Here is a 144,179-nt window from a genome sequence, read left to right on the forward strand (position 1 = left end):
GTATGTAATATATACCCCTAAATATGCTATTAAAACATTATGACATATCATACAGTAGTTTCCTTAATGAAACATCCCAAATATCACCCCTTTTTAGGCGGTTACACTAGTTGTATCCTTTAAAACGATTTTTTTATAACTGCAAAAATAAAGAAGATATGAATATATTTTTATCAGATGTTTATATGTTGTATAACAAAGTATAAAAAATACGGCGTAGGTTAAAGGTTTTTATTTTATAGAAAATGTATGAAAAATAATTATTTAATTAAATTGAATTATAATTAATAAAGCATTTTATTAATACTAATATATCAGTAAAAAATGCATTATGAAGGCGTAATTACAGGCCTCAAGGATAAAATTAATTATACCCGAGTTGATAGCGTGACGTTATGAGAGTCAAAAGTGGCTGTTTCCCATATTATATTCGTTAATTCACAATTTCTATTTAAGTGAATTCGGTTTTAATAATAACACAATAGAAGGGGACTCAAAACTCTGCCAGTGACACTTTTCGATGTGTAACATCTCTTGTAGCGTCTTAGACTTTGTAAACTCGGCTATGCTCCCTCTGTGATATTTCTACTCGATAAATATTTTATTATTTTAACAGTGAAGCACAGGATTAACACAGGTTGGATGAAAAAACTGCAGCTTACGGGAACAATTTGTAACCCCTGTATTTCCCTTAAACTTAAGGGTAGATCTATGCCATGGTCAGACCTGCTGTCCTATATGGATCAGAGTGTTGGGCGACAAAAGGGATGAATGAAAGATAACTGCATGTAGCGGAGATGAGAACATTGAGAGAAATGTGTGGTATTGCGCGAATGGATAGAATGAGTACATAAGAGGAAGTTTGAAAGTGGCACCGATAACTTAGAAGTTAGTTGGAAACTGGCTGACATGATATGGGCATGTTATGCGGAGGAATGAGGACTATGTTGTGCGGAAGGTCTTGAGCGTGGACGTGGATGGATATAGAAGACGACCAAAACAAGGATGACCTGATGGTAAGTACATTTCTTGCTATTTGAGTTTGCTGGGTGAAATCTCATTAATACCTAAGTGTGTCTTTTACACTTAATTTTCTTTGAACATGTTTTTTTTTTATATCCGTTTCCTATAATAAAGCGCTAAATAAATAGGGAATGTCCATAGGAAGGTCGTCGAAAGGATTTCGTCGAGGTACTTTTCTTTTGCCAAAGTCAAAGGTGCAAATATTCGTGTGTTGATGAGATTTGTTTCTGCCGTTAGCAGTTAAATATTGGAGCTACAAGCACATATAGCATTAAAATCTAATATACTCTAATCCCGCCTTATTGCAAGTGGAAGAACTCAGGAGAATAATATTGCGATTCAACTAAGAAAATTGGCTGGCATTCTTACCACCGGTAAGATATATCAAAGAAATTCTAGATATATTAAGATTTTAATATTACTAAATGATATTTAATTAATATTATTAGAACACTATTACTTAAATCATGTACCATCTACATGTAATCATTTTACATGACGAGTCAGAATAGCTTATAAGGGTTTATTGGAAAAACAGTGTGACTTTGATTTCGACTGAAAACTGTGCATTTTGTATGTGTGTTTTAAAGTAATCTAAACAAAAAAATTATGACAAAAGATTTTTATAAAGAGGGACCTAAATACCATACCCGAACCAAATTAAACGACCTAAATCGATCGATCTTCGATTTATTTAGGTAACATTTATACGATATCTGATTCTGATTTATGATGATTTATTCCGATCCTGGTCTGATTTTAATGTTATTACAATTGTTCGACCGAAATCGTGACGTCAGTAGTCTATTAAAAATAAATAACTAGTTGTCGCTCGCGGTTTTTCTAATGTTCTAATGGTTGGTCTTCACGTGTTAAGCAAAAAAGTAGCCCATGTCCTTCCTTGGAGTTCAATCTTGCTACATATAAAATTTCATCAAATTTAATTCAGTAATTTGATCGTGAAAGAGCAACAGACAGACAGAATGTTAAAACTGAATGAATCGATTTAAAAAGTGTCCCTTTTGGTTAACCAAAAGTTAAGTTCTTAAGTTCTACTCTTCGTTCCGCCTCAATAAATGTCATCGAGACCCCCCTAGGTTAGGAGGAGGCCCACGTATGAAGGCCGACCGACAGGGCGTCATGGTAGCATACGAAAACGATCCCGTGACTGCCCCCGAAGAGACGGAAAGAGTACCGCTGGTGGGCAGTGGCCTTACCCATTGCGAGGCTCCGGGCGGTAGGTCTTTGCGAGGCCCCCTGTCCTCGGTGAAAAGTATGTATGTGATTCGAAAGTAGGTCTTGTTGTTTGGTTTAGGTATTTGTTATGTTTGACGAGTGATGGTAAAGTTATACAAATAAATAAAATTTGTGTACTTTTAAAATATTTTACATTTAAATAATTACAAAGTTAACAAATAAAGAAATTATAATTTCTTAAATGGATGTAGTTGGCGTATTCCTTAGACTAAAATGTTTTATTAAAGCATGGGCCGAGAACTATGCGATTAAAAAACCTATCTTCAAGTGTTTCGAGGCGCGATATTATCAATTATGTTCTGAATTAATGAATTAGTTAACTAACTTAATTTTAATTTACAATTTAAATGTAATTTTATAACCTTAATAAATAATTAGGGATCAAAAAAAAAGTTTAAAATAAAAAATCTATTTCAATTTTGCTTGGATTTTTGCGCGAGGCCCCTGCAAGAGCGAAGCCCCGGGCGATTGCCCTGTTCGCCACCCCCTGAGGCCGCCGCTGCCGCTGGTTTGTGGGTATTCCGATGTACGAGGGATTACTAGGCGTCCTGGGCCCTGGCGAGTCCCAAATACACCGACAGTCCCTACACTTCATGTGAGTGAAACACGTAACGCGAACGAAACAAAAAAAGAAAGATTACTCTATGTCCTTATCTGAACCAAGATTACATGTGTATATCGGAGCGTGGTTACTTTAGTTGTTGATTTGGATAATTAATGAATCGAATAGTTGGCAATAATGTTTGATGGCTGATTTACTTTTAAGAGCGGGTCACCCCGAATGGAGTTGTAAGTGCCATGGCAACGCGAGTCGTTATGTTTTGACAAGCTGCTCGAATGCGATGGTTGCTTCCAAACCCATTTGCTCTTAATCGAGATGAATTATTGTAATCCTTTGATATTATTGTGGTGTACGATTATTGAATCAATGAATACAGTGATTAGACGATATTAAATATCTTTTATTTTATGAATATCTCCATTGCACGCCCACATAGTCTTACAAATGTCGGATCAATCCCCGAACCCAACTGTTCGGCATCCTGCTTCTCCGACATGTACATGATTATCATTTTATTAAAGATGTTAAAACCGAGCAAAGAAAAAGTAAGGAATTTTCTATTTTATATTTCGGTTTCTGTAATTATTAGGCATAGTTGAGTATAAATTAGTAGTTATGTATCCGTTACAGAACAGTGATTCGGCACAAGTATCGTAATTAAGACTACGGGCCTTAATGATTGATCTCTAACCACAGATTGCAGTTGAACCTAATTGCAAATGATTTAATTAAAAAAAAAAAAAACTTTGTAAAATTATTTTAAACACAAAACTTTGAGTCTATGCTGTTGTCCGTTAAGGAGTTCAAGTTAGATCAATCTTTTACAAGGACTTTTGAATCGTCATTTAACAAACTATATTAAGTAAAGCTACCAGGGGTAACCGCTGGTCGAATGTCGAATCGACAAGAAACTCAGTTGTAACTCTTTTTCAAGATATAAAAATACATGTATGTCTCCAGCCTGATAAGTCAGTCAACAAGCATTAACTCCACGCTTTTATCATCTATATAATCTTGTATCGAATAATATGCCTTCTTTACCAATGTATTTTTTGCAAATGATTTGATTTTGAAAATTGTCTTGTGTGTTATTTCACTTGAAGCCAATTTGAGTATCGAATCAGATCATTCTTAGCATAAAAATGTATGGTCTTTTTGTGCCTTTATTTTCTGCTTTAAGATTCCCTGGAAGAGATCACTGTGTAAGCAATAAGGCTGCTTCTTGTGCATTTTTCTTGAATGTGATTAATGTGTGTGTTTATGGATGTACAATAAAGAGTTTTCTGATATTGATTTGGTTTGATGATCATCAGAACTGAACCGATAAATATGTAGTTACAATTCCGGTGTATAAGGTACATTATTCTACTTAAACATATAAACTACCAAAATGTTATTAGGTTTTAGTTATAAATTCCTGTAGATTTTCTGTCGTATCTTGCGTGGTTTATTTTTCGTATGACTGATCTAATTGTTTTTGCTACTAGAACTATAAGGAATTGCGAATAAAGAAATGCTAACGCCTTACTTATGTGTATTGTATCTAGATGTGTATTGTGAACCCAAGTTTGCAACCAAACTAAGTAGCCTAGTACTTGAGATTGAGCTTAACTTAGACTTAGTTCAAGCCAAAGTTCAAACTTTGGACTTCGAATTTTATTAGGTTTACTTGCTTGCCTTTGTTTACTCAATATTATAGAAAACTTGTTTCCGTCGGCGGCTTTAACCGCATGTGACAGTGGGGAAGGGGTTCAAAGGATTGTAACTTAGGCAATTGTGATTAAACTTATGATATAACTATTAACTTACTTAACTCCGTTTGCATCGTACGTTATTGGCCCAAGAATTTTGTATATTTTTCCTTCAATATAAGCCCTTATTCTTCCATGCGGAGTCGGGACAGGTAACTAGTATATTAATATAATTTATCCAACATTAAATTCGAGATATAAGCATCCACCACGCTGGAATAACTTCAAGAACTAGTATAATACGAACACGCAGGTCACAGCTTTAGTTTTCAAGATTGATGGTGCATTGGTGATCTGAGGAATGATTATTATTACACCATCAATCTGTGGTGGTGACCAGTTTCCATCAGATGGCCCATTTACTAGACTCTCTCTAATATAAATAAATTTTGAAAAATATATTTATACATATATATGGTTATTACGTAACATTTCTCAGAACGATACACAAATATACAACAGAACAGTAACATCAAAGGAAAGTCACATGACAACTTCAATAGTTCTATTCTAGAAGTGAGTATGCTAGAGTGCTGTATAATTTGAATATTTTATATGGAATCCTTTGAAAATTGTTTATATTTAAGTTTTGAACAAATGGTTAACTAGATATTATTGTATATATCAAGTGTATATCATAGCTGATCTTTTCGTCATCATCATTCCTGCCCTTATCCCAATTTTACTTGGGGTCGGCGCAGCATGTCTTCTTCTTCCATACTTCTCTCTCAGACGTCATCTCACAAGTAACATTCTTTCTAACCATATCGTCTTTCACACAATCCATCCAACGTTTCTTGGGTCGTCCCCTACCTCTATATCCATCCACATCCATGCTCAAAACCTTTCTCACAACATGGTCCTCATTCTTCCTAGCTGATCTTTTCGTCTGATTCAAAAAATATTCGCCCCCGTACCTTTGGGTTTGATCTATCAGTACTTTGACCATTCATCGTGGAAATTAGCTCATATATATCTATTTTAATCTACAAATGGTTTATGTAAAAAATTAGGTCCATATTTTTCATATCCATCGTCATATTGAAAAGTTCAAGGCTAATTGATTAAGTCTGTGCACAGAGCAGGCTATTTAAATACTATAAATCCAATAAACACTAAAGTAATAATTAAATTATTTACATTCATGGGATTACATAAATATCAATCCTGTGCTAAGACATTGGAACTGCAAAAATTTTAACAACTCTACCAATTTTCTCCCAAACTTCTAAAAATCTTTTTTAAGCTTGTACATTACAGAGATACAAATAATTGATGTTTAACTTTAGGCTTTATTGGCTGGATAATGATAATCATAATTTCAATTGCAGTCTTGCGCTGAATGGCTCAGACCACACTACTTTTGCATAAATCGTAGATATGTATGTACACGGGTGCTTGCAAAACCCTTTTCACAAGTGAAATTCTGTTGTTTCGTACAACAAACGCTTTCGATCTTGACGTTCCTGACCGATTTCACAAACAGCAGACAAATGCGTGGACCATATTTCTGTGAATCCCACACTCTCGTTTCAATGAAACGACAAGTCCTAAGCCCTAACTCAACAAACTCAATAACTTTGTATTTCGGTATTGTATGACATAAAGTCAGTTAGTGGCAAACGAGACAACCATTGCAGATTGAAATTTCTTTATTAAATAACCGATACTTACAGGGCCGGACCGTACGTTTAGGGGGCCCAGGGCTAACACTACTTAGGGGCCCATCTAAGACATATCTGAACATAGACTTGAATTAAATTAATTGAATGGGTTTGATTAATTGCAGGGCTGCAAACCATACGATCTGTTTAACTTAATAAAGTTATAGATTATTTCGCATAATCGTCTATTTTTGCCTTTGACTTGACTTAGCTGGGGCCCCCTTGAATCCACGGAGCCCTGGGATGAAGCCCAAAAAGTCATATGGTAGATCCGCCACTGGATACTTAGCTCAAGTTAGCTTAAGTAGGAATGTAACCTCTATATAAATTTTGTCCCCGCATGTGTTCAACGATGATTAATTGCCTTTTTGTAACTGGCGTCGAATTATATAATGTTATTTGTATTGTTAGCTCTCCACGTTTTTGAGGTCAATTTCTCTGAAGCCTTCGGTACATCATTAGTGGAAAACAAAACAGCAATAACCCAATAAAAATATAGCACACATACACATACGTATGTTACATAGCGTACCATTTCTCGTCTCATAACGTCATATCTTACCTCCAATATGGGCTAAGAAAGAAAAAAAAATTATATCATCATTTTCGCTATGATTTAATTTCATTGGATTATATATATTGTTGCGAGCTTGTAGGTAAACAGGAATGACCTTCCACGAGTTCAAAGTATGTAACGCACATTTAGTAAACAACCAAACTGAATAAACAAAAAATGAATTTACGTTATACGAATGTTGTATTTATAATAAAGCGTGATCGCAGCAATATTTTATTTTTCGCATTTGCTCCTTTTGATTTTTGTACAATGTTTTTCAGTTTTGTTGTAATTGCTATTATTTTCAAACAGGCTTCTACCTTGTGAAATGGATTTGTACAAGCCCGTCTGGGTAGGTACCACCCACTCATCAGATATTGTACCCAAAAACAACAGTACTCAGTATTTTTGTGTTCCGGTTTGAAAGGTGAGTGAACCAGTATAACTACAGGCACAAGGGACGTAACATCTAAGTTCAGAAGGTTGGTGGTGCATTTGTGATGTAAGAAATGATTAATAATACTTACAGCGCCATTGTTTGTGGGCGGTTAACCACTTACCATTAGGTGGGCTATTTGCCGGTCCGCCTACCTTTATCATAAAAAAATAGCCTTAAGTTGACGTCTTAAAATTCTACTTGACAGTAGTCGTTTGCGAAAATCATTGAAAATACGAGCTATTTTTACCGAAAGACGTTTAAACTTGCTTAGTAATAAATAAATCCCTTACTTCAATCATAAATAAGAAAATAGCGTTGAGTTCAAATTCGTCAATTTTCATACATAATATAACATGATCAGTGGGTAAAAAGTTGTGACAACAAACACAACTATAGTATAAAAATCGGATTCAAAGTATGTATTTAATCTAAACCTCATAATTTTAATTAATAATACTGATGAAGTAAATAATTAATAAACATTTACATCTAAGCGTCAATCATAATTATAATACAGATAAATTTTGGAGTTCTCGTGAAACTTCGTAATTCGAATTATGATTAAGTACATTGTGACAGTACTTGTACATAAAACTAAAATCAAAATAATTTCATGGAGAGTTTAGTTTGGTTTGTCTGTTCCGAATTAACGTAAAAATAATCTTTGCCATCACCAAAATTACATCAAAATGCAGTGGTACTTGCGCAGGTTGAACTTTTAAATTCAGAAGAGTCCCGGGGAAGGACACGGGCTACTTATTTTTATTCATCCCTCCAGGGTGTAAAATGAGGGTGACGATTCAGATTCAAAAGTGCTTGTAAAAGCCTACTTGAATCAAGTATATTTTGATTTGACGGATTGTGTGCTATAAGTAAAGCCGCACGTTCAGCTAGTATTTAATATTTAACATCCATGCGAAATTAACACATACATATATAAGGCCTGTCTGTTTTATGAATAAGGACGTGATAAAATACTTCAAAGTACCTAATATTGTAAGATTAAAAATTGTGATGTTACAAAAACTCGAAGAAAGCTTTTCAAGTCGAATTACCATTCGCGTTATACGAATTTTACTCAATAAATCAAAATCGGGTAACATTATATCAAAAACTTGTAAGAGAAAAATAAAATAAACATAAAGGCCTATATCTTATGAAACCTAATGAATAATGTTTTGTTACTAGTTCCGAAAATCACAGGCTCAAATCTGGACGATCATAACTTTTTATACGTGCTTAATTTGTGTTTGTAAATCATCTTTAATTCGACACTATGATAAAGCATCGTTAGAACATGAGAACATATTGATCTTCGTCTGAATCAGTGAATAGCATAGATAATGGGCCAGCTCAGCTCAGTTGCAATAGTGAAAAAGGTGCATATGGTCAAGTATGCACACGTCTTCCAGTTCGCTGAGAAGATAGGAACAGGAAAAGATAGAAAGGATTTCGTGTAATATTTTTTTGACGACCTCCGTGGTTAAGTAGTGTGTACATGGGTACGCTACTCTAAGGTCCCGGGTTCGATTCCCGGCCGAGTCGATGTAGAAAATGTTCATTAGTTTTCTATGTTGTCTTGGGTATGGGTATTTGTGATACCGTCGTTACTTCTGAGTTCCCATAACACAAGTGCTTTAGCTACCTACTTTCTCTACTATTTTGTGCATGTTTTATACATATCAACCTTCCTCCTAAATCAATCTATCTATTCAAAAAAAAACCGCATCAAACTCCCTTGTGTAATTTCAACGATCAAAACATACACAGGAACAAAGAGACTTTGTTTTATAATGTAATAAAAAAATCCTGATGAAGACGTATTAAGAATGTTAGTAGTGCCAAATATAGCTGAGCTATTAGCAAATTATATGGAGTTCGTAAATCTAAGGTCTGTTTATCTTAATTCTTTTTTCGATTTTAAAAAAGCTACACACAAGGAAGTAGAAAACATAAAAGAAAGAGGTGCCATTAGAGAGCCTCTTGCCGTTTTTCGTTACGTCATTTGAATCAGGCTTAACACCAAGACGCAAAGATGTTTTACGTTAAAATTGAAAATAATAAAAAAATACTAAGAAAATATAAATGTTAATATTAGTAGTGTAGTGTAATATTCGTGTGGCGCGTCTTTATTAGCTACGAGGTGAATAACTTGTGATGAGCCAGCAAAGCGAGATTTGGGTATGATCCACTTTCCTTTCATATTTTATTAATGGTTTTGAAGAAGCGAATATAAGGTACTCCTAAAATCAGACAAATTAATGGTAAGCCGTTCTTATATAAATTTCTGTATTCGAATTTCTGGCGTATATAAAATCAAAGTAGGAGCAAATATAAAAATCAAATCTTGTTACTGTAAAAAAAACTTTAATATATTCAATGTTGCCAGATTTGCTATTATTAAATAAATAAGATAATAATATCCAAGCAAAAATTTCCATAAACTAAATTGTTGTATTATAAATAGGTAAAATCTGTTTATTTGTATGTAGGGGGTAATATTCCAATGATCCAATTGTAAATTATCACTGGTAGAAAGCCACACTATTCCTGATCATCATCCTCCTGCCCTTATCCCAATTTTATTTGGGGTTGGCGCAGCATGCCTTCTTCATCTCTACTTCTCCATCTGACGTCATCTCACAAGTAACATTCTTTCTAGACATATCGTCTTTCATTTCTTTTCTTTCTTTTCGTTTCTTTTGTCTTCCCCTACCTCTATCATTCATCATCTGTATTCATCCACATCCATGCTCAAGACCTTCCTCACAAGATGGTACTCATTCCTCTGCATAATAATCCCATACCAAGACAGCCGGTTTCCACATAGCCCTTATTTTTATAGCGTATAAATTATATTTATATAATATCAATTACTTTATATATAAATTGCACATATACCAATGTATGATGATGGAAGTTTGGCGTATGGAGTCCAGCTTACTCCCAAACAGCTGTCACATGATGTATGTACATAATTTTAAATACGGATCTCTCTTATGTAAATTTAAGGTAACTTATGGAAACCAAAATATTAGCAACATTGTATCGTTGTCATCTAACTCACATAAGACTATTGTAATATATCTCCACATAGTATTAAATAAATCCGCTTCCCGCCGTCTGTACGGATTTTAATGAGATTTTTATCCATTAACGGAGTGACGTTTACATTACAAGAGGAATGTTTATAATACGTACATGTTATACTAAAGAAAAGCTGAGAATTTTGACCTTCCTAGCCAGACTAAAAAATATATATATTTTATGTTTTTTCTTCAATCTAAAAGTTGATAAAAAAAAAAACAAATAAAGTACGAACTGATCCATTCGCTGCTATGCAACACCCAAGTTTAATTGATTTCTTCTATACGATTATTAAAAGTGTACGTTGTATTATATAATATAACGAATACAATTAATTATAATATACAAATATATTAGTTTGTGTATTGTGTTTGTATTATTTCATTTCATATATATGTTACATACTTTATCTTTTGTATGTATTCCAAACAAAGCAGCATTTCAAATAAACATTATATATTCTCTGTTCGACTTATACTTGTAAAGAAAAATATATTGGTTGGTAAAGTGGTTATAGACGAACAGATCGCTCGACAAGAATGAATACTGTTCTTGTTGATCCCACTGGCTTTTATAGCAACATCTCCAGTTTTCGACATCGCCTTAAGTTTTCTGCAAACTCCAATTCCGATTAACATTAATTCTGAGATGTCCTCTGTAATATATATATGTGGGTGGTAGATTTTTGAATATCAATAAGAAAGTTTAACGTTTCTATATTGTATAAAGTTTTTTGACTTTTTCAGTACGCCACTCGAGTCAGAAAGTGCTCAGCGAATTTATTCTAATGAAATATTAATAATAGGTATTTCTAAAATTATTCAAATCACAACCGATTAATATTAGATTATGGTAAAGTCCCCATCGTTTTCCAAGAGGAAAACAGACTTTAGACAGAAACTTAATTAGCATACTTAGAACTTAAATATTCACTAGAACTGCAATTATATTCTTTAACGTTTTTTTTTTTTCTTAACCGCTGACGTATAAAAGTGCGTAACTATGAATAATTTATCTAGTGATGAACTCTGTTCAGATAACTTCTTCAAACATCTAATGTATACGATGCTTGGGATTTTTCACTCAAATAGGTCTGATGTTTATGTAATAAAGGCCTTGTTAAAAAAATTATTATCTTTAAATAATTTAATGCGTAAATAACCATTAATGGAACCGTGCGAACAGATGATTTTAATCGATTCAAACGATTCGCTCGGAAGCGATTTAAGCGATGTGAAGAAATTTTCATGAAATCGTAACTAAATTGATTCCATGAAACTGCTTTTTCTTAACTTTATTTTATGTTATTTAATTCAAAGTTGAATTATGGTTCAATTTTTATTCGTTTTAATTTTTTTTTTTTTTTATCGAAAAATGTTGTTTAAATAAAAAAGAACCGTGTGACTTAATGAAACTAATGTTACAGATCTAAAAAAATATGTCGAAAATAAAATCACCTGATATAAAAAAACTTAAATGACTGACTCATATCAGGAACATCTCGATGTTTTGTGTTTATTAAAGCTAAATTATAAAAAAAAAAAAAAATATTTTTTTATTTTTAACGTAAACATGAAAACGTGTGTTCCAAAATCAAATTTATATTTGATAATTAAATTTGGAAAATTATTTTGAAGTTGTTTTGTTTACGTCGCATCCAAATTCGATTGACAGTTGTGTCAGTCATCAGGAAACAATAAAACATAATAAAACGATGGTCAAGGGTATGTTTGAGGGTTCAGTATAAATTGATCTCAATTAGTTACATAATGCAAAACACTGTTTATATAATATATTGGAATACATTGTAAGACTTCTTATATTATTTAAACGGGAAGAAGAAAAAAAATATTCTTTTGTTATTTTTAAATGTTTACACGTTTTAGAGTACTACGTGCCTATACTGGAAATAGGATACATGCATGTGTGTATACCTTCATATATGTGTGTGTATTAAAAGAATCTCTTCCGATCGTACTCAATAGATCAATTGGAACTATGTATATACTAGAATAGGTAAACAGCGTAACGACTACGAATACGTTTCGATTCGATTGCGATAAATTGACAAATTGTTAACAATACAATATAGTACACGAAGTATTTTATTTTAAATCATCGATGTAAAATAATAAAGAGCCGAGATGGTCCAGTGGCTACCGCGTGCATCTTAACCGATAAGTTCGGGTTCTAATCCAACCAAGCACCAATTAATTTTCATGTGCTTAATTTGTGTTTATAATACATGTCTTGCTCGGCGGCGAAGAAAAACATCGTGAGTAAACTTGCATGTGTCTAATTTCGATGAAATTCTGCCACATGTATATTCCACGAAGCCGCATTGGAGCAGAATGGTGGAATATGCTCCAAACTGGGAAATTTTCAGGCTGTTTATGTATGTAATGTAAAAATAATAAAAAATATCTCTATAACATATTTGAAGAAGTTAATAAAATGTACCTTTTTTAATTGTATTATTCTTGTTGCTTATTCCCTTGACTTATACGTATGTACGCTTAGTCATATCCAATAACGATGAAACAGTATCGATGTTAAATTGAGTTCGTCTAACCGGCTAGGTGATTCCCAATTTCGTCTTATGTTTTCCTCTCACGTCTAACGACTGATAACCTTCTGTCATGGACGAATCGTTTATAATCACTAATGAAATAAACATTGCTCTACAGAAAGAAGGTTTGTTGCTGTTTTTTTATTTTGTCCATTACCTATGTTTAATATTACGCAAAGGACCTTTGAATTCAGCCTAAGAAATACATATAAACAAAAGCGTAATTGTTACAATAATGTAATCCCCTCCTTTTATCAGTAGAGAAAAAATAAACTGGAATTTTAAATAGGTTTATTTATTCCGGATCTATGTACCTAAGCGAATCCGAGGACCGAAACTAGTAAAGTAAATATTGATTTGATTTGTTAGTGTTGCGTTGTTTGTTATGCATTATTATATATTATTTTTTAAATAATAATAATCATAAAATAAAAATAATATAATATAATTATAAACAATTAATCATTGTATATTACTTTCTGAAAGATAATTTGTAGTTCAGACTCTCCTTGGTTCTTACCCACCCCGATAACATTAACACAATGTTTTTTAATGAAGACATTTTATCTTACATAGGATGCTGTCTGTGTGCGATAAGAATGTTTACATGTGGATAAGGGGATTCCTCGAAGGGGCAGTCTTTTCTTCATCTTAACCCGCTGTCAGACATACTGACAATAAAAAAAATAATGGGCATGAACGAATGCATTCAGCATACAGGCAAAAATAAATTATATTGTATAAGATGTCAAATCGCTTTGTTGGCAATGTGTCATGACGGAAAACAGAATGACGTTTTATGACGTCATGCCCGATCTCCGCCACCGTCAATTTTTTATGTTCGTCGTGTACTTCGTTACTAAATATTATGAATGTAATATATATATTTATATATTTAATATATTTATTTCAAAAATTACAAAAATAAATCATTAACATATGAATCGTCTCGTGGCCGCTACAACTTTTTAAATTTACATTACATTAGAAGCCTGTAAATTTCCCACAGCTGGGCTAAGGCCTCCTTTCCCTTTGGAGAAGGCTTGGAGCATATTCTATAACGCTGCTCCAATGCGGGTTGGTAGAATACACATGTGTCAGAATTTCTTTGAAATTAGACACATGCAGGTTTCCTCACGATGTTTTTCTTCACCGCCAAGCACGAGGTGAATTATAAACACAAATTAAGCACATGAAAATTCAGAGGTGCTTGCGGGTTTTGAACCCGAAATCATCGGTTAAGATGCACGCGTTCTAACCACTGTGCCATATCAGCATTTTTTTAATGATCGGATCGAATTATCGATCAGAAAACAGTCAATAAAAAGCTATTTCTTTGAAACCCTAATGTTTAATAAAGAAATCGTAAAGAAATAAGAATTATATAATTCTACAAATTAATTAAATTTTACAAATAATTCTTCGGATGTCTACTACTGGCCTAATGATTATATCGTAATAATGGCGTTTAGTGGCCAGAATGTTAACGCAAAACAATTATTGTGCAAAAAGGCAACGTTAAAGAGAAAAGAAAAAAAGTTTGTACGCAAATGCATTGTGCATTCAGCCTAAATATTATATTGTAATTATTTTAAGAAAAAACAAATAATATATTCCGAATTGTTTCCTTAATCTCTTCATATCTCTAAAACACGATATTAATATATATATTTATTTTACACGTATGTCTTGATTTTAATATAAATTAATAAATCCAACCCAATACTCAAAGGTTGAGAAATTTAAATCTTTTTTCACTATGTTTAGTTCTTGTTAACGTTCTGACAGCTGCAGCCAGTGCTAAATTGATATCCAAAAAAGAGCATAGTTTTATATTACACATACATAATCATGTATGTGTGTGTGTTTTAAAGCCGCAAATCATTAATAATATGTTATATAACAGCATAGAAACATGAAAACGAGTTAATTATGAATTATAATTAGGAGAACACGAATAAAATATTGTTGAATTTTTCTAAGAAATATTATTGTAATCGTGCGAGATAGCAAAGGAAAATGTCCAACTGATTCTCTTGGGATTAACTGATCAAATGACCATACACGAGTATACGTGAGGCTTGGAATTATTTTGATTAAGTTATATAAGCTTTTTTTTTCAATATAATCTCTATACTAACATTAAAAAATCCTCGGAAATATTAAAAAATAATTAAGAATCTAAATATATTCTATTATTTATATATTTAACTGATAATTTTATAATGTGAATCCAATTGCGTCGTATGAGATTTGCGTAATTTACTTTTAATTTACTTTTAATATGGAGAAGAATATTTTAAATAAAACAACTTTTTTTTTTATAATTTCCAAATTTATGACACTAACTTATATAATAATATAAAAGAAAAATTCAACATACATTCAATAATTTGTAAGTTTGTTTTTTTAATTTTCAACTATTAATAGAATGCACAGATAATAAATAATATCAAATAATGTAAGCGAAAACCTGCCTTTATATAAACCGCGGGAACACTTCCCTGTCAGTCAATACGTATCGCCGTGGTGCTGATCACGAACGCGCGAAAAACGGGAATTACCGTTCGAAATTCAAAAATAATATATCCATAAGGATCTGATAAATATTAATTAATTTTCAAACTTATTTTGTGATAGAATAATTTTTATTCTAAAATTTGACTGTGAATATTTTAAAATATGGTGAATAAAATGTATAAGGTGACACACGAGAAATCAGAGAATCATGGAAGCAAACATAACCAGGTGCTCATGTCCATAGTCGGTAAGTGTAACCCATACATAACCTGCCTTTTAACGTGTCTATTAAATTTGTAGTTGTTTTTACATTAAAATAATATCAATCATATTTAAATAAAAAAATTTACAAATTCTCAATTCTTAAATTGAAATTCGTTCGAAAATAGATTTTTTTTTTAAATTCAAATTAATTAATTATGACTTTTAGTTTAAGCACGCAATTTTTGCCGCGCTTTTCGGTTTTTACTTTTACAAACAGCAACATAGACGATAACCAAATCTAATAGTCGTATTTTTTTATCTACAAATAAGAATATTATTTACAATATATATAAAAATTAAAAAATATCTTACTTTATTTAAATAATTTACGTGCTTGTAACACTTAAAACAGCGAATTGTGTATCGTCTTTTGATGTAAAAATGCTACTTAAATTATTTATTTTATTTTCAGTAGGACAACCAACGGTAGTTACAATATCACATAAAAAAATTACATTTCAAAATTATCTTGGTATGTATTTACAGGTAGTCTCACCATGCACATTACACAACATTTATTAAAAATATAAATTAAACATAATGAATGATTACAGCTGAGAATTATAATATTTTTTTTAACTATTACATAATAAATAATAATTAATAAAACCAATAAGATATACCATAAAATTAGAAATGGAATCAATTTTTTTTTTTTTATTTTTCATAAAAAAAAAATATTTGAATTGAACTGAGGGTTGTTATCGTGACATGTGTCTAAAATCTTTTACTTGATTAGTAAAGGTTATGCACAAATAAATGACAGAATAAAAAAAATTAAAAATTAAAGGTAACAATGATAATCTCAATATGATGGACTTTTTTCCTAATAAGTCACGAATCCTATCAGCCACCTTAAATTCTATATTTTTATATAATATTTGGATGGTATAATTTTCTTTTTACGAGTAAATTTGATGTGAAAACATTTGTCAATATTCAGGACCATTTTATTCTTATCACACTATTCAAATAATTTGTATATATCCTGTAATAAATAACATTAGAAAATTGTTTAATTACTCCAGTTAATTTTAGATCATCAGCGTATAAACTCATGTCAAAATCTTTAAATATTGGTACAACTTCATTAATAAATACATTAAAAAACTTATATAATCTATGGTCAAGAAAACGCTGTTAATTAAAAAAATAAAACGAAAACATATTTTTTAATTTAATTTTAAATCTTTGAAACGTTTTTCTAAAGGGAATGTGTCTGTATTTTAGTTAGATATTTAGCCATATTAATATTCTTCCTATAAACACAGACGATTATTTTCAGAATTCACTGAAAACAAAAACAGTTTAATAAAAAATGGTGTCAGCATTAATTACAATATTGTGTTTGATCTTTTAAAACTGATAGGCTTTTTGTGCTCATTTCCAACTCTCTGGACAATTAAACTAATATCACTTAAATTATTTGCCCAGCTTACTTGGTATATATTCAAATTTTATTGAATGTTGAAATTTTTTTGGATCTTAACCGATCTAATTTAGACCAATCAATCCATCAAGATCTATTGAAATTATTTAATAAAAAAACTTAAAGATACTCAAATAAACCTGTACTTCATATCTTGTGTTTAACTTATCGTGTATGAGTGTTTGCTTAGCAAATACGGATACACTTCTAAGCAAAATTGTTTTGATACGATCTGTAATTGGAGTTAAACTATAATTGCAATCTGTATTTATTATGTCAGAAAAGCTTTTTTTAATAACAGTGACATTAGAGTGTATATTATAATTAAGACACATTAATTAAGATTTTTTTTTTTAATTTTAATACATAATATATCAAATCTATTATCGAATAAATAATACTGTCATTTATCGTTAGTTAAGGTGTTAGCGATAGTATTGATAGTCAATACTATCGATAGTATCGATAGTATCGCTGCTACCAAGCGTATCCCTTACAGAGAGCTAGCGATACTACCGATAGTATCGATAGTACTATCGATATCCTGAATAGTTTTCGAGGTCAACTATCGATAGTCAAACTATCGATAGTTCTGCAGCGCTGCTTAGGACCTGGTTAAGGCTAAAAAAGTAATAGCTCTGTGAAGTCTGTAGTGACAACATCAAAACCAATCTGAAATCGACAACTGGTTTCCGCCGCTGCCGCTAGGACTGCAATGGTCAGGATTTTACGAGTTTATATCTAGATATGATAATGGGGACAATAATTAAACATGCATGACTAAGACTAATAAAACCGCTAATATTCTAAAGAACCGAGGCCGCTGATAGACAATTTCGCTGATATAACGACGACAATTTATATTAATAAATGAAAGACATTTTTTGTTTTTATCTAACTGAAAAATCTTCTAAACGAACAGACATAAAACGTATAGGTACCAGTATATAATTATTTATATATTTTTATTTTATATATTTGGAAGGTGTTTTTAGTTGTATGCATTAAAAGCTTTGTCTAATGCAGTATCTCAAAGGCAATTTTTTAGGCGATCTATAGTTGCTGTTTAATATTTTTTTATGTGCGCTCTTGATTGTGGTAGTCAGAAATGTTTCCACAAGATAACTTTTTGTGTCCAAATTCAGTTTTTTTTTTTTTTTCTTAAAGATTTGTGTTGCTGCCTGTGCTTGTATTTCTTCAAAATTGATCAGACAGGCCGGGAGTTTTAAAATGATTATCTATCCAATTAAATATAAATTTTAAGACACCATGCGTCCGTCAATTATGAGAAATTAATCATCCACGCTATTGTTCAAGGAGATTACGTATTGCAACATTTGTTCTTGTCCGTATTTTGGTTAAATCTTGTTTGTTTTGTTCAGCTCCGAGAAATATACACCCAGAATTGGCTCCAGACGGAAAACTCCCCCACGATGAACACCATAGACACGAAATTTTGTAAATATATAAAAACATTTTTATAAAAGGTTTGAATTCATAAGATGTAATGTGACCTAAATAATACAGGTATATATTACTTATGTATATGATTGTTTTCCTGCTTATATATTTAGATTTACGTACGGACAAAACCCTTTGACGTTTTATTTTTAGCAAACACATGAATTGGAACTTATAAAACGTGGATACGGCATTCACTTTGTAATATTATTTATTATGAATTACAATATTAAATTAATGTGCTCGGTTATAATGTAAGTTGATGTTATCTATCCTTGAGGGTCAGGGCGTACTGATTGATATACATTATCGATGAAATATAAAGAATGAACAAGCGTAGGATGATGAATTAATTAGGTTATCGATTACATTTATTATATGATTGTGAGTCCAAAGTTAAGGGTGAAGTTAGACCACACTACCTAGATGTACGAAAATCCACAACAGCGCGATTTATGACATATTCCCTCTGTGGAACCAGCTTTCGCGGGCGGTTTTTCCGAACCGATACGACTTGGGAACCTTCAAGAAAAGAACGTACTCCTTCCTTAAAGGCCGGCAACGCACCTGCAAGCCCCCCGGTGTTGGAGATATCCATAAGTGGTGGTAGTCATTTTCCATCAGGTAAGCCTCCTGCTCGTTTGCCAGCTATGACATTTAAAAAAGGTGGGCTTTGTGCCCGCTGGTGAAGAATAACATCGTGAGGAAATTTGAAAAATTCCACGTAAGGAGAGAAGACCGGAACCCAATTTTAGGACATTTACATTGTAACTTTTAGTTTTTTTCTTACTTTAAATAGATTAAAATGGTATCACGTTTTAAATAGTCTATTTCAAAAGTGAAACGCGATGGATATTTTTAACTTTGCCTATTAATAAATTTATATTATTGTACATTTTATATAAGCTTATGACATAGAGTAGTAATTTACAGAGGATAAGCGTGTATTTATTGATTTTCAGTTAAACGTTCTAAAATATATAATTAGATATGTAAACAAAACAAGTTTTTTTTTTAAATTTTCTATTAATTTTAATTAAACGATACTGATTAAGAGGCATTTGCTATACCCACAATTACTGAAACGAATTCAATAATATATAAATTGACTGAAGTAGTAACCTTTTTTGGAATTTTAGTGTTTTATTTCATTAAATCAATTTACAAAACTGCACTTATCTCCCATAAAACCTCTTTGCAACGGTAAGCAAACTATCTAAACTCCGTGGACAAGAGTATAATAATAATAAATATTAACGAAATTAGGCGAAAAATGTCGATCCTAACTCTCACTAGTGCAAAACAGTAACTACGGAATCTCTGGCCCATTCTACTCGGTACAATTCGAACCAGCTGCATTATATTCAATTTAATTCTTGAACATGAAGGTCCTTTTAAAAACTTTTAGCTAATACTCAATTCAATAAAGTATATTACGATTCTTGTCAACAAAAATATTTTTTTTATTTCAAGTTGAGAACTTTGACACTGTTTGCCGCATCCATAGTTAGTAGTATAAAATGTTTCATACTCCAAGTGCCGTCTAGTCGTAGATAGTTCGTTGCCAAAGTATTTAATTTCTCCGTATAAATACAAATGGTGCAATGCATTCTTTCAATTAGTTATAAGTACACACGTCATACATGTTTTAAATTTATTCGGAGTTATTAAATATTTAAAAATTATGAGAGTTTTTGTTGATTAAAAATACTCATCACATTTGTCGTGTAATAACGCATACATATACAAGTACTATCTGGCTATAATATCCGTGTGAATTTGAAAATTGTCCGTGTGTGGGTGGGTACAAGGAATAACGAAAAAAAATGCAAAGAATTTGCTGATTGATTCCTTAAATCTTCATAACCGGAAATTAAACGCGACACCGACTCACGATAAAGCTACAAGCTAAATTCATTAAATTGATAATATTTATACTTCATATGGTTGGTATAAATCATAATAACTATTTGAATATGTGGAGTTATTATGACATTCAATATTAATCGATCTAATTGGTCGTCTGTATGAGATGCGCACGCGATCATTTGTGATTTATTTATGCGATAAGAATAATACGGTTATTTACATAAGAATTATTTGTATTTGGTCAGTAAATAAGAATATATAAGTCAAACTAAGTGCTTCCGGTCTAGTAGCAAGCTATTGCCACTGACCATTTTGTAGTAGAGTTATTCTATGAGAAGGAACTCGAAAACCACCACAAAAGTAATACACTACACTCAAAAGTAAAAAAATAAGTTTAAAAACCCTTACCTTTTTTGTTAATACTTACCGGAGCTTGGTAAATAAGTACACCTATTATTGAGATTTATTTTTGTTTCAGTATGCATGCCCATCTTAGCCTATGGTACCGCAATGGGCTGGATATCCCCCAACAAGGCCCTCCTGATGGGAGACTCGTCGCCTTCAAACGGACCTCTATCCGAAGAAGACGTATCATGGATGGCGTCAATCATGTTTATATTCGCCCCCATCGCTGTATTTATATATGGGGTAGCGGCGGATAAGTTTGGAAGAAAAAAAGCACTGCTCTTTGCATCAGTACCAATATCGGTAGGATACTACAATTTTTATTATTTGTAGGTGATAAACAATGACGTCATCTAGTTGACAAAAAAAGAAGTTGGTGTATGGCATTGGTGCCATGGAAATAAATTTTATTTTCTTTCTTTACGTATTATTTTCATTCATCATTATTAATGACCTTGAATTAATTACCGGTAATAAAGTTATCAGTACGTGAAATCCGGCACACGAGAGACCAAACCAATCTGTAAACAAGTTAAATTATATAAATAACACTATTATTCTCTTGGGATATCTCACACATAATGTACATGAGAAAACCTTGGGCTGAAAAGTAAATTAATATTGTTAATAAACATCCAAAAAAATATTATTTTCTTTTCCTTAATTGAAAAATAATCTATATTCGGTTGTTTCAGCTCGGTTGGGCGGTAAAGCTAATCTGCGCGCACCCCATCGCACTGATCGGTGCACGAGCACTGATTGGATTCGGCTCGGGAGGAGCTTTCGTGGTCTGTCCGTTGTACGTCAAAGAGATTAGCGAAGATAGTATACGTGGCATGACCGGCACCTTCATTATATTCTCACAGGTATATCTTTTATTTTATTATATTACAACTTATTAAAATCAGTAATAAGAGAACGTATTCGTACGATAAAAATTGAATGAAACTCCATACTAAATCTATGAACGACAAACCAGCAATGCGATTTTGTGACAATTCACTAACAACCGATTTGGGGCGATAATCTTAATAATATCATAATGATACGTATAACCTATAAATTTTCTAACAATTCTAGGCAAATATCGCATTCTGATATTTTTGCGGTGAGTTTTGAGTTTCTTCTTGTAGAGTACCGGTACTGTGCTTTGCCGGCAATATGGCTGTGACGTCATCGCATTAAATGATACCCCACTAATAATATGTGACGTTTCGAGACTAAACACTAAAAATCAATCAAATATATTTATCAACTTAGCAAAGGGGACTGTGCGGGGAGCGCGGCGTTACCGTTTTTAGAGGTTATTGAACTAATTTTACACATGGTGTTTCAATTTGTTTTAATTTCCATGTGAATTATTTTGTTCGAAAATTTCAATTTTTTATTATACGTCTATTTGGTTTTATAGCCAATGGAAGTAGGAAAAAAGATAAACAAACCTTAGATTTACGTATTTCATGCGTTTCGCTAATAACTATGCTATGTTGTGCACTATTAAGAGTTTATTATTAATATATCTTTATATATAATACAACACTATTGCACTTAACCACTTATTTCCACTTTAATTTTACTTCCAAAATTCCGATAACAGTTTCTTCGACGTTCAAAGCGCGATTTTATTCGAAATCCATAGTGAATATCATAGATTAATCAAGCTGTCGACCAATGATATCGCGTCAATTTGCTGACGTATGTTGTTTATTTGGCTTTTCCCTGTTCTGATTGGAATAGAGTATACGTCAATTTTAGCAGCCTTGTATAAAGGAGTTCTAAGCGTCCTTTCATTTAATGTGATAGCTTCGACGCCACTCTGTATATGTATAGAAGGTCCGTATCGATAGGATCGTTTTTAATTAGTCGGCTTGTGTATTTACTGGATCGGGTATACTGTCCTTTGAAGGGTCAAAAGCAATAAAAGAGGATGTAAAGGTCCTTTATTATTTTATGAATAAATCTATCATAATTTTTCAGTCGGGTGTTTCATTAATGTTTATTTAATGTATATCAAAATCAAAATATACTTTATTTAAGTAGACTTTTACAAGCACTTTTGAATCGTCATTTAACAAAGTTTTTAAAGTAAAGCTACCACCGGTTCGGAATGTAGATTCCACCGAGAAGAACCGGCAAGAAACTCAGTTTAAAATGTATGCCTATCTCCTGATCCCCTAGATCCGGCCGGTTGTGTGTGAACTCACTACATAAACAAGCGCAATAGCCGAAAAAAACGTATAAAATAAAACTGTGTAACCGGCCGATGTAACCGGCACGAATGTACATAATTATTATATTAAATCAATCAAAATAACGTATCACGTACTTCGGCTTTCAATTTTTTCTTAAGTTATACGACTATATACTATTGCGTTCTTATAGAATAGCTATACAAGTTTTAATTATTTCATTCAATAAAATATGGTATATAAATGATAATTATTTATAAATAGAACAATATTTGCCTAAATTAAACAACGATCATCGCTTTGTATAAGAAATTCTCAGACAAAAGCATTCGCATTTTTTCGCGTAGTATCGCGTGTGCAAACAAATATTTTTAATAAGTGAATTGTTCGAAATGGCCAGTGTTCTTAAAATATTGAATTCGTTTAAAATAGATTTTATACAATCGATAATAAACATGAAAATAAAAAAATACACCATATCAAGGTCAGATTTTGTACGATCGTTAGAATAACTCTTGTATAAAAATATCCTCTTCAGTTGGGAAGTCCACGATTCATTGTTAAAACACCAGCACGGTTTAGGTTGCATATAGGGTTGTCAAAAGTTTTTATTATTTATTATTAACGTTCATGAGGTTTTAAATTTTGGGAATATGTCAAATAATTAAGAAATAGTAATGAGTATTATAATTGATAGTTTGCCACAAAGAGTATGCAATCACTACGTGTACGTGTTAAGACTATGTAGGAGTGATGATGTCGTTCTGACCGTTTCGGTCACGGCGGCACATCTCAAGGGAGACCAGTCAACTATGCAAGACATATTATAGTACACGAGTGTGTACACAAACACAAGTACACTCTCTATTCCTTCACGCTCATAATCCTTTGGGACAGAAAATAGGACTCAACCAGAAAGAGTACAGGCGCAGGAACAACGGCTGCACGCGCTTTCCGACGCACGGGATTTTATATACACTTTTAACTTCTAGACTCAGAACTGTGTCCATCCATTCGTGGCTCAGCGGAGCTCTTCTCGGTTGGCAAAGGTGATATCGACCGCGCCCCCCCCATTCCTCGGTATTGTGTACCGTCTGAAATAGGAAACGTGAGGCTCACGCGTCCACGGCCCCAGTGTCACGTCCTATCTTTTAAGCCCCGGACGTCGGAGCGGTAGAAGGACCAAGACGACGCCTTCATATCTAGGCACTTTTACTGTATATAAATTCTCAGTACTTTTCCGATGTTATTGAGCAGACGGCGTATCACTCCATTATGTCCCAAAGTTCCAAACAGCAATACTTAATACCAAAATCGATGAGTTCCAGTTTGAATGATTTTTGGGGAATCCTACAATATTATATTAAAATAATAAATAATAATTTACCAAACATGACTTCGATACAATAGCTTAAATGTACTTATGTTTTATATACCTACAAACTACAATTGAACAATTGTTATTGCAGAGTAAATATAGAAATAAAAATAAAACTTTACCGCAGGTATTAAAACCAATGCGTATACTTTATTAATTATTGAGAATTGAAAAAAAATTTTACAACATCAATTATGTTCTGGAAATATATTTATTTAATAAATATCACATTCTATTTCAAAAGTATAATAATCGACAACCCTAGTTCAATACTTCATCATTCGAGAAAAAAATACTATTTTCCTTATAGATTCGTAAAAATCATTTGATAACATAAGCATTTAGTGTTGTTACAATATCGTAGTCTATCGAATATCGAGCGTGATTCTTGAATTCGTTAAAAATAACGTTATAAACGTTTTTCTCGTTTCTAATGTTTTCATACTAAGATTGCAAATACCGCGACGGGGATGCTAATAGTTTAGCAGTCATCCGTATAAAGTAACAAGGAACAAATTCCCAAAAGCGCGTGGGAATATTCTACGTCATTGACAGAACATTCTAGTATACCATCAAGATATTAGGAATATACCATATTAGTAACAGTAGTACAATTATCTATGTCTAAATCTCGGTGTCTCTATACCATACCATAAAAAAAAAAACTACGCCAGAAATCTATGGTAGAGTAAACTTTGTAGTAGTATTCAGTATATAGTGTAAATAGTAAACAAAGAAGAAACTAGCTCAATAGTGACAATTATCCACAAGCTTGATGTACCGCTACTGTTCTTGATTGAGGATTTGTCTGTCTGTTTTTGTTTCAGTACTAAACTATGGAAAAAATATTACTCCACAGACCGTTGGTAATCTGCTGGTGTTCATACTGGGTGACCTACTCCCATTCCACACTGTACTATGGATTCTACTGGCAATACCACTGATACATTTCTGCATTTTGCTGCGGCTACCCGAAACACCGTCCTATCTCATCAAATGTGGCAAGAATGAGGTAACTTTACTTGTATTAAGGTTTTTTGCATAATATACTATAGTGCACGAGTATGCAAACATATTTGCGTTCCATATTTCCAACCTCTCATCATCAGGGTCAGATTAATTATAAGGCAGTTGTCCGCATTCAAGATTTTCTTATTCCTCGAATGAAAATTTATTTTGGATGTAACAAAACTTTAATGATCATATAATTGCTTTGATTTTTACATCACATTGTCAAGTTTAAGAACATTTCGAAACAAATTTATTTCATTATTATATTTTGTCTAATCAGAAGGCACGGCGTGGGGAGATTTTATAACGCAACGCGCTTTTGCATTGCATTTTGCAATCTGAACGCACATTTAGATATTACTTAAGCCAGGTCACTATCATACTCGTAACATATATTTTTGGAAGTATGTTGAGTGTGTGAGATTTTAATATAATTTTAATAATATTAAGTCACAATAATTAATTATATTGATAATTTTATACAACTATCTATCAAGTGTATGGGGCGTCGAAATGTGCACTGCCTATGGGCTTACTATTACTATTACTATTACACGTACTTTGTCTAGGAATCCCGAAGTTATTAATCCGGCCTTCTCATAACCGACTATGAAACAATCGAAGGCAAAAATGTCTTTACGTGAAAGAATGAATATACTTGCCACAAAGTAAATATATTTATTTTTAGGAAACAGCAAAAGTTCTAGGCTGGCTTCGCTCCGTTCCTCACACAGATAAGGCTATCAGTGATGAAGTAGACAAATTGATCATCGAACAGACGACGTGTGAACCAAAATTTTCGCCGAAATTATTATGTAAGTATCTCAAATCTCTACCATTGCCAGTCCAAGACACCGTTAAATCTATGTTTATTTATTGTATTACTGTTATATCTCTTCATAAATTATCACAAACTAATTTTTATTTCTTTCATATAGATATTATTTACTGGTTTGAGAAGAATCATTCAATATTTAAACATCTCAGAATTTATTTATTATTGAAGCTTTACCGCAGACTAAATTTCGCCAAACATACTATTTGTTCCATTTTAATAATCCCTGTAATTTCCTTTTGACCTGTTTGCAAAAAAATACATTTTCAAACACAACAGTTCTAGTTTCCTCTTGATAAGGCGGATGTAGAAATATTGTTTTCAAAACAGATTTATTGTTTCAATTGGCGAAGTGATCTCTGGTCGTGTCCTTGATATTTGAGCCCAGTCATCATTTTCAATTTGCCAGCCATTCAATTTTGTTGCTTCTATTTGGTGTCAGATGCCGTTCTGGGGGTCAATTGGGGTGGCAAATGCGTCATTGACGAATATAGAACGTTAAAAAAATTATCATGTAAATAATGTCATCTCATTGATTAGATTTTGTATCTCCTATTTGTGACAGGGCGCCAGATGGATATGTTTGAGAAGGGTCTATGTCGGAGGACTGTTTATACCTTTAATAGTAGTGAGACTTGATATTAGCAGTAGTACATATATTTTGGGAAATATATTTTGATTCACTACACGATATCCTTAATTAAAGGAGGTATAATGCTATGAAGAATTAATTATAATACCAGTGGCGAAATAAGAGGGGGGTGGAAGGGGTGGCTCACCCCGGGTCTCCAGTCTTGGGGGGCCCCCAAATGCATCCGCGTTCCCCTGATCAAATCCAAAACAAGACTTTAAGAATGTGCTTAGTACCTACATAATTTCATCAAGATCAAAACACTAAACTCACACTATACACACAGATGTAAACTGAATAATAAAAATAAAAACTTATAAAACGACTTTTTTTTAAAGCTGGGGCCTAATTCAGCTTTGCCGCCCCGGGCCACTTTACACTTAAACATTTTCTTTCTTATGATGTCATTACACATTAACCGACACTTGTGTTCGCACTGTAGTCGAAATTCGACGATATTAATAAATCATAATTAAGGAAAACATACATTTATGAATTAGCTTGACTCGAACGTTATCAAGGAATAATTCTCGTCAATAAATATCCTGACAAAAAAGTTAAACTAGTAGCCTATTTATATATAAGTAAGTTTCAACATTTATTTAATGAAGTGGATAGAAAAGAAAGTATCAGCCTGTAAGTAAGTTGAATTATAAACAAAAATTAAGCTCGTGGAAATTATGGGCCTGGACTTGAACCCGCAAGCATCGTAACAATTTATTTTTATATTTTTTTATTTTAACTGTGGTTGAAATAATAAATTATTGATGTCTTCTGTGAGGATATTATATACGAGCCCGAAGTTTAGTCCGAAGTTAACTATTCGTGTTAATACTCATAATACTTCATAATAAACCGTTACGGGTAGTCATCACTAAATCAAATTTAAATTAATAATGAAATTATTGGAAATTACAAATTATCAATAAATTACATTTAGTTTCGTATTTACAATATTAGTATAGATGATATTAAGTTTACCGCAAAATTCACGGTGGCATTGCTCTCTCTTAATTTGATTCAAACAACTCATCCAAAATGTCATTCTTATTAGCGCAACAAGAGCAATGAATTGAAAACGAGACGATACTGTTAACATGAATTTTAGCTGAAGATTCCAAACTCAAACACGCAGAAACACCGCTAAGATTTCACGTGCTTAATTAACGGCTCAAAATATCGTTCCTACAGCGTTGGATGAAAAAAAGAGCAGGGATTTATTTATAGGCTTTAAATTTTGTTGATTGAAATCAAATTTTATTTATGTCCGTGTTGATTTTTTTTAATTTGCGATTATTAAATGTCAATGAAATCAATGAAGTGAACTTACTTTAGATGTTAAATCGTCGCTTGCCGCCATTTTGATTACCAAACTTTAATCAATTTAAATTGAACAGTCATAACATGTTCAAACGCGTTTTCATGTTTCTGTTATTTTGACGTTGCATTGGGTAGGAAATAGAATAAACGCATTACTTATTCAAATAAAAATATATTGGTAAAAAACTCAGTAATTACTGTTTTCCAATATTTGAAATACAAAATTTACGTTTGTTAAATAAATTTATATATAAAATATTCCACCTGAAAGTCAACAAGTACTAGCTCTACGCTTTTTTTATTATCTATATAATCTTGTGTTGAATAATATGCTTTATTTATTAATGTTTTTTTTAAACAAATGATTTCTATTTATGAATCGGAAAAAAATATCTGCGAAATTTTATTGTAAAAACGAAAACCTTCGTCCGGGAAGGATTTATTGACTTTGCAGAGTCGGAAACATGGCGTTATAAGCTTATCCTTTTCGTATCCTCTCTATATTTCGTATATAACTTCTCGTTATTGTGACTATACATAAGATTGTTGTATAAATATTGTTACGCAAGTGTAAGTATTCCTACTTTGTTAAAAACATTCCGAAGGGAGTCTTGGAACTAGTTCTAAGATTATAAAAAGACCCGACAGCTTTCTTTTGTAAACTAAAAACAAATTCAATATCCAAATGACATAATACCATATAAAACAAATAGATAAAGACATTCACCAGTATATGCATGATGTCGGTATCAATATCAGTTAGTTGTCTAACATTTCTAACCACGTATGTTGCGCAACTGTCATTATTATAGCTTTACTTTCTAAAATTAAATAGGGTAAAAACTACACTTTTTGTTTATTTTTTTCAGTCAAAACTATAATACTTGTTCCGTGTTTCAGTGATAATGCACTGATTACATCGTCATAATCGTATCGTCAGCAAACAACACATTATTACAAATGCCTTCAATACAAAAAGAAAGACCATTTGCTTATATATATTAAAAATAGAAAATGGATCTTTGTGGAACACGAATTTTTAACGCACATTTAGAAGACAGGTTTTATTCCATTAATAAAAACTTGTTAAACACTTAAGTATGAAAATATGAGATCAAGAGCTTTACTTTTAAAAAATCAAATGGAAAATCAGTAACGCATTTAGAAACATTATAATTAATTATCTAACTGTATCTAAATATTATTATTTTAAGTGAAATGTTATTTTATTAGATATATTATTAAAAAAAAAAACACAAATAATGTTGTAACTTTTAATTTTGAATTTATGTTTTACACAAACTTTACGCCATTAACTTCCGATGTAACCTTTATTCAATTATCAGAATTTTATAAAGACAACAGAAATGCATACTGTTTTAAAAGTTTTGGAATATAGATTGGCATATTCTAAAAAGGCTAAATGACGATTCTACGACTCATTCTCATTCTTTTCATATATACATATACATATATATAGAATACTGGTTTTTCCGAAATGATGATTACTTATCCCTTGATTTAAAAAACGACGCATTTAATATCACCATTGCTATTCCTTTTTTAAAATTGGATTTAAAAAAAAAGAGGTGTCGGAATACGGTTGCACACACGGTTGGATCAAAGTTGATGTCGCTTTACTATGTATTATATGATAGACACAATGAAATGAGTTCTTTTTTTAATTTAAAAATCCCGTGTGAATTTAAACAATATCGAAAAATATGAATTAAAAACACCGTATATAAAATAAAGACCTGGAGAGATAAGAGAGGGGAAGGTTGCCTGATTTCCTTCCAGGCGACGACTTATAACGCTTTTTTCTTACCTGACGTTTTCTGCCAGTTCACTTTACTGTAAGCCGCTTACACCCACATCTAAACCACTAGAATAACAGTTTTCTACAAAATATATGACACCAATATACCGCTGTTCCATCTACAGCTGCATGACAACACCAAGTAAGTATTGCTAAACTTATCTTTGAATTATTTTGTTGTAGTTGCGGATAAAACTGCACTTAAAGCATTCTGGGTGGCGCTCATTGTGAATCTTACCCGAGAGTTCTGCGGCTGCATCGCTGTTCTCGTATACGCCAGCCACATATTCGCTGAAGCGGGAAAGGACCCCGACACGCGCATCGCCCTCTCTCCCAACAAGCAGTCGATTCTGTTAGCCGTCGTCCAGATTTTTGGATCGTTTCTGGCGTGCCAACTCGTAGACCGCGTTGGGAGGAAGGTCAGTAACTGGATCGTACATCTAAGCTAACTATATCGAACGTAAATAAGATTTACTTCAGCTGCGTTGCCATGTTTGCAAAAATCCTATCACGAATCTTGTCATACTCATGGGCTAATCTATACAGACATATAGTATTCCTATCGTCTGGTTCGAGGAAGCCGGGGTACATACAGGCATAAGAGACAAAACAGCATAGTTTAGTAAGCGGCACATCGGCACCGGGGGCGACTGAGGCGAAGGCTGGTCCGCTTGCAGCCGCTGCTGGCGGTGACGAGCGCGGCGGCGGGCGTGAGCCTGTGCGCGCTGGGCGCGTGGTTCTGCGCGCGCGGCGCGGGCGCGGGCGCGGCGGGCTGGCTGCCCATCGCGGCGCTGTGCACGTGCATCTTCGCCGACGCGTCCGGCCTGCAGCCGCTGCCCTTCGTTATCATGACCGAGATGTTTAGTTTCCAGGTACGACCGACGGCTGTTGCTTTCATATCTACGTAACTAGACCCGCCCCGTTCGCATGTGTGCTATTTATTAATAGAGAAATTTTTAATATTATGTAAATATAATATATATGATATATGTAAATATAGCATTCAGGAATAAAGTAGATTTCTACAAGTAAAACGAAATTGGAATAGGATCTTTAGTTAGTCCGTAGAATATCCCCTTCATACGAACAAATTTTTCGTCTTCATAATATTAGTATAAGTTGAGCGATTTTGCTGCTAAAAGAAATTTGACTAAATCCTTAATGTGAAATTAGATATTGATTACAGAAATTTGAGTTTTAATGTACTCACATTCTTTATAATGCTAAGGACTCTTTTTTTTAAATAAAAAATTATTATTTTCTTTACAGCTCCGCGGTACGGTAGCTACTTTAATAATGGCTATATCTTTGGGAACCGACTTTGCACTTCTAAAACTTTTCGCTCCACTAAACTCCTGGATTGGATACCATTCAACTTTCTGGATCTTCAGTTTTATCTGCTTAGCCAACGTGTTCTACCTCATCTTCTGCGTACCGGAGACGAAAATGAGAAGTCTGGAAGACATTTACGCTGATCTAGAAGGTAAGAAGAGAAAGAAGAAAGAAAACGTCGTTGAAACTAATCATGTATAGTTCCTTTATTTTAGTTAAGTAGGTACTTGGTTTCGCTTGTAAACTGACTTTTAAATTCCATAGAGAATAAATATAAAATAATTTATACTTATATATATTTATACATTATAATTCGGATGCTGCAAAAATACAAAAGACTATTAAAATATCTCCGTCTGTAATAATTAAATAAATGTCTGAAATTATTATATTTAAATAATAATCTAAATTAAATAAATAAAGTACTGCTGTGTAACGACTCAAGTGATAAATCCAGAGATAAAAATTATCAAGAAATCGGATGAAAAACAAATGTACGTCCACGCACACACGGCCTGGAGGAATAAATCTCAACCCTACTATGTATTTATAACATACAATTGTATGGAAATGAGACATTAACAAACTTTTAATGCCCAAATATTAACATGTTTTTATGTTACAATCCATCAAAATAAATATAATGAATTGTTTCTATCTGTTTCAAATGTTCTTAAATAGGGTTTTTGGAAACTGTGTTACGCAGCTGTAAATACGCAGTAGGAAATCATAACTAAGGTTGAATTGGCAAAAATAAACTCTTTAAATACTAATTTTAGTCAAAATATATAAATGTATACGATACGAAACAAATAATCGTTCGCTAACGGTACTCCAATCTGACATCTGGAGTACCGTTAGCAGCGCCAACGTCAGACAAGATCAGTTGGTCGTAATGCTCCATTCTAAAAGACCCTCATGACATTTGGGACGGATATTTAAGAGCGCTTATCCATATTGCCGCTTCATAGTTTCTGTCATTTTTAAGCTTGTGTGCGTGTAGCTGTGTACGTAGTCAAGCCAAACGATTTAAAGCATCGTGATGCTATTACATTATTTATTCCGTATATTTTCTATGGGTTTTATTTTCATAATAAATTACTGAAATAATTATAATAAATTGTATAGACACATACGTTGATTTATAAAAAATAAATATTTAGAGTAAAATATAAAATCAATAGTCACTCATAGTAACCGTAAATTTTACGACGCTTGCGATTTCTTGAGTAATTTTATTATAATTTTTTTTTACATCAAAACTAATATACTTTCAGAACACTGGTAGCCTGAATATAAATGGCAACTCAATTATGAGTTCATAAACGAATATAATAAATTAAAGACAATAGATAAGATTTTTTTTTAATTTAAGTAAGGTTCAAGTACCTAATTAATGCGTGGTACCTGGTTTTGAACAACCAATAATTGCATTGAGAAACCTCCTTTTTTGAACTCTCTAAGTGTATTGTCACGTGCACACAACATGCACGTTTAACAAATATCAGTAATGTTTATTTAGGATTATTTTCTATGGATTCTATTAAAAAGAGACTAAATCTTCGTAGTTTTTTCAAGTAACTCATAAATATTTGGCTCACAATCCCTTTCAAGTCTCGTGAAAACGGCTAATCCGGCATAAGCGCTCTAAGCTTAATATAGTTAAGTTATATAGTTATGATAAATGTAAATAGTTCGTTATAAGGCTGCTTTCAGATTATCTGAAATGCTGATATTTTGTGATAATAAATTTTAATACAAAATTATATTTTATTTTTCTTCCAAATATTATTAATAATAAAAAAGCAAAAAAAAAAGAATTTCAATTAACTAGTTTCGTGTAAACTATGGAATTCTATAGAATTAAATATTTCAACACGAAAAGGATTTAAATAAAACAAACATCACTTTTAGAAGATTTACTTATTTTAATAAATAACCAGCTTAGTTTACAAAAGCATTTTTTTTTTAATTTTCACGTGAATTTTTTTGTAGAAAATATTTTTAAATACTAAGTCAGTGACAACTTTACTGCCAGTTGTGAAAACAGTGAATTACTCCTTTTTATTAAAAATAAAACTGACGCGATTCTTAAATAAGGACTAGTCAAAAACAACATTAAAACATTATTTTCTATATAAATATAATCTGGAAATTTCTTATGATCGAACGTTTTTATTAACAGATAAGTAGAATTTGACATATTTTTGTATATAGTAACCCCATCCTATGCCATAGAGCATTTTTTTATTATATTTAAATACACATTTCGCTGTGACCACAGAGTAAATAATCCAGCGATATACAATATATTTTCAATAGGGACAATATACACGATGATTTCAATAAAGCGCGTACTTAATTGTATCAAGTAAGATCTTTTAGCTGAAAAGACTTGGCAACGCAACTCTTAAATTTCGTTATAATTTTAATACACATTTTATTGAAATTGAATATTTATAAAATATACTTTTCATTATAAGAAACAAAATTATTACCTTAAGATTTAACTGCGTAAGAATATAAAGCAGCGTCAACATATGATGAATTGGTGTGTTTCAATTATATCAGTGAAATCATTCGACTTAAATAATTCATTTTTATAGTTTAGCCTTATATCGTCACTTAGCAAACATATTTTCATAAAAAAAAAAGTAAAATTTAATAATTTATTAATAAAATACGACCAAATGAAAAAGTAGTCAATGGTAACTGTTCATTGCTAATACAGATCTTTAGGAACTTAATAGCTATGTCGATTGGACTCGTTAACACTAGCTTGTAGTCGTTTATATAACTCTTGATTTTTAATACAGTTTTAGGGTTTTCTAATAACATTAAATATAAATTATGTTATAGTTATCCACTGGGAGCATCAACATATTATACGTTGTTAGCTAAGAAACGATACAAACGCATCAATACGAAGCTATAACAAGTATCTAGTAATATCATCAATTCCCTTCATTTAGCGTATTCATTGAAAAATATAAATATTGATAATCTGTATCTCCGCAATTAACGTGGTGCATAGATTAAAAATGCATTAATTTCAAAGTGACAATGACGTATAAAATTACTTGAACTTTAGATAATCTGCGCTCGCGCGAAATATAAAAAAAAAAAAACACAAAAAGATGACAAGCAAATTATCTGAATACCACCTGATCAGTGGAATAATTAAATATATCAATACATAAACTATTCAATCGTTTTGACCATTTGACTGGGTTTTTTATATAAAAATAAATGCCACGAATAGTTTAATTTAAAAAAAAAAAATAGTTTAAATTAAGAACAATACTAACGATAAACTGAATTTAATCGTCAGGATTTCCAATGTATACAAGCTTTGCTTACGTTTCTTTCTATAATCTTTATGTTCCGGGAAATATAAACTAGTTTCAGCCTTATATTAAAGGCGATAAGAATCTATATTGCGTGTATTTGTATTAAATAGATATTTCAAACGATCTTCGTGTGTTATCCAAATGAAAGAAGCAAAAAAGAAACAGTTAAACCTTCAAAGTAATCAAAGCCATATTTAAAACTATTGTATATTATATAACTGAAAAATATTTATATAAACAATAACAAATATATTAATAAAACCTCTTAAGATCTTAGTTGCCAGAAATGCGATAAGCTACATCAAATTTGTTATAAAAAAAAAAATAGATAATCTTTTTTAAATATTTTTTTGAATATCGAACATAATACGTTTGACCAATCATTGCTATACAAATATACAATACAATGCAATTTGAGCAACGCAGGCCGTTTTCACTCTCATTATTATTCGAAATAAATCAGCTTATATTGGAACAAGTAGTGATTTCATAATTTTAAAACAACTCCCAATAGTTACAAAAATATATCGAATATTAATCTAATTATTACAATTTTAATCGAACCGGAATATCTTTATACCGTAAAACGTTTTGGCCATTCACAATTACACTATTAAAATAGGTCCTTAAATTAGGATATGAAGTCTAGACCTAGTTTTAAAGTACTAAATGTTAAATTGATTAATTATCTTTACAACTCCGAACAGAGCTGACACAGCCGAATAGTAATTAGAAAATTCTATTAGGTAAAACCACAGAACAGAGAATACTTCAGAAGGGGATTTATCTTAATAATATTACTTATGGAACAAAAATTACTCAGCGATAAGATTTTCTTTAGTGCTTAATAATGTGTTGAATAGCGGTGCGATTTTTGATCAATACAATCCCTAAACTGAATTTATTTCTAAATAAAATATCGCTATCTCTTTCTTATGTATCGATAAATAAATATTGCTGTCTTATTTATCTCAATACATTCGAAAGAGATAGCGATATTTCGATTAGTTTAGATCTTGCAACTTCTAAAAGTCATCTCTGTTCTACGGTACAGCCAGTCACACAAGTCCTGAACTTGGTGACAAAGCTTAAATCGAGGCACTGAACCACATATAGGGACCTTTTTTTAGAAATGTTCTTCGTAATATCGACTTTTCATTGTCAATGTAAAATAAAAGGTTAATTAGTAAAACTTGCTCCGTACAAAAAAGTCACGATACGTTTCGGACCAAACAACTCTTACTATTTGACCTTTAGTTCTATCTATTGAGCTACAGACACTTATGGTTATAGGCCCCTTAACATTAACTTCAGAACATCTCACTATCCTTCATATACTTGACATACACACTTTTGCCAAACTGGAGTTTTACGAAAGCAACCATTTTACCTTTAGTCCAGGGAAGGATATTGTATAACGAAATATCTTAGTAATCGATTATTCGATTACAAAATGTTACGTTCAATGCGAAGATAAGCATTAACGTGGTTTTGTGAATCGTTTAAGGCAAAGCATTATTTTTCTTGCAAAATTAGACCGTCACTTACGAGAGCACACCCCAACGTAACATAATCCAATTGACAGATCGATTCATCGATTTACGATTTTTTTTGTTAAATCACACCATTTTCGGATCAACCTCCCTAGACTACAGTCAATTTCATATTTAAGTAAGAGAAATTCAAACACACTCCAATCCCCCCTCTCTTCCTATACAATCCTAAGTGTTTAATTTTAAATATTGATGAGAAAGAACACATTATGTTTCTTTACAATTTATTGAGAAACATTCTCCGTCTCTTTCACTCATTACTTATGTATAAAGACAGATGAAAAGGCTGTGCAAACATCACGGACAACTTTTTAACTTCAAACATACAGTACTAGTGTCATACGGTTATACTTATTTTAATTACATATAACAATCATAATAAAAATAAATACAAACCCTGCCATTACTAAATTTCTTAGAAAGGAATTTTGAAGTTTTTTTTTTTTTAAATAATCCTCCTATATTCGAAAGAGTCCAAGTCAAAAAAGAGACAAAAATAACCGAAATGCTTAAATAATAACCATTATTTCACTAGTACTAGAAAATTCGTTTTAGAATACACCTTATACTGTAAGGCTTTAAAGTTGCCAATCGTTTGCACGCGAAGATAACTATCTCCTGCTAAAATAGTTCTGATATTCATACATTACACGTCAGGCATCCGCACTCTCCGTTTCCTCTGTCCTTTCCTCACTTTCCTCGGGCTTCTCCGCCTTCTCGGTCCTCTCCGGCTTGGAGTCGGTCGATATCGAGCTGGATGTCAGGCTGTTCGGTTGAGAAGGCTCCTTGCTTTGTGGCTCTTGAGAATTTCTCGTCTCTTGTGGTTTATCTTTCGATGCATCTATTCGAATGAAGAAAATTTATATCCACACTATGTGACATCATTATTTATACATATTTCTATATTCTAATAAGAAATAATTACTTTTAATATCTAAATTTAAGCACTATTATTTTTATTATAACATTATTTAAATGATTTTAAATGGCAACACATGAGAAGAAAAGTGCGTTCTCTATCTTACAAACTACTTGATAAATTGAAACTTTGTACGATTCAAGAAGTTACCAACTATGAAAGTCCTACTAATAATATATTTAGCTTATTTATTTAAGGCCATTACGTATTATATTGTAGTATTTTATTGGTGCATTAAAAATTCGAAACATCGAACGATATTTAACAAGAGTTTAATTATACGCGTATTTGTGTGTATGTGTGTGTTCAAATTTTTTTTATTAGCATACAGGTTATATAAATTTATCTCTAAATATTTGATTTATTTAATTTTATTAGTAAATACATTAGTAAGTTTCTCTCCGCGTCTTGGGACGATCAACATTTAAATGAACCTTGAGAATATAAACTATAAATTATTGACTATTCATATTCTACACTACACTATACTAAATCTATAATACCAACAGTTTAAAACTAATCAACATTCGGAATTAATAAAAAAAACGATACCAACATTAAAATAAAATTGAACTTAAAATTCGAATCTTCTTCTTCTATAAAAAATTTGTTATTTCTTCTTTAACTATTTCAATTTTCCTTTACAATCTACAGACGTGAATTGAGCCAAGCGAGCGACAGTTTAGCCCATAGCAAATCTTTATAGGAATAATTAGACAATAATTAAAAATTAAACACGAAATCTGTACATATATTACAAATACGAAAGTGATCTGTTAAGGCTTTCACGGCCAGGCTACTGAACAGACTTTGATAAAATTTTGTATGAAGGAGGCTAAATACCCATAAAACTAAAACTGACCGACGACCTCCGTAGTCGAGTTGTGTCTAAACCGATTTTAATGGGTACGTCACTCCGAGTTTCTGAGTACGATTCCCGGCCGAGTCGATGTAGATAAGTTAATTAGTTATCTATGTTGTCTTGGGTCTGGGTGTATGTGGTACCGTCGTTACTTCTGATTTTCCATAATACAAGTGATTTACCTACTTATATTGGGATCAGAGTAATGTATGTGATGTTGTCCAATATTTATTTATTTATTTAAAAAATATTAAACACGAGCATAGCCGTTGAAGACAACTAGTAACTTATAGAATACAATGTTACATTGAGTATTAAGAATCTTATTGATTTAACACTCCTTCTTATAATCTCTACTAACACTAATCGGTTTCGTACAGTTTTCAACCAGACATGAACAATTTCCACGGATTTCGATTATTATAATTTTTTTTTTTTGCATTAGCAGCCTGTAAATTTTCCCACTGCTGGGCTAAAGGCCTCCTCTCCCTTTGAGGAGAAGGTTTGGAGCATATTCCACCACGCTGCTCCAATGCGGGTTGGCGGAATACACATGTGGCAGAATTTCGTTGAAATTAGACACATGCAGGTTTCCTCACGATGTTTTCCTTCACAGCCGAGCACGAGATGAATTATAAACACAAATTAAGCACATGAAAATTCAGTGGTGCCTGCCTGGGCTTGAACCCAATCAACAAAATCATCGGTTAAGATGCACGCGTTCGAATTTCGATAAGTAGAAAAAACTAATCAAACGAGCAACAGTGTTAGACTGTTAGAATTTTCGACCGCCATTCAGTCATGTATTGTCCACAGTATTTTGAATTTCGAACTCTTTCTATTTTAAGCTCTTAATACAAAATCATATAAAACTTAAACTGTTAACACACATGACACTTCTAATCTAAGGACGTGAGATGATACGGTTGCTCAAAGTTAGACATAATTTGTCTTTAATCATAAATGTTCTTTCATTGGTCAATTGTAGATGACGTGACATGCGACCAATGAGCGTACACTATTTAGTCAGATCAGTTATTCCGACTTCGTGTTCCATTTCAGAAACCAGCATGTACTTTAGGCACACATAATTCACTATGAGTTTCAAAATTGTTCATCGGGTTATTGAACTTATATGCAAAGAAATTAGTAAAAGAATCTTTCATTGGAGACTTTAAATACACTTTTTATTACTGTTTTTTTCCGATCAGTCGTTCTATCTTTAATTGTTTTCATAAAAAAAAAGATAAATATAGTGGTTACCTAAGCAGCTCCAGTGAGCTCGTAAGGAGCGGTTACAGATTAAAATCGACCATAGAAATAGGCGTATGTATCAGTAATTCATTCTCACCGGCGCCATGAGTCGCCGGCCAGGGTTTCCTCACGAACATGTTCTCCACGATCCTGTCTATGTTGTCCTTCTCGGACGAGTTCGCCGGCCTGGAAGTTTCAATACGACGGGTTAAGCGAACGAGTCAGTCGGCGGGGGTTCGGGTGTGCGGGTGTGCGGGTGTGCGGGGGTGAGGGGGCGCGCGGCGCGTACCTGTCGGGGCGCACGATGGGGATGGCGGCGGTGGGGCGGCGCGCGGCGCGCGGGGCCGTCTCCTGCTCGGCGCAGCTGTAGTACGTCACGCCGCCCGCCTGCGTCGCCTGCGCACACACAGACGCTCCTTAGTCACTCATTCCTTTTCAATCGTTACGTCCTTCGGTTGAAGTCCACCGTTTGACCCGAGCGCTCAGTGGAAAATAATCCCGATTTCATAAAAAATTATCTCTAGCTCTAGACGACTTGACATTCGATTAATTATTTTTAATAAACTTAACAAATCTTTAATAATCAAGTTTATTTTTTGCTGTCTTTACTCTCGAGGTGTCTCACATACACTGAGGCGTGTCGTAAGCACACGCGATTATCATTTAACGTGATAATGGAAGCTGCAAATGGTTTGTAACGCATTTAAAAACATAAATGAACACCCTGTATTTCCTTAGTGTGTCTCACGACAACTTATATTTAAGATACGACTACACCAGGTCTCGTTGCAACTTCAGCGAGACAAATTTTGGAAATTTTTAGTTATAAACATAAGTAGATTGCCGCATGTATAGAAACATAATATTGTAATACAATTTCATGACGTGAATACTTTACCAATGCGAAAAATATTAAAAAAAAAAAAAATATCTTAGATCTTACATCAACCTGATACTACATAACATGGACACACATTATTTTTATAATGTGAACTTGATAAAAATTCAAATAGCTTACATAATTGTGATGCGGATACATCTGGTGGGGGTACGCTGCAGGGGGCTGGTACAGCGGAGCCGCTCCGAACACTCCTCCACTAGTGTTTTGCTGTTATAAACAAACGCACAATTACATCAGAACTAATGATATTTGGAGTTTTTAATCATATATATCTTACAATCGTCATCGTCGAATGTCAATTGACAAAACGAAGCAGTCTTTCCGATTCCATAAATAAGACATAGACACACGTTGCATGAAACGCCTATACCAAGACATGCTCTCATATAGCGTCATACGTTTGCAGTCGACTGTCTTCCTTTATGCAAATATTTAAAAAAAAATTAACTATAACATTTTAGTTTTCCTGTACCACATGTAAGATGTGCTGTAAAACGTAACGAAGTTTCATGTGAATCGTTCGATACTCATCCGGTGAATCCGAAGCTGAGTTAACAATCGAATGGTCTATCGAACAAATATAATATAATTTACCTGCATATACTGCGCGGGCATCATGGCCGGCGGCGCGTACGCTTGCGAAGGTTGCAGCTGACCTGACATAAAAAACACAATGTTAATATATAGGATATATAAATCGACTTAAATACATATAAATCAGCCGAGATGGCCCAGTGGTTAGTACGCGTGCATCTTAACCGATGATTTCGGGTTCAAACCCAGGCAGGCACCACTGAATTTTCATGTGCTTAATTTGAGTTTAAAATTCATCTCTTGCTCGGCGGTGAAAAAAACATCGTGAGGAAACCTGCATGTGTCTAATTTCAACGATATTCTGCCACATGGGTATTCCACCAACCCGCATTGGAGCAGCGTGGTGGAACATGCTCCAAACCTTCTCCTCAAAGAGAGAGGAGGCCTTAGCCCAGCAATGGGTAATTTACAGGCTGTTAACGTAATGTAAATGTAAAATGTGGTGTATATCGTAATAACAAGCACAAATATCACGATTTTTCTTTGATTCAACGTTTTGACGGTGTAGCGAAATTAATTAAATATATTATTTAAGAATTAAAAATGTAATGTATCTAATGTAAAATCAGAAGCGATTTGTATCGGCTTTCAATCAAAAATCGATTCAGTGAAAGACTCTTCTGTTTTAAAAATCGGCCTAAATTTTTACATGCTTTGTATGTAAAAATTTAGGCCGATTTTTAAAACAATTAATGTCCTAGATTAATGTCCCAAATACATTATTTTCATACTCATCTATGATGGAAAAAATCGTGTGAATATATATCGTGTGAATATATCTGCCACGCCTGTTACCGTTAGCTTCAGCCCAGCAGTGGGACTTTTGAAAGCTGTTACGTCACTTTTTAACCGACAAAATTTAAGAAGCAGGTTCTCGAATCGATTGTATTATTCTATTTTTGCTATCTGACAACTCAGTCGTTTGTGAATCGTTTTGAATTTTTATTTTTTTTAGTTTGTATACCAAATATTTCCCGTGTGGTCATTTAAATTTGATAAAAAATACACTAAGGTGATTTTATAGAAACACAAATTTCATGTATATGTATAAATTTATCTTCTCAGATGATTATTTGAAGTCTGTTTTTTTATGTAAATGTTTTTTTTTTTTTTTTAATTAAACATTTCTACTGTCATGTTGTCTGTACCTCTTCATTGGATTTGCATGATTTTGATTCGCCTTCCTGTTTTTATTTACATACTTTTATTAATTAATATTAGAGGTGTCCGTTGCTGTATTAAAAAATCTATGTCTCTTTACCTATTGAGTGCGGTTGAGGTATGTTGTGCATGGAGTGGTGCGGATGTGACACCAACTGTTGGTCCAGGATGCCCAGTCTCACTTGCTAGAGGATAAAAAACATTGTGTTAAATAAAGATCGTCTTATTGAATCGATTGAAACATTTTAATCCCATATGATAGGTAATCGTGAGAACACTTGTCGCGTCAAATTTCTTTAGTATTATTTAATTTAGTGACTACCTCTGTTCTATCACGATAGATTAAATTTAAAGAATTAAAGTGTATTCAGCAAGTAGAATATCTATATATTAAATGATATTAAAATGTGCTCTATTGAAGTACCTGCTGCGCGTGCGGCGCCGGCGGCAGCGCGGCGTGCGGGGGGGACGGGCCGTGCGCCGCGCCCGCGCCCGCGCCCGCCGCGCCCGCCGCGCCCGCCGCGCCCGCCGCGCCGCGGTGCACCTGCGGGGCGCGCTGTTACACACGGGCGGCTTGAGCTTGTGCTTACACACAGGAGACATCAAACGGTTCTTGTAGCGAAACTAGCTAGCTTTGTAAGCAAAATCAAATTGCAATGCCGATGTGTCTGCCTTTCTATCTGTTATAAATTAAAATGGTATATAACTTACAGGATGCATGATCTGTGTGGGGTGTAGCTGAGGGCCCGGACTGCCCTGGTGCGGCGCCGGAGCTCCCCCCGGAAAATCTAGGCACATGATACACGTTATCATACTATTATCAGGAATAAGTGATTATACACCAATAAACGTTACACGAAGCAAGTATCTACAGGCACAAGGAACATAACATCTTAGTCACCAAGGTTGGTGGCGAATTGGTGATGTAAGAAATGGTTAATATTTCTTACAACACCATTGTCTATGGCCGGTGGTGACCACTTACCTTTTACATTAGAATAGTCATTTAACAAACTATAATAAGTGAAGTTATATTCAAAAGAATTTCGCAAATATATATTTACACATTATTATTCACATCCGGCTCGAAGGACCAGTATTAAAAATAAGACCCTTCTTCTACACATACGCTTTTCCGAATACTATAAAATGATATAAAACATTTTTTAATATTTACTTTACTTATATAACAGTCCTGAAGAAAAGAACTTAGATTCATAGGATATTTACCGCCATGGTATCTATGGGGCTGTTGTGTCTGTTGAGATTGTTGTTGAGATGATTGCGTTTGCTGTTGGGACTGTTGTTGCTGCTGTGGCTGTTGTTGCTGCTGTTGCGGTTGTTGTGGTTGTGATGATTGCTGCTGCTGCTGTTGTGCTTGTTGTTGTTGCTGTTGCTGCTGTGGTGAATAAGGTTCCGCAAGCGGACGTTGACGAAGGCTACTATAACGCTTACTACCGCCACGTGGTTCAGCATCTGTTAAGAACATTAAATATTATCACACGAGCGGTAAGATTATTTTAAAATCGAGGGATATTGGTAAACACTTCCTAACTCTTAATCATTTTGTATAACACATATTTTAAGTGTGATCAAAACGCACGATGCATAGATATTCATGTGGAAACTTAAAAGAAAATTTAAAAGCAATTTACATATTATATTGCGGATATCAAAACGGATATCCTATGAGACGTCACGCATGTATTTAAAATATAGCATTTTTTGTTACTCATGTTACTTGTTATATTTCAATATTATAATTATTGATCTTAAACAGCTTTAAAATTACTTACTAGCATTCGTTTGTGGTTTTTGCTGAGACTGTGGTTTTTGTGTCGAGTTACTCTGTGGCTGGTTCTGTCGAAAAAGAGACATGGTAGAATATATGAATAGTGTCCGTAATGTCGTTTGAAGCAACTGTCGGCGGAGACGTACACCAAATAAAAATCATTGAAATGGATAAACTATTTTACTTAAAAATATAATATAAATTCGTATAGAGGAAAATAAAAGCGCAATAGAGAGGGCCTAATAGTGTCGTTAAAATATAATTTAATTTAAGAATGCAAACATCAAAAACTAACAATTGTATAGGCCGTCATTTAAAACCAGGATCTTAGGGTTAGCGTCCTCGTTAGCCACTAGACCAGCGAGGCATTAAGTAATATGAAGTAGATAGACATTATGGTACCTGCGCTGGTATTGGTTTCTTCTTGATCTGCTCGGTGGGCACCGGTCTCTGCTGCGCCACTGTCGTGTTCACTTTCCGCTGAGGTTGACCTTGGCTGAAAATATTACATTACTAATATCACTTCGTCACTAACTTATTTTGGCATTTTATTAAAATGTTCATAAGTTGAAGATAATTTATATAACATCAAAAATTAAAAAAAAAAACAGATCATGTAGCATTATAACTTTTTTTTAATACATTGAGAGTGACAAATGGGCTTTACTGGATGGTAAGTGGTCACCACTGCCCATAGACGTTATGTCCCTTGTGTCTGTAGTTACACTGGCGCACTCACCTTTAAAACCCAAACACAACAATAACAGCATCAACAATATTTATATTGCTGTGGGCGGTAGAATATTTGATGAGTGGATGGTAATCCTTATGCTAATAATAAGAACTAATGTATCACTTGAACCAATAGTTACTCTGGCTCACTCTGAAATAGTGTTTATTGAATGAATAATGAGTAGGCTGAACCCACCCAAAAGTACCAGCACAAAGCCCAACCACCAGGAGTATACACATCATTACTTACTTATTATTTGGCCCAGCGGTAATAGTGAGATTCTCCAATGGTATTTTATCCTTCATCGACTGTTTAGGACCTGTCTTGGGTACGTTCGGCTTCATGGGTTTCTGTTTAGGCGTTTTTATGGAAGCATTTCTTCTTAACTGCGAACCATTTTCGGACGAATCGTTTGACGCCGGTTGCGACTTCGAACGAGGTCTCGCGCGTGGTCTCCTGCTGAAGTAACAAGATATTATTGTTAGTATCGATTTTATTATTATAAAGAGATATTATGTATTAAGAGACGGTCACAAAAAATAAAATAAGAACGAGAATAATCAATAGACACGAAATAAAATATTATGTTATTAAATAACATTATTTGAAAACAAGAACAAAAAATAACTTTAAAATTTTCTTATATAGAACCATAAATTACAGAAAGAGTAAGGGGGGTGGCGCTTAGTAACGCTTTTCCTTACGTGACTATTTTTGACAGTTCGCTCTACTGTAGCCCGCGTGAAAGAACTTCGTTCCAAAAACATTTACCAACAAATAAAGAGTATAATACATTTTTTTTTTTCAATATCTTATCCTATCTTGTGGGGAAGTAAGTTAAAAATCTATTAAAAAATTTCATATTTACAGAAATATGAAATTATTGTCTTTGATGGATATTAAATGGCTGGAATGATCACATGATAACATTTTTTCTAATATAATTATGTAAAAATATATTAAATATAACAAAAAAAAAATTTAACTTTAAATTGAAGAGTTAAAGATTGCAGAGAAAAATGAAAGCTTCATACCTAAGATCTTTGTATGAAAAGTTTCATTTTTATACATATACTCTATTCCAACTATAAGAGAAAAAAATCCAACTAACCAACATTTGACAGCAAATTAACGCGATATTATTGGTCGAGAGCTTGAATAATCCATGATATTCATTTTGGATTTACGAAAAAGATATTTTTGAAAATTTAAGTGGAAATAAATAGTTAAGTGTAATAGTGTTGTATTATAAATAAAGATATATTAATTATAAACTCTTAGCAGTGCGCAATATAACTGAGTTATTAGCTAATCGCATTAAATACGTAAATCTAAGGTTTGTTTATCTTTTTTCCTACTTCCATTGGAATAGGTTATATATGCCATTTATTAGTTTTACAATCAAATTGGTTTCAATCGATCGTAATTAAAGCTTTTATTTTTGATAATATTTTAACCATAATTACTAAACATACCCTGGTTTATTAACAGCATTCAACTCGGGGAAGTCAGCAGGGCTTGGGGGCTTTCTCTGTGTCGCTTGAATCGTCTGACGCTTGTAGGCTTCCTCGTCTTCCCAAGTACGAGTGTACTTATTTGGTCCACGACTGTTGAATTTATATTGATGCATTTGATGAATATTTTATACAACAAATAATATTTTAAAAGACACATCCTGTATAATCTTTTAATGACATTAATTGCATTAATCTTTGTTAGAAATCCCACATTATGTATTGACTTATGCAATGTATATTAACTATTTAAAATTATTTTTACGTTGTAATAATTTCTTCATATAAATTTAATGAAATTATTGTAATGTTCCTGTATTTTATTGCCCGGCAGAATAACAATCTGAATCCAATGATTGCATATACAGGTTTATAGCATTGCAAAGTACCAAGATGGCATGATCTCACTATAAATGAAAATAAAAAAAGTGCTTTAAAGCCATTCATATTATTTCAGTTATTAAAATAAACTTGCAGCATCATATTTCTAATAGCCAATATAAAATATTTAATTTGAATACATTAAGAGAAAGTATTAATAGAGAAAAAGTTTAAGAGAAATTTTGTAATAAAGCGTCTTCTACGATAAAAATTGGTGCTAATGAAATAGAAACACAAAAATACTTTAAAGAATCCTTAAATACATACAACTGAATAAAAAACTAAAAACTCAACTAAGCTAAAATAGTTTTACTAAAATATGTTCAGTAGTCTCATTATGCTTGAACAGAGACTTAACACAAGTGACGATAGCGCAATAATTATATATTATATTTGTGCATGAGAAACATTTTCACTTAAAGAATACATAAATGACCTTAAACATTACACTTGACCTCAACATTTTACTCTGTGTGCTTTAGTCAAAAGTTTTTATTCAAAAATTACTCTTAAAAAAAAAAAAAGACTTTCATGCACAGAAACATTACCGGTATGGTACTTCTGTTATATGTATAGATAGATATAGATAAAAGCGATATATTAAAATCTAATAGAATGTTTGAGTTACGTTGCTCTACTCACACTTTTAGGATCAAAGAGCACATTTAATAACGAAAAAAAAAAAAAAAGTTTACAAGGTCTATGTCAATAGACAGTGACCCTTTTTTAAATAAGCACCATTAAATTGTTGTCTCTTAGATAATAAAAGTGTGAAAAGTAGAAGAGAATCGCAATCAGCATGCAAAGCTTTTTAAATTAATTTTATCACCAACCGCCAATTTCGATACCTCCATGTAGCGATAGAAGCAAAATTAACATTTAATTAGATATCATTCGGATTTGTGCTTATAGTAACGTACACAATCTCTAAACATACCAGGACTATAATATAAGACTTTCATCCATAAGACGGATATAACAATAGTTTTAGTTTGTCATTAACTGTTATATTAAGGGTTGCCAGCTGTTCGACTTAAGTCAAAAATATTTGTCTTTTTAATAACTTAATCAGATATATATTTACGAGACCCATTCGAACATTTATGAGGCCTTAAGTAGATATATAACAATGCTTGACATAGTTGTCTGCGATGTATAGACTATGTCCAGATGTCTAATCACATTTACTGCCCTAGCACATAATTTCTTGCCTTAAACAATATAATATGTCCACCTTCTAAGAAAAAGTGTACACTATAATTTAATGAAGAGACCGGTTATTTTATTTATGTCTGGCAACACTACGTATATATCATAGCTTAATAATGTAGTTTAGAGATTGCTTAGAGTGTAATCAACAAAATTACTAATTTCATAGTATTTCATATTCAACATTTGAAAAAATATTTCATCATAACAGTAAGTATTATATAAACATTCTTATAAGACATTGTCAGGAAAATAGAATTAATTGTTGAATGAACTCATGAAAGTTATTATAAATGATATTATTGTATTGAACATACCCATATCTTCGATTTCGTCGCGCGTGCGGGGGCGCGTCTTCGTTCCTTATATCATATCCATAAATTGAGACTAATTCGTCACGTGATTTCGGCATCTGATTGAGATCAAAGAATTATGTTTTTGAAATAAAACTAGTTTTTAACGGATTTAATCGCGTATATTAATTAATTTTAACATCCCGACGTTTCGAGCACTTTGCAGTGTTCGTGGTCACGGGCAGACTGTAATAATTTCAATGTGTAATAATCGCGAAAATCTAAGACAAATTATGTTTTTGACAATGCATATTAGTGCAGTTTAATTTACGATCGTGTCGAAGTGTTCTATTAATTCTGTCTGAATATACTTTTGTTTTGACGTCTGCATAAAAGACATCATGGTCGGTATTAGTACGAAGAAAAACTGCAGTTTATGTCAAACCATATATAATTATTTGGTTAGGTTATCTGTCATATAAAAATATCCTTTATTTAGGTAGGCAAAGAAGTCATTTTACAAAATTATAACTTAAATCTACCACCTGTTCCAAAATTAGATTCTACCAAGAAGAACGAACAAAAAAGTCCATACTTAGTCATTTAAATTTATGTATCCTTCGTAAATCAGAGGGGTTAGTAATCCAAGTTATTTTATGATATTATTTACTGATGATAAGATTATAGCCTCACGACCAATTCAAGTTTTTGTAGTTATTCTTAATAGAGGTTGTGTTGGTAGGAGGTGTATTTATTGGCAAATGGTATTATGTATATTCCTTGGTTGGCAGCATTTTGAATACATTTTATCATATAAGCCATTTATCTAGCTTCATATTTCAAAAGATATGATTATAATAACATGTAACCTGCTCATTCTCGTTAAATTTGTCGTGCGACCACTTATTGAGGGTCTCCGATTTGCGAGGGGGGCGGCGTCTCTCAGGGGGAGCCTCACTGCCCTCCTTCTTCTCGGAGGCTGTCTCTGTTGTTGTGTTGGTTGATTCTTCGCCGCTGTGAGAACAGTTAATTATGTTCGTTTTAAATTTGTTTTTAAAAACTGTGTTTTTGTATCAAAATGGAATAGAAGATTTAAATTATATATAAATTTATTTTAACTGCTTAATAAAATGGATTGATGAACGTTCATATCTAACATTTTGTGTCTCTATCGGCCTCATGTTCTCTTTTTTTGAAATGCAAAAGGTAAAGGGAATTTCTTATGTACAAAAAAAGTGATTAAATTTCATCAGGAAGAAATTTTTGGGATTATTTATGACTGCCTCATTGATCTTGTGGTTAGTTAAAAACCGCAGATCCGAGGGAACAAACCCCGAGTCGTATCATTAAATTATTATTGAGTTTTTGTGTCGAATAATTCTCAGAAGCGAACATCTGAGAAATGAACGTGAAAATAAAACATCATTTTAAATTAAATTTAAAGTTCGGAATGTAAATTCTACTGAGAAGAACCAACAAGAAACAAAGTAATTACTCTTGTCATATATATATTTTTATAGTATAGGTTGGCGGACGTTGGACGGTATATATGGGCCACCTGATGGTAAGTGGTCACCACCGCCTATAGACATTAACGCTGTAAGTAATATTAACCATTCCTTACATCGCCAATGCGCCACCAACCTTGGGAACTAAGATGTTATGACCCTTGTGTGCCTATAGTTATACTGTCTCACTCAAACTCAAACTATATATATTATTATTATTATTAGTTATTATAGCTATTAGGCCTCTCGAATAAAAATAAGCATTACCCTCATGACTCGACACTGCTGTTAGCAATAAAAACTTTAAACGGTAACTTTCTACATAATAGATTCATATTACGTTAATACGGACTTGATACATGACTGAACAGCTTGGTCAATGTTTTTTTTAAATTGTTATATTAAATAATATAAAATGCACTTTATGTATATGTAAATAAAGTCGATTTTAAAATGAAACTAAAATGATAGTCGGAAGGATTTTAAATGTTAACTTTTCTAATTCGTGTAGAATAGGTAAAGATATATATATATATTTTAATATAACTTCTATAATATTTTTAGTACATTACAAAAATGTTTACAAACACTCTCTTAGCTAAATTGTTTACAAAACCACAATCCCATTTTACATATACCTAGTATAATAAATTCTAATTTCGTTTGCAGGACGTTGGAATATAAATACAAATACGGTATAATATTTTTTTTATATAATGTTTATATATTAATATTATACCAGCGACCCAAGTTATATAGGGGTAATAGACATAAAGATCCACATTAGTGTCACCGTCTTTTGAATTGCTAGAGATTTAATAGGTTAATACCATCTAGATTGATTTACCCAGCGCAAGTAATGAAAGCTCACAGATGAGACAAATAATGGCGACATAATCGACACATGTAATCAGTAAATTAATTAATTTGAACGAAACATTCATAAATTATTTTTATTAAGAGCCCAGATAATTATCACGCGTGCATCTTCACCGTTGATTGCGGATTCAAAATCAGGCAAACCACCCCTGATTTTCCATGTTCTTAATTATGTATTTATAATTAATTTTGAGCTTCGCGGCAAAAGGAAACCTGCATGTGTCTAATTTCAATGAAATTCTGATATATCTGTTTCCAATACTGCGTATTGGCACAGCACGATGGAATAAGCTCCAAATCTTCTCCTTGAAGGGAGAGGAGGCTGATAGGTACCTATGCTTTTCTATGAAGGAAAACTCAGTAAGGACATCCAATTTGGAGCAACGTTGTAGAAAAACCTCCAACTTTATAAATACACTTCATATACACTGGGAGTTACTTCAATTGCAATTAGTTAACAAAAAGTTAAAAGCCGGTTTAATATATTATTACAATAATTTATAATAGCAACGAGCACTATGTGACCACTGTTAAGACTTATATAATAACACAATAAAATAAGAATCACTGGTTACCATATGACCTTGAAAAGGCACAAATCCAGATCAAGATCTTTGCAATGATCCCAAATTTAAAAAAAAAAAACATTATATCATTCAAATTTGCTGTATAGACAAATAAATCTTATTCTGTGACTACTATTATTATTGTAATACCTTGCTGCGGTCCTGTCGTCGTGTTCATAGAAAGTTCCCCTCTTGGGAATATATTGCGGGTTGCTGCGGTCTTCGTCGTCGTCCACTCGCCGCTCGGTCTCCTGAAAGCCATCATTATTGGATCAAAAGTGTATTTGATAGAATCAGTGAATTTATTACATATATGTTTGACATCGAATAGACACGATGTCATTGGTCGAAAGCTATAAAAAATCTATGATGTTAATTTTGGAATTTCGATAAAATTTCTGTAAAATTAAAGTGGATATAAGTAGTTAGATTGAATAGTTTTGTAGTAGGAATAAGACAAATTAATCGAGATCAATTAGTAATGGACCACATAGCTGAGCTATTAGTTGTATGGAATACGTAAATCTAAGGTTTGTTTATATACAAAAAAAAACCGGTCAAGTGCGAGTCGGACCCGCAGATGAAGGATTCCGTACTATTAAAAAAACTATTTTTACTATTAAAAAAAAGTCTGTTGTATGAGAGCCTCACTTAAATAGGTATTTTATTCTTTTTATAATAGTTTTTGATAACAACAATGTGTTAAAATTTTTACACATGTTTTTGAAATTTTAGAAAGCGGCAACTAAAAATTTCAATTGTCTAACTGTCACGGTTCATGAGATACAATCTGGTGACAGGATAGAATATGTACTGGAAAACTTGTTGTACTTTAAATATGGTATTATTACTTATTTTGAAATCTCCACAATGATAAACCTTTGTGATAAAACATTTTTTTTAAGGTCATTGCTCACAACAATTTTAAAAAGTAACAATAAATATACACTGCATAAAACAATAGTACATGGATAAACTATCATTGCCCATATAGATGGAGGACAATTGCTCGGGGAACTTCATTGTTCAACTTGCTAAAGTGGTATCATTTTGTAAAAACTTTTATATATTTTTGAGAATAATTGATGAATATATTTAACTAAGTTTCATTATAATGTTATACAAGACCTTGTAAAAACTAAGTGAATTAACTTAATAAATGAAAAGAAGTACACACTAATGTATATAATAATATTACAAAAGTATTATTTTATCAGTCTTCTATTAAAAATTCTTAGGTAGATTGATAATACTTAAGTTTGTACTAATTGTCTACGACTACACTCTTCTCACTGAAACCCCACTTGGGATCTCCTTTTCTCGGCCGAGCATCAATGCTTAGCCTTCTCAACTGAAGCTATCAAAGCTATTAAGACCAATGACAATACAAAGGAAAACAACAATATTTGCAGTCTGCATTATTTTATAAGCCTCGGTTTCACAACAGTGTTCAGTGTCTTGAAATATTTTTTATAAATTTCTAAATCATTTAACCTTGCCTTGTATTTTTGTAAGATAACATTTCAATATTATTGGCATGATACTCGGTTAATTTTTCAACTATTTTGTATCTTAAGCATTTACATTCAAACTTACCAAAACAACTATTTCGTATAGCAGATGTATAGGGTTGTCACTTAAATGGTAATATTATATATTAAAAGGTTTTATTTAGTTACACAACATCCCTTTTTCACTTTTGGTTTCAGTTATTTACTTAACATCAGCAGTCGCTAGAATTGGAGCTTGTCGTCTTTCTTTAAAGATGTGGCTCACACTGACTATATTGTTATTTTTTTTATGTTATATTTTATCTATATATACAAATGTTTCTAGATAAAGATTATATATCTTTTAATTATTATTATCATAATTCTTTCATATACATTTACTTTCTACTTACCCACAATTTTAACAAACAGAATTTTTAACATATATACCTTTCAAATATACAATAATGCTACTCATAAGCTAAATTTTATATAATATACTGCACAGAAATGCAATGCATTGTTTACTGTAACTGTTATGCATATTGGTTTAATTGTTTGTTCAGTTACATATTACATAAAAAGTAACATTTATTATTATAATCTAGTTGGAACTAAATAGCTTTAGCTCATATACATGGTGATTACAATATAGTCAGCTGTGTTTTTAGTAGATAACTGTTAATTAATTGTCATTAAAGATAGTATTTGCTATTAATTAAAATATTATGCAATTAAAATTGATAATTTTGGTATAAATGATTATGGCATTAATTGAAATTAATATAAAATCTTTATTATTGAATTGATCTTTTTAACTTAGAATTTTGGGTAAAAATGAAATTGTTAAGAATATAAATATGTAGTAGAACATGGAAAATATGTTACAAAAGTGAACTGTAAAAGAACACTTGTTTAATTATTTAAAATGTTTTTAACGTAAAAATTCTCTTAAGAAGAAAAGAATAATTATTTATTTTATCAAAAAGTTTAAAGTATTAATATCCATTAAATTTTTCGAGTCAATATTTCTCATAAAATTGAACAAAAAAACAAATACAATCAAATATGATTCACCTATTGTATACTTTTTGCTAATAAATGTAGTACCTACCTACCACATCACATACTAAATCAAAAATAATTTACCTGTTTGTCTGGATCCCCGTCTGAATGTTCAGAGTCACTTCCCTGAGAGTCATAATCAGACTCCTGCTGACCACCATCCTGCAAATGGACAGCTACCTTTAACAATTGCATTTCACTACACAAAGTTTACAGGAGAACAAATATTGTTTTCTTTCAATAGCACGATCGAGTATTTAGTTTGACCGTTTCTAAATAAGGTCTAACATCACAAATTCTGCGGTGAATGGTGTCCAAATCGTGACCTCAATTTGGCGAAAAGAAATGGACATTCCGACACGCGATTGCGCGGGAGAAAGTGCGCGACCGCGATACTTTTAGCGCCAAAATGAAAGTTCAGTCCATTAATTGTGACTTCTACGATTGTCCAACTCACATTTCCTGAGTTATTCTGCTCAATATCTTGTGATGCATCCGAGTATTCGCCCGAGTCGTCTTGTTCTCGCCTCCTAGCCACGGACGTCATCTCGGCGTCCCCACGGGTTACTTGTAGGACTTCCAGATTGATAGCGTTCGTTTACAATTGTATTAAAACCCTGTTCACGCGATTTCCACGATTGATTCCTGTAAATCCCCTCCTTGATCAACGGAAAATGAAGAACGTCAAATAAACAAGAAATCTAGCAGCCATAAAATTATACATTCCTTTTTACGGAATTATAATTATACAGATAAAAAATACAATTATTGAAAAATATATATTATTTTATTAAAGCAATAAAATTTACAGAAATAAAAAAACAATTTATTTCGCCAATTTGATATTATTTTCCCATTGAGTAAATATTCTTATTTCTTTAAAATTTATTGATGTGATCTATTCTCAAAGAAGAAAGTGAGATATTGCACAGTTAAAGATTTTTACATTTTCTCTATTCTTATTCTAGAAGTAGTAATAATACATAACAACACTATTTGGCTAAAAATACCAAGGGTCAAGAATAACAACCATATAAATGGTAGTGTTATTGGTAATATAAAATTTTGATACAATTTTTGTTTGGCAATTAACGCTTATGGTAATTTGCCGGACTTGCCTTTTAAACTTTGATTTATATCTTAATTTACTGAGAAATTTCACAAAATACTTGCAAGAAATCATAAAGAGAAGGAGCCAGACACACAAGAGTCTTGATTGAAAGAGGGGAATTCCTGAAAATAGATAGTAATGTTTTTTCAAATTATTTTTTAAAGTAATGTGTTTTCCCTAAAATAAAGATAAATTTCATGACATTGCACTGTGTAACTATGCAGTATTGTAAGACTATTAATAAAATTTTATAATATAAATATATTATGTAAATATAAATATGTATAATGTAAATGTCTGAGAGAGCTATAAAATAATGTCTATTATTTAAAAAAATATAATGAAAAAAGTGATATTATTTGTATATTTTAGAGTTACAATATAACAATAAAATATATACAGCACTATATACCTACCTGGTTATTTTTTATTTTACAGTTTTGTATACATTTCATATAATTTTTCACTTTTTTCATTTGCGGTTTAATATTTGCTATAATTGGAGGAGCATACTATATTGATCAATTATATAAATGTATATGTAATGTTTTTAAATAATGTTGATGGGAATCATAAAATAAAATGTGAATAAAGGTATTGCTACATATCACAGATGAAAAGTATAAAGTTATAAACCAATCGGACACTAGCAGATCTGTGGTTCTGTTCTGTTCGATTGACATTTGACATTCTGATAAAAGTTATCAATAATTACAGCTATATCGCGAAAATACAAATGAAATATTATTGGATGTTAAAACTTAAAACTTAAATAAGAGATTACACGATAGCAAATATACTCGACGAACATGTCAGAAGAAGAGATGTAATAAAGTTTATTTTTAAAAGATAAATATTTGTCTTCGTATATTTGTATGGTTTCACATATTTTCAATATTTTCAGGAGAAATGAAAATTTGGAAAATCCAGATGTTCTAAAGACAGTGCAGTTACTAGCAAAGGGCTTAATGGAAATATACGAACCGCCCATATCAACTTTGAATACACATTTAAAAGAATTGACGTAAGTAAATCAGATTAATGAATACTTTCCTATTATATTGAATTATATATTAAAAGTATATTCTGTTTATGATAATTTTAGCAGTAGATAAACTACGTTTTTTTTGTGAGATAAAAAATTATAGTTTTCTAATTTTAAAATACTTAAAAGTATCTTGTGATTGACATAACATTTTAAGTCCATAAGTGCATTGTTCATTCATTACCATTCTATATTTAGAAGGAAAATTCATTATTAAATTAAATATAATTTCGTAGAGATGAGCAAGAGGCTGTACACAATATGATTGTATCAGAAAACAGAAGAATAGATGATCTACAAAATGATGCTACATTAGATGCATTGGTAAGTTTCTTACTTTATTGACAGATTCATTTAATAAATTACTTTAGAAATGTAATAGATGTAATCATGTATACATCATAAAGCTTTGTGTAGGCTTGCCTGAGTACCCAATCAGAATCTTTACATAGTATAAAACAAAGTCGCTTTTTCTGTCCCTATGTCCCTTTGTATGCTTAAATCTTTAAAACTACGCAACGGATTTTGATGCGTTTTTTTTTAAATAGATAGAGTGATTCGAGAGGAAGGTTTTTGTATATAATACATAGACAATATAGTTAAGTAACACTGATAATTTTAGAAGTTTCTAATGTGATGTCGTAAATTTATAATTTTTTTTACATTGTAAACACTGGCTGAACCCTACAAGATAGATCAAAATAATGTACTTCAGTATTGTACACCTTAAAACGGCCTTCAAAAAAGTCCATATATAAAAAAAAAGGCATATGTCTATCTCTTAGGGATTACCCACATTGCACCCGTGCGAAGCCGGGGCGGGTCGCTATTACAGAATAAATCACAATGAGCATAAACTTTAACTTAAAGCAACATTAAACAAACTTAAATAATGTGATTTTGTCTATTGCATTTTACCTATTAATACATTAGATTTAAGTGTAAACCAATCAAAGGTAAGTTTTATGGCACGCAAGTAATACATTAAATATTATTAAAGTCAACTTCAATTTAATAAAATATTCAATGTCCTGGCAGTAAACTATTTAAGACGTTATAACATTTACTAAGGTGTTGAAGTGTATTTTTCCTATTTTTGTACAGTTCTGTATTGCTAAATGGTAAAAACACTGTCAGGTAGAGAAAAAAAACATAAATAATTTGTCTGAAAACTATAAACATGTAAATCAATTACTAAAAGTTTTCCATTTTTATTATTTTCAACATTGTGTCATTTGAAAATTACCCTTTCATTTTTACATTGTTGAGTGAAGTGTCGTAGGTTGATGTGGGCTTTACTTGTATTTGGATGAAACAAATGGCAAATATATTAATATAACTTAAACTCATGGAGTGATGAATTCCTCTGTATCTGTTCTATTCTGTACGTGATAATAATTTCTGCATCTGAAACTTTAAATTCGATATATAGTACAATGTACTATATATATAAGGTACTTTATATATTTTTTTAATTTCAGTTAGCTGATATAGCGACAAATAAAGAAAAGTTGACATCGTTAACAAGCTCGATGTTGTCGTTACATAAGAGAGTACAGGATTTGCAGGTGTGTGTCCAAACTAATATAAAGAAATGTTTAAGTAAATAAACACTAATCAATTGATCATCATGATAAATTGCATCCATAATTTCACTCGAGATATAGATACTTAAGAGTGTTTATGGCGGATTAGCCAAAATATTTATTTGATATAAATTATGATTAAAATCATTTATTATTTTTGTTCAAAATAACCTATCAACATTGAAACGCAACGCTTAAATTGGCATACTGCGCTGAGCGCTCACAGATGAAGGATGTTTCGCTTGTACCACACTCACACATACACATAGCTGTTTTGTACGTAAACTGCCTCTCGGTACAGGTACAGCGCGGCTAAGTCATTTGATCTGAAGTATTTATTGTAACTTATATAAACTTATTCGACTATAAGAAAATAAATATTTTTCTTCAAAAAAAGGAAGTTCTCAATTCAATTATATTTTGTTGTATTGTTTGTTCAGAATCAGGTACCATGCATTTTTTAAGTAACTTAATTTACCAACTACCTTTAATTTAAATAAAAAAAAAACTTAGTGGCACTCATCAGATATTCCAAGAAATATTAGTATTGTTGTGTTCTGGTTTGAAAAGTGAGTTTTGCCTGTGTAACTACAGGCACAAGGGACATAACATTATAGTTCCTAATGTTGATGGCACATTGGCAATATAAGGATTGCTTAATGTTTCTTACAGTGCCATTGTCTATGAGCGGTGGTTACCACTTACCGTCCTATATCATAAAAAAAGTGTTCTGTATGTTTAATACAGAAAAAGGACATTGCCTAGGTTGTTAAAAAATATATAATATTCTATTTAATATAGCCTTGTTGATTTATTTGTAAAGATGCCATCTGGCCGTTTCATGATGCTACAAAATATACAGTTGGGACAACTATGAATTTATTGAAGTTGTTATATTAACAGATATATTTTTTTATTTTAGGTGAGAGCTGCAAATGTGGAAAAGGCTGCAAAAAGTAGGGCGACAAACTGAACTGTATTATTATTATTATTATTTTTAAGAGTTTTATGTAGGTTATTAATATTAATTGTAAAGGAAGAATATGACTTAAAATATTAAGACACTGTTAAAGATGCAATGAGAAGATTATGTTTAAGTTTTTAAATTATACATATAGTATAAAATCTAACAATATATATTTTGAATGTTTTGTATAAATATATACTTTTTAATAATATATTGAAACATTGCAATATTAAAACACAATGATGATAAGTTGTGAACCAATATGGCAACATTAAAGGTAGTTAAGTTACATAATAGTTCTCATACCAAAATGTTAAATTTTATTATATGTTACTGATGTGTATAAAAAATATTTTAAAAGGATTTATTTTAAATAAAAATATATTATTTTAAATTTTTTATTGACTTTGTTACAATATTACATTTTTTTTATTAAAAATAAATACATGTTAATGCTTTTAGTCGTTAACAATTCTCATACATTCAACTCTCTATGTAACCCATCAGGCGGTGGTTCAACCATACTCCGCTGTAACTTGCTACTTTACATGACATAGATTTCAATTTATTTCATTGTGATGTTTAGTTTTTTTTTTTTTTGGTAAAGATGCTTAGATCATTTATTTTGATTTTATTTGACTGAAAAACTACTTTTAGATCAAATTTGTTATAATAAATTAAATTGTTTACTTATGTTGTTAATATTTTTTCATTGTCTAATATTTTTTTTAAGTGGTATGTAATCTCAGTAATTACTTACTACCAGCTTTTTGCAGCATGCGACAAGTTTTTTTTTTTAAGTTAGGCATGAAATTATCTATTCTCAATGTCCATAGACGCTAAGCTATTTTTAAACTGTGCATTCCTTAAATTACATTTAAAATTGTATATCTAAAAATATATAAGCTATTGTCTATTTATGTAGACTTTATAAGAAGAATAAATTTATTTAAAAATACTTTTTTTTTTATTGATAAGACTAGTGGTTGACAGTGCTCGGTATTGCGTGCTTTATTTTTGGCGCTTTTAGAAAATAAATTATTTTTCCAAATGAAAATCAAGTTTTCAAAAAACAAGCAGTATATTAAAATAAGATATTAATTATCACGTATCACATTTTTATGGTAAAATAAGGGCAGGCATAGATAATCGCCATGCAAAGCTAAATAATCGATGTTCTAGAACATTAAAATCTTCTACGAAATGTCATAAATTTAATTTGCCGTTGCGTCGTAATAAAGCACATGTGTGGAACAGGCATAAATTACTTATATTAAAAATGGCAGTTACGTTTCTACATGTTGTGCATAAATACTGAACTTAAACAAGCCTTTATTTAAAATAGAAAACCCTAATAAATAATTTCTTAATTGCTTACAGCAAAAAAATTTACTCACTATTTTTACGATTAATACGTATAATAAGTACTAGAAAAATAACTCGTATATTAATTCAAAGGATCAAGAGTGTCTAATCTTATTCATATCACTAGTGCGATGTTAATTATTTGATAAATTTACCATATAATGACGTTTAACATGTAAATTTTAAATATTTAATAATAAAAATATATGTCTACATCGTTATATTTCGTAAAAAAATAGTCTAGAATTTATTTCCGCTTATTCGAAATATACATTTGTCCAAATAACATTGACATAAAAATACTCGTCAAATATCTGAAGCCGTGTATACATTATGTGTAATACAAAACAAATATACAATCCGTGAAATAGCCTTGAGTAAGGAACAGTGAATGTCTTAGGCACTTTTCCCTACACTCGTTAATACAAATTTCCTAAAAATTTTTATATAGAATTAAACCGATATTAGTTTTGATTTCGATTATCTTTTTCGTTCATTCAATTCAATGAACGAGATTACAAATGTCATCCACGTGGGAATAAAAAGTGACGCAAGCGAATGATATTGTCCGAAATACAAAAATAATGAATGAGCTTACATGTTGTAAACATTTTTTTTTTTAATAGAATAATTTTCGTTTTTTTTAACACGTGGCAACCGTTTATTGAAATATTAAAATATTGTATTGTCGAACTTCGCGAAGCTTCGATTTTCAATTTTAAATAGCGTGTACTGTTCACTGAATATTAAGTTTCTTTACGTTTTGTGTTGCACATAATGTATAACCATCATCGTAAATCACTGTAATCTTTCAAATCAATCCTCAAACACACTATCACTGTAACTCGAACAGCCACAAAATATTTGAGTGCATGATCGAAAATGTCTTATCAAAACCGCATATCGTAGATTTATTATCGTTTAAGTAAAAAAAACAATATCGTTGACATAGTTAATCAAATTAAAAATAATTTTAGCTCGTCTAGTTAAGTACACACAGATCGTAAAAACTGAAAAGTTATAAAATTCGTAATGATTTGCTATTATTAATGTTTAATGAACAAGCAAGATTATATAAATTACTAGTCGTCGCCTGCGGATTCGGCCAGGTGATCACCATAAATAGGAGCAGGCCAAGGGCCTTGGGTTTAAAGCTTACTTCATACCAAATTTCATAAAATTTGGTTCAATGGTTTGAATGAAAGACAGAGTTACTTTCGCATTTAAAAAAATACTATAGATGAAACCGATAATAAAACTACAATATGCTGTTATTGTAAGAAAAATAACTTAACATGAAATCATAAAAAAGGTTTTAATCATGCACTCAAATTACTTTCATCCGAAATTTCTCGTACTATTCAGTAATATCCACCCCCGACTGGTTTTAACCGGTTTACTGACCACGCACAGGGGTGTTATTAGATAGTTCCTATGTTATTTCTTCTGGTAGGCCCTAGTGACGTCACACAGGACGGTCACCACGAATGATTCGATATCAGCTTCATTTGCACCTCTCAGGATCCTGAAGTAGCCATTCTCACCCCAGTTACAGCCCCAGCTGTTGGCTACAATCTGAAAATTATATTATATTATATTTTAAGTATTTATTATTATATTTTTAAATACTTTATTGCACAACATACATTACACAACAATTATTGAGTACATTAGAGAAACGAAAAACATGTGACAAATGGTGGTCTTATCGCTTATGGCGATCTCTCAGAGACAACCTTTGGTGATGGAAGCTTAGAACGAAAACAGGTAAGTGCAGAAATAGATAGAGAGAGGAGATAATAACTGTAATTTAAGAATGCTGATATTAAAGTATAATAATTATAAACTACATATTATTTCATACTTACATACAAAAGTATGTTGTAGAGCATTAAAAAAATCTATACTAAGTATTTTATTGCAGATAAATAATAGTAGAATATTTAATGAGTGGCGAGAACAGACGCATAAAGCCCTACCAGCAAGTAAATAATATTCTATCTAGTCATGTAAACGTACCCAGTATTTCTCTCCGCGTTCCTCACCCCAGCCGACGATACGGACGCTGTGTAGCCCCTTCATGTGCTGGTTACCGTACGGGCTGCGACGGTAAACACCATCGTGGTAGTGAAAGAAATCTTGATAGACAGTCATGACCGCTGCAAGTAAAGCAAAAAATCTGATAACCAAAGTTGACCAGTTTAAAATGGCCTATATCACAAGCCAATATTCATTGAACGATGTACCTATATATATTTATAGCATAGGTGGATATTGGCTATGACGGTCACCTCTGCCTATAGACTTTAGTGCCGTAAGAAATTTTAAGTATTCCATACGCCGTTGTTACTCTTTGAATGAGCCAAATGCTTTTAAGATTATGTCATTCTCTACGTAATTTCCTGGCCGTTTTAGTAGCGCTACATCATAAATAACGAATAAATTAATAATTGTCATCCTTCACTGATCAATGGCCAATGGCGATTATTAATCTGACAAATAGATAATTATTTTTTTATTATATAAATGTCAATGTCATTCAATATACACTTTTTTTTGTAAAAGTTCGTTAAAAAATTGTCATCGCTGTTATTTCTGTATATTTTGAACTGATTGATGAAAATGGTGTTTTATGAACAGGAGGTACCTGTATATATTTTTATTATATAATTATATCGATTAGTGTGCTTTGCATTTGGAACAGATAATATAATTATTGTTGTCTATTTTTGTATTGCATTATTTTTTTACAATAGTGACGATAAAACGGGACAAGATATCATCGTCCTCTGATATTTATGTAAATGTCAATTAGATATCAATGTTATGTTTTTAGTTCTGCAAAACAAATTATTATTATTGTTAAGGAAGTTACGTGGGAGTATCAAGCTTCCATTAACGCTTGCCAGTAACGCCCATTTTTAGGGCATTGAGTGCAATCATATATGTTAATCCGTAAGAAACCTCTGTTACAAAAATAATTGCTGTTATTAATAACATAACTTTAAGTAAATAATATATTATAAAGTCGTTACATTCATTAACTAATTTACTGTAAAAACTGGATTATTATTTTAACATTATATAATAAAATTTATATAACTAATTGTCAACCAGCTTAGCTCGTGTTTTAGGGGTTGGTCGTCATAAAAAAATCCTTTAGTGTATGTCCTTCCTTGGAGTTCAAGCTTCATATCAAAATATCATTAAATTCGTTTCAGTAGTTTGTCGAAAGAGCAATAGACAGACAGACATACAGAGCTCCTTTCGTATTTATAATATTAGTATAGATTAAAAAGTAATCAGTGTATGCTAAGGTCATATATCAAGGAAGTCACCACCAGCACTTATGTCGCGTTATTAAAGTGTTTGTCGCTAATGGGAATTATATTCTTAGAATTCAAGTGTCTCTGATTATATCATCGCCCTTCGGTAAATGGCTTTTATGAATGATTGTTTGTTACTAGCACTTGAACGAATCTTTGAACTCGATTATGACAGCTCGTGTAAAGCTGCGTCCATAAAATGAATAGCACAGCCGGGACTTTTGAAATTTGTACTGTTTACACGTTCGCGCTTCGGAACACACCTCGATTAAAATCACGAGAGTAAAAACTCAATTTTTAAAATAAACTTTATTTATAATCTATATGAGGCATAAGAACGTTATAACTAGACGTCGCCAGATATTTAAGAATGTTGTTTTTTGCGTTATGTGTGCCAAAAACTACATTTTACTAATATCATGGACTAGAATTAAAAATTGAATGACAATTAGATGTCATTATTTTAACGAGTCATTTAAATGAAGTTCATAATAGAGGACTGAACTTCCCCTCAAAACAATTTTACCTAACTTTCTTATTTAGGCGATGACATGCATCAAAAATATATAAGAACCATATTATAAAAAAACATTCACAGAATTTTGAAGCGATAAAAACTTTGCAATTGAAAGCTTTTACATTGATACACTAAAACTAAAACTAAAGTAAAAGTAATAGCATGTAAATGTTCCACTGCTGAACTCAAGTTACTCCTCTCCCTTTTGAGGAGGAACTAATTTTACTACTCTGTTCAATGAAATTGTGTACATGTGGCAGAATTTCATTGGAATTGTAGTCATGCTTTGGTGTGAACTTTTTTTTTTTACTTTTTCCACGGGTAATATGCTCACCTTGTACTGGTCCAGAGTCCATGATATCATACATGATGTCACGTTCGTTGCTCAGCCTGCCGGGGGGTGCGACCTTGTACCTGGATGTTCTTTGTTTGACGGGTATTCTGCAACCAGCCTCGATAAGGTTGCCCTTGGATCTGAACGGACATTTAGTGTCTGCTGCTTTGTAGGGGAAGCATTCTTCGTCTACGATCCTGGTGGAAATTAATATATTAACAATTATTAGCAATTTTAAAGGCCAAAAGAAATTATGTTTAAAAATACTGTTTGTAGTAAACAAACGAAAAAACTGACTAATTTTAGAAGGTCGTTTTTAAGCCTTTTTAATTATCTATTTACTAAGTCTATAAAAATCTCCTCGTTAAGTCTATAAAAATCTTCCAACTGAATAGTGCTTTTTCTTTCGAATTTTAATTGTATGTTAATATATATATATATATATGTATTTTATTGTTGTGCATGCTAATATAGTAAAAAGTTGAATTAGCATGGTCGCTTTTTATGTATAGACTCAATAAAGTACTTTATTATTTCAGTACAATGATACAAAAAAAATCTAAAAAATGATTTAATATTCTGATAATTAAATATAAAGTTCTATTTAATTTATGAGTCTTAATAACATTAGTTTCTCACACTTAAACTCACCCTTTTCCTCGTACGAAGTTCCAAGCGACATCGATGTGGCCCCCGTGACAGCCTCGTTGCTGATTGCGATTACAGGACACGAGTGACTGCGGGCTCAGCACCATACTTTCTGCACCGTTGGATTGGATGGCAAACCTAAATATTAAAGTTACTACGTAAGGTTCGTATTTCTTACTAGATGTGCCACTGCCCGCGTGCGCGTTTTGTTGTTTAAGCACGCACGAAGTCGCGGGCACAGCTAAAATAAAAGTAGCCTAAGTTACATCGACGAACGTCCCGTCAAAATCGGTATATGTAACGTGTATACATACATATGCATTTGGTAAAAAGCGGTTATTTTAATATTACAAAAAGACACTCGAATTTTAATTATATGTATAGAAGATGAGAAACAACCTAATTATCCAAAACCGATGGTATAATTTTGAATAAAGATATTTGAATTTGGAATTATTAAATTTGCATGTACTTATAGTTTTGTAATTGTCTTAAAAAATAGTGTTAAAATTAATTGTTAAGATGTGTTTCGTATTCACATTGTTAAAGATACGGCCGTTCATCTTACATTAAGAACGTAGCTCTGGGAAATTTAGAAGAGCACTCAGAAGTTGTTGGAACGTCTTATTTTTAGCTGAAGTGTTCTTTGCATAAGAATTCGTACTTCTTCTTTTGTAAGACATTCATAATTCAGACTATGTCTTAAATTTCATAATACATATGTTATATTCGTAAGCGGCATCTGTATTTAATTAATTATTTGCTTACAAATTAAATTAAATACCACTCCTTCAAGTCCACGCTTTTTTATCATTATACAAACATCAAAATCAAAAGCTACCATCGGATTAAAATGTTGATTCTAACGAGAACCGACAAGAAACTCACTAGTTACTCAATAATATTTCAATATTTGAAATACATAGTTGTCATTTTTAACAAACGATTAAATTTTTTGAATCCACAAAGTTAAAAATATCTGCGGAATTTTAGTAAAGAAAATAATTCCTTGCCCCGAGGATGTATTGACTTTACGGAGTCGGGTTCTTGACAAATATAATCTTGTATTGAGGGATATGCCTTAGTTATCAAGATTGCTTTTGACATGAGATTTAAATCTACTAATAAGTCAAAGTTAAAAATCTCCGTGGAATCTTAACATAGAAACGAATACAGTTACAAGTTTATCTTTTCTCCTCGTGTGTATGCAATGATTGTCACGGTCTTTCAAAAAGGTCTACATTATTGTTGTAAACACATAAACTGGCAACTATTTAAAAAACGAGTAACAACCGCGTATACATAATAAAGAAATACAAATATATGAAAAAGAAAAAAAAATATAATAACTTTACTAGTTAGTAGACTAAATATAATTAGATATTTATTTGGAGTAACAACCGCGTCTATAAAAGCAATAAAAATATAAAAAAATATATAATAATTTCAATGGTAACACTATAGAGGACTAGATGCGATTGAATGAACGTATCGTAAAATTGATGGATTGGATTTTACTAGAATATCATATTCAAGAAACTCTACCAGTTCTCATTGTGCTATTGATATTACAAATTTTTTTATTTAAACTTGTCATACGTTTGATAATAAAATGACTCCAATTACATACATGTTATAAAACTATAGATTGATATTCTTATCCATTTTTTGTTTTTGTTTTCTTTTTTCACGATTTTACTAACGTTAAACGTCACCGCTTCGATTTCGAACTTACAGGGAGTTGTAGCTTGATTTTATAATATAGACAATATTTCTCAATAAATGGGCTATCTCTTGCTAAGATTTTCTCAAATCGAATTAATATATAAAAAGTCTACTGTGATTCTGCTCTTCTTGTGGAGACGATTTATTCCACTACGCTGCTTTAATATGGTGTGGTGGATATACACACGGCAGAAATTCAAAATTACATCATAAGCTATGGCTAAAGCTTCCTCTCCCTTTGATGCTCCAAACATTCTCCGTGTTTGGAGCATATTTCGCCCCGCTGCTCCAACGCGGGTTGGTGGATACTGGATACACATGTGGCGGAATTTTGTTGAAATTAGACACATGTAGGTTTCCTCATGTTTTCCCTCATCACCGAGCACGAGACGTATTATAAACAATAAATAAGCACATGAAACATCAGTGATGCTTGCCTGGGTTTGAACAATAATCTGCGCTAAATCAGTAAGGGTTATTTTGGAGGTTTATTTATTGGAAAGTGATACGATCTAATCCAGAAGAATGTGTCAATATAAAACTGTTACCTGTCTGAAGCAACTGTAGCAATCGATATGGCCCAATCAGATCCACACCACTCCTGGTCCACGACTGGCGAAATGTAATTTGGCCAGCGTTCGCGGGCGTCGAAGTGTGTCGGATAGTTAATGTCTTTGTCGTGCCTAATGGGGCCCATGAGTCGAGTCTCGCGGCTCAGAGGTAAAGTACCTAAAAGAAATATACGATAATTATGAATAATTTAATTCTAGGTATACCAATTATATCATTGAATTTGAACAATATAGACGTTGATGTATAGCGGGTGTTCAAGTCACCAGACGAAAAAGCCTTACTTCTTGTCGGGTTTCCCTTTTGAAAGTATTATTTGTAAATGTATTGTTTTTTCGTTTATTGAACAAACGTAACATTTAGAACTGTGAAATTGTATTTTCGTTGTTACAAAGATAAAAAATTATACAAACGTCATTATTTGCTAATTATTAGAAACAAGCAATACACTTTGATATGTGCACTCGAAGAAGTGGAATGATTTTCCAAATCATGTATTTTATTGATTTATTTATTTCTTAAGGGGCATTAACAAAGGATTCAGAAACCTTACGAAAGTTTAAATACACGGCGAATACTTTTCGGTTGAACACAGTCATTATCTTTGCGTGTACAATATTATGTCATGTTATTAAAATAGCCCAGCTTCAACTAGGATATTCAGTTACTGATCTTGATATTACTCCTCGTGTTATGATATCGTCCTATATCAATGTCATGCTAAAATTGATGGTATTGTATCTGTTTGAGATGAACGGACTTTGTTTTTGATGCTTCACAAATTATTATAATACTCTGCAGGCTTATTTTTTCATAAAGATTTTGTACAACGCCGTTTGTACAACGTTGACGCCGCGACACATATTTTTTATGATATTGACGAGCAAATGGGCCACCTGATGGAAAGTGGTCACCACCGTCCATAGACAAGGGCGTTGTATGATATATTTACCATTCCTTACATCACCAATGCGCCACCAACCTTGGGAAATAAGATGTTATGTCCCTTGTGCCTGTAGTTACACTGGCTCACTCACACTTCGAGTACTGCTGTTTGGCGGTAAAATAACTGATGAGTGGGTTGTACCTGCATAGACGGGCTTGCACAAAGCCCTGCCACAAAGTAACCAGCGTTTATATAAAACATCTGTGTTTGTACATTTTTTTACCTCGGCAATTGCACATACTAAATTCAATCACTTTTTTTATTAATCTTGTATGAAAGTCAACGGTCTTGGTTAGTTTCGAGCAAATACAGCTTTAAATAATAGTAGATATCAATATCCTTGAGGCAAATCAAATTGTGCATTTATGCGAAGCGAGGCGGACTTAAATTCTATTTCGCCTGCAGGCTAGACTAATTCTTTACCATAGCGAGTTCGCGATAGGTCAGTCACAGTGTCAGTGCTTTCTCCCGAGCACTAGATTCGAATGCTCCACTTGCGCTCTCATTGTTTTGTAAATGTCAGTGTTAATAATACGTATTTAACCATAGAGGTTCAATAGATATTTAATTATATTTTAAATTAATTCCTTTCAAGAAGCAGTATCTTCTATAACTACGAATCTTTTTGGACACAACTTCGTTTCTTGGAATTATATACATATTTCTTATTCCGGAAAATAATTTGGTACTTATTTATTATCCGGATTTTATTTGATTGTGGAAATCAAACAAAAAACATGCCGCGTTTATCTCAGAAGTTCTCATGTCTGAGTATATTCTTTTTTAAGCCCGTGTTATTTGCAAGTGTAATCCATGTTTGGATGAACTGCTTGTAATACTGTTAGTTCGTTAAATATTTAGGTGATCAAACAAAGCTATATCGCTACGCTAAATCATGTACGGTGTCACCTTTTAAATATTTAAGTATGTATATTCTTATCACGGGTTGAGAAGAATAAAAATAAAGTAAAAGCATTTAGATGTGTATATAATATATGTATATACTGGCTACCCGTCCATAGAACGCTAGTAACCTTCCGATCGTACACAGATTGTCATAACAATCGGGTTAATGGTGGCATGCAAATAGAAAAAAAAAACATATACAATTATTTGAATTAAGAAGACGAATATATCAGAAAACTTATTATTATATTTTTTTTATTGTTTTTTTTTTCTTGGAAAGACTGTCTTACGCGTTTTCACCCAAACGATCCGAACTTACCTAGTTTAAATACGAGGCCGTCCTTCAGTTTCCTTCCATAGAATTGCGTGTAGTTGTAGGCTCTCCAACTTGAACCGCGATTAACTCCAAATATCACATCCGAGTCCATGATGCAAGGATCATTCTCACAGGACCAGCTTAAGGTTGTTTCGCTCACGCGGACGCATTTGCTGTAAAAAAAAAACTAGAGTTATTTTTTTTTAATTCTAACTTGAATTGGTATTATGAATGACTACCTGAGTTAAGTGGTAATATATTAAATATTTAAAAATTTGTAGTCATTCTCATGAAATTAAACGTAAAGTACTACGACCGATTCGAAACGCAGTTTCAATCGAAAATAATAAAAAAAAAACACTAGTAATCTTTGTACTCGAATGAATTACAAATTCTTTCTGATTATTTTTTTACGCCTTTTGCCACAATTCAATATAAAAAAAAAGTTTTTTTTCAGACGCTTAGACTGTAGTATCAGCCTATACAGCCGTCTTATATGGATGTCTATGCCATTAGTTATACTACTATCACATATCAATACTCATAATTACAGGCACATTATAATTATATAGTCCTATACTATATATGGTTCATTGTTGGTCGAACAGTGGTTTATACTACTTAGAAAGTGATGAAACAGATGACCCATTCCACGTCTGTCTTCCTACAATAAATATGAATACGGTACTACTACTAGTTAATCAATGTGTCAACTTTATGAATCCAATTGAAATGGAATACGCATACGTATACCTTAATATGTAACCGTCATTGGATGACCGTGCAGTAAAAAAACTTTTTCTTGTGATTATTATAATGTATAATAACGAAGTATATAGTATATGATCCAATCCATAGATCACTTCATTTACAATGAAATAGTGCGCTTGCGAAGTGCGGTCATAACGGCATTTTGACATCACAGCACGAGTCGGTTTTAGCCCCAAAGCGGGCTAGTAAAATTAATGGTTTAAACAAAAAAATTACATTACATTACATTAGCAGCCTGTAAATTTCCCACTGCCGGGCTAAGACCTCCTCTCCCTTTGAGAAGGTTTGGAGCATATCACGCTGCTTCTATGCGGGTTGGTGGAATACACATTACACATGTGGCACACACAGACACATGTAGGATTCCTCACGATGTTTTCCTTCACCACCGATGAATTATAAACACAAATTAAGCACATGAAATTCAGTGATGCTTGCCTGGGTTTGAACCTGAAATTATCGGTTAAGATGCACGCGTTCTAACCACAGGGCCATCTCGGCTCGTTTGCGCGTTTTTCAAAAAAAATAATTGCTGATATATTATTACATCATATTATTTGCAGTCGACGAACTTAAAGCATAAGCTATAATATTAGGTTTTTTTTTTATTCTTTCTGTTTTTTTTAAGCTCCTAACAGCCTCTTTGTTGTTAAAGCGGCGTTAATAAGTAACGTATTGGCTTTTTTGCATGTTGTCCACGTGTCACACGTTATATAATATACACGTTATATAAACGTGTAATATATTTGTGAAATAATTGCTGTAATCATATAAATAGTTTCGAAAATTACCTCTCAAATCCAGACTAACAAAACTTTTCCTTACATTAGACCAAAGAGTTAGTATTACCTATACTAACTCTTTGGTTTACCAATTACTAACATGAATTAAGCCTAATTGTTACAGGAACATCAATAACGAATAATTTTAAAGGATTTGTGTTGAATTCATGGTTAATATCAATTTTGGTAGTCACACCCTCTGGGCGTCATCTGGTCAATTTACTTTACTTTGTTTTCGGTTAAAAGCCTTTTTTACTTCCTGTAACTTCTCAATTTCTATGCGGATTTTATTTATTATTCTGACTAGGCCGACAGTTCTTCTAATTCCGTCTTTTTTCAATGAAATTTGTTTTCATGCAAAAGTACTATATTTTTTTTCTGTATTATTAATTCAAGGTTTTGTATATCATAATATATATTATAAAATACCTCCCGTGAGAAAATCGCAAAGGTACATTCTGTTAACATGAATATTATTCAATGGAATATATGCATAGTATTAAAGTATTAGCACATAAATTAATTGGCCTCGTTCCGAGTAGAAAATGCGAAGTATTTTAATTGTGGTCATCATTGATACGAGTGTTGTGCAATTAGATATACTGAGTGTTTGTTACATTCCTTTACGAATCAATCGATTAAGTCTTTTTTTGTATACTGGTTGTCGCCCGCGCCTTCACTCGAGGTTTAGGGCTCGGTCGGTCCTTAGTATTGAAGGTTACTTCGTGATTAACACACTTTTGCCACGCCTTTGACACGAGTCAAAGATGTGTCAACAGTGTGTCAATCGATAGATACTTAGATTATTAAACATAAATCCCTTATACATTAACATATACTTTATATGTGTATATTAGACGATATCTTCGTTTTTTGAGTAGTTTCATATTTATATTTATATATTACTAGCGACCCGTACACATTAAGGTGTACAATACTGTAGTACATTATTTTGATCTATCTCGTAGGGTTCAGCCAGCGTTTGTAATGAAAGCAAAATAAAATGTGTTTATTTACGACATCACTTCAGAAACCTCTGAAATTATCAGTGTTTCGTTTCTATATTGTGCATGTATTATACATAAACCTTCCTCTTGAATCAATCTATCTATTAAAAAACCGCATCAAAATCCGTTGTATAATTTTAAAGATCTAAGCATACATAGGGAAAGACAGCGACAAGTGATTTTGTTTTATACTATGTAATGATGATATATCGGTGTTTAATCGTGATCATACCTTTTTTAATAGTCATATATTAATCCTAATATAATAAATATGTTTTTTATGTATGTTCTATTAACATTAAATTTAGTCAAACATCGTTAAGTTTGGATAAAAGATTGTTTAAATGCTTTTGGGAAGTCATAACTTCAAGTGATATGACCGGTTCGTAAATGTTGATATCATTTTCGTATATTACATAAAGTTAATTAATATTTACACGATATAGAGTAATCAGTGACTCCATTAAATTTACGAGATATATTTTCGATAAACATTAATGGATTTTACAAGTTATTTTTTAATATAGATATTATTAACGATGTTCATGTTGGTAATGTTCCTTTGCAAGAATACTGAGAACGTGTCACATGCGTGTTCGGATTTAAGCATTTCAATTAAAAATTTCACGGTACTGTACGATTTTATTGAACTTCTTGCTTCTGATTTGCACTACGTCATCATTTTAACGAAGTTAACAAAATTTATATTATTGGATCCGACGCTTGCAATTATATTTGGAATATTCTACAATATATTAACTTAACCCAAATCGTTATTCGTTATATATCGAGATATTCTATAAGAATAAACACAAACTACCTACTGTAACCTACCCACTACACCTCATACTATTACGGTATTAGGATAGTGTCAGATAAAAAAAAAAAACGCCTGATTTTGTTACGCGATGGTGTTGGTCCGCGGTAGAATGGTCTACTGGACGCAACGTCATACTGCTTAATACAAAGAATATTTTTTTTACTTGGTGGTAGGGCCGTTTGGGTAGGTACCACCAAGTCATCTGATATTCTACCGCCAAATGGCAGTACTCAGTATTGTTGTGTTCCGGTTTGAAGGGTGATTGAGCCAGTGCAACTACGTGGAAAAGGGACATAACATCTTAGTTCCCAAGGTTGGTGACGCATTGGTGATATAAGGAATGGTTAATATTTCTTATAGCGCCATTGTCGCTGGACCGCCTATCGATATATTAAAAAAAAAACGATACGTAAATGATACGGGGTTGGTAAGAGGGTGTTACGGTCACTAAAATCGTTATGAACGAGTATGATACACTGTTAATACGTCCTAATGGGAATAGTATGACTCAGACAGTCATGCATACAAGATACTTGCATAGTATGGTCATGGTATGAGACGGGGATGTTGGTATACTTCTTAAAGCGATCATAGACTCTCAGATAGAGACACAATTGATTATCGTCTGTTCCCACCATAAGAGGACAAAAGATAAAAAAAAACATTTTATAAAATTGACGCGATATCATTGGTCGAGAGCTTGAATAATCTATGATATTCATTATTGATTTGCAAAAAACTATCATTTTCAACGTCGAGGATACTGTTATCGGAACGTTAGAAGTGGAAATTAAATCGCATGGAACACGTAAACGTAAGGTTTGTTTATCTTAATTCCTTCTATGATAAGACAAAAAAAAAATATATAAGCAGACACGTGCTTTAAAATAGCCTGTCCCTGTAAGTTTCAAAATTTTGATGAGTGACAAATGAATTCATAGCTCTTACAGAATAATTCTCGTGAAAATCTATTTTTGCGTTAACCTGTAAAGACTTGTATAAAAACGTTTTTTTTAATTATTTATATACAATACGTTATTTTAAAATAAAATATGAGGACAAATAAGTATTTATAAGAAAACATTTTTAATCGTATATAAATGATACTAATGGGAAAAAAATGGTCTTTATTGTAAATTCCAATAATATATTACATTGAAATGCTATCAAGTGTCTTAGTATATTGATTGCATAGTACTTAACCTTCCTGACTAGTTCTGAAGAGTTCGTATCTAACCGACATATTATACACCTACGTATAAGTATCGTATAACCTTATGTTTATTTGTTTTTTTTACGATTATGGTGTAGGTTTAATACTTATATGTTATCACCTACAAATTCAACTATAGCTATAAAAAAATAAAACCTCTTTCGAGAATATTTTAACATCACGCTCCCGAATGTGTTTTTTTATGGCATTGGTTGGCGGACGATCATATGAGCCACCTAATGGTAAGTTGTCACCACCCATATACAAAGGCGCTGTAAGAAATATTAACCATTCCTTACATCACCTATACGCCACCAACCTTGGGAACTAAGATGTTATGTCTCTTGTACCTGTGATTACACTGACTCACTCACCCTTCTAACCGGAACACAACAATACTGAGTACTGTTAATTGGCGGTAGAATATCTTATAAGTAGGTGGTATCACACAGACGGGCTTGCAAAAAGCCCTACCACCAAGTACCACCAAGTGTTTGAGTTAGTTTTCCATCGGACCGATGTTTCCTCACGATAATATACTTTCAAAAATTAAGATGTTAGCAATGGTTGTGTGCATTTAAACTCGCAATCTTCCGGTATAATTTGACAAAGTTGTCAAAGTTGTTAAACTGCTGTTATGTATTAGTTCTATATTAAGTTAATATGTGGTAACTTTTATATTTGATTTATTTATTATTATAATTAGAATGATTTATTTACCGATATTTCGTTTACCGTTTTTATCGTTACCTTGAAAATTACCGTTATTTTGAAATAACAGAGAGTCAATTTATTTATTTATTTATTCGAAACACCATCGGCATATTCACGAAAACAATGCAATCACAAGTACAGGGACCAATGCAGTGTGATACAACACTAAAGATATTTACAGTACTATTGAATTACAATAAAAAGTAATACACTCTTAAATTCATACTAAAAACTTGGTATACAATTAGCTGTGCCCGCGACTTCGTGGGCGTTTGATTTTAACAAAAAAAGCGTGACTTTATTATTATTTTACATATAATTCTAAAATAAAAGTAGCCTAAGTTACTCCCTATTAAATCAGCTATCTGCCAGTGAAAGTCCCGTCAAAATCGGTCCAGCCGTTCCAGAGATTAGCCGGAACAAACAGACAGACAAAAATTGTAAAAACTGTTATTTAGGTATATTATGTACTGTGTATACACACATAAGCATTTAGTAAAACGCGGTTATTTCAATATAACAAACAGACACTCCAATTTTATTATATGTATAGATTTAACTTAATCGTATTGATTAATGAAGTTTAATTCGTTCGAAATAAATCAACTGAAAGCGACCAAACTGGATCACGAAGTTGAAACAGTGTGGGCCAGGATTTGCATCTTTGTTGTCTTGTAATAATACTTCCTACTGACCTTCTGTCCGTATTGAAACGTCATTAAGTTACACGACGAATTATTCTCGTATTTATGACCAATATGACAAAGGAATGAATGGGATTTATAAATTATTGATGATATATAAATAGCGAATGAATATTTTTAGCATGACGCATATACCGACAATGCTAACGCCATCTTATTAATTATAGCTTTATGTGAGGTTACATCATAGCCTGTACATTTTTAAGGATCGTTTAATCCATTGGTGATGGGGCTTGGTGCAATTTTTTTGGGTTTGAGTGGATTATAGTTATATATGGTGGTTTTAGTTGACTGCACACCTTGGGAATGAAATGATCGCCTCCAGGCTGTTTCAAATAACTAAAATATAATTATTATTGTATATGCACAATGGAAATAAATAAAAATATCCCGCTGAGTTTCTTTCGCTGGTTCTTCTCGAGGTGCTAAATTCCGAACCGATGGTAGATTTTTGAATAACATTAAGCAAGTGTAAACACTTTTATATTGAATAATAATTTTTGACTATACCATTTTGTAATATCGATGTGTTCTTCAAAGCCATTGTAGCTTGAGGGATATCTTAGTCCCCGGCATTGATCATGTTTATTATTTATTAAAGCAACCAATGACTATGGAAGGTGTTGAGCAGGCCCATCTGCCAGACCGCCTAAATGACATAGATTAATCAAAGGACAGAGAAATCATGCGTGAAACTGTTTATGATTCATTTCGTGATGTCGTGAAGGAAAACATCGATGTAACCTTCGTGTCGGAATAATATCGAATGTATTTTAATAATAATATATGCCAACCTTCGTTGGAGCTGCAACTTCAAACCCTTAAACTAAATAGCAAACGTTTGACTAACTGTGTCACATCTATTCATACCATAGTGTTACCATAGCGTACTATTTATTAGACACATTATAATTTAATCTAATTAAAATATTTCTGTCGAGATGGCTCAGTGGTTAGAACTTAATTTGTGTTTATAATTCATCTCGTGCTCGGCGGTGAAGGAAAACATCGTGAGGAAACCTGCATGTGTCTAATTTCAACCAACCCGAATTGGAGCAGCGTGGTGGAATATGCTCCAAACCTTCTCCTCAAAGGGAGAGGAGGCCTTAGCCCAACTGTGGGAAATTTACAGGCTGCTAATGTATGTATGTAAAAAATATATCTATCTCCAGTAGTAGATATCTAAAGTGAACACTTTGAACCGTCTTTAAAGAGTTAAATTATTTAATTTAAATTAAATTTGACTATCTATTTAGAATTACCATTTGATCCAAACCATAAGATTCGATAAGTTATTCTTATTCACCAATTTAAATACGTATTGATTTTGCCTCCACTGGTGACAGGAGAGATGGTTCGTTTTTTGCCCAGAGAATCGGAAATGCTGCCGGCATTCTTGCCACCATTCCACGCAGACAAGCTTCATACAGTAAACATTTTTAATACATATTTGTATATATTTAAGGAATTCTTAAGTATTACAAACAAACCTCGTTGAAGCTTAGTAACATACTGACATGAAGAAAAATTCTATGTTTTCAGTCTATCTGTTTTTATCTCAATTCTAAAACCATTGACTTAATTTCAATTATGAATAAACAGTAAGCGATTTCCGTAAACAATAGTAATAATAATGTTTTGTATAACTTGTTAATTGTATTTTGAAACTTTAATAATCTTTAAGAAGAAAATTATAACTGTAAAAAGTTTATGCCCAATGTAAGAACTAAATTGTTGTTCGAACAGCGGAGGGTCAGTTAAAATGAAACCGTTAAGCGAATATAAATAACAACAATGGCAACAATAACAACAAAAGATGTTCAACTCTAAATATGTCAATAGAATAACTGTTTAGCGATTCATATTGTTGTTAGGTCAAGGTGATGTATTAGCGGCTGATCACACTGAATAACTTTTTAATGAGACTTACATGCCAATTTATTTTTAATAACCAACGCAAGAAACGAAAATAAATTATGCAATACGTCTTAGACAGAATGTCTGGAAGGGCCTTAATTTTTGCACATAAGCAAGACTAACACAGTAAAGAGTAAGGGAATATCTATATATTACAAACAATTTAAACTCAGGATCTGGCAATAATCAATTTTTTTTTAATATAACCTATGTATTTCTCAATACATAGGCTATAACGTTAAACTATATCATAATATCACGTTACGGTCTCTGAGGCTGAGCGGTTTAAGGGGGAACTACACGGGGCAGTCATAAATACATTGTAATAAGGTCTGTCACCAAACATACTCGGGAATGTGAATCTGTGCCTGGAACCAAACAACCTGGTACCTACTAAATAGATATTCTACTGCTTAAAACTTTTACATATTGTTTGTCGGTGCTTTGGAGATTGGACAACTGAAGTCACTTAACATCAGTTGAACAGTTATCGGACTTTCCAAAAAACCATTATGTTCATACCTTTATAATCGCATTAAACTCAAGATTTTACGATCGACATTTAATAGTGCTAACAACCTTGTTGTATGGATTCGCTTTTAGAATTTATTAAACGTTTCCTTATCATTTAATTTGGTACTGTAGAACAGCCCTGCTTTTCTCAACGTGACATTCTACGTGTATTTAATGTGTAGAATTTTTTTTTTTTCTCAAAACTATGACTGATTTTAAATAAATCTTATTAATGTTGTTTTGAATTCGAAGTTAGTAATTTGTTGAAAGGAATACCACACTAACTTTGACAAAATAAACTTGAAATTAATTCTTTATTCAAAACAAATCTTCGAAAATGTATTTTTTTATTAATAACTTTTAAAAATTTGTTGCTTAAGCAAAAAGTTATTCAGCCAAATAATACGATACGTCTAAAGGGGTTCATATATTTTTTTCAATGTAAAAACGAAATAGAATGATGTCATCATTCTATTTTCTATCGAGCAAAGTGAATTAAACATGAATACCAGAATTTATTACAAAATGTTGTTTGGCATTCTTTAATCAGTATTAATCATATATATATATATATATACATAAGAGAAGGCATGGAAATAAATTTTGTTAAGGAGCTATTCCATGCACATTTGATAACATCATTGGTTCAATAAATAATACAGTGCTTTTTTTTTAAATCGAGACGATTTAAGGGAATCTTAAACCTTAAGATTTACAGGTTTCTTTTAAGTAAACCAATTTGGCAAAATGTTTTTTTTTTTTACTCAAAGGTGAAGAAAAAGGTCATCATTATTTAACGCGAATGAATACCATAGATTATTTTAGATCTCGACCAATGATAATTATCATGTCAATCAAATGTCAAAGACATTTATTTCCCTCACTCCTCCTGCCATTGAAGTAGACTATATATAGTTTTTTTTTTTTTTTAAATAGAACTTTGTTCTCTAAAATGATTCGATCAAATGTTATTTTGAAATGAACAAAGATCATTGACTTTGGAAACGTTTAAAAATAAGTACAAGTGTGTTATCGTGATCACGAACACGACAAAAATAGCGTTTAATAATAGCACTACGTTTTTAGAATCTGTTACGACTTACTGTTTCTGCATTTCTAAGCAAGTGCTGCCCTTGAGTCAGTCGTTTAAATATATATTGAATTATCATGGAGATGTTACTTGTAGTAGTTCAATAGAAAAAAAAACATACATAAGGAATCGTAATATTTCGTATATTATTATATTCACAATTGCGTGATCAAGCGGAAATGTCGAAGCATCATTATCGGTATCAGCAAAGCTACGACTTACACCTTTGTTCTAGACCCTTGGTTTCAATAATTGTTGCGCTACTATAGCCGTATATCAAACGTAATTATGCATCCGCGTTCAAAAATAATGATAAATCACAACATATTGTATAAATAAGGTGCAAAACCATGCAATAAAATATTTAAAAGTTTATAAAGAATGTGAGGATGATACAGACCGATTACGGCCAAGGCATTCTATAGTGAGACTAGCCAAATGTACAGGACGTATTATAGTGCACAAACAAGTGTGTACGTAAATTCCGTTGCATTTTCATAATCCAACAGCAGTCCGACAAGACCGGCATAAAATCAGGCGCAGGACCAACAACTTCACGTGCTTTGCGAAGCGCGGGAATGTAAACATTGTCAGACCAAATTTCTGTAAAGAAAATAACAGTATTTTGGCCCGACCCGGGGTTTGAATACTGGATCTTGAGATCTGCCATACAAAATAAGTTATCGATGCATTATCGCCATGTGGGTTAATTTTCTGCGTAAAATATAATTTCTATGTATAACGGTTTTGTCTATGATCAGTAATGGAACCAGTAGAAATTACAGGCATGAGATAAATGAAGGCTTGTGTTGGCATTCATTATGGTATTAAGCTTCAAACTTGTATTTGAAATGTTCATTTATCTTAAGAACCATCTGCAGTGCTATTCGGTAAGAACTCATTTCGTATCTCACTCGTGAAATTATGAAAAACTAAAAGATACTTATTTGATTCGTATTCCTTTAAATATTAAAATTATTAGAGCCAATGACGCATTTTGACATTTCATGAACGTATTCTCCTCAACCAATCATTGCTATGACCTTGGGTGAATTGGTCACCAATTAGGTACTATTCGATAATATTGGTCTATATTGTTTTAATCAATAATGACAAATAAAAATATTTTGAAGTTAAGATTCGAAGGCTACTTCAGGGTTTTAAAATATGTCAGTTAAAGACATTTGGACTAGGTTTTGGCGCGAAACGACGTTTTATTTTTTATTAATTATCTCTTAGCCTAATCTATTATTGTCGATGATAAAACATGAAAGTATTATTCACAAAGAGACTTGATGCATTTTTTTTATTTAGGTGTAACAAAGGCACACTTTTTCCCAAAAGTAAGTTATAGGTACGTTTTTTGGAATTAAACAAACAAGAACATTTACTAACATATTCTACAATCGTCCCCTCATTAAATAACTTAAAAAAAGATCACTATTTCAATCCAATATTGAACGATTAATTATAATTCAGAAACAAATCTCTGTTTGTAATCGCGATTATCGTGTTATTTTTAATAATTCATCCGAACATGTTAATGAGCAATTGGTACAAGAACATTAATATAATTTACAAGTTTTTTTTTTAAATATATAATTAAAAAAAAAACTTATAACTGATTAAAGCAATCAATTTAAATGACATAATTTATCATCACAATTACAATGATCAGGGTCGTTTAGTAACACGATATTATAAGACAAAAGGTCAAAATTTTTAATCCTAAAATTCACATATATCATACAAACAGCTATACTATTTAATATTGCCGCCAAATTAAATGTCAGTTTTAAATTTGTTTTTTGTTTATTATTAAATATTTAATAAATTATTCCACACACACGATTTATCATTTAGAATATATTTTTTGTTTTAATTTTTAAATGGAATTTGATTTTTATACATATTCTAAATTAAGCTGACGCAAACACTAGGAGGAGAACTCTTGATTTTCTTTATATGGCAATGATAATCTTCTATTCTACAACAGTGTACTCGATATGTGATTAGTAATTATGATGAACAACAAATGTTGCCACTTTTTGATTAATAGTCGTCTATTTCGAAATGTTGATGTTTGTTTATTTCATAATGAGATATCAGTGAAAAGCATACGAGATTTCCTAACAAATCACTGCGATAACCGATATGATATTGACGATAATAATCATTATGATGATGATTTTATATATCACGATTTTGATAATTTTGACGTATTTTAAAATATATATATAGAAAAATATAAGACGTCGAGTATGTTTATGATTATTTTTTATTAAAAAGATACTAAATGTTGATAACCTGAGATGCTTGTTTCGTATATTCAAATTTTAAATTATAAGAAAACAGAATTTTCAGCAGTGTAAAATTTACGGATTGCTAATAACTTTAAATCAAAATTCAAAGGAAAACAATCAGAAATCTGCTTCTAAAATTGATAGTATATTTTTTTTAATCAATGATACACAAAATCGTCACTGGCAATTTTTGAATATAAATAGTAACTTAAATTCGTAATTTAAATTAAATTATACTATTTAAATATTAATAAATACACTAAAATTTTGTACGCAATTCTTGTCACTATGAAAATTTAAAAATCATAATCGAAATCTTAACAATTCATATCACGTCTGTGGAAATAAATAGAATCGAATACAATGTCAAATGTGTTCAAATGTTCAAGTGTTCAAATGTTCAAAATCAAATGTATTCGGAAGTTTTCCGTCGATTTGGATAATAAATATCTAATATGATGATCCATGGTCATAACGTTGACGTAATTGACTAAACTTGAAATTTATTAACATACTAAACGGTATCTTTTAGTTAACGTACAACATAATGATTTATACAATACTTAAGTAAGTGAAAGTTGTATCCACAAATATATCTCGAGCTCAAAGATTTTAAATAAATCGAATAAAACTCTTTTATTGTACCAAATCTTTACTCCAAAGTATGCTTTATGTTTGTGTTTCTGTCAATGTTTATATCGTCATAATTTTTTCTTTCAATTTTAAAATGTAAAAAATAATCATGCGAAACTTTGCTGTATTATAAGAAATCTTATCATAGTATATATTTATTTAAATAAGAATTAATAACATTAATTCTTTAAATATATAAAAATATGAATTAAAAATATTAACTGTATAAATCTTGACCTCGTGAAATGGTGGCGAGAATGCTTGCAGCATAGGCAAAGAGCGAACCAGGCCTCCTGCCACCAGTGGAGGCAATAAGGCAAGGTGTTATACTTTTAATGAAGCTTTTTGCACTACTACTCCAATGTTTCAACAGCAAATGGGACAAAAGAATAATTTTGAATAAGACACGAATATTTGTATCGTACTTCGCTTCAGCTTTTTCCGTGGATCCGGCTCTTAACATTGGTTCTCGGATATTAGACGAGGCCAGCGTGTCAACGCATGTAGCGTCCCACACTAGGCCCGTTCCGCGTTCTCAGTCTTTTAGGTCTCTTACTATGATCACGACTTCTTCTCCGGGGTTCAGAAAGAGCAATAACTTACGTGGCAGAAAACCCTACTTTGACTCCTTGGACAAGAGAGACCATGTAAACCGAAAGAGTTCATCTTTTTTTGACAAGGGAATCTGTGTTTAAAGCACAAAGATGTTCCCAGTCGGAGACCAATTGATATGCGGAAACAGTCAGTGTCTAAAAGTTTCTCAATGTTTTTAGGGGGTAATGTATGCAACCAGTGACCTATCTCTTTAGTTGATAACGCTAGAAGCCAGACACTGTTTTTGGCACATTTTAAATTTTGTGTCAAATTATGTAGTGTAACGTGGACTTCCAATCGAATTCCTAAGTAACTTCCTTGTATTAGTGTCGTCATTAGGACACTTTATCTTCCAGTTCTCTATCACCTCTGTAACACTGGTGATTTTGATTGATTTTGAATTTAAAATTTGTGAATAAAAGCCTGAAATGCTATGTACAGAAGAGAGAAAGGCCGGAAGGATTACATTTGAAACTTTCCTCACCCCGATGCCATACCATATGGGATGGGAAGTGTAGCTTGAGTCCAAGAATACTCATTAAGAGAGAAGTTTATTATTTTTTTCTAAAGTTTTTTAAGAAAGTCATCGGTATGATTGGTAGGATATTTCCTGACTCGGCTCACGCGCAGAATGTACATTAATTTTCGTATAAAAAGGAACTGTTTTCAGATAGTATATAAAAAAAAAACGCTATATGAAAATATAAGATGTCCAATCTGTCGATTTTGTCAATATATGAAGATATTTTAATTTTATCATTAAGAATAGGATCTATGCCTTCATCAAACAGTGGTGCACCAAGGAGGCAAAGTGAAATATATTTATGAAGAATTTTTAAAATATTGCCATAGAAATTAAAAATAGAATAGGACCTAAAATGTATCCTTATGAAACACCCATTTTCAATACAGGTCCCAAAAAATTTATGTCATCAACTCTTTGATTTAAATATATGTAAAGCATTGAGTATTATAAGTGTTATACCGTACTCATATAAGACGCTATCCCATGGAAGGAAAATAATTGTATCCGGAGATTGGCATCCCAAGTATGGCATGATATGGTGGATGGTGGGGAATGACAATTATAAAAATCCAATGAATAACAATTATAAAAATCCAATAATATAGTGCAAGAAAATCCAAATTTACAATTTAACATAAACCTTTGTATTGTAGCAAATTTTATTTAGCTATAAATATTTAAAAGAGAAAACTCTTTAGAAAACATGACCAATAATGTGGCAATAATACGTTGGTTGAACCTAACAGTATCAGATTATTTATATGTTAATACGATACATTTTCTCTCGATGTTTCAAGTGTTGTATGTGCATACTAATCTAAAAACGCAACTGTTTTTTAATCCAATTCCGATGTAAAGGATGTTAATACACTTTGGTTGTCAACCTTGCGGCAGTGATCAAATCGAAAACTCAATTCAGATATTAGGTTAAGATTTTGTATATGTTTTTTTATTTTTCTTTATATCAGTTTCAATTGTTTTCAATTACAAATTGTGTCTCAGTAATCTAAGGCTAGAATAAGTGAACCTTAACTGAGGGTCAAGGGTCCAAACTCCTAGAAGTAACACTGAATTTTCATGTCCTCTTTAGGGCTTATACGTCATCTCGTGCTTGATGGGGAAGGAAAACATCGTGTTCAACACGTTCCATTTGAGATCCGATTTTCTGAGAATATTTGGAAGTAAGAGACTTCGCTTTTAATTTGTGTCTCGTGCAATTCATTTAATATATATATTCGAATTCGTTTTAATTAAGCAACAAATTTTAATTTTATTTCGTGGATTCGACCAATTTTTCGACGATTGGCACCTGGCTAAATTTGCCAAACGGCATCGTTCCTCTCTATCGTCTTTCTTTATTATATTTTTTATAAGTACTTTTCAAAACGAACTCGCGTTCACTATTTTATATGTCGTGCTTAATAAATTAAGGGAATTACATAGTTATTATAGCAATTTAGTGCATATCGCGATTGTCTGGGTCCCTTCGGTATTGTGAAAGGCACCAAGGTTCGAGACGTGAGACAGTTTAAATTTAGCTATGACCCAAGTTCGATCGGCCGTTTATCTGGCTCAACGCCATTGTACCTAGTGTCATTGCTAAAATAAATCTTTTAATTGTTTTTTTTTTATATATTGTGATGATTCATTTAGACATGGCTAATGAAAGTAATATTACAATAAATATTTTCAAAAACAAGCTTTCATACTTAGCTGTTGACCGTCGAGGAGTTCATTCGTCTGAAACCAATCTAGGGAGTGTACTCGTAAAATGACAGCATACTGAAACCTTTACTAAAATAATAAAGCTGCCAAATATTTGTTTAATTATATATGGAACTAGCAATCGGATTTAATAAAATAAAAATTCTTGATCAGGTTTAGGCTTCACGGCATTTAGCATCACGCTACGATGCATGAGATTTGAGCGAGAACGTTAAACGCGGGTAAAACCGTGCGGAGCAACTAGTACGACGTTACTTTGTTAATCTTAGAGTAAGTCTCATCTGATTGATTTGTCAAATTAGACCAGCTTGACAACTGGCTTCCCACGAGGAGGATGATAATGATGATACTTTGACTACGATGTTCACTACATCAATGAACTATGGTAGTGACTTCTTATTTCTGCATTATCACGAGGTAAACGTGATGCTTTTTTTCTGTAGCAACGAAAATTCTTAGTGTTAAGTTAAAGTAAAAAGACCAGTTTATTTTTAAATTGTTTATATGTCCTTTGCCATATAAATACGACAATAATGATACTTGAATACTTAGGTTTCAGAACGGGAGCTATTATTCTAAAAGCAGAATAGCTTCTGAGTAATCAATCTCCAAACTTAGACTCAGAAGACGATTGTCAAATGTCAGAAAGTGATATGCGACATCTATACTAATATTATAAATGCCAATGTTACTCTGTCTATCTGTCAATTACGGCCTAACCAGTGAAATTATTTGATGAAATTTAGTTTGAAGATTGCTTGCACTCCAAGGAAGAACATATACTGTTTTTTTTTGCATTACATCTGACCGACTTCTAAAACGTGAGCAAATCCACGGGCGTAACCTATTTAAACATATACAATAACCATATAGTGATTACACTTAGGATTTGGCAGATCACGAGTGAGAAACAAAGTAACTTATTACAGAATAGTACTGCTGATGTCGGTATATGTACTATCAAGTACTATCAAGTAATTCCAGGAGAAGTACTTGAGTCTGATACATTATTTATTTACTTATAAAACAAATGTCACACGCGTTACGTGCACAGATTCAAAAGCAACAGAACAATCGCTACTAGGAATTTGCTACAATTCATATTTTTCTCACAAAATGGATTTGAGCTAATTTAAAAAAAAAGTACGTTCGATAAACCCAAGGAACAAGACCGTTGATCATCCAAGGAAGATTCATTAATTACTAGTTTGTCGCTAATGACTTCTCTGGCTGATAAAATTTTATATAAGCATATGTCTTGTTTAGTATCAAATGAAAGGGCTTAATCTGCACATTTAAAATTTATTTAATTATATTATAAATGCAAAAGTCACTGTGTCTGTCTGTAGCTCTTACACGGTCAAATTACTGAAACGAATTTCATGAAATTTGTTTGTTTGCCGGCAGCAGATATATATATATATATATATATATATATATATATTTGAGATTTATATACATCTTAGGAACGCTTAAGCTTTAGTTTGTATCCTAAATTAAACCTGAAACGAGATAGACACGTAATGAAAAACGACGTCCAACGATTCTGTGGCGAATCAATTTCGACTTTTTCAATTGTTTCGTCCGTGACTCTTCCATTCTGTTTTTTTTTTATTAATTGAAACTAGTTTAGTCGTTAGTGGTTAGAATGAACGACAAACTACAATTCAATTATTTTCTAATGTATGTTTGTACCTACTTTAGTTCAGTTAAATCATTAAATTGCGTTAAGCTTACTTGGAGTAAAACAGCAAGGTAATTGTTGAATTAATTCACAGTATAAAAGCATTGGCTCATTATGTATAAATATATATGTACCTATATTTTTACGGCCTTGTAGCGTTAAAAAAAGGGCGCAATTGTCTATCGTGTATGTCAATTTTTGGCGTGAAATTTGGATGCGTCGGACATAATATTTCTGAGTCACAGAAAATTTGTCGTTTTAGTAGGCATTTGTTATTTTTTATTATTAATATAAAGTAATTAATGATTTTTTTTATTATTATTTGCAACTATAAAATAACATAGTTATTAGTCTATTATTTTTAAAAAGTCATAATCATTATTCGGTAGGAATTACGAGTCACCACTGTATGGATACAGATTATATCATGGATAATATTGTAATTACATTTTGACATTTAAAGACATTAAATAAATTAAATGAATATATCAAGCAAATGTTGATGGTACATAATAAATATATTTTTGTTGATGTCGTTGTGTGTTGTTGTATATTTTTGTTGTGTGTTGATGAAATGAATTGTTGTCGTCCAAAATATTTCCATAAAGAATATATATTTTTGTCACAACACTATACCTAAGACAAATAAGGTGTTAAATTTTGTTGAAGAATGATGTAATACTAAATAACATATTCGTATATAACGCGGAACTATAATGGTTTAAAATAGTACTAGCGTGCCCATACATTTTTTAAATGTATTATATGAGTTTAAATCTCATTATTGGAGTGGGTACAACTATATACTATATTGGATATTGAATCTTATAATATAGGTACCCCGAGCAGCAATAAATATTTAAGCATGAAGAATATATATAATTAAAAAAGTATAGTAGCAAAGCCCCAACTTAAGGAATTACTAATATCTCTTTATCCCTCCAATTAAGCTTAAAGCTTGTGCTAGGAGTTGGGACGGAAATAACCCAAGGGGTCAAGGTCGAAACTTACGACTTTATATATCGCTAGACGACCCGTAATCCATTGCACTATTGACGCTTACAAATTATTACAAGACTAGATGAAAACCCGGCTTTACTCGGGTGAAATAAATAAAACTAAACAAATACGATTTATATATAAAATTATTTTTTTATGAACGTTATGATTATCGAATATCTTTATTTTTTATTTAGGTGGTGAAAACAAACAATGATCATTCATTACACAGCTTTCTAAACGCACCCATAAACGTCAAACATGGCCGCCCGTTGAACTGTCATGTCATGAATTTCATGGATTTAATCACATTTTTTTTATTATCCATTAAACTAAGGATTGATTTTTTTTTATTATCTATCATAGTGGATAGGCCTCGATCGGGTGCTAGTCCTGCACGAAATTTTTAATATAAATTATTTTATATTAGTTTTTAATTTATATACACAGTTTATTTTAATTAACTATCAATGAATGTCTTAATTGACACAAAATAAATTTTGCCTATGTTTCGCCTGTACTATATATGGTATAAAATAAATTTTCTCGGATACAGTTATTTCAAACTACAAAAGAATGGGCACATTCTAAGAATAGTCGAAATATAACAAAGAGACAACCTCCACACATCGTCACAAGGGCCTTGTGGCCTTGGTATAACTTAGGTTATACGTAAACAAAACGGGCTTTAAATAATTCATTGTTTTTTAACTTTTGAGATGTATTGATGTATTGTATAGATTACTGTTATTATGTATGTTATGTATTTTAATATTGTTTTTATGTGAAACGTCAATTAGTGCTTTGAGGTCCCCGATTCGTATGCCGTGACGGTATACGGAATGTCCCTCTAATGTGCCGCGATGCCCTCAATCCCTCGGGTGTGTATGCGTGAGTATACTTTATTATTTCGTTGTTTTAGATTAATATTATTCAAAAAAGGCCTAAATTTTTACCAAACTATTGATTACGAATTTAAAATATCCCTTCTAAGAGTCCCCTAACTAAAGTGGCTCAATTATCCTTAAAACTGGGATACAGCAATTACAAGTTGTAAAGTAAACTAGTATGAGTATGCAGAATAAATGTATTATTTTTTTATGATATAGGTTGGCGGACGGATACATGTGTCAACTTATGGTAAGTTTTCACTTTCGCTCATAGACATTAGCTATGTAAGAAATATTAACCATTCCTTACATCGCTGTTACGATACTAACATTAGGAATTAAGATGTGATGTCTTGTGTCTGTAGTTACACTGGCTCACGCACCCTTTAAATACAAAAATACTAAGTATTGCTGTTTGGTGGAAGAATGTATGATAACTGGGTGGTTACCACTCAGATGAGCTCGCACAGAGTCCGACCACCAATGTGTTGGTTTAGTGCTAAAAAATAACCAAATCTGTCGAGCCAATAAGTATTCGGCTTTGATTATTTATATACATGTCGAAGGAGCAGGAATCCGACATTTGGAAGACTATGTGGGCGTGCAATGGAGATATTCACAAAATAAAACGTATTTAATATCGTCTAATCACTGTATTAATTGATTCTATAATCGTACACCACAAAATTTTCAAAAGATCACAATAATTCATCTCGATTAAGAGCAAATGGGTTTGCAAGCAACCATCGCATTCGAGTCGCTTGTCAAAACATAGAGACACTTACAGCTCCATTCGGGGTGACCCGCTCTTAAAAGTAAATCAGCCATCAGACATTATTGCAAACTACTCGATTTCTTAATTATGCAAATTAACAATACATATATAGTTAGAGTGTCGCACGACAAAATAACTAAAATAAACGAGTCAACGTTATTTGCGTGACAGCTACGCTTGACATTCGCGAAACGTCATACTACTTTACTAGTGTGCGTGTACTTAGTGGCCAACTGTCGACGACTTTTGTTTTCTTTTTCTAGACATAAATAATCGAAGGCGTTTAGTTATTTGTTAATATATATATATAATATAAATAAAGACCAAGAAATATTCGTTTAATCTGGATATTGAAAAACCAGTATTAAATGAATGTTGATCACGTGGGTGAGCTCTGCAATGGACCCGAATCGTAAATTGTAATCAGTAATTTCTAAGAACTCGTTAATCACGAGATAGTTATAATCCCTTTCCCGCCCCGTATATATTTCATAGAAATTTCCAAACTAATTTCCTAGATATATAAAAATCTTTATTCGTATGTTTTTTTTTTAAGTACAAATATCAAAACTTTAAGAAACGTATAAAATAAGTTTGTATTTTGACGTTGAAAATAAAAAAATCCATATTTTAATTTTATAAAAAAAAAAACATAAAATTATGTACAAATCATCAAAACCTTCAAGTTGATATCCAAAAATTAGCATCCTGAGTGATAATTGTGCGAAATAATACAAGAATTCCATCTTGATGAGATCAGCGTTAAACAAGGCTACATTTCCGGATGTAGGTCACACTAGCTGGAATACTAATGTGTAGGTTACCTAATATTTGAACATAGAGGAGCATGAAACTCAAGCGTCTATTTTTAAAACGGTAGAAACTGCAAAGGACAGCTGCTTGTATGATTATATAATATACAAAAAACCTTCAAGTAACGCTGCATCCTCATACTAGCGACCTGTCCCGGCTTCGCACGAGTACACTTTATTAATAAAACAATATGTTTTAATTTAACTATAATTTATATCCTACTACTAGAAAGGCGTATGAGTTTCGAAGTTCTTACAGATAACAAAACTGTCAAAATATAAGATATATATATATATATATATCTATGCTAGTCAAATTGAATAGTTAAGTAAAAAAAGATTTTTACATAATTATAAATAAAGTTTTTATAAAAATAAGTTGAACGAATAAACATTAAAAAACCCTTAATTAAGAAATTATATTTCTTTACCGTAAACGACGCTTGACATCCGTTGTTTATTTTATTATGACCAAAAGTAAAAAAGGTAAAGTAACCATCTGTGAACGTTCCATTTTGTTCCAAGACTTGCCTGTGTGTGCGTTTATGTGAATACAGATCCGGCAGATTTTCATCGACACATATCCTAAAGTTAAACTCCACTGCCGAGCACAAGATGAATTGGATTAATGATAAACACTAATTGAACCCATGATAATTCTAAGGGGTTAGACTGTGCGATCTCCTGAGCCACGTTTTTTTTCCGTCTTGTAATTCCGAAAGGTACTCGGTCCCTTAGGGAGTAACCCAGGTTACGTAGGAACCTAAAGCCACCATGATGGCTGTCCCCGGCACGGGTTGGAGAAGCTGCGGAGTCGTGTCAATATAACGAAACAAAAATATATTTAATTGGTGGTAGGTACCACCCACTCGTTAGGTATTCTACCGCCAAACAGCAATTCTTAGTATTGTTGTGTTCCGATTTGATGGTTGGGTGAAAGTTCAGTTAAATTCCTTGCCATTCAAATTAAATAAACATCTAATAAGGTAATATATATACAAAAAAATGATTTCAACTCACCAAGTATTGCAATCGACTCTTCTGGTCTCTCCTTCGAGGTAAAACTTGCCACCGTGACTGCAAGGGTTCAAAAAGGGTAAAGGTTTCTCATTTTCATGCCGACACACTTTCTGATAGTCCGGACAGCAATCATCGTGATAACGATCGCAGAATTCGTCGCAGTAGCACAGAGTATCTAAACAATGAAACAGACTTCAGCAATCGGGTAATTGATTTTTTTTTTTTAATTAAAAAGAAAGGGGAAGGCTTAACGGTATTCAAAAAATTAATAACTATTTACCATCCATAAACAATCGTATGTTGATTGCTTGATAGTGTCATGCCGAAACAAAGAAAAAAAAAACGGCCAAATGCAAGTCGGCCTCACGCGCAAAAGGTTCCGTATCGTTATGTATAAAAACGGAAAAAAAATCATGTCTGTATCCCCTTAAATATTAATTTTATTTTAATCTAATCGTTTATTTTTAAGCGTCTACCTGTTGCCGTTATCAATGTCGAACAAAAACGAACAAAACAATCACGTTTGTCGTATGGGAGCCCCTTAAATATTTATTTCATTCTATTTTTTAGTATTTGTTGTTATAGCTGCAACAGAAATAAATCATCTGTGAAATTTCCAACAGTCTAAATATCACAGTTCATGAGATACATCCTGGTAACAGACGGACAGACTGACGGACGGACAGCGGAGTCTTAGTAATAGGATCCCACCCTTTGAGCACGGAACCCTAGAAAAGTCATTGTTATATATAAACGAAATATTTTTACCGATTATTCTGTGTGAACAGCCATCCTCTCTGTCTTTGCAGCATTTATTGTCTATACCGCAGTAGGGACCAGGCGGTAGATCTGGATGCCAATACGCCGTGACTGCGCTTAAGAACGCGCAGAGAAATAGGAAATGCATTCTGAAAAAAAAAGGAACACATTAAAACCTTTTTCAATCTATTTACAGTACATACAAGACGGGACTAATTTATTTACATAATATTCATTTTTGAAAAGATTATTGCATAAAAAATCATTTACAAGTGCTATTAGGCTCTAGAATAACCTTCCTTTAAATATTCGGGAGACCAAATCCATAGATATATTTAAAAACCTTTAAACAAATCACGTTACGTCTCAAATATCTGAACACCACTAATTTTTTTTTTATTTTATTTTTTTCTCACATGTTTTGTTTGAGGACTTATCATTTTTATTCGTATTTATTGTACTGTATTTAGATTGTATACTTGTAATTTTATATGTGTTGATAATTTAATTTTTTTATTGGTATATAATATGTATTCTATATTTAAATTTATTTATTAATTTTAGTTATTAATTAATGTTATTTTATTTATCATTGACCACCCATCTCATATTCTATGAGCTGTCACCTACACCGTTGATCGCTATGTAGCGATAAGGTTATTTAAGCTGTATCCAAGTTTTTTTTTTTTTTTCTTTATGGTGTACAATAAAGTATAAAGTGAAGTAACATCCTATTGGGCTACACATGTGGTCCATGTTTATCGAAAGCACATAAAAGGTGTTTTTGAAAATTATTTTTATTGTAATAGGTTATGGAAGAACAAATTTGAACAAATCCACACATGGCTAAACTACCAAGCAAGCCAGCAATATATGTTATATTCCCGGCCGAGTCGATGTAGAAAAAGTTCATTAGTTTTCTATGTTGCCTTTGGTCTGGGTGTTTGTGGTACCGTCGTTACTTTTGATTTTCCGTAACACAAGTGCTTTAGCTACTTACATTGGGATCAGAGTAATGTTTGTGATGTTGTCCAATATTAATTCATTATTTATTCTTTAAATATGAAAATGAAATCAAAATAATATTTATTCAAGAAGGCTCATAAAAGCATGGAATCGTCATGTGTACAGTGTTGAATGTGAAGCTATCACTGATTCGGGAAGGAGATTCTACCGAGAAGAACCGGCACGTAACTCTTTTCAATCATTTTTCATTACAGATTATGTCAGTAAAGTCTCAAACACAATTATATTAACAAGTAATAAATATAATTTAATAGAATCTGCAATTAAATTAATATTTAGAATGGCACACATTCATGATTTGGCAGTTTTGTTTTTCAGATATAAGATAGTAATTTTTAATATTGGTAAAATGCTAATGTATTTTCGACGATTAATATTTCTTACAGCGTCAAAAAAATGACCATCAAGTGGTACATTTGCCCATTTACCTGTCTAATTTTACATTATACTTGGTGGTAGGGCTTTGTGCAAGCCCGTCTGGGTATACTCATTTCTGCCGCCAAACAGCAGTAATGAGTATTGTTATCTTCCGGTTTGAAGAGTGAGTGAACCAGTGTTACTACAGGCACAAGGGTCATAACATATTAGTTCCCAAGGTTAATGGCGCATTGTCGATGTAAGGAATGGTTAATATTACTTACAGCGCTATTGTCTATGGGCGGTGGTGACCACTTACCATAAGATGGCCCATATGCTCGTCTGCCAAACTATATATATTTATATATTTGGTCCGACTCAAGATTTGATTCCAGGACCTCGGAATAATCTCTAGTAGACTTATACGCTAGTCACTAGAGTGTTTAGTTCTTTTACATTAGAAAAATTAATCATTTTTGAATCATAAATTCTCCAATTCATTAAATAAACACTGTTTTATGAGTCAATCAAAACACATGTAACGCATTATCTAAGATTAGAGCCAATTTAAAATATCGTTAAACAACAGAGTAAGTAAGTAACAGAGGTTACGCACTATTTATATTAAAGTTTAGTTACTGTATGAATATTTTAATCGCAATACAAATGAAGTACCTTTTATTACAGTAACAACTTTGGTAGTCTGTATGTAAATCTTAAAATGAATATGTACCTACAAATATAAATAAAAAAACACCTTTTATCATCATTCAATACTACTACATTGTAGGGTTATACCTACGTATTTCTAGCTTTAAATGGAGGAGATCCTATGTTTGAAGCAATTTTCATATATTTAAATTTTACGTATTTAAGACACATTCACCGAATACTAATAAATTCATGATATTATTCGTTAAATATAAGTGTGTTTATATAAACGCACACATCAATAACAGAATATGAAACATTATTTGAATAGCGTACTAACACATTTGTAGACAAAACATTTCATTAACCTATAAAAATACTTTCATTTATAAATTAAATAAAATAAACGCCACCTCTATTGACGTCTAAGTCTACAGCACATTGACCTACTTGCGGAATAATCATGACACTGATAAGAAAAGGAATACTTAAATATTTTCTTTTGTAATTTGAGTCACCGGGATTTATTCAAAATATATTTTTACCTTCTCGCTTTGCGTATCGGCTATATAATATATATACGTTTTAATCAATAAATCCATTATAATATTATAAAACTGACAGATTCTTCGTATTTTGTAAAGAATCTACGAGGCCCGTTTTATAAAAACTTTTTGCTTTAGATAGGCCATTTATTGAGAAAGCTTGTACAGTCTATGATATAGAATGATTGATTTATAACACCACCAAAGTATAGACTTTGGTGGTGTTATAAATCACGCGGGAATAGTAGAAGACTGACAGCATTGATTAAAAAATATTATTAATCTGTCGAGGTCTGATAACACTCTCGTAGCATGGGAACTCATTTATTTATCAATAGCTTCATTTGTATCACACATGCTATAATAAAAATAATCAGTCTAATTAACGAATCAATTTGTCACTTTAGTTATGGTGTAACGTGAATGTGTTCATTTAAATACTAAAGAATCGTTTATTGCTTGAAAAATATAATTTTAGTAATAAAATTTGTTAAAAAAACCAAGTACTGGTCGGACACGCGCACGAAGGTACCATTATCTATAAAAACGGCAAAAAATAATCTCTGCTGTATGGGAGCCCAAGTTAAATATTAATTTTATTCGGTTTTAAGTATTTTGTTGCCGAGAAATATAAACTACGTATAAGTTTCAAATGTCTAACTATTCACGGTTGAGATGCCGCTGACAGACGCACAGACGGACTGACGGACCGACGGACAACAGAGCCTTATCTAGAGTTCCGTTTTACCCTTTAAGTACGGAACCCTTAATAATGATCCTATTCCAATTAACCTTTTGCTTATTGCTCATTAATGCGAGAGGAAAATAATATATATACTAAAAATATAGAAGAATAGCAAATTTGAAATGAGAAACTATGTCAGTAAATGCACACACTAAATATTAAACAAACAAAAAAATGACACGTTATTTAATTAAGTGCTTTGTTATTGATAAAGATATTTTTATCTGTACAATAAATCATCAAAATACGTTTGGTTTGTTCAGCGACGAAAAAATATAATTGCGCAACTTTAGGAAAAATAGAAAACATGTTGACATTAACACGTCTGCTTTTTGGTCTTGAAAATTAATCTTTTTCCTGTTTTTCACTAACTGACTTTACCTGATTAAATCAGGCGAATTTATTTTAGGTCGATTTTTCTCCAAAAAATGCGAGGAAATATAGAAAACAGATCATTGTATATCTGTGAAACATATAAACTCTTTAAACATAAACTATTTATTAAACGGGAATCAGATGTGAGTCGTTATAAAGAACAAAACATGCCAATACCTTCTTTACATACCAATGAATATAACTTAAAGCATGACATTAGATTTTACGTATTATAATAGTATGTAAGTTTATACATAACACAAAATTATGGTAGTTGGAAAATAAAAGCTGAAAATAGGATGATGTGTTGTGACGTAGATAGGCAAGAGAAATGTATTATGACTTCTTACAACTTCAACTTAAGCCTACTTATCCCAAGGTTAAAATCCCGAATCGAGTCAATGAAAAGTTATACGTACATTACGGCCTAAATTGAGGTACAATGTTACCAAGCCTGTGCCGCGGTAAGTGCGTTAAGCCTCTTTGGTAGAATTGGTGTTCCATTGGATTATGAATCAGGGAATAGGTATGATCCTGTAAACACTTAAGTGCTTCAATTTCTCATGTGCCAGCTATGTCTAGTTGCGAATAGTCAATAGCCGAATTTTTGACGAATGTGATATAAATATGTATTCAAAAATATCATAACATTATTCCATAATATTTGGACTAAGTGAATTATTGAGTATCAAGTGCAACGGAAGTGATCACTTATGATTCAATTTTGTAATCGTAATTGGCGTTAAATTTTAAGCTTCGAAACCTATCGCAAAATCAGAACGTTAACCGGAGACCCTGTTAAATTTGGAAATATAATAAACATTTCATTATAAATCATTCAAATACTAAACGTCAAGTTGGTTTAGATTTACGAGGGACTAAATATTGTGACAGAGAACTTATTATCTATCGATACAATATATATCACCTTTATTGCATTGTGATAAGAGTGAAAATACAATGATTTCTTCGGGAATGAATGCGATTTAATATGGTTGTCAAAGGCAGTTGTATTGTAACCTACTACAAAGACCTTTAAAGTTTCAAATGTCGTCGAATCTGAGAGGGAATTATATATACACTAACGGTATAGAAAGGTCAATTATAAATAATTTGTATATTGTTCAAACAAAAGAATCGTAATGACTCAGTGGATAGAATTTAAACGAAGAGAAAATCGCGGGTGTTTAAGTTTTTTATGTTTTTTTTTTTTTTTTATATCAGTTAAAATAACAATACATTCTATTCGAGTAGGCTATTACGGCACATTTAAATCATCTTGTCACAGGTTTCAATTTTAAAGCATCGGTTCTGAATTTGGATTGTAATAGATAGAGTTACTTTACCTCGTGAGCTGGGGGGATAGAAAACATCTTAAGGTAACCTATACTTATAACATTACCGCAAAATGTATTCACCGGCACTAAAGTTGAACACGAGAGAAATCCAGCATAGGGATTTCTATGGGTGTTAATTTTTTACAACTTTTAATTTACTTGAAAAATTTGTTGGTTTGTTTTATTCAAATCTTGAAAACATAATTTAATCATTGTCTTCTTATTATTCGGAATTAAAATATTATATGTTGGTTTAATTTCGATAACAATACATTTTAAGGTTAAGCAAGACCTTTTAAAATACCTAGTGTTGGTTTTTAAAGGATCTCCTCAATGATCAACATAGCATATATAAAAAATTGGAATATATAAAAACTTATTTTTACTAATAATATTATTTTTTATGGCCTAATAGGCCTTTATTTCTAAAATTAAACCATTGTCTAATCGCTACCTAGGTCATATCTTTTAGCGTTAGCTTAGCGGAATTAGTTTGAACTTTGATATTTTTTTCAAGGCTATTTACATGACAGGCATTCAATTAACAATGATCAAACAATCTATTAAAAAAGTGTAACATTCTATAAAACCTTTTTGGTTGTTATATTATTTTAACTTAAAACTTTTTAGTCGATTTTTTTTATGTAAAATTCGCATTTGCGCTATAAGCGTTTCTAGTTTGATCTAGAAATATTAAAATAAATACACAATAGACAAAAATAATCAGAATAGAAAAAGTATCAATGATTGCAAGCGTGCCAAAAATAGGTGTACCATTCAGCTTCCAAGCCGATAATGGCCACCAGAGCCACAATTCAGAAGGAGGAATATGTGTAGAAGAAGAATCATACACGGATCTTCACTAGAAAATCTGTGTAGCAAAATAAATGAAATACGGGTTTCATGAGTTGCCAGAATGAAGCTACTGTAGCTAGAGGATCCTAAGTTTCGAAGGTTTCATTGACAAAACTCAAAGTCAGAACTACTAGTTACTATTTGTTTCTATCGTACAAAATTACTTTAATCGTGTATCGATTTCGAAAAGTCTTATGAATTCCAGTTAATAAATAGCAGGAAATAGGAATCTATGTCATAGAAGCATTCAAACTGTTTTTAAAATGCAATTTAAAGTAAGTTTGGGCTGATGCGATCTTCTAAGACCTTAATCAAAATTAACATTACGCGTTTAATAATTTACTAATAGGATAATTTGAAAGAACTTTTTTCTCAATATGTTTTATAATACGGAGTGTGAGCGCGTTCCTTCAAATCATACCATTCAGCACCAATGCCTTCAAAATGATATGAAACACTAGAGTGAAAAAAAGTAAAAGAAAGAAGTTTTTCAATGTGTCATAGATAGGCAACGACCTCCTTTCCTCTTGAGGAGAAGGCTTAATAATTATTCCAACAAACCGCTCCAATACATGTGGCAGAATTTCATCGAATGCCAGTTTTCTTAAGATATGTTGTGCTTGCCTGGGTTTGAATCCACAATCGGTTAAGAATCATGTGCTATCTCGCTGGATTAAGAGTAGCGTCTTTCGCAGAAATGTTTTTATTGTGATATATTTTAAATGTAAGTATAATGCAGTATCGATTGTACGCAATCATATTTCGAGATTATCAATATAACCGGCTTATGATGAAGGTGCCCTGATAAATTGTTATATTTGTTTGTTTATATTTCTATCGATTATTATTTAATGTTATCTTTATCCTTGCTTGTTTGTATGCAATTTTTTTTTATCATTTAATAACGATTGGCAGAATGGCTATTTAGCCTGATGGTGGCATTTAGAAATGTTTACAATTCCTTACATCGTTAATGTGGCACCAGTATTAAAAATTACATCAAATACGTTTCACTAACCCGCTCGCTCTTTAAACCAGAACACAATAACAGTAATAAATTAATGTTGTATTATGATAGAACATGTTATAAGTATAAATGGTGATATATGTGTGTATATATATGTATGATACATGGTAACTACTCGACAGTTGTCAGCGCGAATATATATATGGATGGATATAGAGGTAGGGGACGACTAAAGAAACGATGGATGGATTGTGTGAAAGACGATATGGTTAGAAAGAATGTTACTTGTGAGATGACGTCCGACAGAGAAGTATGGAAGAAGAAGACATGCTGCGCCGAACCTAAGTAAAATTGGGATAAGGGCAGAAGGATGATGATTTATAAATAACTAGTTGTCGCTCGCGGATTCGCACGCGTTTTAGGTGTCGGTTGTCTGTTAGGAATAGTAGCGGGAAAAGTAGCGTATGTAGAGGAAGTAGTCCTTTGAGTTCAAGCGTGGTTAGATCTTAAAAGAACAAAGGACGGACAGACAAAGTTACTTTCGCATTTATAATATTAGTATGGATTTATCTTATCATCGTGAGTCAATCTGTTTAGTGGTGATAGCGAAAGAAATTCCCCGTGATTATCTCATGAGATCAGCGTTAACATACACACGCGTATTATTTCCTAAGCGGTGGTAGGGCAAGCCCGTCTGGGTTGGTTATCACTCATCAGATATGCTACCGCCAAGCAGTAATCAGTATTTTTGTGTTCCAGTTTGATGGGTGAATGAGCCAGTGTAACTTCAGGCACAAGGGACGTAATATCTTAGTTCCCTAGCTTGGTGACGCATTGGCGATGTAAGGAATGGTTAATATTGCTGACAGTGCTGACCACTCGGCCCATCGGTACCATCAGGCCCATTTGCTCTTCCGCCTACCGAGGTCATAAAAAAGTAATGGTAAAATCGACCCGTTTATTGTGTACTATACTCTGTTTGTCAATGCGACTCATTTCATTTGTATAGATGGCTCATTCTTGTTTTATGAACATCTGTGTAACCAAAACTATCAACTTACAAAACAGCTTAACATTTTCAGAGACCGTACACTAAAAACAGCTATGTAATTCATTTGACATGCAGACTCGTTTATTGTCCCAGAAATTAAGAAATATATACTCTTTTTTTTATATTTACATATGAATAATTATTTACTTCAAGGCCTTATATACAAACATTTTAAAAATTACTGTACAAATCATGTCCGTGAGCGTGGAATGATTGCAAAAATACTATCATCATTTCCCCTTTGAATCGCAATTCCGGTCCTCTGGGCAAAAATGAACCAGCCCTCCTGACTCCAGTTGAGACGAACGATTCTATAAGTATTTATAGCGTTATCTTTCGATGTAAAATTAATAAAATTTTAGAGCAATTAACAATTATATTTATGAGCCATATTTACGTTGTTAATTAATTAATCAGACGCATTTACATCAATATTGATATCCCGAAAAAAATTAAAATGTACTGCATCGTCCACATTTAAAATGTACGGTATTAAATTAGTCCAAATAAAAGATAAATTGAATCTGAACCTATGTGTTTTCTATCATAAGTGAATATACTATAAAAAACCATTTTGACCTTTATTTGCGACGCTATAAAGTTGCATATCACGTGAATGGAATATTTCGGTTAGGAATTCCAAGGCCAAGTTGTGTCTCGTCTTTCAGATATCTACAAAGTTATCAGTGATCTTATGGTATTATAATATAGGCGATTATAATACCGAGGAAGAATGTCGTATGTCAATATTTAGTCTAAAGTCGGTAATAGCGCCTAGCTCTGTTGTTAATTGCAATTTTAAACTACATAATTGTATGTGTGTTACATACAAAGAATACTCTTTGTAAATAAATCAAATTTAATCCTATCTGTGATTTTGAACAACTTCTCCTTTCTGAAATTTGTATAGCTTTTTGGAAATTATCAAAACATTATAACTAACGTAATACAAATTGTTTGTTTAAATGGAAATGTTGAGGATACCTTCATAATATTATAGAGAATATTCCAAGGCATCAAAATCGGTTGAGTCTTTGGAACTTTTTAATAAATTATTGCTTTTGCACATATTCTACATTTAATATACATACAATTTAAAATAACAGGAAGATTTCCATGCCATCATCATCAACATCTATAAAAGCGGCAAAAAATGTCTTTTGTATTGGGAACCCCACTTAAATATATATATTTTTTAATATGTTGTTATAGAGGCAACAGAAATACATCATCTGTAAAAGGTTCATGAGATACATGTGACAGACGGACGGAGGGACAGCAGTCTTAAAAATAGTTTCACCTTTTGGGTACGGAACCCTAAATATGCTTATAAAAATAATCCGTTTTTTTTCTTTAGAGACTATCGTATATATCCATATCCAAATGGTTGATTTGCAAACTCCTTTATGGTTAAAACGTTCTTTTGTGTTTATTGATTTACACGAAAGTTCCGACCGAACGATTTCGACGAGATAAACCTTGTTTAGGCTTTATTTCATTGAATTACTTCCAAAATTCCGATAACAGTTGTATCGACGTTTCAAACACTGTTTTTTTTGCAAATCCATACTGAATATCATAGATTAATAAAGCTCTCGACCAATGATATCGCGCCAATTTACTGTCAAATATTGTTTATTTGGCTTTTCTCTTGATTTGGAAAAGATTATATTATACTACTAGTATTGTTACATAATTGAAGTATTTAATAACCTCTGAAAATTTATAAAATCTCTAGTTATTTAATTCATAAGTAAGTAAATAATTTTAAGCATTTTTATTTTTAATAAGTGTTTACTTTAAAAAAAAGAATAGATTTTGTGTCTTTATTAATTTCAGATAACGCACCATACCTTGTACACTAGGATAAGATTGTGTATTTTTTTGTAAAAAAAAAATAATAAATAATTTTGTTTTAATAAATAAATAATATTTAAGCAGAAATAAAATAAAAGTGTAAACGCAAATTACTAATCGTAGAATATAATTGCGTCGGCAATTTTTATAACTGGCAATAACTCTCGGTGGTTTTTAAAATATTGTATTAAGATTTTGTTAATTAAATAGTTGAATTTTTTGCCCGCATACTTAGCTCGATAAGCGTCTTGGCGCCGTTATTAACACGAAACAGACATTAAACGCCCTGTCATGTATAATTATAATATTAGAACGTTATATGATTTGAAGCTGGTTTATATTAAGTCGAACCGACATATAAAAAAAAAAGTAACCGCCCGTAAATATCGCGCTATGTGGCAAAGGCCTCGCCTCGTCTCGTCTTTTTTATGATATAGATTGGCGGACGAGCAAATGGACCAACTGATGGTAAGTGGTCACCACCTCCCATAGACAATGGCGCTGTCACCATTCCTAACATCGCTAATGATCATCTTTGGGAACTAAGATGCGTTCTTTAAATTATTTGAATTCGATGTTTAGACGAATCTATCTGTTGTGTACTGTTTGGATTTTGGATACATGCAAAAATGTATGTTAATAGACGTCTTCCACAGAAACAATAGCCGGCACACACTAACAGAGGGCAACCTCAGGCTAGTTAAAGTTACGACACACGTCACACACAGTCGTAAAAGTGTAAAAATATTTATATTTTCATATAAACATAGAATTGTAGGGGTGAAATATAATTTCAATGGCGGACAGTCAATTCGAAAAACCATCACATTAATGATTACTTTAAGGTTCTGTATTATTACTATTATTATTATTAAGTGCACATACATCATTGTACCATTATTGTGACGATACGCAATTAAGCTTATAGCGTTTGAGAAGAGGAAAAATGGTAAATTGTCAATATCTATCGGTAGCGATAGATATTGGGCGGCGTAAGAAATGTGAACCATTCCCTATACTGCCATTGCGACATCAACCAAGGGAACTAAGAATTTGTGTCCATTGTATGGTACATTGGCTCACTCACCCCTCAAACTGGAATACAACAATACTAAGAATTGCTGCTTGGTGATAAAGCATGTGATATTCGGGTGGTACCTACCCAGACAAGTTTGGACAAAGCCGTACGACAAAGTAAAGTTTGTATGTATATTATTTATTCGTCGCCTTTTTTAATCATCTGGAAGTTATCTCAGAATTATTATTTTATGCCGCCATTCAAAATTATTGACGTGAAAAACTCTCGCTTTTAATAATACCACAAACGACAATATGTCGATCTGATCTACTGTAAACCGAGTCATAGTCGAGTTCATCGCAATTTAATTCGACAAAAACTAATGTTACAATAAATAAATTAATGATTGGAGTTTAATGTGAACTGTAAATTATATTTTGTTTTTATTTTTATATATTCTTATTAGCATGTTGCTAATATTAATTATATGATTAATTTTACACATTTAAAACAATAATTCGTAATCTTAAACCGTGATTGTAAATTGAGAAATCATTTCATTTAATTAATCATCATCGCATTGCACCCCATGTTATAGTGCATTTTATTATTTATTTTTTTAATGTACCAACACATTAGTTGTTTCTTTGCTATATTATAAAAACTAAAGAAAAAAAAAATAGGCTCTTGTTAATTTTTATGTTACTAAATATACTATTGATACTATTTTAAATTTTCTTATTCTTTTTTTTAATTAAAAAAAAGGTTAAGTTTAATTTACACCTAACAAAGGAATGGTGAATCATATTAATTCACTTATAAATTCCTAAAATACAATAAAATTATCAACTGCAGCGAGTTCAACGTTATTCTGTGTTTTGGATATCATAATATTAATAATTTAGGCATTCTACACTGAATCTTGGTTCAATACTAAGCTAAAAAAAAAAACTAAAACCGTCGCAGAAAGCGGATCAATGACCGCTGTGTAAATATTTTCGCTATTACGTTTTGCATCTAGACTTAGACTGAATCTAAATTCTATAATAGTATTTATATATACAAGAATTTGATATTCACGCTTGTCGCTTCCATCGTCCTAACTTTTATTTTATTATTGACATATTAACAAAAAGACGCAACGTTTCGTACTACCAGGAAATTGTATTCGCTTTGGTTTCTTTACTTAAATTCCATTTGTCCTTTGTTTTATAATCTGTGGGTCAATTCTACAAACTTATAACGGCAACGATACGGTCCCGATTTTATTCCGATCTAAATTTGACTGAACCGCAACTGAATTGCTGCGTATAGTACAATGGAAAAACGGCTGAAGGGCAACGATTACGTTTGGATTGGACTGCGACAAAGTGTAAATTTGTTAAAAGAATTGGACCCTCAGAGTCTACATTTTTTTTTAAATTAATTACAGCGGGTGCAACTGCAAAGCCTTACTTACAAAAGAATATAATAATAAACATACAATACAGTAAAACCTTCACAGAACCGCGCCATCTGGTATAAATTTATTGTTCATTACATTAGTAGTTATTTCAATCAGGCATTAAAAAAAAATAGTATCGATGAGCCACCCATCACCATTGTAAAGTATTTTATTGCCAAATAACAATGCACATTTTATTTGATACTATAGTAATAAATGTCGTAAAACAAGCAACGGTATAAATATTAAACAAAAACGTACAAGTAATACTTAATTGTTAATAAGAATGATGGCAAGAATACTAATACCATCGATTAGTTAAATCGATTTATTGCCATATGAAAAAATCCTGAAAGTATTTAGCATATTTCGGATTTTGTTTTTTTTTTATGTCCATATATTTATTCTATGTACGAAGATAATAACAATTGACATATATTTTTTTATACGTTTCGAAACGTTCTACATATTTTATGAAGATTTTTTTATGTTAGAGATTGACCTCTTTGTATTTATGAACACTCATATTTTAACAGCTCACTCAAAACAAATATTTTAAGAACAAAGTAAACAGCTTGATTTATTTTTTACAGATATATTAAAAAAAAAACAACGTAAAATGGTTACGATGCATGAGAAGTAAAACCTTTTTGTGTCTAAATTCCATATTTTTTTTCTCAATGCTTGAATATTTAAATTAAGGCATTGAAACGGAAATATGCTTAGAATTTATCACTCACTCTCATTATACAAGTCATACGGGTGATTACTTTGATAAATACAATTTGTATCAATAAGACCGAATTTAAAAGTATTAAATATGTTAATACTTCATAACTAATGAACCTTAGCAAATGCTTAAAGTACAATCACATACATAGTATCAAGTTTTAATGAAACCTTAATTTGTGTTTTCAATTTTATTTACAATATCTCAATAAGTATCTTTAATAATATTTTTATTAAAACTTTTTGTTAATTTATAACTTAATCAACTTCTATGTATATAACGATAGATTTAATTTTATTTTTTCAAATAGAATAAAAATATAATTATGAAAGAATATTTCGTCAAGTAGACTGTTATGGACTTTTGTTCTTTCTTTTCAACGTAAAGCTGTAATGGTACGGTATATAGATTATACTGAGAAAAACCTTCAAGGAGCTCCGTAGGTACTGTTCCCCACCAAGTTACAAAAGTATTTTAATTACCAATAAATTACAAATATCTTAATAAATAAAATCCCTTGCAATTTAGTATGCATACCTACACTCTCGCACCTGCGTCAAGACCTGCCACCATTATATCGATGTACAATCGTAAATAAAGGTGACTAATACATAAAGGGGTCACGTCCCAATTACATGTGGATATATTTTTAAACACTTCAGTTCATATCAAAACAAAACAATAAATCTTATGAGAATAAAAGCTATGGATTATGATATCATACAATACGTAATAGGGTCAAGGAGAGCTGTGGTTTATTGGCCGATACAATTTTCGATTTCGTTCGGGAATCGCAATATTTATTTTGTTGTTTTTTTCCATAAATTTCATAAACGGTTCGTTTTACCTACAATATTATTGTGAATGAGATACTGTGAGATAATTTATATTTCATAAGTAATCATTTCTGCTCCCTATTTAATCTACAAATAAATAATAAATATGTTGATACTATCTGATATTTTCGTAATTTAATTTTTATTTAACAATTCGCGATTAAGTAGCGTGTTTGTTGTGCTTGCTTCTTTGTGGTTTAAAGGATCTTATTTCGACAACGTTATGGATTATGTTCTAAACCAAACTAACGGTAAGAATATTTGTCACAACTAAGACTTACTATACTTTTAAACCCCACAGATAAAATCAGTAAATATTTACTATGACAAATAGTGCGAAGTTTGCGCACATAACGCACAATGGAACCTGTAAAAGAATCGTATTAATAGTATTTGCTTATAAACAATCACTGAAAAAAAAACATTTAAACTTTTTAGACCATTTATTTGTTCAATCATAATTTTAGCCAACACTGCGTTTTAGAATATTTTAAATATGGAAGTTAATATAAGCAACGAAAATTTATCAAAATATAATTAATTGCAAATATAATGAAATCCCATTAATTTTATAATACCCGTTTATTTTTCAGAACAAAACAGTTTTCTTGCAACAAAAGCTGAATGGATTTCAAAAAAATAAAACGTGTTCGAATTTCAAACGTAAAAGATGGCACGGGATGGCCTTTGAATGCTTGAGATGAACTCATTCTTATGATTTATATTCGTACTAAATACCTATAGTTTATTTTTAAATTATTGTTATTATAACTCGTTGGAATTTCGATTCCATGCTTGTTTTTATTATATCCGAATATATTTTGAAAGAATCTATTGTTTAAAAATCAAAACATACTTTATCAAAGTAGAATTTTTCGTGCACTCTTGAATTGTCATTATACAGGATTAAATTAAACTTCCAACAGCTTGGAATGTAGATTCTACTGAGAAGAACCGGTAAGAAACTCAGTAGTTAGTCTTTTCCGAAAATCAGTTACATAGATTATTACTTATCCTGCTGGCAATCGACGAACACTAACTCCTCCTTTTTTGTCTATACTAACATTATAAATGAGAAAGTAACTCTGACCGTCAGTCCATCTGTTGGTCTTTATGGCTAAACCACAAAACTGAATTCGATGAAATTTGGTATAAAGCTTGTGCTCCAAGGAAGGACATAGCTATAGGCTACTTTTTATACGTAAAACCTGACAACCAACAGCAGAAACGCGAGCGAAGTAGCGAGCGACAACAAGTCATATAAATAATTCAATATCGAGAACACGTCCTACAAATCAGTTTTCTTAACGTGTGATTTAAATTTATGAATTGATAAACCTAAAAGCGTATTTGTAAAATTTTATTACCATAGAAATGACCACTTTGCGCAAAAATGAACGATTCGTCTTTGCGGCGACGGACACCTGGTTACAAGTTTTTATTATTTCTCGTGTCTATACAATATTTGTCATTATCAAAATATTAATACACAAAATATTGTGATGGCATCGTAGGAATACTGACTTCATTAAATACATTCCGATGGGAATCTCGAACTCTGAGATTTCAAGGACACATTCCGAGTCAATGAAGATGACGTCTGGATTTTACGTCTTTTAATGCGACTATTTATTGCGTATGAATACCATATTTAATAATTTAGAAAATTAAAAAAAAAAATTGTATATATTGAGATATCCTACCAAAATTCATTTTTATAATAAAACAACTTATAAAAATGCTAATGCCAATCGACTCAAATTGTATCAGACGTTATTTTATACCATGTTCAGAAATTAAATCTTCGTTTTATATAAATATATATATTTTTCTAAAGATATCAACCTGCTTAGTATAATCGTACGGGTATAGGCTTAATACAGAGCCGAGATGACCCAGCGGGTAGGACGCGTGCATCTTAACCGATGATTTCGGGTTCAAACCCAAGCAGGCACCACTGAATTTTCATGTGCTTAATTTGTGTTTATAATTCATCTTGTGCTCGGAGATGAAAGAAAACATCGTGAGGAAACCTACATTTGTGTAATTTCAACGAAATTCTGCCACATTCCACCAACCAAAGCGTGGTGAAATATGCTCCAAACCTTCTCCTCAAAGGGAGAGGAGGCCTTAGCCCAACTGTGGGAAATTTACAGGCTGCTAATGTATGTATGTAAAAAATATATCTATCTCCAGTAGAAGATATCTAAAATGAATACCTTTGAACCGTCTTTAAAAAGATAATAATATATTTGCTTCTAATGCTACATGCTGTATTATTTACTACCAGCACAATAAACTATGATATGGTTAGTTGTACTACCAACCGGTGGTCCCAAATATTCGACGCATAGGTCATTTATAAACGTCAATAGCAGAATAGTTTACGAGGTTCCTAAAGATAGTCGCAAGTTCAATCGCGACCCTTAGACCTTTTTTTATTTTGAATGGGAAGAGACTTGCAAAAGGACTATCTGATGGTAAGTGAACATCAACACCCATAGCATTTGCATCTTAAGAAATGCCATCCATCCAATCGCTAACGCGCTACCAAGCTTGTGAACTAAAATGTTATGACCCTTGGGCCTGTATATAGACACTGGCTCATTCACCCTTCTAACTGGAACACAATAACACTAATTGTATTGCTGTTTGGCGGTTGATTTAATGATGAGTGGATACCTTCCAGATGAGCTTGCATAAAGCCCAACCACTTAGTTAAAGCTTTTATGGTAGCAGTAACACTCTGGAAATGTCAAAATTCTGGCTCGAATACTTCTCTCCTTTCGAGAAGATTTAGAAGCTTATTTCAACAACAACAATACGCTACGACAATTTTACCGCCAATCAAGATAAGCATAAATACTAATTGAATACATGAATAATGATTTGTGTTAAGCTGAATTAAAGGGGTCAACAAGATCATCAGTAATATCTTAAAAACGATCCCAAATACTTCTTGATCGAAACGATAACATTGTTTAAGAGTAAATAAAAATCGATTCACCGTTATTCAAACAAGATTACCCAGTTGCGACTGGATTACTAAAAATCTAAGATACGAAACGGCGCCAGTTTTAATTGATACAGCGCTCTGCTTTCTCGTGAACGAACGATGCTGTCAAATGTTATGACCGATAACCGTAGATTATAGTTTCTACAACATATACTATTTACATCGATGAACGTTTGAACGTGATTTTTGCATATCCGCTTGCAAAGGGCATTGACTTCTGATCTGGGGTGAGCTGCACCCAACATGCCTTCGACTTTCCAATGCATGTGCGAATACTATTAATATTCCTCCAGAATTCCTCCCACACGTATATATTTTGTCGAACGTTAAGAGGCACGGAAGCCAGGCTGCCAGCGATATCTCGGGACTGTATATATTATCAGATGAGCGGAATATTAATACTAATTTTGCAAGCCTATTGCCTGATACATTTGCACATTTGTAAAATAAATATTGTTACATCATTGTAGATCTATAAATTATATTTAAATAAATAATTTATCGTAAATTAACATCCCGTTACTGTCCCACTACTGGGTTAACATCTTTACTCTCTTTCAGAAGATGTGGAGTTTCATCCACCACGCTATGGAAACCCATGTGGCAGATTTTCATGGAAATTACATAGTTAGATGCAAGTTTCCTCACGATATATTCTATTAACGCCGAGCTCGAGCTCAATTATAAGCACAAATTATACGCTTGAATATTCAGTAGTGCTTCCTTGCAGTGGTTTTGAACCTGCCATTATCAGTTAAGATGCACGCTTTCTAACCACTGGGCCATCTCGGGCTGTTATTTATTAGAGCACAATCAATTCTCATACGTTTAAGAAAAGTCACAAATAATTTAGATGAAGTTCATTTATGAAAATCTTTCAGAGGCGTACTTTTTAATTGATCTAAGTTACTGAAAGGTAGACTGATCATGCCTATAGATAAAATGAGGACTTATATATAAATTAATCAAGACAATACAACAACAATAATCACGTAAGTTTAACACGGAATTTGTAATAGTTACTGTGTTAATGAGTTCTTGGTCTTGTTTACTAGAAAGACTATGAGTTTTGGACATAGACAATTATACAACTTTTTACTAATCGTTATATTAGTACTATAGTATTTCCTTTCCTAGCATAAAAATATTTTTTAATTATAATTATTATATTATAGTAAATCAAATGACTTTGATGGGACCAAACTACTCAAACCTCTATAGATCTAAGAAAGGAGAGAGAGACTAAGAAAAAAAAATTGAAAGAGTTTGTATATATAATTTATATTTACTCAATCGCAATTAAAACTAAACAGTGTTCCATGAAACCAGGCTGTTTATAAGGAGAGTACTGTATGGGAGCCCCCTTATATATTTATTTTGAAATACATCATCAGTGTTTTCAACCGAACGGATAGCGGGGTATTAATAGGGTTCATTTTTACCTTTTGGGTACGGAACCCTAAAAATATATGCAGATATATTAGAACGCAGGTTCAAATAAGTTATAATAACGGTTATTTTTTATGGTTATGGTTATTATATTTCTTATGTTTCATTTCAGTACATATACAGTAAATATTTAACTTAATAATATTGTTAGTTTTATCATATTTTAATTTATAAATCATTGTTAAATAATATTAACCGTGTAAAATAAAAAGTAGGTTACGCAGGATAAACACCTATAATGTTTGCATACAAAATATCTTATGTCAAGGTAATTCTGTTTTGAAATGATAATAAAATGATAAAGATCTTAATTAATTCGTACAAGATAATGTGTAAACCTTTTTCTTGTCATATTATGTAAATTATACAGAATTAAGTGTTCGTTGGTACAAAAATTGTAATAAAAAAATTGTTCTTAAAAATATTATTTATATGAAACATCTATTGTATCTCCGCAAAGCGCTGAGTCTTCTACTATCAATTTATTCGTTTAGGAGTTTCTTTCAGTTGGGCAATTAAAAAAAAATGGCGCCTCAATTAATATCGATTATAATTTTATTATCTGTACAAACTAACCAGTCCTCTTATGACTTTATTAAAGGGTCATTCATTCGATAACAGATTAAAAACTGTCTGTTATGACATGTGATGTCAATTGATCAATAAAAGTATTTTACGACTCGGTTTAATCATCTGTAATTAACATTCGTCTTGCCTTGGCATTACGGTAATATCAAGGCCATTAATTATCTGTAAACGATACATGATATTTTGTGTAATTCATGAACTTTAAACCCCTCAGTTTATTGAAAAAAATGCGAAAACCCGAAATGACACACGACTGTGTTGCCATTTCAAAATATTGAAAAATAGACTGAACACGAGGGCGGGGTCAATTGTATGTTTGCATGTTTGTTATACAAAACGTTTGCACCTCTACTAAGATTAGAATACATTTTTTTAATGAATGACTATTTTATTTATATAATTAATTCGAGCAAGACCATTAACTATAAAAACGGTAAAAAAAATCGGTGTAGGTTGTATGGGAGCCCCACTTAAATATTTATTTTATTCTGTTTTTAGTATTTAGTAGTATTACTTGTCGCTATAGCGGCAACAGAAATATATCAGCTGTAAAAGTTTCAACTGTTCATGAGATACAGCCTAGTGACAGAAGGACAGCGGAAGCTTAATAATATTAGGCCCCCTTGGGTACGGAGTCCTAAAAATGCAATTATAACATCATGGAAACAGAAGTATAGACAATATATCTACGGTATAACTCTATAACAAAATATTGTTATAGAGATATATATTAATAAATATTACAGATAAATTTATAAATAAATGTACTTTGTATGTAATAACCACTGGTGAATCTGACATCAACTACTATGGATCAATACTCTTTCCGTAGACAAATACACACTTAACCTTTGGTATAGTAGCTACTTAATGAGGCTATAGGTTACAAGATCCTAGATTCAAGGTGTGTTTTTCGCTAGTTGAGGTCTATGCTAATAGATTTCCACTTCTGTTTCGAGACACAACGAAATGTCTTCGACTGTAATCTCTCCGGTCTTGTTTGATTGCTGTCCCATCGGATTAAGAAACGATGATTGTTTTTCAAGATAACATTGGCAGTACGCCATATTAAATTATTAGTGACGTCACAACACAAGACTAGTTCAATGGCAGTTTTTTTTTCAATGAAATCTTTCGGCTGTCTGATGTAACATATAACCACAAACAAGGTTATCATTAACTCCTTGTATTTAAACTAGTCGATTAATAAATGATAATTTACAAATATTTTGAAATACAATGAAGTAAATTGTTATCAGAAATTATCTAAAGTAAACTAACTTGATTTACTCTAATCTTCTATTTGTACAGCTAATACATTAAGTCTGTTATCTGCGTATTCTTTAATCTGTCAGTTTGATTGGTTGTCGAACTCATAACTAATAAACTATTTTATTACAGGAATATTTTACAAAAATAATTTTACATCCGTTTTTATAGCCTATGGTATTAAAATTCGATGTTTTGGTTTGTAAATGTTAACAGTGGTAAGTCTTTGGAAATCCCTTCTGGGTTGATACCACCAAATCACAACGATAAACAGTAATAGGTACTTTGTATTGCTGAATGGTGTGGTGTATACCCGCATTGGAGCAGCGTGGTGGAATATGCTCCAAACCTTCTCCTTCAAGGGTAGAGGAGGCCTTAGCCCAGCAGTGGGAATTTTACAGGCTGTTAACGTAATGTAAATGTAAAATGTGGTGTATATCGTATAACAAGCACAAATATCACGATTTTTCTTTGAATCAACGTTTTGACGGTGTAGCGAAATTAATTAAATATATTATTTAAGAATTAAAACTTATGCATCAACGAAAAAAAAAAAAAATTATCTTCTACAACGGTCAGTAAATGTCACATTGCTTCAGTGAAAATTAGAATACGGATTGTTGGATATAAAAGATATTTCTATCCATGGAGATTTTTCCGCGATATTTTCTTTACCGCCCAATAAGTGAACCGTATAATGTAACTCAAGGGTGTAACTTTTTCTTTGATCCTGGATTTATACAGAATATTTTCGCACATTCAAACGTATTAAAAATATACCTATATACGTATAGAACATTCTAATCGAAGAAGAAAAAAGATAAAAAATTACAGATTTATGTTTTATTTATGTTTATATTGTGGAATACAAGCAGTTCCTGATATATACACACATATTTATGTATATATGCCACTATGCCACTTAAATACTTATGATGCTTTCAAAGCTCCGATAACGACTTCGTCGACATTCAAAACGCAATATTTTGCGAATTCCTTTCGTCGGAAATGCGCCATCAACCTTGGCAACTAAGATGCCCGTAATTATACTGGCTCATTCACCCTTCAGACCGGAACACAACAATACTAAGTATTGCTTTGGCGGTAGAATATTTTATAAGTGGGTGGTACCTACCAGCCGATTTGCACAAAGACCTACCATCAAGTGAAGTGCAGTAACAATATTGAACTATATATACCAATTCGTAATTGAGAAACAAATAAATGAGTTAGAAAAGGATATATAGATGATAAAAAAGTACGGAGGTGTGGAAGTGCGGCGCGGTTCTATGGAGGGCAAAAAATAACTCAATTCTCGTTCACCATGTAAATCGATAGAAAAGAGTAACTACTTAGTCGCTTGGGGGTTCTTTTTGGTAGAATCTTTGTTCCGAATCGTTAGTAGCCTTTAAATAAAAGTACTTTTGTAAAATAAGGAGAAAGTGCTTGTATGAGCCTACTTGAATAAATAATATTAAAATTATTTTTTTTATACATTCCGGGTAAACCTATAACTCCACTCTACCTGGTGGTAAGTGGTAGTGGATACCGAACTAAAAAAAATGATAAAAAATATTATTAGTATACCTATTTTAAAATAAATAAATAATAATCAGCGTCAGCCCAAAAATCGATGCGATTTTACCGAAATCCTCTTAAGTCCTTTTTTCTCAAACGTTTCTTCAAAATATACGTCCAAATTGTTAAGCATATACAATATTTTGTTATCTAAAACTTTTATAGAAAAAGTTTTAAATGCTATTTAATTTGGGCGATTATTAGAGTGTTAAACTGAAGTTATCCAGACTGATGTAAACTCCATTACTATATAACTCAGAAATAATTGAACGGTATTCTCTTTATTCAGTAATTAGAATCCATGAAAATTATACACATTAAGTCTATTTAACAAGATTTTTCCCGATTACACGAAATGAAAATATATGGAATCATTGCGGTCCCAATGGAATAAAGTTTAAATAATCAAAATCTGTGTAGCAGTGGCGAAAATACATATGAAAACGATACGTATCATCGAATATGTCCTTTTTTAAATCTAAAAATGTATAATATTGTTCTATGGTGCTTAAAATCTTTACGAAATTATAATGGATCAATAAAATACTTTATTTTAAAAATGTGATATGTATTCTGTATTCGGTTTTTTGTATTTTTTTTTTCTATTAATAGATATATCATAAAAAATTATCGATTTTTGTTTGACCATAATTTTTCTATTTGATGAGAGACGTAAAAGTAAATTTTTTAAATTTTATATTAAAACTTCATTGTCATATTTTCGAATGGTTTTAATGACACGTTATTTTATTATATAGTTCTACGTTATTATTGAAAAATAATGAAAATATTTTCAATTAAAGAATAAGAACGTAATTCTAGGATACCTGTTTGTGGAAATTTGTCAGAATTTGAACTCCATGTAAGCATTTTTCAAAAATTATACCAATGACAGTAAGATATTTTCTGAACGCACCTTGTTTTCAGAATACAAAACGAACAGGAAGTTAAACAAATATTTTTCAAACAAAAGAAACTAGCGATAATAATTTTATTATTATGCAAAATATTTTACTTACGTATTCGTCATGACAGCTTTTATTGTTAACAACTTAACACAGCCAAGAGACCGAAATCGACTGAAAATGCTAATAGAAACTTTAACAAAATCTTCTTTTTAAAAAAAAACTCTAGTCCACGGACATAATAAAAAAAATCAACTGTCCATTGTTGTTTTAAAAAAACACTCGAACCTAACGGGGTCCGGTTTAGAAAAAAAAAAGAATAAATCGAACTGTCACTTCGCGCGGCAAATTTGAATTTGGAACGTCTTAGCGTCAGTTTAGCGCGAGTGTCGAAATTAAACTGCGCTTGCCGCTCGCACACACCTGATTTAATATCGCGTGCTGTATTGCCATGCGAATGAAGTTGTACGGCAAATTTCAAAAAACTATTCAGTAATGCATTTAAATTGACTTTTATTTTCAGCATGCAACATTCCTACACCAAAATTGTTTTAAACCATTACACATCACACATACGAAATTGCCTCTGTTATTTTTTATTGAAAATCATTATTTGCCTTTTTCTACAGATTATTTTGGAAGAAGATCCTGGAAAAGGCTAAAGTATCCCCGATTCATGACTTTACTTAGAACCTTAAATATATGAACCCTAAGACTTACCTCTACATTGAGCTTAACCTCTAACACGCCAAGGCAAATAAAAGTATTAAAATTTAATCATAAAAATATATACTTAATCGACATTTAAATATGCCAAAAGTTTGAAAAATATACTGGCAACAATTAAACGAATATTCATGTTCTTATAAATTGCTTTTGCGGTGCGTAATATTACGATTTTTATGCGTGATTCATAAATATTGTATAATACTCACAATATGACGTATATTTAGAATCAGACTCACAAAATCATGGAATAATTATGAGGTCATAATGTTTTGTATTTTATTTGTAAGCGTAAATAATATGCACAAGAAAATGATCTTACGATTCCCACATTTTTAATATTATTTCGGATATTACTTTTCATAAATGTCGTTATTTTTTTAGTATTTGTAAAGTTATTTTGGGCATAATCGGTTTACTTGTCGAATAGATTTTCAAACGAATAAGGTCACCCTCGAAAAAAAAACCAAAGTTTTCACGAATTTTATACGGTCTCACGAACTTTTTTTGATTCGCTTACTTTGCGCGATAGCTTTTCGAGGCAATGCGTCGGTAAATTATTCACGATTGCATTTAGAGACACAGAGCTGAACAGACGTGGCCGATTAGAGTCGTCAAACTTATACTGTAACTTCAGTAACGAAAGTCCTTCAAGCTTATAATTATTTAACTTTTGATCTCTAAACTATTGTAACTAAACTATTGTAAATATATTCTACTGTTCTTACTGGGACGTTGTAATTCTATACCTATTGTAGGTAATTCATAATTTATTTTTTTAAATAAATTGTTTATTAATATCATTGATATTGATAAATATATATACGGCACATAAATTTAAGTAAAAAAAGGAAGATTAATAATATTGAAAACATTATCCAATGAGCGTTCTTATCACTCAAGAAGTGATATGTTTTAAGACAGTATTTTGACTCTTCAAAAAAAAAGCATTATAATAAGCTAAACAAAAACCAAATAGCAGCACAAGCAACTGCCCAAAAATCTCTACGTTAGGCTACATGATGGAATACGCTCTAAATCTTAAGATGGTGCTCCACTACGAGATGTGGACTGAGCATAATTGTATCCAAAGCATGCTGATTTCCTTCCGATATTTCCCTTTAATAAGCGCGAGATAATTTATTATTTATTAAGTAATTTTAGGATCATGAAAATTCAGTGATTGCACTTTAGATTTAAGTATTCAATCAACTAGTTTATCTCAGCTTACATAATTATGTAGAATTATCTGTTACAAATATAATATTATATACAATGACGAATTTCACAATATGCGAAGAACACTCTGCGTAGAGTCTTTTAACATAGCTTACAAAGAGCTACTAATAAGTTAAAAACTTATACTTTTATTGCAAAATTGAAGTCGATATTGTCATAACAGACACTTACTCACCCTTTATTTATGGCACCCTTAAAAAGTAGAACAAAGTAGGGACTCCTTTTTACAGAAAAACTGAAAACTAATATTCCAAGATTATATAACTAATATTAGGATCTATACATTTCCACGGGAAAGAGAATATCACGAAACGTATTAGAACTTAGTAATTAAGAGTAATATGAGCCCAGCTGTCACTCGAGCGATTTTTATAAAAGCTTATCATATGACCACCAGTTAAATCAGTAGACCATTGCGACAAAATTGAATAGCCACTTGTGTATAACGACACAGTACGATTTGACGTTAAATAGCTTTGTGTAATTAGATTAATTTTCCGGTTCATTAAACACACTCGTAACTACGATTAACATTGAAATTCCTTCGCAGGCGACAAACAATAATCATCTCTGTACAATAATGCATCTTAATATAATTTAGTTGGTAGAACTTTGTTTACCGTCCATATTTACCACTCATCAGATATTCAACAAACAGCAATACTTACTTAATACTTATACATAGAACTGTCACGAGTGAGTGAGCCTCTTTAAGTAAAATAACTTTTTTTTGTCAACAAGGGTATTTTTTATGTTGTTGGTTGACGGACGAACAAATAGGCCACCTGATGGTAAGTAGTCACCATCGCCCATAGACAATGGCGCTGTAATAAAAATTAATTGCCAATGCACCACCAAACTTGGGAACTAAGATGTTATTTATCTTGTGCCTGTAGTACACTGGCTCCTCTCATTCAGGCTGACGCAGGTGCTTACCGGGCACGGCTGCTTCAGTAGGTATCTGCACCGGATAGTGAGGCGAGAGATGACACCCTCCTGCCACGAGTGCGGAGCGCCTTCGGACACGGCCCACCACACTCTGATTGAGTGTTCCGCATGGGGGCCTCAGCGCCATTCCCTGGCGGCCATTGTAGGCGGAGATCTCTCGCTGCCGAGCGTGATAAGCGCTATGATCGACAGCGAGAGATGCTGGAAGGAAATGGTCTTGTTCTGTGAAAACGTGATGGCACAGAAAGAGGCCGCAGAGCGGGAGCGTGAGAACAGTACGGCCGACCCGCTTCGCCGAAGAGGACCAGGAAGAAGGCGTCTTCGTTATGGACACCTTCTCCTCCCGCCATAAGGCTCGCCGGGGATAGGGGGTCTCTGTACCCCGAGAACCCCCTAAGAATTGGAGGCCCACAGAGTTGGGCCTACCGTCAGGACGTCACGGTAATATGCGCAAGCGATCCCGTGACGTCTCCAAAAGACGGCGTGGGTACCGCTGGTTTTTTCCCCACACACCCCCCGTTTCCCCCACATTTTGTCCCCACAAAATGTGGGGGAAACGCGTTAAGCGATTTTCCAGATTTTCCAGCGAAAAAAAAAAAAAACACTGGCTCAATCACCCTTCAAGCCGAAACACAACAATACTGTTTTGCGGTAGAATATCTGATGAGTAGGTTTAAAACCAACTAAAAATAATCAATCGATTATAGAAATTTCAGCGGAATCAAATTGACCGACGTGCTAACAATAGCTTCAGTTCGGAATAACTTGCGAAATATCGCATTCCTAAACGTATTCTTTAGACTTCTAAATATATATCAAAATGTTTTCAAAATATCGTTGATTTCATTGAAGAATGTTTCTGATTTCGAAATTGAATGAAGTGTTTATTTATTGCACGAAGAATTCCTACGTTTCGTGAATGAATGTTCTATTTTCGTTAACTATTCGTTTGTTTTTAATATCTCGGAATCGTTTATCATCGTTCTCTATTTACAATTCTCGCGAATCGATATTTTATAATAAGAAAAAGTTAAATAGATAAAATACTACCTTTAATTCTTAAGTCATTACTTTTGCTTAATGTAAAATTTTGCTTGTTTTTTTAGCGTAGACAGGTATTTGAATGTCGAAAAAATAAATTGAATGGGTTAGAACACGTAAATCTTATCCGATAATTGTAGTTTCAAACCCAGGCAATAACCACTGAAATGTTATGTGATTTATATGTGTTCATAATTAATACTATCAGATAATAACCATATAAGAACTTGTTTCAGATTAATATCTGTTATTGTGTCCAACGGATCTTGGGCTTTAGTGAAATAAGCTTCGAATATTCTTAAAAGGAGGTTTTTACCCAAGAGTGACGTACAGACTGTAACTAAACTTGTACTTTATTCCCCAAAACTCAGTGATCACTCTATCTCAATAAGATCTGACCCTTTGATGGGAGTAGAAACGGCGTTTATACATTTTTGTTCTTGTTCTCGCTGGAAAACCGCAAGTGGAGGTTATATAGGACTCCCATTAAAAGCCCAAAATAAACCAAAAAAAAATGCAATACCATTTTAAAAAAAGGGGTGAGACGGGGTGCTCAAAATCGAGTCATGGATGCCGTGATACGCTCACGCATTCTACCGCGTTGAGTAGCATCAAAGGCTGCAGGCGGAATATTGAAGTCCGCCTCCACAATTCTACGATGCTTACGGCTGATGCCGGTGATTTTATAGTATCAGTGATCAAATAAGTTCATTTAGTGGTGGGGCTTTGTGCGTGCCTGTCTGGATATGTACCACCCATTTATCAGTATGTAAGGAATGGTTTATATTTCTTACAGCGTCAATATCTATGGGCAGTGGTGACCACTTACCATTGGATGTCTCCTTTACCATTCGCCTTAGACTAACTGCATTTTTTTTTTTTTTTTAGCATTAGCAGCCCTTAAATGTCCCATTGCTGGGATAAAGGCCTCCTCTTCCTTTGAGGAGAAGGTTTGGAGCATATTCCACCACGCTGCTCCAATGCGGGTTGGCGGAATACACATGTGGCAGAATTTCGTTGAAATTAGGAACATGCAGGTTTCCTCACGATGTTTTCCTTCACCGCCGAGCACGAGATGAATTATAAACACAAATTAAGCACATGAAATTTCAGTGGTGCCTGCCTGGGTTTGAACCCGAAATCATCGGTTAAGATGCACGCGTTTTAGCCCCTGGGCCATCTCGGCTCTTTGCTGCTATTGTAGGAAATATTAAACATCCCTTACTTCATCAATGTGCAATCACCCTTCCCTAATAATCAACTCATCATGTTACTTTCTTTGTGATCTGTATTGTTGTATAATCTCTCTCAATGTTGAATATATTATGGGTGAACAAATGATTTAAAAAAAAATTATTAATAACGTAACAGATAATAAATTCAGATCGACGTGACAACAAAAGGAGTTATGAAACAAAAACGAAAGCAATCACATTTGATTATACGATGATTGTTCTTAATGAAACACATACATCGTATCAACCCTAATTCTTTCAGACCCCAGCCAGTTAACCTCTTAACGGTTTTAAACCTATATTATGTTCTCATTTCAATCCTACTCAAAAACAATGGTAGAAAACTTTAGCATAAAAATATTTTTGTTTATCAAATTTACCTGTAACATTATTTTCGTCAATTCTATGTTTCCCGTACTTTTCAAAAAATTAAAAAATTGCCTTTTTAATTTGTATTCAGGTCCTAGGGTTTATTCCGAATTTTCATTATTATTGGGTCAGTAGTTTAGTAAAACTAGTGTTCGCCCAGTTTAAGAAATACGATAGTTATTATTGAAAAGAAACCTATATACATTTGAATCTGTCGATCATGTGTTTGGCTAAGGCCTCCGCTCCCTTTTGAGGAGAAGGTTTTGAGCTTATTCCACCCCGCTGCTCCAGTGGGGGTTGGTGGATATATTGACGACCTCCGTGGCCGAGTAGTGTGTACACCGGTTTTCATGGGTACTCTACTCTGAGGTCCCGGGTTCGATTCCCGGCCGAGTCGATGTAGAAAAAGTTCATTAATTTTCTATGTTGTCTTGAGTCTGGGTGTTTGTGGTACCGTCGTTACTGCTGATTTTCCATAACACAAGTGCTTTAGCTACTTATATTGGGATCAGAGTAATGTATGTGATGTTGCCCAATATTTATTTATTATTTATTTATTTGTGGCAGAATTTCATAGAAATTAGACACAACCAGATTTTCTCACGATTTTTTCCTTCACCGCAGGGTACGAAATTAACGACAAACGTAAATTATGTACATGAGAATTCAGTGGTGCTTGCCTGAGTTTGAACCGGCAATCATCGTTTAAGGTGTCCGTGCTCTAGATGTTTTGTTTATAGTTATTAATGTTTTTATTGATAACACTACATTTCATGAGTAACTATACAAAAATAACACCTTGCAAACAGAGAATAAAATTTTACTGAACAATTGTCTTTGCCTTCTTAACAAAAAAAAAAAACTACTTTCACAAATTAAAAAAAAAAGGAATTTAGTAGATATATTTATTAAAATGTGACAGCAAATGTTACCCGGGATTTTAAAAAGTCTGTCATGCGATTCAATTAAAATCCATATGAAAATTAGTTACAAAAACATTTTATGATGTCATGTATGTAATGTAAATTCAACTCGACTGGGCAAGGGCTTCTTCCCTGAACTTAAGTACCGGTTAATAATGACATTTTTTTTTCCCTATGTTGGGCTAAAGGCCTCCTCTCCCTTTGAGGAGAAGGTTTGGAGCATATTCCACCACGCTGCTCCAATGCGGGTTGGTGGAATACACATGTGGCAAAATTTCGTTGAAATAAGACACATGCAGGTTTCCTCACGATGTTTTCCTTCACCGCCGAGCACGAGATGAATTATAAACACAAATTAAGCACATGAAAATTCAGTGGTGTATGTATTCATAAGTAATAATAACATTTGATAGTATTTATTCTGCTTTTGCGAGATAACCACACAAATAAAGAAACACATACGAAAAGTCCGAATTTCAACAATAATTTTCGCTTCTTCGATCCAGTCGGTTTATATTTTTATACAAACCACCAATGTCTTCGCAAGGGTAGATTAAATATCGATATTTACCTTTTAAGTTGTAGGACAAACACGTTTTTTTATTAAAAGAAAATCATATAAAAGTGTTAAAGCGGAATTACTTTTCAATAGATCATAGCTATGATTATTGGATAAGCCCAGAAGGTTTATTTTTTTACCATTTTAAAAACCCACTAAGTATCTTTCGTGGGTTCGTCTCAGGTCAGGGTGTTTTATTTTCCGAACATGCAATACTTACTTTTTAAAGGAGTTTGATACAGGAATTTTATTTATCATTTGCTTTGAATTAATATTGTTTGTTTATCATGTTTTCAAAGGTTAGTGAACCAGTGTGAGTATAGACACAAAGGACATAGTATCTTAGTTCTAAACGCTTATAACGTATTTGTTAAATTTAAATTGGTAAGTAATAATTAAATTTTCTTGCCAGTGTGTATGAGAGTTTAGTCATTTGCCTATATTATATTCCAATTAAAGAAATATTAATGACAAAATAGCCTTATATTTGCGTATCCCATGCGATTTGCCAACAGCTCAGCTATAATGCGCACTGTTAACAGTTCTTGATTAATATTATTATAACACAACACTATTCCACTTAATAACCTATAGGCAATTTACTATCGAAGTTCAAATAACAGCTTTGTCGACGTTTAAATCGCCATTTTTCGTGAAACCATAGTAAATATAGATTAAACGAGCTCTCGACCAATGACTTTGCGTCAATTCCGTGTCAAATATTGTTGATTTTGTCCTCTTGGTTGGTATAGTCAATACCTATTTTAAATAAATAAAATAAGCAATCAATTGCATACACAAGAGCTATGATCACGTAGTAATAAGAACAATGGTAGCCAGATGTTATTATCACAACTTACACAAACAAAACAGCTTCGTTACCTCATAGCTATATCCGTATAGCCGTTAAACTTCGGCTTCGCTAGTTGTAAACAAAATTATATTTTATTTTATGAATTAAAATAATAAATATATATAATTTTTACTTTTATATCTGTATTAATAATTTCGTGCGAATCTGTGATAGACAGATCGATAAAAAATAATGATTTTTTGGGTCTATAAAATATGCGAATATATCGCAAAATTAGTATAATCCAGATATTTCAAATAAATTCTTAGTTTAATGGCTTTTAGGTGTGTCGACAGGGCACAGATTATTTCGCCAATGTCACGTAGGATGGAGAAGACACGAATGAGATTTATCGGTACGGTTGAGATAACAAACTCAATTAAATTTTAAAGTCAAGTATAGTAGTATAATATCCTTGTTAATCCTTTAATCCAGATATTTCGATATGAAATCCATGAAATTCAATGACATGACAGTTCATAACGGGTGGCCATGTTTGACGTTTACGGGTGCGTTCGCAAAGTGTGTTTCAGATAGTAATTTCGTGCTGGGGCTTAGTAGTTATGATATTTATGTGTGTTTAGTTTTATTTGTTTTACACGAGCGAAGCCGGATTTTCATCTAGTATACATATAACTACCAGACTGGCAAATATCAACTGATAGTAAGTTTTCATCGCCGTGAAAAAAGAAATATTTATAATTCCACAGATTATCAATGCCTCACTAACCTTGGGAACAAAGTTGTTATGTTCCGCCTGCCTGTAATTACACGGGGCTACAGGCACTTTCCAATGTGGAACACAAGATTAATAAAGAGAGAATTCGTGTTAAAAGACCTCTTAGTCAGTCATTAGTTAAAATGGAGTATTTTTTATTCATCAATAATAATATAATGAATGGAATAGATAAATAAAACATAACGAAGTCCTCACGACCAGTTGCAACAACTGCGGCCGTTCTCAAAGGGGAAGCCAATTGCGCAAACACAGCTGTGTTATATATACCATCAATTTCCTAATCCTACAGGACGACAACAAGACTAATCACTGTAATTTCAGATTATAAGACCAAACGCATATCAAAAGACAATACCCGGTGCCCTGTAATCCCGGTAGTTCGAAACGACAAAACTGGTTTCACATATTTTGTTCATTATTGACGTATACTACTACTACTTACCGGGAAACTACTACCGAAGAATTTATATGTCTGTATTGAAATATTAATGATGTTATTGATGTGTGGGTTTATTTATGTTTTATGGTGGCAAACGAGCAGGAGGCTCACCTGATGGAAAGTGATTACCGCCCATTCCGTTTTTGTGGCTTCATTATAACGTTTCGCGGGCTCCATCTCTTTTACATCAATAATGAAATAAAAACCCAGTAATCGATCAATAAGCAAATTAAATTTACAAATTTTAGTATTTAAACATTTATATGATCGTACAAATAATATTGTATCAATTGAGGGTTGAGGACCTGGTGACTGAATACTCTATAAAAAAATATAATTCATACATAGTCATTCGTTTATTCGAATGGTTGCTAGTATAGAAGTACACGACGAGGTTTTTTAATGAAATGATGGAAGTCATTAACACCGCTCATGGACGTCATCTGCAACACCAGGGCGCTTGCAGGTGCGTGCAACCTTTAAGGAATGTGTAGGCTCTTTTCTTGAAGATCTGTAAAGCTGATTCCTCCTAAAAATCATGCTGTTGGGGTTTTTTGGATACCTATGTGAGGTGTATCCGAAAAACGGATGCAGTGCAGATGAAACTTAAAATTATATAACAAATATTCGGAATATTCGATATGATACGACGGTATCTATGTCGTTTAAAAATTTATTAAAAAAAAAGTTACGTGTCCATAAATACCTAACGAAGCAGTTGTCTTGCTGGTGTCTATACAAAATTGTGAAACAATTTCTCTACTCACCGGACCAGATAATTTACGTTGTAATAACAAATATCAAAATTGATCGAAAAACCTATAGCTCTAATAAATACCTTGGAAATCAGCGCATGATACTAAAAATTAGACCAAATATAACAAGGCTGTTTGTTTATGATGTAACGCATTTGAGCACTGTGGTTTGCATCTTAATAGATTTCCAATCAATGTTGTCGGGCCAATGGGTCTAATACTATCATTTGTTATAATCAAACATGTCACCTTAATAGTTGCATTGATCGTCGATAAAATAAACGTCATTAAACATTTATTATAATTGTCCGAACGCATTCTTAGACTCTGACTTAAAAAGTACGAATTATCATTGCTTGATTAATCTATGATATTCACTATGGATTTGCGAATAAATGTCCACGAAACTATTATAGGAATTTTGGAAGTAAAATTAAAGTGAAAATAAGTAGTTAAGTGTAATAGTGTTGTATAATAAACAAAGATATACTGATCATAATCTCTCAGTAGTGCACAATATAGCTGAGTTATTAATAACGTAAATCTAAGGTTTGTTTATCTTTATTCCCACTTCGATTGGAAGAGGCTTTATATACCGACACCTTCTAGTATATGTTTTATGGAAATTAGCTTAGTAGATTTTTTTAGAATTAGGCATTACAGAAAAACATCTCAATTATTATTATTGACATATATATACTCGCATATATACCTGTTTTTCTTATGTATTACTACGGTTTCATGATTATTTTTGAATTGGGTTCAGTATAGCCCAGGTGGCCCCATATCGATTACATTAGTATTAGACAGTATTTCGTTTTTGATGTTATAATTCAAGTTGTGAAAAACTTTGAGAGTGAATTATTATGACGCGCGCGCACAGGTGACATGGAAACTACTCAATGAAGTTGTTCACTAAACCGCCAAATTAAACGTCAAGTCGCTCGAAATAGACAACTTCACACCTTATTTTAAAATGTTTATTTAAAAAAATAAGTTGTGAATATTTAAATTTGTGAGTGAGTTTGCGATTTTTTTAATATTGTTTATGTTATCATTAATACAGAAGAGCATTAAAGTATTGTTAATTTTTTAAATATCCAATACTATTGTAACGCCTTATATGCTAATTAATTAACCACTGTAGTTCTAACTTGTAGTATATTTTACTAAAAAAGTTGTGACCTTTAATAGTAAGTATTTTTTTATCTTTATTTAAATTTACTAGAGTCCGCATAGTAGTGGAGATTCGTTCATATTTATCTGTACTAATATTATAAATGCGAAAATAATTCTGTCTATCTGTTACGCTTTCACGACTAAAACACTGAACGGAATTTAATAAAATTTAATATGAAGCAAGCTTGAACCTCAAGGAAGGACATAGCCTACATTTTTATACCTAAAATCTACGACTACACCGACCGCGAACCCTAACCTTATTTAAAATATGCATGAATTGCAAAGTTTTTATTCCATTTTTTTTTTTAATTCCATTTATTAACAACAACAAAACTCGCCACTTGCTAACAAAAAAAATAAATAGTTGAAGGTACTTAGCTGTTTTTGTTGTGTGTGTACGTGTGTTTTCTTTTCAAAATCTATGTTAGTAAGTAAACGACAACATATACATTTAAAATGCAAATAAATACAATGTTTATTTAAATAACCTCGAATAAATCAGTCAACAGCTGGAAAATATGACAAAACATGTGTCTTCGTTATATTTCACGGCCCCGTTTTCGTAACGTTTATTTTTATTAAGGATCGTAATAACTTCAGGTATTCAGGACGTTACGGTTAGCAAAAAAAAAACAATTCGAATTAGGTGTACTAAATTTAATGGCAATTGAATTTTATTACGTCCAAACCTCAAGTTGAGCTAAATTCGTATGCAATAAACGAAATTGAAAAAAGAACACCCGTCGACTGCTTGATGCTTTCGTCATCCGAGAATACAATGCTATTCGTCATATTTGAATTTGGAATGTCAATGAGTTCGAAATGCATACCATCATCATCTATAAATAGCTCAATCGTTGGCAACAGAGCGCCAGTCGTAAAGTTTCAGGTGAACCGACAATATTATGGCACTAAATCATTTTTAGATCTTCGCTCATGGAGACGAGATTACAATCACTCGAGTCATATTAACATCTATTTATGCTTAACGCGTGACAATTTAACTAGTTTATATGCCAATAAATATAGATATAGTTACTTGTACTATTCCCATTCTTTAGTTTTGCTTATGAGGTAAAAACTTTACGGTGTTAAAACTATATTACTAATAAATCTCTGCTTCTAAACCTGAAAAGAAAACAAAAGACACAAACTCTATACTAATATTAATTAAGTATTTTTGTCTGTCTGTTGATCTTTCACGACCAAGCCACTAAACAGATTTTATTGAAATTTTGTATGAAGCAAGCTTGAACTCTCAAGATTTTTTTGTCTATCACCTGACGACAAACCTCCTAAAAGGCGACAATTAACAAGATATACTCTTTAATTTACTTGTCAGCTTTAAATTAAAAAAAAATGGAAAGATAACACGATACATGCTATGTTAAATATTTTTTTATTTTCGTTATTTTTAAATATATTGTAAATATCGACTAAAGGGGAGAAACGTCTAAGGATCACTTTCATCGTGAATCAAAATCGCGCGACCCCATTCTGCGCTATTTTCAAATCTTCATCCGATGTTCACTTACAAAGTAACAATGTCACGTATAAAAATTAATCTTAATCCGTTCCCAATTTTTTTAAATTATAATTTGGTAGTAGGTAATAAGTACCACCCACTCGTCAGATATATAACAACCAAAGAACAGTTTTCCTTGGTTCCGTTTTTATGTGGAAAATAGATTAAAATCTAAAGTGAATTTTAAAGCTATTTATCTGAAAAAGTAATTGGAAAAAATGACTTCGCAAATAACCTTTCGAGTATTATGTCTAACGAAATATTCGGCTTTGAGGTAAAGCTACTGATATTGAAACTGTTTTCATCCCGCCTAATAGAACTGCCCGGTTCAATAATAATACTCTTAATTGAACACCAATAAACACACACATAAGTCACATTCACACCAAGAAGCATTAATCTACAGAAATTTAATTTGACAAAAGCACTGTACCACCATTCCCAAGTTAAAATTCTTAGTAATGAAAAAAAAAATTCCAATTTCATAGACTTATTGAAACTGCTCGTTGCTGCTGCTGCTCCGTTAGATTGATAGTTTCCGAGATATCGCTAAAAACTTGTTTTCACCAATTTTTCCAAGATGGCGGCTGGGGCACAAGGGCGGCAACCCAACAAACTTGGGGTTAAGCTTGTATTAACCCCTCCTACATGTCTCATAAATAAAATTGCGTCGTCTAAAACATGTTCAGCCCATGTAACATTCCAATTAACTATTATGAATTTATATAAAATGACGTTTTTAATGTCAACGAAGTTCGAAAGTCAAGTTAATGTGAATATAAATATTTAATTTAACATCACTATTGATTTAAGCAAAATAAAATACGTATATGATTTATACATATGTATTAAATCAAAGATATTACACATGGACAATTTTACTACTTTTTACTAATATGATAAGTTCCTTCCTAATGTGGAATAGTGTTGTACTAGATATAAATAGAAATTAGTCAAAAACAATTTGTAATGCATAATACGCATAATAAACTCATCAGATTTTCTACCGCCAAATAGCAGTACTCAGTATTGCTGTGTTCCGGTTTGAAGGGTGAGTGAGCCAGTGTTCAGGCACAAGGGACATAACATCTTAGTTCCCAAGGTAGGTGGCGCATTGTTGATGTAAGGAATGGTTAATATTTCTTACAGCGCCATTGTCTATGGGCGGTGGTGACCACTTACCATCAGGTGGCCCATTTGCTCGACCAACTTCCGATACCATAATATATATATATATATATATATATATATATATATATATATATATATATATATATATATGGAATATGTAAATCAAATATATTTAAACATAGTCCTGTTTGATGTTTGAGTTTAATATCATCCAATGAATTTATAATACTTAATGTTTTATTTCGATATAACCATTATATTTTTTGACAAAATATATAATAAAATCATTAATAGGACAGGAAAATAAATGATCTCCATTCAATAGACAAATTAATTCCACCACCAAAGGTACGGAGACGAACTTATTCCCACAGCTCATAAATTAACGTGGTCATTTGCTTGCCCTAGCTTGCCAAGAGAGCCGAGATGGCCCAGTGGTTAGAACGCGTACATCTTAGCCGAAGGCTGCGGATTCAAAACCAGACAAACACATTAAAAACAAAACATCGTGAGGAAACCTGCATGAGTCTAATTTCAACCAAATTCTGATACATGTGAATTCACCAACCGGCATTGGAGCTGCGTGATAGAATATGCTCCTAACCTCCTCCATGGGAGAGGAGGCCTTAGCCCAGCAGTGGGAAATTTATAGCCTGTTATTAAATATATCATACTATTTATTTGCTTGCGCTACCATTTGTTTTGGAGTATATATGAATGGAGTATGTTATTTTATCTTTCATCCGTCTAACGATGCTGTAAAATTACACTCGAAACTTATGCTTGAATATGGTCGTAAAATGACACAATAAGATATGCGAAATTGACTAAAATACTTATAAAGAATCTATGCGTCAAAATAGCGTATCACCATAAGTCGATTATCAAAATTCCACAAGTGACTTCTTACCAAACAGCACTCCAGAAGTAATTGTCCTCAGTTACTCTATTCTTGCACATACCTAATGCAGATTATTTATATACTTCCTGCATTCCTTATGCCTTACAGTCATCGACATAAAATATTATAAAATATCATTATTAAAAAAATAATGAAGTGCGTGCGTATCTGGTACATTTTACCATCATAATGCCAATGTTGCATTGAGTGTTATCTAATTATAGATTTTAGCTCAACGTTCAATTCACGAGTATTCTTATATTGTTATGCGGCTTACAAACGTACAGTAAGACATTAGAAATTTTTATTGCGACAAGATTAGTTTCACATCGAGTTAGGAATACCTCTGTCGAAATAGTTAAAATCTTTATGTGTTTGATTGCTTAGTATCTATTTAATTTGACAGGACGCATGAAATAGAGTCTGTGCCGGGTAGGTTCCGGATAGTATATAAAGAACTAGTCGTCCGTCCCGACTTCGTAGGGTTCGTCTTGAAGTTGAAATTCTCAAAATTATGTATATACCCTAGTGATCTACGTTTATAGTTTCGGATATCTCGTAATGAGTCCGTTACTGGTATTTCGCTTATATATCGTACGTTATATATATTAAGGGATAAACAAGACTAAAACTAATAATAATACAGTCACGTAGCGGAAATTGATCCTTTATCGTACCTCGTGAGTTTTATACGAGCCCGCCCATTGGCTAGACGGATAGTTTTTGAATTTACCGCGTTCAAATAGACAGACAGATGCGTCAGGAGACTGCAGTCGTAATTTTTCAACCGTGATTGAAACCACATTTTCTTAATGATACCTGGTTTGACACAACTAAAAGCTATAAAACTGAAGACCGTTTTTATTTCATCGCGTGTGTCAATCTCAACATTGTTGCATATATTTAACAAGCGATGTTAATCCTTTAACTCGTCATGACCGGATATGTTTATTTAAAGGTGCGTATAGACTTACGAATGCATTTACGCGAAGAAAAAATAAAAATTTTAATTAAAAAATACATTTTGTACGAGTTAAATTTTATCATTTCCAAGATTTAACAATATGAAATGCATTAGCAACAAACATATTGAATATCTAATGACGTCATTAACATATTCGCAAAACTAAAAATATGGATGATATTAACACTTATTTTTGGTCTAAAACAAGGTGCTGTCGAATGACGCTTATATCAGTTGAATCTAAGGCTTGCGTTGAGTCACACGTTTCTTTCTAAATCTAACATTGAATGCATATTTTTGTATAGAAGACGTTCCTCAAGATTAATAGCATTTCAATAAGCATTCTTCCATTACCTAATCGCTGTCAACCATAAGACATGAACTCAATGTTTTGTATTGACCACGGCATGCAGGTAAATTATTAATATTGCTGCTATTAACTTTGTTTCTTTAATATGTAAATACATACGGAAAAATGGGTCATCTGATCCGGATGATAGCACACCCGCACTTGAAATTGGCACTATGAGAAATGTTAACAAGTTAAATTCAAGTATTGCTGCGTGGTTTTACAACAAAATAACAACACATATATACCCTGTCCAAGTAGCTTGATCTTTTTGACAGACGGGCTAGTGATGATAAACAGAAAATATAACATATATAACAGTCGATGGAAATATGGAATGCGTAATTCAAAATAGAATTAATTTTTTTTTTACTTATTTTTCTAAAAAGAGTTATACCAGCCAAAGAGACCCCGACCAAAAGGATCCCCGTTCGTAACAATAACTTAGCAATGATCTTTACTAAGGATTTTAATGTAATCGATATTTGTAGCACTTACTCTCTGTTATTCGCGTCCCTACCATCCGATGTAACATTGTACAAGCGTCAATCATTTTCAATGTTTCTATTTAAATTTTACTTTGAAGCAATAATATATAATAGAAAAAGTCTTAAAGTTTTCGGATAACGCTGGAATCTTTAGGTACTTTTGTATAATATGATTTTTTAAAAATATTATTACAATTTTTAAAATCATTAAATTAAGAAAATAATATGTTCGTCATTGCAAAGTTATGTCGATCAGAAAAAATTACATCTGTCAAAAAGGTCAAGCCTATCTTGTACAGGGTACAGTATAATGCAATCCCTAGTCCTTATATATTCGCAAGTGTGACCGCTTCAGAGGATTTTAATAATAATGTGAAAGTTTTTAATTTAGCACCGCAATGCCCCGGTTCGAATGGAAACAAAATAAAATATCGTATTTCGATTATCCTTATCTCACGCCATCTTAGTCGCTTTCCTTTCTCCGCATTGTAAATTTATCCGTCATTTCTGTTAATTGTAAATGAAATCTGACTTGACCATAATACTATCAGATATCTGCAATGACGTGTTTCAATTATAATGTGCAATCAGCGAGTAGTAATTAACATCAACAGTGCTTTTCTGTGAGATATCACTTCGTACTTTAACCGTCGGAAATTAACTTGTGATACTATAATGCGTGTATCCTTTAAATGTTATTTATACTAATATTTTAAAAGCGAAAGTCTTTGATCAGAACGAATAAATAACGTGTTCTAATTTCTTAAACAATAACAGTAGTAATACGCAAAATAACATAAATCAAGTTTTCATTTAAGATTAATTAATATAAAATAATTAAATATCATACTAATTAACAAAAATCTTTTAAAAATAAAGGCTACGCTTAAGAACTTTGTATTTGTTTATTAATTTTATTTTTAAGCGGAACGTAAATTCGGTGCACTTTGTATTGTATTAAACTTTCGGAGATCTTACTTGACTTCACTAGTGTTTAAAGTAAAACAGCGGCCTGAGAATACAATTTTAGAATTCGAATTTATTTTAAGCTGCTTAGAACAGTATCATAAAAAAAACGATAACAGTTGGGGTGCAACAAGGAACTCAAAACTCACCGCTGATCACGAGCGTAATATGTCAAAGTGTGCTATGCGATATTTACTATACTAATTATACAATTATATATATATATATATATACGGCGAATAACCGTAAGTCGATTGTCAACATGTAACGAGCGAGATATGAAGTCAATTCTTCCAGATTCGCACTGCAGCGTCAAATTAAGATTGGATTAATTTCAATTCAAAACGTTTCATAGTAGCTTTTAGTTATATCTTATCAACTCTCTTCTGTTGGCGAAATATATCAAAATCAAAAGACACGAATGAGATTGGATCATAAAAACCAGGGCCGGATCTACTATATGGCTTTTTGGGCTTCAGCCCAGGGCCCCGTGGATTCAAGGGGCCAGCTAAGTCAAGTCAAAGTCAAAAATAGATAATGCGAAAGAATCCATAACTTTATTAAATTAAACAGATCGTATGGTTTGCTGCCCTGCGAGTCCTGCAATTAATCAAACCCATTTTATTTAATTCAAGTCTACGTTCAGATATGTCTTAGATGGGCCCCTAAGTAGTGTTAGCCCAGGGCTAACCCCTAACTTACGGTCCGGCCCTGATAAAAACGCTATTCTTTTATTATATTTATAATATGATATAGTTATTAAAATAGCGGTTACATTCACTTGGTGGTAGGGCTTTGTGCAAGCCCGTCTGGGTAGGTACCACCTACTCACCAGATATTCTACCGCCAAATAACAGTACTCTGTATTGTTGTGTTCCAGTTAAAATGGTGAGTGAGCCAGTGTAATCACGGGCACAAGGGACATAACATCTTAGTTCCCAAGGTTGGTGGCGCATAGGTGATGTAAGGAATGGTTAATATTTCTTACAGCCCCTTTGTCTATGGGCGTTGGTGACCATTTACCATCAGGTGACCCATATGCTCGTCCGCCAACCAATGCCAAAAAAAAAAAACGGTAATGTATTTATGTACTATAACTGTCATCAGCTATATGCAACCTTTGCAAAACAAACCGCTATTGTATTCACTTGAGCTGTCAACAATGTTAAACAGATAATCACTTAACACTTATGTAATTATAATGTGTGAAGGATTGTTTATAGGGATGAGTAATTGAAAATAATAATTTATGACACTGTTAAAAAGTAATCCATACTAATATTGTAAACACGAATGTAACTATGCCTATTCCAATAGAAGTAGGAAGAAGGATACTTTAGTATTACGTATTTCATGCGATTTGTTAATAACTCCGCTATATTGTAAATATTTTATTATTTAATTATATTTACTAGAAAGTCCTCATAACGTGTATTTAAAATAGCTTTCTTTATTTTATAAATATTGGACAACATCACATACATTACTCTGATCCCAATGTAAGTAGCTAAAGCACTTGTGTTATGGAAATCAGAAGTAACGACGGTACCACAAACACCCAGACCCAAGACATCGTAGAAAACTAAAGAACTTTTTCTACATTGACTCGGCCGGGAATCGAACCCGGGACCTCGGAGTGGCGTACCCATGAAAACCGGTGTACACACTACTCGACCACGGAGGTCGTCAAATATTGTGCACTACTAAGAGTTTATGATTGTTATATCTTTATTTATAATAAAACACTAATACACTTAACTACTCATTTGTATTTCCAAAAAAAATCCGATGATAGTTTCATCGACGTTTAAAACGCCATTTCTTCGCAAATCCATAGTGAATATCATAGAGCAAACAAGCTCTCGACCAATGATATCGCTTCAATTTACTTTCAAATGTTTGTTTATTTGACTTTTGTCCTATGGGTGGAATAGTATATGTTTGTCTGTATATAGCTATAGTTAACACCTATGAACAACAACTAAAACGCGAGCGAAGCCGCGCTACTAGTATTATATACGCGAATAGGCAAAGACAAACAAAACGGTACCTTTTTCTCTCCTGTTTGTCAACATTTTTTTTAGTAATCAAATTTAAGAATAGGATCAAGAAAGTCCAACACATTTTTTTATTGTTAGATTTTTTTCCTTATAGCTGTTAATTCTTAAACGCTTTTAATTTTTTTTTTTCGATACATTGATTAATTATTATTTACTTTGTGTTTAAGATTTATATTTTGTTATGATTTTATTTTCTTATTATTACCTAAATCCTCACACACTTTGTAAAATGTACTAATTCTGTTTTGGTGAACGAGAAGAAATCAAAGATCTCATGGATGTCGCATTGACGGAGTAAGGAGTGGTTTATAATTCTATTATTGTCAACGTATATAGAGTAACCTACCTCTCACCTACATAATCCAGTCAAATAGATATTAAATTTACTTTTAATTTGCCATTTAGAACTATTTTTATGATTAAACTTAGCAGTCAGATGGAAAATGTAAAAAAACCTTTTTTTGCTAACATCCTCACCAATTTTCAGCTTTATGCCTTATCGCATAAGGTCTTATAAGAAGAAGCTCATTATAAGAGCTTTTTTTTTGAGATTTTTTATTTCATTAAATTTTTTTTTATTAATTAATAGGCGTTGATTTAAAACTATGAAAAATAACAAAAAGTAAGAATGAATAAAAAAATTATATAAAAAAAAAACTATTGTAATAACTAATTATTCGTAATTTTCTTTAAATATATTAACTATATTTAGATTTGTTTTTACGATTACATAGGTTTTTTTTCAAATAATGTGAAATATTTTGAATGGATGATGAATGAAATAAAAATGTATTCAATGTCCAATATGAGTAGCATTGGACAAGCTAAACATAAAAACGATTTAATAATATTAGTAACGACTACTTATAGTAATTACTACAGAAAATGAAAAACAAATTAACAAAAAAATATGAGATGACATTACGCTTCTTTTAATTGAAAAAAGTAAACACAACGCTCGTTGAACTCCTACGCAAATTTTATTTAATAATAGCCTTTATTGACAATTGACTCATTCTCGCGATGACGACACACACACACACACACACACAATATAGAGATGTATTGTTTTTGTCATGTCAAAGAGGATAATTTTGTAGGAAAAAAACTTTAAGATTGTTATTGACGCATAAATGAAGTCGCTATGTAGTTGTGTTAAATTACATAAACATTAAAATACATTAAACGATTCTAAACGAATATACGTTGTGTACAAAGATATGTTTCAATATGATCACCGTTATCATTTGTTCTTATCCCATTGGAGTCAGGCGCGGCCAATCCTCCTCGGAAAAGCTTCTATTGGTACACTGGTTCTAGCTCATATCTGCTTGCTACTAGATTTGGTCATAATAATATTTCATGGATAAAAAAAAAACAATTATAATACTCTCTGGTGGAATAGTTTTTGTAAGTTGTATTATTACTTCAACAAAGATCAATTTATCGATTACAGGTTCGTAATGTAGATTCTAACGAGAATAACTGGTCAAACACAATAGAAATGTAATTAAATGTATAAAATACATACATTTAAATACAAGTGCCTATAAGCTTTTTTAAGTCAACATAATCTTGTGCTATATAAAATGTTTTATTTATTAACATTAATATATAATGATGTCCTTCTTAAATATATTTTAAGGCTTATACGCTAACCCTGGTTAATTAAATTAAACAAATAACGCTACTAGATACCCATATAATTTAAATATGTCTAGAGTTTATAAACCGCCTTCGTCCGTCATCCCAATAATCCAATTGCAATATTCCATCTGCGAAACAGTTCATTGGTGTATTTTAAGCCGCTACGTTACTTTGTCGATCATATTTCAGTTATTCGAACTATTTGGAGTGATATACCTTGAAAGTTCTTAGAATAAAATTATTTATCTGTGCACTTACTGTTTCCCGCCAATTTAACTGTCAAAAAAAATTAAGAAAATATTACCAATCAATCTCTTGTAACATTGGCGAAATAATCTGAGCTTTCTTGGCACAAATAAAATGCATTAACCTAAAAAACTGAATTGAATAAAATGCTAAGATAATAAATATAAATAATTTATCTGTACTGGACTTAAATAAATATGCTTACCATGAATCAATTTTGGTTAATATGTGATTATATTTAAAAATCTAATAATATTATTTAAAAGATACAAATCAAGTGTTCATTGTGAAATTAAATTTATCTTAGGCTATTTATATTTGGATTGGGGCAAATTGATTAAGTTTTACACGTGTCCTCTTTTACTAATCTTAATCTATATTACAATTTGCCATATTTATTTATCTTTGTATAAATTAATAAAAAGACCAGATAATCAGGCAAAGGTAAAAGTTTAAGGGTTTTAAAACCGCCCATGTAATTGTTTTTTACAAATAGAAAATTCATAAGCTTAAACGTATGAATACTTCCAACTTATTAATTTTTAAAATTATTTTGTCATAGTATTCAAGCTAATCTTATTCTGTAAGAACTCTCCTCTTATCATTTGTTCGTGAATATTAGTGGAGTACAACATGGAGTAGGTATTAGTGTAAAAATCCATTTTTAAAACTATAAAACCTCTTGTTATTTCCTCCACTGGGAACAGCTTCATTTTACGTCCAGACAATCAGAATTGCTATTCAATGGGTAAAAACAGTCAAATCATTCTTGCCATCATTCCACGCGGTCATGACTTGTACAATAGTTATTTTTAATTATTATTTGTTTATTATTATGAAAGACTTTAAAATAAATAATTCTTATGAATAACCACAATCATATTTCTATGTTAAATGTTGAGATATGTAGTGTCATCTCATCATCTCATCTCTCAGCCGAAAGACGTCCACTGCTGGACATAGGCCTCTCTGAAAGATCACCACAACGACCGGTCTTGTGCAGCCCGCAACCAGCGACTTGCCGCGACCTTCACCAGGTCGTCGGACCACCTTGTGGGGGACCTACCCACGCTGCGTCTTCCGGTCCATGGTCGCCACTAGAGAACTCGTCGGCCCCATCGGTCGTCGGTTTTTCGCGCAATGTGTAATATGTAGTGTAAGTATAGGAAATTATTTTTAGAGCAATTTTTTTTCACCTACCCAGTAGCGATTCAGGCGACACTAATGGATTATGTCGCATTCCTAAATCGCGCAGGCAAGATTTTTGGTAGAGGGTATATATATTTATTTCATTACAATTTCGGATTACAATTGATTTTTTCAAAATCTAAACATATATTATTAAAGCAGGAAATGATTTTTTTTTCTGGTACAGGTGGCAAACAAGGAGGCTCCCCTGATGGGAAATGACTACCACCGCCCATGGACATCTTCAACACCGGAGGTTTGCTGCGTTGCCGACCTTTAAGAAATGTGTTCGCTCTTTTCTTGAAGGTTTCCAAGTGCACAGAGCTGTTATACGAGGCAGAAAACGCCTTAAAAATAGCGCTGTTGTGGATTTTCAGACATCTAAGTAGTGTGGTGTGGTAGTGCGATGTCCGAAGGTGAAATTCAGCAGCCAGGATTAATCCAAACAATTGATCAGAACATTCACCGTGAAAAATGAGCATTATTATTTAACAGAAATATTGATACACGAAATACCAGTCACTTAAGATCCCTTCACATTGTACACATTAATCAATTAAGAAACCCACAAATATTTACATACGAAAACGCGCATTAATCATTCCATAATACAGTGACGTATGTAATGGATTTATTTTTATGCTCAATTAATATCATCGTGTATTGAGAAAGTGTGTTAATTGAAATGTTATTTATTTCAGTTGACCTTTGCGTTTCAATAATAAGGCAGTCGAGATGACCCAGTGGCTTAAACACGTGAATTTATTCGAAGATTTAAAGCAGGCACCATTGATTTTACACGGCAATGAAGGAAAACATCGTGAACTGCAGGTGTCGAAATCAATTCTGTCTAAGATCAACTCGAATTAGAGCAGTGTCGTGACATAATTTTTATCAAATTTCAAGTGTGTGTGTAAATTTTTAGCTCCTTCAGTTGTGTGTTTTAACTTTTTTAAATATATATCACTTGCCGAAGATATGAAAATCCTACTCTACTATGAAGTACTAGTATCTATGATGCTTAGTAGGTACTTGCAGGAACAATCAACTTTTTTTTTAAAGACTATAATGTGAAAGAGGTTTTATATATTTATTATTATATATTCTTTTTGATGTGTAAAATTTTTCCTCACACTATTCCGTGGGATTGATTTCGTGAAAAGGGACGGAAGTATTTAAAAACGCGCACTTCCAGAGTAGTTCGTCAGATGGTACCAAACCATTTTCCGAGAGGATATAATCTTAGTATCGCTTATTACTATGATGAGATAACAAATATTTACATCCGACTACTTGTAAGTCTCGCTCGTTTTGTGGTTATGAGTTAATTACTTTATGATTTATGAAGAAATGTAATTTAAAACTTGAATACTTGGCTCATGCCCTCTATGAATCATTAAACTTATAAAGTCGAATTAAATTTAAACTTCTAAATATTGAACATTATAATATTAAGTTTATAATAATTATTACATTAGAGACGGATATGTTCCTAAACTAAAAAGCAACCGCAAAAGGAAACCTTCGGAAATTTGCATACTGATAACTGCATAAAATTAGCGCCTGAAGGTTGTTTCGATAAGACGTGATTGATCGTAATTTATTTTAGTGTGTAAAGAGGTTTATGGTTGAAGATTTATGGAAAGATAACAAATATACACTATTTCCGAACATGTTAACATCTTGAGTATACCACGTCTCCGTGTCGTGACACAAACGACTTTACGAGAAATCCAAAATGTTATGCTATACTGAAATTTCATTTCCCGTAGGATTGATAAGAATAGAACTTCCCCATATGTTACCGTGGGTATTGAGAGGACGGGCAGCAGCGTCCGTTACGCATTAAAACTTCAGCCTCTATTGCTCTCACCATGACGCCTATCAGAGCGGCGTGTGTGGACGATATCCGCCACCAAGAACCAGGAACTTCAGTGCACCTTAGGAGAAGGCTATAGCTTAGTCTGTAGCATATCGCAATTACTGATAATTATGATGCCATTCGTAACAAAATCAAAATGTTTATTCAATAAAGTTGAATCCCACCGTAAGTTATAGATTTCGTACAAGTTTTTTTTTTTTTTTAATAAATTAGGTATGCGGGCAAATGAGCCACACGTGTGTGGCCACCACCGCCAATATACATTGATACTGTAGGAAATATTAGTCATTCCTTACAATGCCGATGCCACCAACCTTGATAACTAAGATGTTATGTCCTTCGTAGTATGTATCCATGTAGTTACACTTTCTCACCATCCCTTCAAACCGAAACAACATTATTACGTTAAACTATTCGTGAATTACCAACCATTTTTTAACAAAATCCTATTTTCTTTCATCTATTGTTTTTGTCTGTTACCGGTTTACTCATAGAAAGAAATTACCCCTTTGTAAGGACACAATACCTCCATAGTTGGTTAAGTCGCATAGTCAATGGGCATACCACATCCGGTGGTATCTAACCGACTTCAAACCTGATTCAATTATTGCAATGAAAAAAATAATCCTTTATGTTGCCATGTACTAAAATGATTAAATTATAATATTTTATTATATGTGTGTTTAAATTTTTAGCTGAAACTTTTGGTTGGAGTTTTATCTACACAAATACATAAATTTCTAATTCCTAAGTCTTATGACAAGAACAAGTCTGCCTCCATCCGCAACAGATATTCAACTGCAAAGATATCATAGTCAGAGTAAAAGTTAAAAATCTTTATCCAATATAGAAGTATTACAGTTACGTTCATTGTCAAAAATCCACCACCGGTTCGGAAACAAAAACCTCGGAAGAAGAATCTGCAAAATAGACACGAACGATTTTTCATCTTGAATTTAATAATAGTAAATTAAGTAACTATTTTTTTAAATAGCCGGGATGTTATCGTTACATTCCCATAGTGCATACAATAAGTTTGCCGGTAGACAAACTATTTGAATCACTGATACAGATTTGAATGATACATAAAAACTTTCCTCATGAATCAATCCATCTGTTGGAAAAAATCCGTTTTGGGTGTATCGCGTTCAAAAACGGAACGACAGACGCGTGGGACACTGTTTTATAATGTCTAGTGAAAGTAAATTTATATTATGTATGAAAATTAACGAATCATAATCGAAAATACTAAAAACTGACACTTTATATTCGAAGTTCGCTCTAACTTCGCAGCCGCAACAACTTACGGACTGGTGTGTCAGTATTTTATTAATAACGTTTTATTCTTATCACATCCTCAATATTTAATTGTAATTCGTCTCGAAAACAATAAGATTAATGGAATTTATTGCCGCGTGTTATTGAGAAACGGTGACGAATATAGGTCATTTAAATTTAGATTAAATTCAGACGATACATAACGCACACTGTAATCATTGTCACGACTAATTAAAGTTAACGTAAATATATATTAAAATAACAAAAGTGTGTTTGGAGTTGTTTGTCCGTAAAATGTTATTTTAAATATTACTAAAGTAAAAGTAAACTAAATAATCTCCCCACCGAGATGATTTATAAACACATATTAAGTACATGAAAATTAAGTGCTTAACTCTGAGCATTGAATGCTCAGTTATAATTCACACGTTCTAACCACTGGACCAGCTCGTTTCGAAAGATAAAATAGTTAGTCATTCCTTTGAAAACTACTTGATCGTTTCATAAAATTAATTAGGTCATGTTTATGACTTTAACTACACTTTGATTAATTGTTTTAAAATAGAACGTTTAGAATAGTGCTTCCTAAACTCAACACTACATATTATAAAACAAAGTCCGCCGCTTCGTATGTCCGTTCATCTGTTTAAAGGCAATAAACTCAATAACTACCGAACGAATTTTCATAAATTTCACCAATGGAAGAAGTAATTAATGGAATTTTAGATGATTCATTAAAGTTTTGCTTAAAATGTCTGAAATGCAACGATGATCGTTGTCGGAAAGAAACATTCCGACCGAGAGCTTAAGAAACTTACACCGCGTATACCTATAGAGGTATGAAGGTATATTAATATCAAAGATTTATGCAGAACCTTATTATCCGTGCAAGTCGGAACTACCGTATGTATGTATATGCGGCTTCGACGCTACTGATTTAAAACTTGAGACGATTCTACCACCTATAGTTTATTCCAATCGAAGAAGATATACAAACCTTTGATACACGTATGCCACGCAATTTGTTAATATCTCAACTATATTTGTCAGTTTTGTTGACGTTAAAACACATTTTTTTCTCAAATCCATGAAGAATATCACCGATTATTCACTCGACCAATAATATCGTATCAGTTTGATGTCAAATGTTGTGCATCTGGATTTTGTCCTCTTGCGGTTGAAATAGAGTACAGATATATTCAGATATATCAGGTCGTCCAGACCCTTTTCTTTTTCAGGAAAGCGTAGAGGTACAAATAAGGTATAAATAATCTCTAATTCTACGTAATCAAAAGATATGGTCATATATGTCCCATTCCCCATACATTCGCAAAAGGAGTCAAATCCTACATATAGGGTACTTCCCGTTGAACTAAAATCAAATTATTAAATTAGAAGAACCAATGAAACTGTTACATCAAGTCAAATGTCAAGTCTACATATTAAAATAAACTGGGAAATCATTAAGTATTGTACGGATCCCTCAGTGCGCGAATCCGTCTCGTATTTACCTAGTTTATGGTTCGTATATTCTAGTGTCTCGGTTTTTATAAATATAGTATTATGTCTGGTCTCCTTAATATCCCCAGATTAAGTCGAAATCAAATAAGTTACAAACACGGAAGCCGTTAGATTTCTAGAGTTCCTGGAAATAACCCGTGAATCACACAAACAAAAGCAGGTGTGTGCATTACGTTTATTGAGTGGTGCAATTCGAATAACGGTTAAGTAGTATCTCTGAAACACCCGAACCATAAAATGGTTATTTCTGAAATCGACTGCTGCGCCGACCACTATGTCTACATATAATGTAGTTAATTGTTTTTTTTCACTTACCTTTTAAGGTATTATTTTAAATTATAAGCTTTTTATCTAAGATGTTAACAATATAAAGTGTAAACGACTAGAACTCGATTGAGTGTCGTTATATCTATATATAATAAAATAAAACAATTCAATCATTTGTACCAGCCTAATTTTTGCATAGCTAATCATCGTCGAGTAGCCATTCACGAAAATCACCTTGCCATACTTTTCCGACAGTTTACTATGGCCGCCATACCACTGCAAAGGAGTAATTTTTTTTTTTCGCCAAACGATTTGTACCAGTATTGCATTTGAATATTTGGAAAGTATTTGGCAAAATGTGACCGTTATTATTTTTCCCATACTTCTAGTAGGGGGAAAAATTGCTGCCATACTTGAAATATTTATTTATTTGACACGTTTTAAAAATACGTAAAATCATTTTCTACAACATGGCAGCATTGTATTCTCGTCATTTGGATGCAATTGTACGTAAAAACACTCCCTCCACTCCACCACGAAAACCCACTACAACGTTGTCATGGGGGACTTCAACGCTAAAGTGGGAGTACAGAATTGTAGCGAATTGGTAGTAGGACCCCATGGATTTGGAAGCAGAAATCATAGGGGGCAAATGCTTGTCAACTTCCTCGAACGGGGGGGGCTCTTCTTGATGAACTCCTTCTTCAAGAAGCAGCCCCAAAGGAAGTGGACGTGGCAAAGCCCCGACACTATGACCAAAAATGAGATCGATTTCATCATGACGGACAAAAGGCACATATTCAGAGAGGTCTCAGTGATCAACAGGTTCAATACCGGTAGTGATCACCGACTTGTCCGAGGCTCTCTAAATATCAATTTTAAGGCCGAACGCGTCCGTCTGATGAAGTCTACACTCCGACCATCCCTGCTCCAAACCATTGCGGGATCTGAAATGTTCCAGTCAAATCTGGAGAACCGATTCGCTGCCGTGAAAACCACAACAGACGTAAACCAGAACCTCAAAAATGTAGTGAGAATTCTCAGGGAAGAAGGCACGAGATTTTGTAGCATGCAGCGTAAGGGCAGAAAGTCCAAACTTTCAGAAGAGACTTTAGGGCTAATGAAGAAACGACGTGAAAACCCACCTGTCACTTCGTCCGAGAAACGGCAACTAAACCAAGAAATCAGCAAGCGCGTACGACACGACCTCCGGTGCTCCAATACTCTTACGATTGAAAGAGCCATCGAGCAGAATCGGGGGTCTAAGGTGTTCGTACAATCTCTTGGAAGAAGCCACCTGACTAAGTTGACCACAGCAAGTGGAGAAGTCGTTTCTTCCAAGCCGGCAGTTCTTTCGGAAGTAGAGGACTTCTACGGCTGGTTATACGCATCGCATGCATCTCGACCTGATCCCGAAAATGAGGATCCTAGAGCTACATTAACACGCCATTTCACCGAAGACCTGCCAGAAGTCAGTATTGGCGAAATCGAGATTGCTCTTAAACAGCTTAAAAATGGAAAAGCCTCTGGAGAGGACGGCGTTACAACAGAGCTATTGAAAGCAGGAGGTAAACCCGTACTGAGGGAGCTCCAGAAGCTTTATAACTCTGTCCTCTTCGAAGGGAGAACTCCGGAGGCGTGGAGCTCCTGCTCCACGCCTCCGGAGTGTGGTCGTCCTGTTCTTCAAAAAGGGAGACAAGACCCTGCTGAAGAACTATCGACCCATATCCCTAATGAGGCACATCTATAAGCTGTTTTCAAGAGTGATCACGAACCGTCTTGCGCGAAGATTCGACGAATTCCAACCCCCGGAACAGGCCAGATTTCAGAGCGGATACAGCACCATAGACCACATCCACACAGTGCGGCAGATTATAAAGAAGTCCCATGAGTGTAATCGGCCCCTGTGTCTTGCATTCGTGGACTAAGAGAAGGCCTTTGACTCGGTTGAAATCTGGGCTGTTCTGGAGTCCCTGCAGCGTTGCCAAGTTGATTGACATCCAAGTGATGAGATGTCTCTACAAGGCCGCCACCATGTCCGTCCAAGTACAGAGTCGGCAAACGAATCCCATACCATTGCATCGAGGAGTGAGACAAGGGGACGTTATTTCCCCCAAATTGTTCACTAATGCAATGGAGGACATGTTCAAGACGCTGAACTGGAAAGGGCGTGGCATCAACATCAATGGCGAGTACATCTCTCACTTGAGATGCGCAGACGACATCGTCATCATGGCAGAAACGCTGCAGGACCTACAACAGATGCTGAATGAGCTGGCTGATTCTTCTATGCGCATCGGCCTACGGATGAACTTGGATAAAACCAAGGTCATGTTCAAGGAACATGTTCTACTGGAACCGATTGCGATATACGGTACCGTCCTCAAAGTTGTTCAAAAATATGTCTACCTCGGGCAGATATTGCGATTAGGTAAAAGCAACTTTGAGGATGAGTTGAATAGAAGAATTCAGCTAGGTTGGGCAGCATTTGGGAAGTTACGACGAATCTTCACATCGTCGATCCCACAGTGCCTTAAGACGAAAGTCTTCAACCAGTGCGTCCTACCCGTCATGACATACGGAGCCGAAACGTATACACTCACGACAAAGCTGGTCCACCGGGTTAAAGTCGCTCAGCGTGCTATGGAAAGGGCTATGCTCGGAGTATCTCTGAGGGATCGCATCAGAAATGAGGTGATCCGTCAGAGAACCAAGGTCATCGACATAGCCCACCGGATTAGTAAGCTGAAGTGGTAGTGGGCTGGCCATATTTGTCGTAGAACCGATAACCGTTGGGGAAAACGTGTTCTAGAGTGGAGACCGCGTCTCGGCAAACGTAGTGTAGGACGTCCTCAGGCACGGTGGAGTGACGATTTGCGCAAGACGGCTGGCAGGAGCTGGATGCGAGTTGCCGAAGAAAGACCACAGTGGCGTGCATTTGGAGAGGCCTATGTCCAGCAGTGGACGAATGCGGGCTGATGTGTGTGTGTGTGTGTACGTAAAAAAAAAATATTACAGATTGTAAGCATGAGGCGGATGACTGTCGGACTTGAGCTAAAACGAGAAAAAGAAAAAAAAATTGACGGCTTGTACCAGTATGGCTTTTGGATTTTTGGAAAATATACGATGCAATGTGACCATTATTATATTT

At 32.5% G+C, this 144,179-nt stretch overlaps 4 protein-coding genes across 6 annotated transcripts; 2 read left to right on the forward strand and 2 right to left on the reverse strand.

Moving 5' to 3' along the window:
* The first annotated feature begins 15,431 nt into the window (after window positions 1-15,431).
* On the forward strand, window positions 15,432-33,116 carry LOC125073490 (facilitated trehalose transporter Tret1-like). 2 transcript variants are annotated; one of them, XM_047684343.1, is made up of 9 exons: window positions 15,432-15,675; window positions 20,930-21,159; window positions 21,552-21,722; window positions 25,283-25,435; window positions 26,123-26,249; window positions 30,223-30,458; window positions 30,717-30,740; window positions 30,804-30,911; window positions 31,309-33,116. In XM_047684343.1, the coding sequence occupies exons 1-9, from the start codon at window positions 15,591-15,593 to the stop codon at window positions 31,570-31,572; spliced, it is 1,398 nt and encodes a 465-aa protein (XP_047540299.1). In that variant the 5' UTR covers window positions 15,432-15,590; the 3' UTR covers window positions 31,573-33,116. The 2 variants fall into 2 exon arrangements, with proteins under 2 accessions (XP_047540299.1, XP_047540298.1); XM_047684342.1 differs by having other exon boundaries at window positions 30,717-30,911.
* A 472-nt stretch (window positions 33,117-33,588) lies between these two features.
* On the reverse strand, window positions 33,589-54,105 carry LOC125073595 (putative uncharacterized protein DDB_G0271606). 2 transcript variants are annotated; one of them, XM_047684479.1, is made up of 17 exons: window positions 53,853-54,105; window positions 53,480-53,557; window positions 50,991-51,091; window positions 48,757-48,901; window positions 47,912-48,006; window positions 45,966-46,097; window positions 44,740-44,946; window positions 44,160-44,253; window positions 43,762-43,825; window positions 43,196-43,441; window positions 42,677-42,753; window positions 42,066-42,150; window positions 40,805-40,866; window positions 40,328-40,417; window positions 39,599-39,705; window positions 39,407-39,495; window positions 33,589-37,115 (listed from the first exon to the last, which is right to left on the reverse strand). In XM_047684479.1, exons 1-17 carry the CDS (start codon window positions 53,940-53,942, stop codon window positions 36,928-36,930), a joined length of 1,950 nt encoding a protein of 649 aa, XP_047540435.1. In that variant the 5' UTR covers window positions 53,943-54,105; the 3' UTR covers window positions 33,589-36,927. The 2 variants fall into 2 exon arrangements, with proteins under 2 accessions (XP_047540435.1, XP_047540434.1); XM_047684478.1 differs by having other exon boundaries at window positions 44,740-44,949; window positions 53,853-54,103.
* A 1,047-nt stretch (window positions 54,106-55,152) lies between these two features.
* Window positions 55,153-58,592, forward strand: LOC125073597. The gene is made up of 5 exons (XM_047684481.1): window positions 55,153-55,332; window positions 55,411-55,530; window positions 55,788-55,875; window positions 57,033-57,119; window positions 58,060-58,592. The coding sequence occupies exons 1-5, from the start codon at window positions 55,316-55,318 to the stop codon at window positions 58,108-58,110; spliced, it is 363 nt and encodes a 120-aa protein (XP_047540437.1). The 5' UTR covers window positions 55,153-55,315; the 3' UTR covers window positions 58,111-58,592.
* Window positions 58,593-58,796: 204 nt separating this feature from the next.
* On the reverse strand, window positions 58,797-113,995 carry LOC125073596 (tubulointerstitial nephritis antigen). Its single transcript, XM_047684480.1, has 9 exons — window positions 113,722-113,995; window positions 91,018-91,157; window positions 90,250-90,424; window positions 68,761-68,930; window positions 66,568-66,748; window positions 64,298-64,432; window positions 63,647-63,843; window positions 61,489-61,628; window positions 58,797-61,044 (listed from the first exon to the last, which is right to left on the reverse strand). Exons 1-9 carry the CDS (start codon window positions 113,730-113,732, stop codon window positions 60,907-60,909), a joined length of 1,287 nt encoding a protein of 428 aa, XP_047540436.1. The 5' UTR covers window positions 113,733-113,995; the 3' UTR covers window positions 58,797-60,906.
* Between the last annotated feature and the right edge of the window lie 30,184 nt (window positions 113,996-144,179).

This window comes from Vanessa atalanta, chromosome 24, assembly GCF_905147765.1.
Source record: "Vanessa atalanta chromosome 24, ilVanAtal1.2, whole genome shotgun sequence".
Taxonomy (NCBI): domain Eukaryota; kingdom Metazoa; phylum Arthropoda; class Insecta; order Lepidoptera; family Nymphalidae; genus Vanessa; species Vanessa atalanta.

Excerpts from the sequence above, each read along its gene's own strand:
- LOC125073596 (XM_047684480.1), bottom strand. Across the intron at positions 90,425-91,017 it reads CTGTTCACACAGAATAATCG|ATACTCTGTGCTACTGCGAC; the intron begins GTAAAAATATTT and ends TTCATTGTTTAG. Across the intron at positions 61,629-63,646 it reads GGACTCTGGACCAGTACAAG|CGGTCATGACTGTCTATCAA; the intron begins GTGAGCATATTA and ends CTTTACTTGCAG.
- LOC125073490 (XM_047684342.1), top strand. The coding sequence starts at position 15,591 with ATGGTGAATAAAATGTATAAGGTGACACACGAGAAATCAGAGAATCAT. Across the intron at positions 26,250-30,222 it reads ATTTTCGCCGAAATTATTAT|TTGCGGATAAAACTGCACTT; the intron begins GTAAGTATCTCA and ends ATTTTGTTGTAG. Across the intron at positions 30,459-30,716 it reads TAGACCGCGTTGGGAGGAAG|CCGCTGCTGGCGGTGACGAG; the intron begins GTCAGTAACTGG and ends GTCCGCTTGCAG.
- LOC125073597 (XM_047684481.1), top strand. Across the intron at positions 55,876-57,032 it reads ATGCTACATTAGATGCATTG|TTAGCTGATATAGCGACAAA; the intron begins GTAAGTTTCTTA and ends TTTTAATTTCAG. Across the intron at positions 57,120-58,059 it reads AGAGAGTACAGGATTTGCAG|GTGAGAGCTGCAAATGTGGA; the intron begins GTGTGTGTCCAA and ends TTTTTATTTTAG.
- LOC125073595 (XM_047684478.1), bottom strand. The coding sequence starts at position 53,942 with ATGACGTCCGTGGCTAGGAGGCGAGAACAAGACGACTCGGGCGAATAC. Across the intron at positions 46,098-47,911 it reads CGACGAAATCGAAGATATGG|TCGTGGACCAAATAAGTACA; the intron begins GTATGTTCAATA and ends TAAATTCAACAG. Across the intron at positions 43,826-44,159 it reads AGAAACCAATACCAGCGCAG|AACCAGCCACAGAGTAACTC; the intron begins GTACCATAATGT and ends CTTTTTCGACAG.